Source organism: Atractosteus spatula, chromosome 1, assembly GCF_055471065.1.
Source record: "Atractosteus spatula isolate fAtrSpa1 chromosome 1, fAtrSpa1.hap1, whole genome shotgun sequence".
In the NCBI taxonomy this organism is placed as follows: domain Eukaryota; kingdom Metazoa; phylum Chordata; class Actinopteri; order Semionotiformes; family Lepisosteidae; genus Atractosteus; species Atractosteus spatula.
In genome coordinates, this window is record NC_142706.1 from 5,292,509 (window position 1) to 5,436,687 (window position 144,179).

Sequence of the window (144,179 nt, forward strand, 5' to 3'; positions counted from 1 at the left end):
TCGTTGGAAGGTTGATACAATACAAAACGCTACCTAGAAACTGTTTTGGTTTTGCAGTGAATTGATATATGTTTTAATTAACATGAAAAAGAATGATGCGTTATCACAGGCCTTTAAATGTACTGACTTCTTTTGTTGGTTGCATCCTACAACTTTAAGAATTACTGTACATTTTGGTGAAATATTGCATAAATATTTGTTATAAAACAGAGATGCAATATTTACTCTATTTTGTTTTTGTTTTTTTAATAAGCTTGGCATGTGGGATGGAATTAATAATGCATGATGCCCTTAAATCAGCCAAGTTCCATCTTCAGTTTCTTAAAATGGGGGAAGTGGTTTTCAAGATGGCCGACCTGATGAGAAACAGAGAGTGGCTTTCAATGAAGAAAACAATAGAAAATCCTCATTCGGTGAACAAAGGAAATATACAGTAACTTGCACTCATCTTTACCTTTCAGCATGGATTGAACCATTACCTGTCCTTTTGCAGCCTACGTGTGCTGACGCAGCTACTATGCAAACGTCTTTCAATCAATATCTTCTGCGACCTATGCCTCACACTAAATCTTCTTCTAGATCCCTTCTTCTCCTCCCTGGGCTCCGTGCCTTCTTCTCTCACTAAACCAGCATTCTGTGTCTTCACATCTTCTCCAAGGCAAGACTTTCTAACCACCTCCTACTCCTCTACAGATGTCCTCATACAGTACTATTAACTGGTAAGGCCAGGCTTCAGACTTGCCCTTTGGAACATCTGCAGGTCCTTCTTTTCTCCACACATTAATCTTTTATCACTTTAGTTCACCTTGGTCTCATCTGTCCATAAAACATTCTTCCAGTACTCTTCCGAACAAATGCTGAAGCTTGGTGGAAGTAACGCAATAGCCTGGGCATGCATGGCCACCTGTGGAACCGGCTCATTCCTCTTTACTGATTATGTAACTATTTACGGCAGCAGCAGAATGAGCTCTGAATATTACTCATTACTCTGAATATATTATATTACTCTGAAGAGTTTGTCAAGAGTAAAAGGAGTATTTGTTAGACTAGTCAAGTCAGTTTCTTTACTTAAATTCAACTGAGGATGCGTTTTACATGCTGAATTAAATCTGAAGACAGAAAACCCCACGAATAGGCAAGAATTCAAAGTTGCTGCAGTAAAGCATCTTAAATGATACAAAGAATTTGGTGAGCTCAATGGATCACAGGCCCTTATGCAGCTATGGCCTCAAAGGGATGTGCAACAAGATACTGAATTTTAAACAATGACATTTAAGGTAAACATGTCCCAGTACTTACGATCACTGGAAATCAGTGAATCAAACACAAAGCATTCAATCAAATGTACTGTATGCATATAATTATCCACAAATAAAATATATGTTACATTTGACTTATTATTCATACTAATCTAAAGAAATTACTTGGCTATGGAGTAAAACTAACAGTTTTGACATTACTGTCCCAGTAAAGTCTTGGAATTGTATTTTTGTATTTCCAGGTCACTTGGTCACTTGGTTATAACAATTTTTTTCTCTCAAGTGACTACTAACAGAGAATGTGAACTGGGTTTAGAATGTCATGAGACAGGGTTAGTTTTACCGTACTGGTGATACTGTTGTAGCCGCAGTAACCCTGCTCATTACAAGAAGGATTTGGTTATGATCTTGATCCAATGGTGTGAAGCAGCCCTGGAATCTGGTTCTGGTATCTGTTTTTCTGTTTTTATCATCATTATGCACAATGCTCAGTCAAATTTAAAACAGTTTGGTTATTTAATTATTGTTCTGTTTTAAATTCTGTCTTCTGTATAAAGTTAAAATGAAAAAAAGTATTATTTTAACCTCAAAGAAATTTTATGCTTTATTGATACCACTCTACAATGTTTCTTTTAGCAGAAGTTATTAAAAGTCAAAAATGACATCCAAAAGTGCAGTATGCTAATATTAGGACTACTGTAATCATAAAAAACAAAGAATATTACTGTGGACCTGAAAATTAAATTTGAGTACAGAAAAACAAAGTATGTGCAGTGTACATGAAATAAAAGTAGATGTAAAATGTGTTACTAAAATGACATATTTTTCAAAGGTATGCAGGGTATCTTATACAATAAAACTGATATTCTTTAAAACTGAGATTTACATTTTAGAGTTTTAAAATCCAATCTGAACAGCCGGCTCTTTGTAGTTCCGCATTATTATAATTATAATGTAATCAAAAAATTTTAAGGTGAACCCAAAAGCCTTCTCTAGCCAGACAGAATTATGCCCTTTGGTACAAAAGCTATAGGAATGAAAATAAACAGACCAACCATACCTCCCTTTTCCATGGTATATTTTACAGAGCATGAACCGAAAGGCTGCATATTGTTTAAACGTAACAATGAGAGTGCCTACCTTAACATCAGCATCGTTTTTTGTAAACCATTTGAGAATTTCCATTTCCATGTTATTGTCTTTGAGGTTTCTGTAAGTCAATAACAGCAGTCTTCTGCAGAAACGTATTTTAATTTCTACCCCTTGAACATGAACAATGAACAGGCAGACCTACAGTAGTCTGTTCATTGACTGATACAGGCTTACTGTATGATACAAGCAGAAGGCAAGTGCACCAGAGCAACTTAGACAGTAGCCTGGCAACTGCAGGTCCCTTTATAAAAATGATCCCCTTTATTCTTGCCTTGATACAGTAACTCCTTAAAGGTGTTTTTGTTCCTTTTCCCCTCTTTCTGTCTCAGTTAATAATATATTCTGCATCAGAACAGGACTAGTCTCCCTCTCTGCTTAAGAGGGTCATGTGACTGCAGCTGCAGCTTCCTGTGCCCATAGATAGAACACCAGGAGCTAAATGATAGTAATAACAGTCATAATGTAATACCGGTAAACACACTTATCGTCTACGAGCTCTTATTATAAGATTGCTGACTACTACTAAAAGAACACGCTGCATTATAATTTCCAGATGGACATGTTTTGATCAGGTTAAAGAAAACACGACAAAGGCAAAAGGCAAAGGCAAAAATAACATGACATGTTATTAGACAAATAGCGCTAGATTTGTGTCACTAATGTCAATAAAGCATTAGGATCTACTTTTAGAAACCTACAGTGGATGGTAGGAGCAGATGCAGTATCCTGTGATATGATGGTACTGTTAATTGGGTGACTATATGAGGTACTGTACATCACTTCAACCTTGTAGTGGAAATGCCTCCCTGTGCTGAAAATTAACAATGCAGGAAAGGCCTCTCACTGCACTGTTTCCTAGGCAATGAAGACTGTATACCGTGATGTATAAGTGCCAGATAAACGCGAGGGTCACTGGCTCAGTCAGAAACATTCTTTGAAAGCGTGTGCAGAGTGCAATATCAGATCAAAGCAAATGTCCTTTCATTCAATATCGTACAAAACAAAAACACAGTAACAACAGATTTTGAAAAGAAAGATGTACTGTATTTCACTCTGATGTTTTCTTACAATGTTTTTGATGTTTTGATTTGAGAAATCTCATGTATACTTGCATTTGTTAAAAAAATATATCATTCCCCAAGATTCTGCAAGATGATTACACATAAGTATTATGCACATTGAACAGCACAAGTGTGATCTCCGTGCAGACCTAAGCAGATTCAAGGCTAAGTCATATAATATAATTAACCAACCGTTTCTCCAAGTAGCATCATAGTAGCATTGCAGTGATGTCATTGAGAGAGGCAATGCTCTCCCAGTTGGTGTTGACTCTCCTGTAGGGCATTGTGGAACTGTAGGGCATTGTAGGGCACAGTGTCTAAAAAGATGTATGTCTCTAATACAGTAGGTGGATATTTGAAAAGAGTGTAGATCCTCATTTATCTTATGCATACCAGGAGTTGTAGCTTCAAAGATTCTTAAATACCTGCCTAGAACCCCTTGGTCTTGGCTAGGTGTGTACTGTTTTTGGAATTAATTAAATTTTGAATAGAATTCTTGTAAAATGACATTAGCCACCTCAGGGTTAATACTACCTCAATATTGCCCTTTATTGCCTCAGCAAAAGGTAAATACTCATTTTGTTTTGGTCTTAGTGCTACTGTAGTAACAAATTAAGCAGTTCAGCATGTTAAAAAGAAGAGGCTGTTAAATTCACTTTTAAATTCAAACCAGAGTGTCCAGATCTTACTTACTCTCCTGGAAGTTACAATTCTATTACAATTCCATCCCAGTAATGTGTGTGGTTTCTAACTGAAAAATAGCATTGCCTTTTACAGTATATTCAGATTTAAAGAAAAAGCTGTACAGCACCCTCTAATAAAACATAGTATATAATGTTTTAAACATGTTTTAACATAGTATAAATATAGTTAATATGATAGTATATTTTATGTTTACAGAACTGTTACTTGTCGACTGTCAAGCATTATATGTATTTAGACGTTGTAGAAATGTTTTTGGAGTATTTTGAGGCAGAGGGTGAAGATATTTATAGAGCTAGGATTCCATACTCCAGACATTCTAAGGGTCTATGGCACCAACATACTGTAAATTATGATCAATTCAGTTTAGTTAACCAAAGACAATGTTTGAATCACAGTTTAATTTCAACATAAACATTTCATAATGGATTAAAGTATTATAGATAATTTAATTATCTTTAATGGGGAGAATTCTAATTTCAAATCAGGAAGTTGCTCAAATTAATTCACAGCATTTTAAAAATATGAATTTTAAACGTTTAAGAGAATCTAATTTAATCTTTTAACATTCATTTTACACTTCACAGCTCAGATGCTTTTTTTTACTGCAATTACATAAAGTTAACAAATCAAATAATACTCAAGAGAAAATCTGCATCCTCTAAGGAGTTTTCAACTGGATTGTCAAAAAATCTCCAGATTCAGACTGTATAAAAAAGATGTTATATAATTTTTAAAAAATCTTTTAACTTCTAACTATCCATCCAACACTTCGTACGAGTAGACTGTTATCAAAGACAACTTAACACTGTTAACCATTACAATAATCTGACAAAAACAACTTTCAATATAATTGAAAAAAAATTATAGTTAATATGTGTTGTATATTATTGCATACAGTATAATAATAAATATATTAATAATTATCTTCCCTTTGTTTTATTCAGTGCTCAAGAACGAGCAACAACCGTATACTGTTTCTTTTGATTTCTGAGAAAATTAGATTTACAGTACTTTAGATATGTTTCCTGAAGGAAAGCAATTTGAATGTTATTCTTATGTTTAAAATATCTGAGCATCTTCATTTTTCATAGATAAATTCAAATATGCATGTTTGGGGATTTAACATTGCAAGACATCATGAAAAAACACACCAACAACAGTCTGATCCCTGGGAGACTGCCATGTATTAACACAAATCATATCAGTAATAAGCAGGAGAAAAAGAAGCAGACATACAGTATATATTTTTTTCTTTTTAAATATAAAGACAGTGCATCTCTTGATGATCATTATCTTGGTCAGGTAAAAAGGAAACTCCATACTAAAAGGTGGTGGAAGGAGTTTGGGGTAGAACACATTCATACTGTACAGTATGTTGTACAGTAGGAATGAATAATCTGTGAAATACAGCAGTGAAGCTTTCGTCATGTTGAGGTGGTTGTTTTCTGGCCACATGAAGGATGAGCTGATGGTCAGAGAACAAGTTTAAAGAGGAAGGTATGGGGCCTGTCCCTCTATGCCATGTAGGCATCAGAAATCTTATATACTATTATAAATTCAATGAACCAGGTGAGGGCCAGCACAGGTTTTGGATCTATTCTGTTCTATAACCATAGAACCACCTCCCTTGACACCTTCAGGCAGAACGAGAATGCAAAAAAATTAGACTGGACTCTTCAAGATTGTTTCAGCTGTACTCTTTCTTGGCCTGGGGAATATCCATCCAATCACTTTCCTTGGAGAAAGTTAGGGTAGGAGAGCAGAGGATATACTTAACTTCAACAGCTTAAGGTTTTTATTTTTAAGGTTTTCAAGGTTTTTGTTTGTCTGCAAAGGGAGCTATGCCTCAATACGCTGAGGCAGTTTCCTACAGGTAGTTCGTCTCCAGAGAAAAGAGTGGGGTCTGCAGTTGTAGCCCTCGGAATAAGAAGCTTTTTTTTTTTGCTTTCTTGTCTTTGGCATTGTGGGAAAGAGTGCTGGGCTTCATTGCTGATCCCCCACGTTTCTTGGGGGCTGTACGACTTGATTTAACTGTGAAAACCATCCTATCCTGCATTTTAAACAGGTTTTAGAGAATGTGAAAGCATACTAATTATTACTAAATAACCAGTCAGTTTTTATTTGCTTTATCCATTCACAAAGCAAAAAATTCCTTTCCAAATATATTCAGTAAAATACTTTCTCATTGTTTCTTACCGGACACTGGAGATCAGCCCTAATAAAGGATTATGGTACCTCTCCTACTGAAGAGTAATTGCTTGAACTACAAAATTAGCATGTCACAGTGTTAAAAAAGAAATCTATCAAACATCTCTGATATACAGTATGTGAGCAAAGCAAATGCATTTCCCTGGAAATAAGTAACATGGACTTTAATTGTTGTCAAACAAAATTCACATAGGGGTGTGCTGTTGTTGGGGAGAACTGTCATGGGGAATGAGCTGTTTTCAGGGATGAACTGTCCTAGGGATGAACTGCTGCCAGGGAGAAATGCCACTGGGATGACTGGGAGAACTGTCATGTCAAGGCATTGTTGTCAAGGAGAACTGTCATAGGAAATAAACTATCATCAGGGAGAATTGTTCTGGGGATGGGCTTTAAGCCAAGAGAATTGCCATGCACCCTTCAGCTGACTTGGTAAAAAAAATATAGGGCTCCCACATGGCTTAATCATCAAGGGTGCTTGATGGTATCTCAGTTTAGGCTTGTAAGAGGCAGTACAGTAGGTTCAGACCTGGGGTGGACAAGTAGCTTTCTTCCCACATAACAGAGCCTTATGGAAACTGATGGGCACATACTGTATGCCCTTGCAATGATGACAGTGACATATGTCCCTCCACTAATTCTGTAAAACCAGATTTATGTTAAAAATAGGTGGGAGTGTGGTGCATGTAGTATGTCTTATTATCTTCATGCAGTAGAGTGGCACTAGTGGTAAGCAGTTCTAAACTGGGTGGGTATGGGTCAGGAAAAATCTGTGCATTTGTCATAAAATTGAAAACACAATAAAATCTTTAAATATGACCCAAGTAAAACATTTGTCTGAGACTGGACATTACTACAAAAGCAAAGGAAAAGGGTGACAAACTGTATAAATGTTGCTTGACATATTGCCAGCACTCCTGACTTCCAGGACCAAGATTGGACATTCCTACTGTAACTCACTAGGTTATAGCAAGTGTCATGCTATACAGTATGTACCATAAGCTCAATGACCAATGTGTCTCAAATACCTACATTAAGGCCCACATGAAACCAAACCTGACTGATCTGCCATTTGCCAATTTTACACCCAACATAATTGCAGTTTTCTTGTTCTACCCAGTCTGAAGCCACCACTGACCTGGAATTTGAATTGCAGAATTGATCAATTAAAAAAAAAAGATTTAGTTTAGTATTAACAGGAGTTCCTTACTCATTTTGGCAATTAAAATACAATTAATTGTCACAATTATTACTGAGATACACTTATGTTTATTGTTTATTCTTTTATGTAATATTAAGGAAAATAGAAACATTACAATTTGAGCATACAATCGAAGGAGGGAGTTTTTGAAACAGCAAAGGACACTCTTCACATCACGAGAAAAGATGTGAAACCATCAATGGATTTTTATTTTTATTTTTCCAATAATATCTTGTAATATTCATCTATCCTTCTGTCTCTGAGCACCCCTCAGATAATCTCAAATATCCCTCCTATGAAAGCCACCATTAATTCCAACAAAATGGGTAGCTTTTAATTACCGTTTCACAGGCTCCAAAATGCAGTACTTATTACCCTTTGGTAACCTAATGTAAAACCGTGTTTACAGAAGAAAAAATACTAGAGAGCGTGCTTCAAGGGAGTGAACCTTGAGACTGGTATTTTAATTGGGCCTGGAAAGGATGAGCTGTTGCACACACAGTATAAAGTCTGCTGCAGACTTTTCACTTATACCCAGAGGAAAAATGTTTCTGTCCTTCATAACAGCAAATACTTGGATATAACCATAATTATTACCTGAATGGGGGCCTAATACCCCTTTCAAAGAAAAATAAGAGTACTGTAGATAGTGTTTTCCACCACACAAAGGACATGTACAAAGCCATTTTCAATGCAGGCTGTAACCACATTTGAAGACAAGAACATTAAGTGCTCGGTGCTGTCTTTAAAAAATGAAAATGTTTTTAGTTATTATTTATTATTAGTTATTATTATTTGAATGATACAGACTTTTGCAATTGTTCTGGGTATACTATATGAGAAAAATAAAGCCATTATAAGGTAAATTGAGCTTTATTGCATGAACTTTTTAAATCCAAATTGTGTGGAAGACAACACTGAAAACCAGAAACAATTTATACATATATATCTTTTAAATCAACATCATTTACAATTAAGTCATTTTTAATTAATTGTTCAGAATTTTAATTAATATAACAGTATCTGCTTGCACCGTAAAAGAACTAAAGAAATCCATGGAAAGAGGCTACTGATGGCACATGACTAACTAATAATTTATGGCTTGTGAAAAGATGATTTAATTTACATTAAATGCTATATGTTCTTCAAAATGATATTCAAAATTAATTAAAATATAAATTATATCCTCTGCTAGCTGTTTCAAAGCAGTATGAAAGCTAAAAAATGAAAAAAATTTGCAGTATATATGATTACTGAGATGGTTTACTCAAAGTCTAACACTTTCAAATACAGTACGGAACAGTATACAATGAAAGGTATCCAATGACTGCTAATTTGGTGAACACCTAACAACGGTGATTATATACAGGTACTCCCTTTAAAAAACACACTAGAGTTTTTTTTTAAGAATTGTACCCTTTCAAATATTTAGTTTTCCTTTTAAATATAATGCAGTCAGAAAATGTGAATATTTATTGTTATATGAACAATTAATCAGAACAGAAGCTGAGCGTGTGACAGGAAAAAAATAGTATTAATTTAACAAATTTAATTTTTGATATGATACAACATTTCTGATACTAGAAATCCCAGAGCATGACAAGATATTACTAAGCTGATTGACACATACATTTATGCACACTAGTGAAGCAAAATTAATTTGAGAAAACACAATCTTCATCCCTTACCTACTGTGTGTCTTCTTTCAACCCCAGGATTAATAGATGTGTTGTTTAATTTCTGGGGGACATGAATCACTATATCACCAAACAGCTGAAAAGAATACATACAGGACACAGAACCTTAGTGTAATAGTATTCCCTACTAGCCTACGTGCCGGCGTGCACAAAGAGGATAATCGCGACTGAAAGTGAAAGAGACCCACAGAGGATTTTGTCTGTCTCAATTCTCATTGGACAGATCAGGTTCTCAGTACACGCAGTAGGGTCCTTTGTCTATCTAAAGCTTGATCATCTGAATCTGTTTTCAAGAACAGTACCCAATTATCCTAGCACGACTTGTACATAAGAAAACAATATTCTAATAGTATACTTCTACTATTGCTTTGTCTACAACTACTGTAATTACTACTAGGGGCAGTAGAAGTAATTATGGGAGTATTAGTACCATTGGTTGATACAAGTACAACAAAGGCAATAGTTATCAGTGTATACCCTTGGTGAATTGAAGATGCTTATCCTTCAGTAAAAATATTGTCTTATTTCCCTCTCGTTTCTGAAGCATATACAGTATACAAGTATGCACTCTTGCTATATGCATTCTTACTGAACTATATCATGTTTTACAATACAATGGAGAATTACTTTTCTCTCTTTCGCAGGTCATCATAAGAAAGAAAGAAAGTTTAACATAATAGGCCTAAGGCTTCAATTCTTTAAAGACAGGAATACGATTTTCACATACAGTTACAAGTGCATTGTAACTTTAAAACAAAAATTCAACAAACGAATCTTACTGTAGCTCAGATGAAAGTGGGAATTTGTGTATACAATATGTGGGTTGTGTGTACAGTATGTGTTTAGAAGTGTAAATAATAAAGTTAATAGTATTACATACAGTAAGATAATGAGACCATTTAAATATTTTTAACTTAATATAACAGTTTTTTTTAATAATGAGCCCCACACCTTTTCCATTAATTTTGACTTTTTTACATTCAAACTTTTCTGAATAATGCATCTTGCATTACAATTAATTACCTGAGGGCTTTTCTTTTGCATGGGCATTTAAAATCCCATGGCCTTTTTTATGTGTGCTAGGAAATCATTATCAGGAACAATAGCAGGTTGTAAAATCTATCTTGTCAAAAATCCCTCCATTTTAACTGGGATTAAAGTTTTATTTTGGTGTACTGATTGTGATGTATGGTGTGGTTAAAAGCTGCTGTAGTCCAACTATTGTTAAACATACAGTACCTATGGTCTTCCGGTATTTATGTAAGTCTAGAATTGTGGTAAAGATTACATGATTATCTCAAGTTAATTCATGGATTATTAAAAAAACGTGCTGAATTTTCTCTGATGAGTGCCAGTTGATGCAATAATTTGTTTTGCTGTAAATTAATTGTGGTTCCGCTACAAACTAAATATGATGTTTTAACAAATATAAACCACAGTGACTTTTCCACAAATTTAATAGTGATTATAAAATGTAAAGACATAAATTAAATTATGAATTAACTGAACAACTTGTTAGAACAGTACAGATTTGAATACAGTATATCTGAATACATGCAGGTTCATTTTCACCTTCTTATTGATGTAAAAAAGTAACAATATACAATATACAAACTGAAAACTCACACTGTACAAATGCTACAATACAAAATTATTTTACTTTAGTAAAATTATGGTTTGACCACTTTTATTGTCTTTAAAGTCAAGGTACTAAATAATCTAACATTGTTTTAAATTCATAATTCCATAAAAGTATAACAATCATAGGAAAAACCTATGCAGTGTCCTTACAATGTAACAAACATTTTTTGTTAAATAACTTTTGTGGGGTCTTGTGTTAACTTGTTATTATACTGCACAAGTACAGGTGCATAAAATTGATGGTAATATACACTTTCACTGCCCCCCTGTGGTAAATTCATGTTACTGTGATTTATTCATATCTCAATGAATACTGCACATGACTAATTCATTCCTACTGAAACAGGAGTAAAGAACAGTATGTAACATAATGAGTTACAGCATATTAACAAACTGAAGCCTCCTGGTACACATTGACTTTGATCACTGAAACAAGGATCTTGTATCATGTATCTTACAAGTAATACCTTTCAGGGTTATTCTGTATTTCTTAAGAGCAATTCGTAATTAGAATTTCAATTAGCTCTGACTCTTTTACAATGTCACAACATAGAATTATTTAAGCAGCTTTTGAATTCCACTTTGTCAAACCTAAATAACAGCAACTACTCTGCTGAAGTGTAGTACGGTGGCGCTGCTACAGGTATTACTTAATCCCGTGTACTCTTTCAGTGGATACTGAGGAAGCTTTTGAGTCTTGGTATTTGTTGTCCATGCTAGATTATATTGGTTTGGTACCAGGTTTGATTAAAATGATTAAAATTGTATACTCGAATTCCTCAGTAATGGTGTTAACAAACAGAAAGTCTTTCTTTTTTTTAATTAACAAGGTGAAGAATGTCTGATCCCAGTTCAGACACTCTAGCTAAGATGTCCATCAATCTCTACACCTATTCCTTATAACTGTACTTAGTACTGTATAGGCCTATACAGTATCTCTTTACTTTGATGACATTCAACCTCTATAGACAATAGGACATTAATAAAATGTTGTGTTCCTTTTCTTCTCTTTTCAACATGGAATAAACTTTTACTTGTTCCTCTGTAGACAATTTTTACCACTGCCTACTGCATTCCCTTAATAATTTTAAGTATTTCAGTATTATCAGGTACAGTATACAGTATGATCAATTGGCCCAAATCAATATTAAAACTTTTACATTTTACAATAGCAAAAGCCAGCCTGTCATTTATAACATTGTGACACTGGTCATACACCTTACTTGAGATTTACTTGCCTAACTGTGCTATGTGAATAAATAATTTTAATAACATTCTTAAACAGGCAGACATGGATCTGAACAGATGGACACACTTTGCTCAATTCCCTTCCAGATCATGTTTCCATATTAAAAATGAATGCGCTTTCTTGCTTGAATTTTTTTTTAGGATGTGGGGACAGATTGTGTTCCCATATCTTGGAAAGAAAAGCGGCTGTTTATTAAATTCTCCATTCTGCAGTATGAAAATCTGCAGGGACCTTAGATCCGCCAAATTTGAATTATATGTTTACTACTTTGTTTTATGATTATTACCTGTTGGGCTTAATTCTGACATTCTTGTATCTTGGCGTCCAGTTGAAAGTCTGGTCTCTCCAGAAGGACTTCAAAATTTAATTTATAGTAGTGTTCCCCTTAGATACTGTGGATTGCATTTTGGTCCAATTACTATGTACTTAATTGCAGCATGGCATTTAGTATAACAATTCACAAATTCTCAGATGGTTTAGCATTCATATGCATATTATTATTACTTCTGTCAATATGTCACGACAATAGTCATATTTAATTGGCTCGCATGAAGATATAGCTCTTATAATGGGGTACACAGTACATCCCCCCTCAGCCAAAATGTTGCAGGAAGCATTTAAAACTGTGAGACTTGCAGACTGAGTAATCAAATTCTGGCTTTCATGAAGGTGTTATGGTTTTAGAGAAAATCTTGAAAAGTTATACTTGTGCAGAAGAACGCAGTCAACCGTTACAAGTGGAGCTCTTTAGCTACCAAATGTTGTTTTTCCCCAAACCATCACACTTGGACCTCCACATCAACTGGCCTGTTGTTAACAACAGTTACTAATGTGGTTCACAAAATCTGTGCCCCATTTTGTGACATCCCTACTTAAATCCTTGATCCACTGCTGAAGGGAATTAAATTCCATTGCTGTATGTTCAGCTAAGGTTCTCAATCAACATTAACTAATTAGGTGACACTGTATATTTAACAGAGAATTTAATTCAAGAGTGTCATGGTCTGTGATGAATAATCATTAAATCAAAATGACTACTTACTTTACTTTGGGGATTTTTTTTATTTTTAAGAACATCTATGAATAGAGTAAAAGATTAGCTCAATACAGTATGTTTTGTATCATACAATCAATCCATCACCATCTTTTCCATCTAGGGTAGCATTCTAATGTACTCAACACTATCTCATCTTCTATCTCATTTTTGATAGATCAGAGGACCTTCACATATTTTTCTAATGTGAAGTTATTCTAACGCAGTTTGCAAAAGCTAGATTTTTGTACAAATATTAAGGTGATTAAACACAAGCATTAAATTTTAATGTCACCCTTAATGATCTTGTTTTTGTATAGCCTAATTTGTTAAGTTGGGTGTGTAGTGATTTTATTGTATTAACCTATAGAATGTCCTTGGAAGATAAGTAGTAAATTATCACTTTTATAATCCATCTATCACCATCACATCATTTCATATTTGGTTCAATTAATTCACTCTCAGATGATTTAATCAATTTTACAGTATGTGCAAGCATATAATTTAATCACTTTGTTTCCCTTGCAAACCAATTGAATTCTATAAACAGCGGACTGGATTGTATTGAGTTCTTGAATCTCTCAGTTAATGCCTTTCAAAATTTTAATTAATGCATTTGGGACCTGTAAGAAATGTATCCCTGAGTTGTTAAAGAATCAGGAAAAAATAAATAAGAAGGACTCAAGTTTGTAAAGGGGAACAAAAAACAGACTTTAGACTCAGAATTGTAAAGTTCAAAGTTTTCACAGAAGGTAGTGTTTTGCAGATTTGCTATTATTTCTTACATTTTTAAATACCATACAGTATGTGGATCTGTGTATATCAGGTGTCTAGTTACGGTAGATTAAGGTAGATTATAAAATTCTAGTTTGTGTATGTTCTGACACGCTTTACAAACATATTTGTAAAGTATAATTTGGTTGTGGTTGGCACTGGTGTATGCAACACAAACAATCCCACAGGTGCTCTTTTGGGATAAGGGGTTTAAATGCAGTGATCTACTGCAAGATCTTGATTCCTGATTGAAGCACAAAGTCTTGATCTATCCTTTTATACGAGCAGCTGAGTATTAGCTTTGCTTAAACAGTAATTCATGTCGATGTCAGTCTTGATGTACAGTAATAGACAAGTCTCTGTCGACACTTGTGAGCATAATGCTGTGCAGTGATATCTGTATTAAAGTTAAGTAGAAGCTGGCTGCTCAACTTGACATCAAGACCATCATGCCATCACCATGGAAATTGTTCCCTTGCAAAAATGTTTGCATCTTTTTGATTTTTTTTTCTGCACGCAAGTTATACCACATTAGACACAGAACTAGTTACTGTTAGGAAGAAAAACAATTGTCAGTGTCCAGCAATGTGGTTTTATGTTTATACAGGATGACTGTAATTGGTCTTGTATTAATGGATATAATTATTCCTGACTGGAAGAGATCCCTCATGTGACTCCTCTGTTTCTGAAAGACCCGTTGCTTGATAGTTACTGTATATGACATTGTGTGGGTCTCAGACAACTTCAGGTGCGTCATGTCAATTGGTAGCATTTATTAGGGAGTGGATTGGTCCTGATGCTCTCAGGGTTATGTTACAATGTTGCAACATTGCAATAGCTTGCAGTCTGATAAAGAACTGCAGCTCTACATTAATGTTTCTGTTGAATGATGTACTGTACATCATCATTCCTAACGAAATTGTCACATTAATCCTCAGCAGGTCACAAGGTCTGCAAAGGAACATTTACTGTATGCCCTAATATTCTCTAAAGGTACATAAGTACAGAGGCTACATACTGTATACTGTAGAGCAATGTATTTATTTTTTTCAGTCTGTTTGGGGTCTACATTGCAAATTCTCTTTGTATGGCTATGACAAAAGCCATATGTTACAATCTGAAACCAGCATGTGACAAACCCCACCCTTAAAGAAGGGGCTCCAATGATCTGATCACACACAAAATCCATGATGGTTATACAATTTCATAGTTAATTTCACAGTGCTTCTCATGTTTCACAATATACAGTATATAGTATTTCCATTGCTAAATTGGAAATTGAGTAACTGCCTAATAATAGCAATTTGTGAATAATAATACTTACAGTAAGTTAATAAGTTACTTTAGCATAATTATTAAATACAGTACAGTATGTTTGTCAACAAACTTTACGTTTTTTAAGTGTTTCATTATATGGGCATGCACAGAAAGTACTGGAAGTACTGGAGCAGTAGATAAAACAAGAAAATATAACTGTGTAGTTAATGGGATTGAGGAGACCTTTTGGCATTGGCGACTGCAATGAGTTGTAGACCTATCTATGTTATTGGTGGCATGAACCAGGCCATGGCCAGAACTTCTATATCGCAGCACCATGGTCTTGGGTTGAATACCAGCTTAGGGCATCTGTCTGTTGGGGCGGGTTGAATGTTTTTCCCAGGTGTTCTTGTTTCTTCCCACTTTTCAAAGACATTCTGGGATTGATTGTCTCCTTTATAGTTCAATTCAATTGATTGATTGATTGATTGATTAAGGAAATTGATTAATTAAGAGCATATGATTTCAAACAAGAAGAGGCCATTTGGCCCATTTAGAAACTAACTTCCACATGGTCCAATTGATCTAACGATCTCATCCAGTCGTTTCCTATAAGATGCTAGGGTATTGCCTTCAACAACATGGCTTAGTAGCTTGTTCCATACTCCCGAAAACATCTGTGTGAACAAGTGTCTAGTATTCTTGATATTAAATGTACTTCAACATACTGTATCTTCTTAACAGATGCCTCATTATGACACACTTATGGATATAATTGTCTGTCAACTATGTGACTAGTGATCTCTTAGCTAGTGGCTTTTAGACTGGGGTTCTAGTTTATGCTACCCATGCATTTCACTGCCCACCCTTCACAATTCATCATTATGTATGTCTTATTCTCGTGGTTGTAGGTATGCCCCATAGTCTTCTTGTTCTGTTCCCTGAAGCAGAATTCAGGAACTGTAATCCTCTGTAAATCTCTGTAATCTCATAGACAGTCTTACACGTAATGATCAAATCAATTTTCACATTGAAACACAATGATTGTTGAAATATACATTTAATAGGACCTCTCCGTAACATATTAAATAGAATCCTGTGCTGCTGGAGAAATGCTTGCCTCAGACTGTTTTCAATATAGTGTAAACTGTTTGTACTTTGGTGAAATTGTATAGCAGGATTGTACTGTAGATACTATAGACTATTATATACTGTACATACAGTACATGCCAGAAACCAGTGAGATCACTGTGAGCACACTCAACGAAGTTTAAAGGTTTAAATTATGTTTAAATCTAGTTGTTGGTCATAAAGTATACTAAGAAACCTTTTGGCATCAAACCTTTAATGGAGATACAGTAGGTTAATACTTGAAGATATGTTTTGATATACATTTTAGCATAAAGAAAATTTTTGAAATCCTTTTCGTGTGCTCCCATGCTCGCTAGCTACAGTGTAAGCACCGGGGGAGATTGATTGTTTATATTTACTCTTCGAGAAACGTAAATCAATTTTGTTTCAATGACATTTTCATCTATACTTTTTTCGTACTTTCGCTTACAATATGTTAACACCTCTATTTAATCTTCTCCATGTTTTCTGTACATGCTGTATAGTGGTTTGCATTTCCTGAAGCATAGTTTCAACAGCTACAGTAAGCTTAATACGAAACCACAGTAAGACAGGAGGCATTTATCAAAATGAAACAGAAGCTAAAAATGTTTCAATTCAAACTGAAAGAACACCCATCTTAAACATCTAAAATCTTGATAAAGAAGTTAATTCCTTCAGTACACTTACCTAAAACCGAATCTCTTACAGTGGACAGCGATGTGGTGCTGAAATTTGGTGTACTGCAAATCGCAGGCTCTCTCGACAGCTAATACCTGTTCGGTATCTCACCTCTGATTGGAGATTTTCAGAGCTCATCGGCCGCACGGTGCTCAAGAGAGAATTGTAATTGGTCACGTTTTAAGTCAATCAAGCCGAACAGGTCGTTTGGTTGTATCTGCTAACCCTTGACCCGATGGAAGTGACAGGACGCCATGGAAACGCGAAAATCTTGTAATGACCATTGCCGATTGTTTGGCGCGAAGATAATAAAGTATTTGTTAAAGCACTGCACTTAAATAGCAGTATTTGTTCATTAATGATTTCCTGCGTTTTCCGTGTGTGACATTAGTGAATGAACAACGTGTTTTTCTTTTACTATCACTATTATAATGTGTAAAGAGAAAAGTAAAAAAAAAAACTACACCTCTATACAATGTTAGTTCAGAGAAGTTGTAAACAGCTGATATGCCTACTCACACAACAGAGCTGTGACAAACAATACAATGCCGGAGACCCGGAAAAAATGCAACTATTGTATTAGTTATTTTGTGGCAAGTCCTTGCATCAACTCACATCCTCATCGCAGGGGAGAGATAAGTTTGCCATTTCTGCAATATACTGTATCTAGCCATGTCCCTATCAATGAAGTAGTAACCTCTGTATTTTGCATAGCGGCAGCCTGTACAATTAATAGAGATATGTAAACTTTAAAAAATAACATATACTGTACAGTATATAAGTCGAATAAGTAAGATCTTGAAGGGAAACAATATGTTCGTTTGCTGGAAAATTAATGTTGATGAAAAACAGTGAGGTCAAAATACAATATTAAAATAAAATATTCAACTAATATATATTTTATTAATACTGGTTGGGGCTGGTAAGATGTAAATGCACGTACGGTACTAAGATGAAAACAATTCTCGAGCCTGCAACAATAATGACGATGACAATTATGGCGATGATGATGATGATGATGATGATAATAATAATAATAATAGTTACATATTAACCTAATTTGTTTTTACATTCTGCTGATCCTGTGATCTAAAGTATAGTACTGAGAAATCTACACACCTTCTACCAATCAAATACTTCCAATCCTTCACACTGATTAGGACTAGAGACAATAATGGTTATACTTCTATCATTTGTCTCTATAAATCGTGACTGGCAAAACAAACAAATTCTGTTATATCTCCATGACTGTTTGTATGGCAAAGTAATTACTGGATTCAGTTTTTAACTGCAGTATGCAGAGGAAATACACATTTTGCATGTATTGGCTGTGATGTAACAGATGTCATAAATACAAACAGGGATTACTGAAATCTTAAAGGGTTTAACCAACACAGACATCTCCCACGTACTTGTAGGAGAGCTGCTCAATGGAGCTGCAAAGCCTGCAACAACTGAAGATGATCTGAGGTTGACGATGTAGCTCTCTAGGCTGAAGAGCCATCTACTGTATATCCACTAGTTTGCTTTAACAGTGGGAGGAGAACTGGCTACAAGGTGTTGTCCACGTCACACTGGCCAGTGACTGGCAGTAGACATTCATTTAATCCACACTGTCACTCATATCCCATTAGCTTGTTTGATAACATACTGTACAGTAGTGCACAGATGCACTTTGACATTGTTATACACTGTCAATCATTAGAAAACTCAGATTAGAGTAAATGCTGATTTATCAGATTAAATGACATCCTTCCATTTTCCTGACTATAATTACAAAATACTGACATTATTATTAGCTTTTGGCCATCATAGCACCTCATATCTTAATATGACAAAAATCTTTAGACTGTTCTGTCACTAACTGGCTTGGTCATTCAGTTGCAAAGAAAGAGAAGCACTATCACTAGCATTACGAGCCAACCTGACCTGGTCCAGTAGATGAGAAATGGTAGCTAGATGCACATTAAGACAATGTGTCATGAACTGCTATGACAATCTAGCATTCACAATGCCAAATGCCTGGTCAACATCTGCAATCATCACCCTTTCCATCTTATAACGAAATTCAGCAGACATGTATTGAATTTATAGGGCTGGGGGCTACATAGTACACATGCATTACAACATCTTCGCACAAATGACAGTTCTAGACATGTGTTTTGTTTGCTGAACACCTATCATTTATTCAGAAACAGCATTGAGATACACCAAACATTTTTTTCAAATGCCTAAACATTTCCTATCCTTTTTTATTGAAAATGGTTTAAAATGTGACTGGAAGATGTATTGAATAATTTCCCTTAAAACTATATTCCTGCATTTTATTGCCTTTCAATATATTAGTAAAATTGTTTTCTATAGTTTAGCTCTCCTATCCTGTTCTACACTTTCCCCACAGGTTTCTCTAAACATACAGTTATTCTTGTAATAGGTTTCTAATTAAAATGTTGTCTGATATTAAAAATACTTAGAGTGCATCTGTAGTAGAAAATGTACTGTATGTTATGTTATAATAATTAATATCTTGATTATCCTGAAATGAGCCAGTTTGATATGTGGTCATTGAGAAAACAGGTACACTTACAGTATAGTCACCTACAGTAGACATGTGCTGATTATAAACCTCTTTACAAACTACATTTATTGTAAATGCCTTAGACTCATAAGTGTATTGTTTCTGATACCATTAAGAACCATTCTTTAAACATTTTTTTGTTTTAATGCAGAGCATCAGTCTTCCTCAGTCTCCTAACAACCAAATTCAACACTAGATTTATCTCAAGATTTACATGAATACTTCCCCTTAATAAAAATTAGATTGAAAAAAGATTTTTTTTTACTTCATCATTCACAGTATAAACTAAACTACTCCTTTTGAACAGATACTATGAACTATGAGAATGTCTAAATTAATTAGCTCTTATGTATTTTACAACACTATCTAGAAAAACCATCTAAACAAACGTCTAGTTCTGTATTTCCATATACAGTATGATATAAAAATATTTATTTATGATCATTATTTTCCCATTATATTTAAAAATCAAAAGTTACAAAAATAGGATTTCACAATGCACTATTTTTTAAAAAAGTTTTTCTCAAATGAAATATAATGGCAATTAACTGAAATTACAACGGAACAAAAACAACACAACACAAACAACAGAAACCAACCAAAACCGTGGTGTGTAAAAGATAACAAAACGAAAACGTCTAAATCACAAACAGAAAGAAATTGAAACGATAGAAAATGGATCGTTTAAAATGATTAAACATATTTTTTCTGCACTTTTCGCAGCAAAAGTCCTTCAGTCGTTTAGAAAGGCATGCAACACTTACAGTACAGTACACACTACACCCACAAACCTACAGTAGATAACCAGTACTTGAACCCCACGAAATGATTTGGTCCTCGAAGTACAGTACGTCACAGGCTATTCATGCCAATGGATGTTTTGCCAATAGATGGCGGTCGTGCACATGTTGCGATTTCTTTTTCCACTTGTGAGCCTGGGAGACATGATAAAGGGTGTGTTCCACAGAGATAAAAGTACCCCCTTGGCAAACATAATACGTTCTAAAGATAAGGAATTTCGGACAATACACGTAAGGTCAACCCAAGCAAGCCTATTTTATAGTTTCTCACATAAAAAACCCTGAAATCCGTCAACTGAAACAATCGCTTTTCAGTAAACCTTGTGAAATGGAGAATCAAATTGCAATACCTGCAGTCCTACCAAAAACCTCATCAAATCCTTCCAAGAGTATCCAGGTTTTTTAGATTTCTAATATTGTTGTCATCTGCTTCTCTGCAGGGTAAGAATGCTTGTATCAGTAATTCAATTGTTTATTTCAACCTATTTAGCATATAATAATAATAACAATAATTATTATTATTATTTATTTAACTATTATTGTTATTCAATAACATTTTCATTTAAGTAACATCATTAACATTTTAAAAATAGGTTGTATGCACATACAATACATATACGATTATTATTATTATTATTTTATCTCACTGATAGCTGTCACTTTGTCTCTCTTAATGGGTATAGGTCTGAAACTGGTCTTGTTAAGTCTGGTGTTCCTCAGAGCTCAATACTGGGCTCCTTGCTTTTCAGCATTTACATGTTTCCACTTGGTCAACTTTTAAGATCATATGGCCTCAGCTATCATTTCTTTGCTGATGATACTCAAATATACATCCATATCAAACCTGACACTGATGTGGCTGTCTCTATTCTATCTATTTGCATCTCTGACATAAAAACTTGGATGACTCAAAATTTTCTTCATTTTTATTGTGACAAGATTGAAGTCATGCTTATTGGCACCCCCATCAACTTTGTAAAGCCAATTCTGTAACCCTATCTGTAGATGGTTCTGTTCTTGAGCCTCAGTCTAAATTGAAAAACCTTGGGGTGATATTCGATTGTCAAAACATATTTTTTTCACCTCAGAAACATTGCTAGACTATGCCATATGTTATCACTAACTGTGGCTGAAAAGCTGATCAACAAAATTGTGTTTTCCCGAATTGACTACTGTAAACTCTACTCGCTGCTGTACCTAAATCTACATTGAACAAACTACAGTACAGGTATGTCCAAAATTCGGCAGCCAGAATCCTGACCAGGTCTGGTGCAAGTGATCACGTTACTCCTATCCTGGAGTCCTTGCACTGGCTTCCTGTCAAATTCCGTGTAGACTTTAAAATCCTCATGCTCACCTATAAGGCTCTGCACGGCTTGGCACCTCAGTACCTCTGAACTATTATCACCCTACAGTACTCCCCATCTCACAACCTTCGCTCTTCTAATTCTGGTCTCCTAACTGTTCCCCAAGCCCATCTACATTTGATGGGTGACGGGGCCTTCTCCTGTTATGCACCCAAGCTCTGGAACTCTCTCCCCAAGAAGTCACCTTCTCTAAACTCCTTCAAATCCAGACTCAAAACCTTCTTCTTAAGAACAGCCTTTACTTAACTGGTTCCATTCTTTACCCCTCTGCTCCTACTATACTTAGTACCACCATCCACGGTCTCCTCTGTGTATTGTAATTGTGTTTTATCTTGTGTATTCTTTTTATTTATTTTTGTTGTCATTCTGTATAGGGCTTTGAAAAGCCACCTTTAAAGGCGCTATATAAAATAAAGTTTATTATAATTTAAGACTATACAGTATATACAGTATAAGCTATGTTCTTCACAAAATGTACTGTAAGGGTTCATTATATAGATTTACTACTCTATATAAGAGTAGTAAATCTACTCTATTCTGTTCCCTACACTCAACTATATAGTATACAGTAGTTCTTTTTTATGTATTTGTATACAAGTACTGGAGGTTGTAAAAAATAATTTCCGGCAGAATATTATAGATACACAAACTCTCAGATCATTATTGTTTAGAATGTGAAAACCCATTACATAATTGTGGAATATAATAGCCTTGAATGCATGAAAGCCCGAAGTTATTAGCTTTCATGATCACTAGGGCTTTGCACCATCGATGTTTTATTATTTTGCTTCCAATACTTTCAAAATGACAAAAATGAAAATGAAAAGCAATTTGCTATTATCTTCAAAATTACTTCCTCAAAAAAAAATTTAACTTGACATTAAGGTTATTTTCAGCATATACTGTAATTGAAAAGTCTTACTAGCATTAAGTGCAGTTTTTCATTTATAATAACATTTCAATTTTATTTGTCATGTGTGCATCTGTGATCTTCACATTTGGAGAGCTACTGCCTTGGTACAGGAAACATGAAATCCTAAATGTCCAAAATCTTTCTGCTAGTTCCTTAACAACAAAGAAAATACTTGGAATTAAGGTCAATTAAGTTCACAATTTAATTAAGTAATTAAGACCTCTGGCTGAATGGAAGCCAAAAATCCTAGTTGATTGCAGAAGCTGTAATGAAGTTCACTGATCTAGAATATATATTTCCATTATACACCTTTAACCATTTACCTTCCAGTTTCCATAATAGTCTGGGAATGTTGCACATCCAATTTAATTTATTTCAAGGCAGTGGAAAGGCCACAAAGCAGCTCAGGTGACCTCACAAAACTAGATGAACGTCTTGGCCACCAACCTTGTTAATCATACAGCTAAAGTTAAACGGATATACAAGAGCCACTAGATTTACATAACTTTAAGAGTTGCCAGTTTCAGTATGATTGGAAGGATGGTGCACCAGATATTTGTTTTAATACCTACTGTACTGTATACGTCTGCTATTTTTAAAGAAAAGTGTTAAACGTAAGCATTAAAAACATAGTAAGTAATGCACTCTTCATGTTGTCATGGCTCAATCAATTTTAACAAAATACCTGAATGGCAGGATTATGATATACTGCATACAGTACACGACTCAAAATCCTATGCATAAATCTGGAATCAACGTTACAGAAAGGTCCACTGTATCAACAGACACATACGGTACATTGAGATCAACCACCATTATAAAGCAATAATTTTCTGGTACTGTAGCTGCTTTACAACAGAGAACAATCGCTGTGGTGTGTTGTGTGCTGAGTGTGACTTCTTAATAACAATCTACACTCTGCCATTTTGCAACATGTTTTTCCATCTAATAGTACATGTAGGTGCATCTGGTTTTGATCATTTAAGTTGGTTTCCTGATTTGAACGGACATGCTGTATATTGTACCGAATGGCCTTCCACCATTCCTGTTTTCAAATTACAGGTATGTAGTTCTAGTTATGTGAATAACTTGCAGAAAGACATCTAATGTAAGGATGTAACACATTCAGAAACCCCACTGCTTTTTACCTGTGTCATTTTAGGAGATAGAACTGCTGGAGAACCAGAATAAATGCAGCTACAGTATATTCTATAATACTGTTTATCTTGAATCTGTGTTTCAGTGAATAATGACACTAGTTTTTACTTTTCATGTGGGTAGATTGTCAATAAACGAGTCAGGCAAATTATCAGACACGATATCTAGAGCCCTGTAAGGGCACACAGTACACAGCACGTCTGCTATACAGCATATACAGTACAGCAGGTGGGGAGACTGACTGCTGCTTGGGATGGTTAATAATCAGATCAGATCTTAACTGAATGCCCTGGAGAACTGATTCCCAGGCCTGGAGTACCCCTGTGTCTTGTGGTTTCATTTAAACTGAGCTCTTAATTAATTACATTTATTGAACCTTTAATTGAACTGAATGACTATTTTGAAAGGGGTTTGTTTGCACCCAGGGTGTAGTTTCACAAATAACCTTTTTTGTATGTAATTTTGTGTATGTAATTTTCAAAAAATATGAATGATCAGAACTCAGAATGATCAGGTGATTCTGTGCAGACACAGGTGAGACCCGTGTCCCACCTTCCAGCACAAGTTTCATGGTCATTTCGATCCACTGGAGAAAACTCAGTTTGGGATTTCAGTGAGTCAGGCTAACAAAAATGAAACCAGAAAACCTGTATGAGGCTCCTCCAGAACCAGGATTATGCAACAGAGACTAGAGGACTTTAGTGTGTTTTTTTAATAGCTCTCTTAAAATCTGCTGTAAAACAGACTCAACATGCTAAATGCCATCAACATTTCCCGTATGTGGTAAAAGAACACTTCAAGCACACAAATAAATTAATCAACAACATATTATGAGCTGCTACTGGTTCAAAATATCAGGAATAACAAGAAGAATCAGCAATCAATCTGAATTCTTGAGCTGGCTTGATTACAAAATAAACTGACTCCTGTTCAAAACAAGGGAAGAGGGAACTGCACCTTAAAACATTAACATGTGGATACGACAAATGTACAGTACAGGGAATTGTGTATACAGTACCTGATGCGATGTTCTGTATGGTTTACCATGGTAAGAGCACAGTAAAGTGTAGTAAAACATAATGAATAATGGTCAAATACGGGGACAGATCCCTTCAACTGAGGAAGACCGTTGCAGCGTAAAGGCACAGAATGTGTAAGGGAAACCTTCCAAACCATACAATCTGTTAAACTTTCAAAAAGTAGTTTGTGAAATCATACTGTAGGTCTTCCTCTTGATATTCTGCTGACTTTTGAATACTTATAAGTGGTATTTGCTGAATGTGACTGCTCGCGCTGTTGTTTTATTAAATGTTGTTGCGGATTGTCCGTGTTTTGATAGATAACACTTGGCGAAACATCGCCGGTGAATGATCTACTTGAAGCTATTTCTCATAATATTAGCATGTTCTTATTTCTAACTACACGTCTGTATCCTCTTTAGAATCTTTATTACTAAAATATACATAACAAATACTGCATTAAAAATAATACTTACTGTATGATGTTAATGACACAAAAAGCAACAGTTTAGCTACAGAATGACCACTGAGGCTTCAAGGCATCGTTAGCCTAAACCCCGACGAGTTCTCATACTGTTGTTGCCAACATTTGCAAAAATGGTGAACAGTTTTTTTTTTGGTGTTCATCAGTCTTTCATTGACACAAAAACGCAATTATTTGAGCGCCGGTTCCTTGCGGCGCTGGACTCCGCCCGCTTCTTGTCTGTGTGACGTCCCGTGTTCCCACAGTGAGCGTTAGAGACCCATTTGAAGCCGCTAACAAATAAGTTAGGATTCTACAATAAAGCAAAACTGTAACAAAAAAGGCAGGAAAAAAAAGTTTCGGGGAAGAAGAAGTTGCTGTTAAGATGGGTGAGTAGTGTTCTTAGTTATGTTGCGTTACTTAATGAGATAGTATTTGTGACATCTTATGGGCTGGATTCCAACTTCTCTTTACCAGAGGACGCATTATGTAAAGCTTTGTAGCCTCAGACTTCTTGACTTCGAAGTTTAATCAGTAATCCAAGCAGATGATCAAACGGAATAAAATGTGGGTAAACTTGATTTAAACTACCTTGGGTTACTCTGCTAATGGTAAAATTGAGTATTATTCAGTTTTTTTTTAATCAAGTTGCAGTGTCTCATGGGAGCCGTTGTAGTTAATTATGTTTGCTTGGCTAAATTGATTATTAATTGTCCTGTTGGGAGAGACTAAGAAGGCCTGTATCTGAAAGTATACACCAAATAAATGCAGATTGTATTAAAACAAACTGTGCTGGCAAAAACCGTCCTCACACCGAGCAGTCCATGTGAATAGGTACTGTAAAACTAACATCATACTAAGTGGAATTAAGGACACATCTTCATGGAAGTCTGGTTTAATGACGTACTGATTCTATTGCGTTTCTTCGTGGTATAATATAGCAATAAGTTAAAAATATATTCGAGATTACTTTTTAAGATTATAAAAAGCGTAATTAATCTTTTGGGGACACGTGACCCCGGACATTATTTTAATTAATAAGCTTGTGTTGGTTTTTGAGATTTTATTGCGCTGTCCAGTATTAGTGGTTAACTTTAAGCTGCTAAAAGCAGATAATCAGATTATCATTGGTTGTCTCTTAGATCGTGCGTGGTTGTGACTGTGGATTCAGTTCGTGCATTTCCCGTTTTGTTGAAGAACATTCCTTGATATAGGACTTGCACATAAAATAACGTAATTTACTGTAGATGACAACAGAAGTGTCATTATTAATGCAGAAAACTGTAGAAAGCTAAAGAACGAGATGGTGAAACGCGGTGGAGTATCTCAATGAAAAAAACGTAAAAAGGAAGTACAGTAATTGGTGTGCCATTCTTATTCTTATGCCTTTCTGAAGAGCTTTCTAAAGTAGCCAGTAAAGTAATAAATGGGCAAATGACGCACAACCAAACACAAAACTGAAAAACGGCATTTTTGTGTAAGACAGCCAGTGAATAGGCAGATATCCGCCGTTGGAGACCGACATTGATTTAAACAGTTAACTTCAGTAGCAGGGTTATTCCTTTTCAGGCTTTCAAAGTGCTGCATTCTTACATAAAGTTTTAAAAATGTTGTGTTTGGGAAGGAAAAGGGCTGGTCTAAAAAGTAAGTTCGCTTCCGTTATGTTTATTCTTACATAAGCAGACGAGAGGCTGTCCCTGTCAGTTTTACCTTGAGTGCAATTGTGTAGACCAGCTTACAGCATGTAGGGAAGTTACAGTAACCTTAGATTTCCTGATTCATTGCTTGTTTTGCAGTTGCCATCCTGCAGGCCGCCTAATGAACAAGCTAGTACAAAAGATCACTGGGGAATCTTTAGAAAGAGTTTGGGTCACAAAGCAGATCAGTGAATTGTATACATTGTGTTGATATAAATGTATTTATTCTTTAATACTGTATATGTACTGGCTTTCAGAACTTGTAAAAGTAAGAAATGTTTCTCCTTTCCTTTTGAGCATCATTACGCTGGTGCTACTATTGGTAATGATGATGATCCATTCATTCAGTATCAGAAATCTGGTTATTCCGGGTAAGAGTGGCAGTAGAATAAGGCACAAGGCAAGACTCCAGTCCATTGCACCATTGCAGGGATCACACACACAGGAACAATGTAAAAACACTTATCGAGGCAGCACAGGGGTTTGGGAGGTCGAAGGACACAAGAGCACCTGGATCAATCCTGTTCTAATATGGTAATAGCATGTAAAACTTCCACAGTCCGGAACTGTACCCACAATTTAGGAGCTGTGAGGTACAGTAGCAGTGCTAACGGTCGTCTTGCCATGCTGCCCAAGGACACTGATACTGTATATATTAGTAAATGCCAGCAGCCATATCACCCTGCAACTCACAACTGGCAGCCCACTGAAGCTAAGCAGGTGTGAGCCTGGTCAGTACCTGGATGGGAGACCTCCTGGGAAAAACTAAGGTTGCTGCTGGAAGAGATGTTAGTGGGGCCAGCAGGGGGTGCTCACCCTGTGGTCCTAATGCCCCAGTATAGTGACGGGGACACTATACTGTAAACAGGCGCTGTCCTTCAGATGAGATGTAAAACCGAGGTCCTGACTCTCTGTGGTCATTAAAAATCCCAGGGCGTTTCTCAAAAAGAGTAGGGGTGTAACCCCAGTGTCCTGGCCAAATTTCCCATTGGCCCTTACCAATCATGGCCTCCTAATAATCCCCATCTATGAATTGGCTTCATTACTCTTAGGGTTAGGGTTAGAGTAGGGGTGTAACCCCAGTGTCCTGGCCAAATTTCCCATTGGCCCTTACCAATCATGGCCTCCTAATAATCCCCATCTATGAATTGGCTTCATTACTCTGCTCTCCTCCCCACTGATAGCTGATGTGTGGTGAGCGTTCTGGTGCACTATGGCTGCTGTCGCATCATCCAGGTGGATGCTGCACATTGGTGGTGGAGGGGAGTCCCCATTACCTGTAAAGCGCTTTGAGTGGAGTGCCCAGAAAAGTGCTATATAAGTGTAAGCAATTATTATTATTATTAAATGAATTGGCTTTTATAGAGCAGTCACAGTCAGATAATACATTGTAATAATAATTGTTTTATCACCCTTTACAATGTTTTGATGTTAACAGGGTGTTAACAGGATGTTAAAAAGTTGCCACATTTGTTTTCATCCTGGGTATCAAAACCAAGTCTTAATGGAGGTGTTCATCCTTTCAGACTTTTTTTGGGGATTCAGACTAAGAACAACAACAAGAAAAAAAGAGCTGAAAAGTCTACAAGCTGCCAGGAGAACTCTCCCTAACAGCAGAAAATGTTTTATGTCCAGGGCTATTGAGCTATGGCTTATCAAAATAAGTCAGTGAAGATACTGTAAATCCTGGTCAAGGGAATCATAAAGTACCACAATATGAAAACATGAGTAAAGTACATTGTAACTGTAATATTGATAATGCTGGGAAAAGACCTGTACTGTATATCTGTCTGCTTTGTTCATTTAAATGTTTTTAATCTATTTTTTTACCATATGGAATGTAGATAGAGCAACTCATGAATAAGGTATCAGTGTCACAATGTTCATCGTTTCTCACTTTGGCTTGGATATTATTTGACGGCTTAAAATGAAAACCACTTTTGATTTTTACAGTATATAAGGTTTAAGCTGCTACTGTATATTTACCTAAATATTACTGTTATGTATGATATATTTAGAACTTGAAACTTTCTTAGGAATAACAGAAAAACAACTTTTTAAGCTGCTACTTAAAAACATCAGTGGATCATCTTTCATTGTAATTAAAATGTATCGTCTTGGACATATAAGATACAGTTTTGTTTCCGTGTGCTTAGTTATTCCCAGATTTTCAATATGCTTCATATTTTATGCTGAAAGTCACATGAGAGGTAAAAGGCTACATTATGCATATGTGCCCCCTCCTATTCTCTGTGTTGTGTAGAGTCTTTGAGATTTTCAACAAGTATTGCACTGTTTATGTAAGAATTCTTTCACACTAAAGGCTGGGATTCTGTTAATGTGCATAACTTAATTTCAGTCACAGGACAGCTTTGGCTGACTTTAAAAGAGAAAATATAAACTGTAGTCCTATTCTCTGTCTCTTTTACATGGTGGTGGTAGTAGTGCCATAATTGATACTGTGAAGCCTAGATGTCTGGCACTGAGCCTTAAAAATGTGCCTTGCTATTGTAACATCTTCTAGCCCTGCTGATGTTTTGCCCAGCACAGTGGTTGTGTACGGAAGACATGGTTCTCATGGTCGTGATATTGCTTTTTTTTTCTTTTGTTATTTTCTTCTTCCAATAAGTGTACAAATATTCAGTTTCAACAACAGGAAATGTAAAGCAGGAATGCCAAACTTTAAAAAGCCTTTTGGCAGCATGGTTATTTTTTCTCATGTTAGGTTTGCTTAATACTCTCCAAGTGTCAGATTTTCTGAGCAATAATTTCTTCTGGAAAAATGTACTCCGCAATTGACTCGTTAGAGCTAACGTATTTTTCTTTTAAAATATTTTATGGAGTATTTCACCAGGAATACACGTTTATCATCTGTGCTTCGTAGCAGTTGGTGTGTTTTGGATTTGTCCCATTAAAAATGTTTTTTTTGTGAATAAATGTGAATACATACTTTTTGTTACTGCAGAGGTCTTGTGAGTGGGTTATAATCATGGAAATTTCAGATGGGTCTGTAGAATCTAAATAGATACTTGTGACAGTCCTTTTGCGGTCATTCCTTAATTAATCAGCATGTTAACAAGTATTGAAGGCTGTGTATAATAGCCCAATTCTATAAAGCACATTTTGGAAGACTGTATTCTTCTTTCAGATGGTTCCTGACACTTGATAATATTCTTACAACAAAAATATTAGCCACATGTCAGTCAAAATGCTTTGCTTTGGTAACATCAAAATCCTGCACTCTGATTTTTCCTCATGTAACATTAACTGTATGCACTTTAAGATGTGGCACTTAAACAGTACAGTGTTTTTGACTGTATCACAGGGCCACTACAACTCCTGTACCACAGGGGAAAAATGAGAACCTGCTTGTGTAGACTTCCAATATACTGTGCCTTCCAGTTAGGCATTCATCTGATAAACTGCTGAGAGCCCCAAGGTGGATTTCAATTCTCTGTGAATTGCAATACTGAGATGAGACGATAAATTAACACAGAGACAGTCAGATTTTCATGTTTCTCTTAATAGTACAAAGACATATTGTACTGTAGATCTTTTTAAAACTGTGTCCTTATAGAATCTATAATATAACAAATCAATTTGAAATCTGTTTTGTCAGATTTGTTGGTTTTATTCATTTTTTGTGTCCAGAATTTTATTATTAATTATTTTTAAAAAACATGTGCACAAAAAAATTGAAATAAATCTAATTATATTTGCTGGATTAACATGTGCATGTTAATCTGTCCTGTTGTGCATGGTTTATTGGCAGCTGTGCTTTCACCTGTGTCAGTTTCAATGTATGTTATTTTGAGTTCATATAGTCCTGTTTCTGTGAGGTTATGTATTTGTTCCTGACTGTGTCTTTAAATATTACATGAGGCCAATTAAGCTTTTGGACAAGAACTCAAAGTACTTCAGTTTATGTGTGTAGTTTAAACCTAAGATGGAAAAGCCCCATGAGAGAAAAGTTCTGCAGCCCCAGAATAATTGAATTTTCAGAGTGTTAATTTTCAGCTGCTGCATTTCTGGCAAATATGCACAAATCCCTTCTGGATAGAAGGATTAATGAAAAATGTTTAATGAAGAAAACACCTTGAGTTCTTTTTGAAGAATGAAACACGTATGTATACATGTCCACCAAAAAGTTTAAGATCTGAGTCTTATGGCTACAAAGCCATAGTTAAGGTGCCTCCTTTGCATTCTTGAAATGAATAAGTATCATCTAAATTAACCCAGATATGTATGAATCACTACTTCATAAGAAATGCACCTTAAAATAAAGTAAGAAGTTACAGTAATTAAACTATAGTATTTGAAAATTGTGAGATGTTTAAATGGGAATTGATAAGGTGGTCTATGTTTCTTGTTTTCTTTTTCACAAAGCACGTCTCCAGAGATGGTTCCCATGGTTACGTTCTAATGCTGAACCAAGAGCCAGTAATAAGCTTTCTTTGAGCTAATTCTTTAACTCCCTCATTTCAAGATGATGTACTGGCATTTTCAGAAATGAAACATTTTAATGCAGTGCAAACAGAAAGAGATTGAATAGCAGCCAGGCTGTATAGCTTTCCTTTTCCTTTAGCATGTAAGATAGGATTGTGTAGATCAAATTTTAATATAAAAGACATTGTTACAGCTGGTGGAAGAATATCAGATTATGAAAAATACAACCATTATGTTTTAGTAGAGCTGCTTTAAATGCAAGAAATGTGAAAGCTCACGTTTTAAACTTTAATCCATTAATCGTTTTCAAAACAGAAAAGTAACAAAAAACATTGAGCATAAAATTGGTAACTGGAAATCTATTCTTTAACTGAGCTTAATGTGTATATGTTCATGTAGGTTTTAAACAGGCAGAAGCAGGATTCAGGAAGATGCAAAGTGTAAAAGATGGTTTAGAATAACACCTTGAATAACGACTAGAATAACTACTGTTGAAGGGTCGGTAGCTTTTTGATATAAAAATGGAATTTTCAGTCTTCGAAGAAAACAGAACAACCAAAATAATAAAAAAAAACATCAAGAGAATTGTCTGGTCTTAGACTTCACTGAGATTATGGTCTGCCTGGTTGTAGACCTTGTATTCTTGGTAGAATCCAAGCATGAAATGCGCTGTGGTTTTATATGGAGCCATAGGTGACCAGCTGAGTGACTGACTATGCCTTGAGAAGATACAGTAGCATAAAAACCACGGTCATGCATGTCTGCCTGGCATTTGAAGAAGGTATTATTTCTGTAAATATGCCACAGTTGTGTGTCCATATCAGCCTCTCTTTTTATACTGTAGCCTGGTATGAATTAGGGGTTATTTCTGCCTGTTCTCTGTTTTGTAACCGTTCCCTTACATCACAGTACACATTATTGTTTGTTTTCCGTGTTTTTCCTGTGTAGTGTTTCCCAGTCCTGGTCCCAGAGTACCACTCTGGTTTTCATTCCATTTGAACTTTATTAGTTTGGCTCGTTAAATGGCTCTTGCATTGAACTATTTGCTTGTAGTTTTAAAACTGCTTCTTTTCTTTAACAGTCGAACAAAGTTAGAAATCAGGATTAAGACGAGTCTCCTCCAGGTTCATGGAAGGCAGTTGTTCTGGACTGTGAAGGACAACCAATGTACTGTAGTATAATGACATGACTTCAGTTGTTTTTCTCTTTGAGAGTTTGATTAAAACTAAAGGTGATGATATTCACAGAGCTGTGCCAGTTGTGCCAGGGTAACTGATTTATTGTACCTACTGTAAAGAGGGAAGAAGTAAGGCATTAAAAATAAAATAGCACAGTGCTTTGGATAGGCTTCGACATAAAGTTTAATCTGACCTTAAAGGCAAACTATTTCTGTAGTCCCAACAGCAAGTCACTCAAATGACTCACATTGCCCTTTGTTCACTATCTGTGGAAAGTGCTTGACATGTAGTCAGTTCAGATGAGTGAAATGGCGATTGCTTTCTTAAGGCTTCAAAGTAGTTAAACGTCATTCATGAAAAGGGAAGGGGGGTGGGGGGGATGACTTTTCACTTCTTCAAAAGGAAACTAAATAACGATAATGAAAACTGAGTAATGCTTTAATCTTTTTGAGAAGCACTACTTGAGAGAACTAAACATCTGTTGGGATAAACTGTGTTTATGTTGATGCCTTATTCTCTGTTGATCCAGATGGAAGAAAATGATTAATATTCTCAGAAACTGAGCTATAAATAAAAACACATATCATCGTCTGTTATTATATTATCATACCTCTGAGATTTGCTTATATAGTGGGCACTGTGTGATTTAATGCTGGGTGTATCATTATAGTACTTTGAGATTTAATTAAAACCGTAACAAAACTAACCACCAAAAAGAGGGAGAAATATACTATAGTCCATAAAAGCACTATGATTCTGTTTGTATAATTGTGAAAGGAGGCACCAACAAAAATACAAAGAATTTGATTTTGGGTGTATTTATTGCTAAGAGCTAGGTGCTATAGATTTGGCTTTGATGTTACAGCAACCATTATTGTATGTCATGTTGTTGTATGAAATATAACATAATAATAACATCACTTTATTAACCCTTTACAATTTCTTGCATTAGGCTTGCAAATATGCTAGGCAGTGCAAAAGAGACACTGAAAGAGTGCTTCTATTAACTGGGAAAACTAGTCACAAGACAAGTAATTTAGCAGATAGATGGAAAAATCTTTGGATTACATGCAATGTGACACTAACTGCAGTGAACTGTATAGGATAATCTCAAATACTTTATAATCTAAAAAGGTTATCTGATAGTCATGGGTACTGTATATTGTCAACCATTCTAATTAAACGCACACATGATCTTTAAAGGCTGTCTCATTGCACAGATACAATTGAACAAATCTGACAGTCTTTTCATTCTCTGTACAGGAAGCATCAGAAATTAGTATTCTTGTCTTTCATGCACGCTAAGCACCCACACTGGTAGACGGCATCTGAAAAGGCAGTGTGTTTTCAGGAAATGGAAATTATTTTAGTTTCCATTCCTAGCCATTCTGTGCAGGCAACTTGTAAACCAGGTTGTTTCTAGAACCATATTTTTTTCGGTCATTAAATTGCACCATTAACCATAATACTGTATGTGGTTGAAAGACTAGCTTTTATTTTAATTTGATTCATTTTCTGGTCATTTTCTTAACTAATGAAGTATCATTTCTCCAAAGCTCATAATCACTTAACTTTAGATGAAAGAACAGGACATGGAGACTCCTTAATGTTACAATGTATTGTAAATAAAGGTACAGAGTTTGTTGGTGTATATTGTTGTGTCAATTGCTAAAGGTCAATCCTTTCCCACTGTTCAACACTTTGATAGGGTTGACATGAGCTGCTAGTAAGAAGTTATCAGTAAAAATTCCCGTGGTAAGGGCATTTTCTGCAGTTTAATTCTACTGTATTTTATCAGGATGAGAACAGCAAAGCATTACATAACAGCTCCTTGGGCCTTGTGTGTGTATCACAGCATGATACCATTTTCTGATAACACTGATAACTCAAGCAACTGTATGAATTAAAGACCAATAAACAATAGAGCAATAAAATAATCTAATCTAATCTAAATATATCAATGGTATATTCTGTACCTTTTGAATGGAATTCTTGTTTATACTGTACCTGTTGGATTACCTTTGCCTCAGAATTATAACATGTAAATTAAAGGCTTATACTGTATTGTTAATTGACAGAGTTTTTATGAGTTATTTATTCATATTTATTATTTTGTAAAGATTTTTTATTGAAGCCTTCTTTTTATCTAGTTTAATTTTCATGCATCGCTATGCACTACACATACAGTATACAATGAAAATGTTCATTTTCTTACTGGAAGATAAAACATGCAACACATGCAGTGTACAAATGGCCAAATTACTAATGTGTTTGCCTTATAAAATGCTCCTAATTTTAGCTGTTTCATTTTTTAAACTGTGCTTCTTTACAGTTACAATAGCTGCTGTTCACTCGTTGCTTAGTAACCTTAAATGTCTCATGACACGCTTGATGTTAAACAACATAATCTTAAAATTAAAGCTTCAGGGCTTTGCTGCCAACATAGGCCTTCCAAAGAAATACTATATTTGGAGCAAATGTTGCCATTGTCTATTATGATGGTGAAAAAAGTCAGTTACAACCAGCGTTGCCATTTCAAAATATGAGAATATATCAAACCCTCATCCCAGAATGCACACAGCACAAACAGTAGCTGAATTTAAAGCACATTGTGGGACATAAAAAAAATAATAACAGGGTTTATGCTCATCTCTTTTTCATAGAAAGAAGAATAAACATCCATTTAAATTTGTCAGTTAATGAAAACATGTCCGATTTGTTTTGCATCGGATTATTTTGGAGTTGACACGTTTTGATGAAAATGTAATTGTGCCTATGGAAATCCTCTAATCTCATTCCTTTGCTGTCTTGATGAATGGAAGGGCAGTGAGTAATTCGAGTATTGAGTCTTGACATAAGTTGGTGTGTTCTGTTCTGTCAGGGTGAGATGGATCCTGACTGATGGATGAACTGCTTATGTAATTGAAGCATGTGATGAGATTGTTGTCAGGAATGGTCCTATTCAGTGCTTTTTTTTTAGGTTGGCTTTGATATAGAGTAGTTGTATCTTTCTTCAGCATTGGTTAGTTTGGAATTTCGCCTAAGTTACCACTTTGGCTTGTATTCGGGGAAAATCATAATTGTAATATCAGAAAATAGTGACCAGCACCTTTTTCGGCTGCTAGCTTATTTTATAATTTTTCAGAATCTTGTAATCTTGTAACAGTTCCCGTGTTTCTGAAATAAACTGTGAATTGGAAACATCATAATTAGAAATGTAATGAAGACATACTGTAAATTAAAGCCTGGTTAATGTTCTTCAAAACCGCACTGTTTATTGTAGCTAAACAACATAAAAGACTGCAACACATTTGCAAAGGTATTAGGAAATGTTGATCTTTTTGGTAGCATGTGTACTGATATTGAACAGATGTACAGTAGGTAAAATCATTATGGTGATTAACATTTGTCCTCAATGGGAGGTCTACTGTGAAACTGACAGGATAATAGCATGTGTGGCTACTGTTGGAAGCATTACAAACTGTACATCTGTGACACTTGGTTTGCACCAGGTTGTAGACGCCATCTTGTGGGATTCTGTCCCATGCCCCACAGGGAGCCTACACAAGTACTGTATAGTGCCTCACAGGAATATTAAGACCTTTCTTATGGTGTCCACTTTTGGGATGCATACACATTTTTGTAACTTAATATTTTAGTCAAAACATTAACAATTCTTGTGGTAAAAGTAGTAAGTATACTTAAGTATTGCTTAAGTATTTAGACCCATGAATTCACTATTTGGTAGAAGCAACTTTAGATGCAAATATGCCTTTTTGGTTAAATCTCTACCACTTTGCATACCAGCAAAAAAAAAAAAAAGCTCATTATTCCTGGCAGATATGCTCAAGATTACACGTTGCTTGAGGATTCTCCCAGGAGGATTCTGAAGTCTGTAGTTCGTCATTGAAGCCATTGGTGGCCTCACGATGACCTCACCAGTTTCTCCTTGCCTGGCTGTTGCGTTTGTTTGGACAGCCTGGTCTAGGCAGTGTCTGGGTGGTGTGATGCACCTTCCATTCCATGATGATAGATTAGATTGTCCAAACAGGGATAATAAGAGACTTGTTTTACCTTTTTCCTGATCTGTTCATTTCAATAACTTAGATGCGTTCAAAGCAGGACAGGATAGTCTTCGTGTTTGAATCTTTGTTTGAAATACACTACTGGACCACGGAACCTCACACAGACAGGTTTTTTGTTCTGAAATCATGAAAAACCCTATTATTGCACACAGACAGAGGCCAATCAACTAACCTAAGTTAATTTTGGTATGCCACAGCAAAGGATTGGACTCAGCAAAGGATCACAGCTTTTCTGTTTTTTCTTTCATGTCAAATACCATATGTACTGTATTTACTCCTTTGTTTTTTTTTGCTTTGAATGAATAGAATATGTTGTGCTTAAAACAGATGTTAATTCCTACTTCAAAGTGTCACGACTGCAAGCTTTAAAGCCAGAAAAGGCATGGCTTTGAGTACTTTTGTAAAGGACCGCATGCCCCTGCTCACACTTCATCTGGCAAAGAAAGCTGCTGTTACAACCAGCAGGAAGATGTCTGCCGTGGCATCAGGATAAGGCCCTAGGATTATTATTAAGTCACAAGTGAGGTCCCAGACCTTGATAAATGTAGCTCAGTACAGTCAGGTTGCCATTCATCACTAAAAGTAAAGCTCTGTTGTGGCTAGGCATTCCTGATCTGGCCATCTCACATGGACCTCTCAGTCTGCAGGTGCCTGGCAAGTCACGTCAGAGAGCAATTGCCAAAAATCCCAGTTAACCCCAGGAGTCCTGATTGCAGTCATTTAATGACCAGGTTCGAATTAACAAACCCCATGGTGCTCAGACTGTGCCCTGAGCAAGAACCTTGACTGGTCTAATCGCTCTTTTTTTTTTAACTGATGAATTGAAAGGGACCCAATGCTTTTTACCACCTCAACAAACCTCCAGATGAGTAGTGACAGACTGTGTGTAAAATAATTGATTCTGGGGCCCTTTAATCAGATATTTAATTTATTTACAATTTGCAAAAATAATTCATTAGCAAAGCATAGTATAAAGTCCTAAACCAATAAGGGCCTAGAAACCACTCAGAATGTAAGGCTAAGAGATAGCTTCCTGTTCAAGTCGTTCAGGTGTCAAGTTCAATGCAATCTGAATACAGTAGCTCGTCCTGGTGTTGGTCTGGGCATACCTTTTCATCTTTCTAGCACATGCTTACAGCACGCAATTAAGTGCACATGTTTTAATGGATATTGGTTTTCCACGCCTGTTTCATACAGTATGTAACGTTTCATACGTTTGCTTTGCTACATAAATCAGTTTTCAATAAAATTTGTATCTACGCTTTTAATAGCAGAACCTACTGTACACAGCTGGAGAACACAGAAATGATGCCTGAGGGAGGTGTTTCTATTCATGGCCTGGGATTAGAATGGAATATTGTTCCCTGTTTCTAGTAAGTGGAAATATGTATTCATAATTAATGGATTTTATCTGTCTTTTCAATCTATTAATTTGTATCATACTGTTCTGCAGACACGCACATACTGAAATATTTATTAATGGTTAATCCAAGAAGGGTTGGTGTAGATTCAATTTTATATTGACAAGTTTTTACAAGAAGTAAAAGAAGGTTGTTATCTAACAAACTGTATAATTAAAAAATCATTACAGTACCTGTAAACACTAACAATGGCTACTGCAGAGTCATTGTCAGTATATCAATATTGAATATTTTAAAGTTATGCCAGGATGTGTTTCAATGGTAAATAAGTAAAATACATTCAGTAAAATACGTTTGCTCGTCTGTGAACTACAGTATCAAAGATTCTGTGGTAAACTCATATCCTCAGATAATGTTTTTAACATTTGACAGGGCTTGCTAGTCTTTCACAGAATGGAGAATGAAATATATAGATGTTTTAATTATGTCCTTCCACTAAATGCCTAGTCATAATGTATTGTGCAATTACTGGACTAAAATGCCTAAAAGGTACTGTACATTGGTGTACACCAGACTGTGATGTTTATATGAAAGTCCAGTCAGTGGGTGCCAATATACAGCAGTCTGGTTTAGTCCCAACATTATTTGATAATGAATCAAATCAGTATATAGAGCATTTAGATTTCAAGAGCCAGGTCCCTGCAGATCTTCCATATTGCAAAATGGAGAATTTAATGCGTGGTTGCTTCTTCTCCATATGAATTTTAAATATTTTCCAGTTCCTTGAAGGGGCTAAAAGAGGCCTCATAGAACTAAAATGAATAACTATTCATTTTATCAAGGGGATGGAGATATTATGGAGATCGTTTTATTATGGCAATATCTGTGGCTGCATGCATGATGTAGGGGGAAGGGCAACATCGTATGCAGTGCCATAACAAAGGCATGAATGCTGCACAGACCTTCAGTTTCCCTGAAAAAAAAAAAGGTGTTCTGAATATTCCATCAGATCTGAAAAAGTGAATCCTTCAAATATAATGGGTTCCTCAGCTTTCTGCTCCAAACGAACCAGACACTGTCCAGCACCCCAACTTGAGCCATGTGAGGTACACACGGAAAGGTGGATCAGCTTTGCTCAGTGATTTCCTCACTCCTGCAAAGGCACGTTTGTACTGCACATGTGCTATTTTATAAACTGTGCAAAATGCAAACTGAGCCTGGATGGCCTGTTTTCTTTCCAAAGCAATTATCTATGAGCATGTCAGGGAGGTTTTTAAAACAAGCCCTTCATAAGAATAATCTGCATGTACTGTATTTGCCATGCCCTTATCATCTGCAGAGCAGGCACCATCCCTCTGTGCCAAAAAAAGTTTGGAAACTACAAAGGGATTGTGATTTTTAGGGACCTGCGCAGATTGTTGTGTTGCATGAATGGTGCTTCAGTGTTCCTTCAGCTCAGTAACCTTCCATTCCAAACAACATTGCTGCGTGAGTTTTAAGTACCTTTTTTGTATTCCCTTTCTTCACCTGATGCAAGTCCAGCATTAAGATCACTTGCTGAATACAACATTCATTGACATCTTTGGCATTGTGCTGTTCATTGAGATTGCTATGCATTGACATCTCAGTATTTATTTCTGCACCGATTAGAGCAAATGCCTCTGTCTCAGTGTTTGTCAATTGTGCCCTCTGCTCCAGCTGAATACTCCTTTTGGTGAGATCAGGAGAAACCAATTCCCTCAGCTTCTTCTTCTTTGAGAACGATTCATACTAAGATGCTGACTTCGATCTTGATGTGTCAGACAAGACAAAAATAAAACAGCAAGCAAAAAGTGGGAGTAGAAAAACGGCCTCTAGATAGGCTTGTGGTCATCTTACTGGACATACAGTATGATCCGATTTTAAACAATTCCCAATAGGTGCTATATCAAATGCTATTGAAACACTCCTAAGCTCACTGGCAACATGTAGGAGTACCACAGTAGTGCTGTGCATAACTGAGAGTTCTGGGTCTCATATCAAATCCTGCTCTTTCTCCTTTCAAAAATCTCCCCTTCCCTTCCTCCCCATTGAAAGTAAAATGGGCTCTTGAACAATGTCTCTGTGGAGCGACTGTACGTCATTAAATACACTTTCATATTCCAAGGGTACAAAGAACAGACTCTTATACTAGAGTAGTCCCCCTCTGCGAACCCTGCCAGTACTATTCCAAGTCTGCACGGTGGGGTACACCTGGGTGGCGTGATCAGAAGCACCCTTTGTGCTGTTCCATAGGACTGGGGTCTGTGTAGAAGTTTGGATTTGACTGCAGTTACAGTAAATGTTTCACCTGGTTCTAAAGTTAATACGTTTCTGTAGTTAATTTAGTCTCCATCAGCTGGAGAAAATGTATGTGAAATAGTTTACTGGCAAATAAAGTACTGGTACAAAGGTACTGATGACACTAACCTTTTAAGCAGTTTTAGCAGTTATAAAGCTATACAGTAAATGTGTTTTTATATCTTAAATATTTTTTAATTACAATAAATTTTATTATTCAAAATATGAATAAATTTTTTGTAATTGTTGTGTTTTAAATATTCAAACAAACATGTTCATATTAGCTTTCACTGTTTATTTCAGTATGAGTTATTTTGTTTATTCTGCTTTACTTTGATAAGTGGAGATGTGAAGTACAGTAGGTACACTATGCAAGGTATTTTTAATTTCTGTTGCAAGCAAACTAAAAATGAAAGCGATGTAAAGTAAGACTGCAGTTAAGGAGTCTGAGCACTTTCTTCTCACTGATGGATATCATTAATAATATATATTATAATGTAAAGTCGTCATCTTTGTGATTATAAAATAAGCAATCCTTTTATTACCAATGGAAAAATCACTAATAATAACAGTGGATAGCAATGCAGCTGGGACCAGATATGCTGTGTGAAGGTATGATTTTGCAGTTTTGAGAAAATTAATTTGTAAGATTTCACTTCATGTAATGCGTGCATTCAGTATTTATCGTAAAATGTCATATTATTTTATGTTAAGAACCAGAGGTTGGCAAAAGCTGTCAATATTTCTTACACTGGAGCTGTCTGATTTATTATGTGCAGGATCTATTCTGGCACTTCAGAGTTACCTTATTCCCAGTTATAGGGGTTTGGTGTCTACTAAATTCAAGGCAGGGGAGCCTGTAGGATGTTTTTTGCTGAACCAGCCATTGTTAAGGTAGCTAATGATTTGCTGATGGCTTCTGACTCTTAGCCACATAAAATTCCCCTCTCAATTCTCCTGTGGCCTACAAAATATTTATCTTGGGATAATGTATACTTCCTTTTATTGGTCTGGCTCCCGTTTAACTAACAGCCCAGTTCCTAAATATTGTGGTGTTTAATCTGCTGATGTTCCACAGGTTCTTTGCTGGGACCATTATGAATTGATTTACATGTTGCCACTTGGTCAGATTATTCACCGTGATAGATACTGTAGGACTGCTATGATGATGATTTTCAGTTTTACTTGCAGACCAAATCAGATACTACTGTTTGCGGTTTCTGTACTTCACAGTTGTCTGTCAGATTTTAATATGCAACAAACCTTAAACAAGACCAGTAGACCTTCAACACCAGTGGTGGTGAGTATTTTTTGGCAGTACTGAAATCAAACCTTGACAGCAGTTCTAAACCTTGTTGTTACTTTTAAGCCTGTATATCACCAGCAACCATATCACTCTGCAGCTCACAGCTAGCAACCCACTGAAGCTAAGCAGGTATGAGCCTGGTCAGTACCTGGATGGGAGACTTCCTGGGAAAAACTAAGGTTGCTGCTGGAAGAGGTGTTAGTGAGGCCAGCAGGGGGCGCTTACCCTGCAGTCCATGTGGGTCCTAATTCCCCAGTATAGTGACGGACACTACTGTAAAAAGATGCTGTCCTTCGGATAAGACCTAAACCCGAGGTCCTGACTCTCTGTGGTTGTTAAAAATCCCAGGGCGTTTCTCAAAATGAGTAAGGGTGTAACCCTGGTATCCCGACCAAATTTCCCATTGACCGTTATCAATCATGGCCTCCTAATAATTCCCATCTATGAATTAGTTTAATTACTAGTCATTGAACAAATAATAATAATAAATTGCAACTACTGTATATCTCTGGGATATTGTTTAGTTTTCACTAAAAAAAGGTAAAGGGACTGGAAAATAAATAATGAGTCTGAGAGATGATAGACCTCATCAGAGACTTTACGACAAGAGTGTGTGAAAGGTCTTCATCACAGTTATCCTTCAAAGTATGTTACGAACATCACTAGCGTTAGGGAACCTTCCTTCCACATGCGTAACATTGCTTGGTTACAGTAGGTCTCTTTCCATACCTTTGATGCTGAAAAGCATGTCTTTATTGAATTAACATTAGACTAACACACAATACCGTTTTTGCTCAGGTATCTCCTAAGGTCCTGAATAGGCAGTACAGTATGTCCAGATTTGTGCACATTGTGTGATAACTAGAAGCGACAGCTTCCTGATTTTTAAACGGAGCTTTAAAAAGTTAGACCATTAGACCAACTACTGACATTTAGAAAACCATTCTTTTCGCTGAAGCTTTTTTAATGTATAATTTAGTACTACTTTTGGTTTTACCAAGTCAATTTGCTGTGTATAATATTGCTCCTTTACTTCTGTTATGTATTGCATGTGTTATTTTCTAGTGCTTTATGTATCTTGAAATGTTCTCATAAATTGAAGTCACCATATTGTTACCATATTAGACGAGTTTTTTAGTAAGAGCTGGTCTGAATTCAGGTAACGTACAGTTGCATCTTTATGTTAAGACCACTTGTTAATAAAACTCAACATAATGCCAATTCTGAGACTTTTAGCTTGTAATTTGCTTTGTGTCTAGCCAAAATAAAAAATGGAGAGGCTGTTTAGTCTCTAATACTCACAGTGCAGTATTCTGTCACTAAATACCATGCCACTCTAGTCTTCGTGCTGATGCACTCGAAATGCATCAGCCTTCCTCAAGATGTGAAAGGCAATATACTGTAACATGTCCTCATCTCTTGTGCATCGTTCTTAATAAATGTTTCAGGTTTTCCTTGCTTTAGAATAACCATTCATCTAGGATGGAAATAAAATGACAGTAACTGATATACCGTAGCTATAGCAAATAATATTTGGTATGGTATACCAAGTAAAAATAACACATTCAATTCCCTTAGCTAATTTCTGTAATACATAATGAATGTGAATTGAGAGTGATGACTGTGAGCTCTCCAATATCAAAAGGCCCTTTGGGCACTCTGCAGTGAAGCCAATGTGTGTGTTGTATTAAAGAGTTTTGTGAGCAGATCACTGGAGAGTTGGTACAGTAGGTGCTTGTCAGCTATCAACAAGATTGTATAGGTTACTTCACATTCAGAGGAAAAGACCTACAGTATGGGGTTTGCTATAGCCTGTTGACCTTAGTTTTAGCCTGCTGCAAAAGCATGTGGAATAGAAGTGAACTCCTAATCCTGTGCCTATACAGTATACTATAGAGATACAGCTATACTGGTGTTAGATCTATGCATGTTGTGGGGAGATGGTGGTGATATAAAACAGAAGATGTTTTTTTCAAAGCTATTTTAGTTGTTAAGATATAAGGACAAATAAATGTATATTTTCTCCCGATGCCATCCATTTTCAATTGAAAGATAACTGTTCTCTGTTAAAATAGAAGTGCCACATTGTTAACTAATGTGCGTCTAGAAGACCAGTTTAGTTTCTCCAGAACAATATCAGAACAAAAGAGAGTCGCATAAACATCTCAAACCTGTATAAAAACTAGAATATATTTAGTTGTATTTAAGTTGGGTTTTGCATATACTGTACTGTATTGCACATAATAACTAATTTGTATTATAAATGCTACATTTATTAAGTAGGTATCTGAATCCTCAGTAATTCACAAAAACAAGGTCACATCACATATTTTGTTAACATTGATAATAAAGTCTAGATTTAATTGACTCATTGTTGTATTAAACCAAACCATTCTATGCTTCATGCAGTTTTTTATTGTATTGAGTTCACTGGCTTAGTCTTTTTACAAAAAAATTCATACACCTGACATACAATTTACATTTTATTATATTTACAATGAAAAAGAAAAATATTGAAGATCCTATTAAATCAGAGGTTTGGGTATTTGTAATTCATTTTAGACTGGAATTGGAATTTTGGAGTGATAGGCCCAAAATAATCACCCAAGATACATCGGCAGAAATCCATGCGTATAGATATACAGCACAGTTGTATAGATAGATCAATTAGGAAGTAATAATTCTGCAAAGGTGGTGTCTTTTTAGACTGAATAGTTTGGAAAAGCAATTATCAGATTGCATTTACAGTCAGTTCAGTTATCTGAAATTGAAACTGAATTTAAATCTTAAAATTACTTGGGGAAATGTGTATTTTCAGATGTGTTGAAGTCTAGTTAAACTTACAACGCATGAAACAGCTACAGTACTTAAAATGCAGAAGATAATAAATAATTTTAACAGGTGCCTGACCCTTATTAACCTGAGAACCAGGATGATACCAGTGTTGACTGTTGACCATCACAGTGATACTGTTTGATATTGTGGCCAGCCTGAAAAATAACACAAAAGTGAATGAATACAGTCCTGCTACAGTACATAGCAACAGTAAATACAGTAGTTCTTTAAGTCACAGGTGCACATATTCATTTGATCTGATGCAATTTAATTGTTTGGATTACTGTTCCTGGGAAAGGAGGATATAGCACATGTCATGGCAAGTATCCTGTTATTAGAGTTTGAACAGAAGTTACTCTTGCAATGTGGGAGAGATGAGGCCATCATTCTCTTCACATGCTTGACAGACAAAAGCGCTACTGAGCATTTGTTTTGTGATGGGGGTGGGGTTATACTGTATCTAAGTCAGGTATATTTGGATGGAGTAAGTGAAGGAAAAGGGTGAGATCGGTTTAGCATTGAGACCAGCCTCTCCAGTTGCAGAGACAGCACAGCACATCTTCTGCATGTGCAGAAGACGTCTACATTGTAAAGACTCACATAGTTATTTATTTGAAGACAGTTAAGCGGGACTTTAGTTAGTTAGTTTTACACGGCGACACAAGCAGATGTAAAATGAAAGAGGGTACGGAGTATTCACACAAGCCTCAGTCTCATATAATTTTGGGTAAAGTGCATTCAGTGAGAGCTCAGGAGAGGACTTCATGAAAACTAGAGTGTTCCTGGTTCAACACAGGCATAGGGGTTCAGGGACCTGCTGTAATTCGGATTAGTTTACAAACCATCAAAGCAGGTTCAGTGCACGGGTATTTTCAACACAGAGAATTTAATAGGAAGCAAATGAAACAATAACATAAAACATTACATTATCGAGTAACAGTATGTTCATATATACTCCATATATCGGTATGGGTGCAGACAAGTATAGTTCAAATAACCACACCTTCCCAAAGCAGAGTGTGACAGGAATCGTCTATTGTGGTGCTGCTACTGTTTTAATTAAACATTAGGGACCTGATTTACTAAATGGTGGTACTTGGCTCAGGTAAGTAGCATCAATTATACTGTACAATCCCATTTACTATTTAATCCTTTATGTAACTAGATGAGTCAATTGAGAACAAAAGCTCATTTACAATGACAACCTGGAGAGTACCCATTTATACATCTATACCACAGGGCAATTTGAGTGAAGTACCTATCTCAATGGCACAGCAGTGGTGTCCCATCCAGAATTTGAACCCATGAACTTACACTTTGCTGTCCAGAGCCCTAAACTCTATTGGGAAATTGGTAGAAGGGTATGCTGATTTCTGTGTTTAGAGAAAAAAAATATCCACATCACGTACATTGCTCCTGTATGTCTGCCTGACTTCATACTGTCTTGAATTATGTGTAATGACTGACTGCAGCACTTCAAACAGCACAGTGAGACTGCTGTCTGATTTGCTACATCTCTTTCTTTCTCTCTTTATAATCCATATCCAAACTAACGCCACCTGCTTTTCCCATTCATCTACTGTGAATCAACATCAGCTGTATTACCCTGCAGCATTTGCATGCTAATTCTGATTTCCACATTGAACAGTTTTGCATGCAATTAGCTCACCAAGTAGGGCGTTTGAGTATGGCTACAACCACATGGAGTTATCACCACTTACCAGACACTAATATTATGTCCAAATTATTAGTATTAAGTAAGTCAGGCCCTTGAAACAGAGGAAAGAAAGGAATAAAAAAAGTGTAGAAAAAGCAAACCATCTATGTTTTCATAGCCGATAAACCTGGCTTCTTTTAAGAAACAGCTATATGAGACCTTTGGAAGTATTACAGTAACTGCTAACTATCACACAGTATACAGTACATGGGCTGAATTATTTCCTCTCGTTTGTAACCTTTCTTATATCCCTAAGGAAAGTACAGGGGTCAATGTTGTGTACCCTGCCTAACTCCTGGGTAGCACTTAGCCAGTTGTGTTCTGGGGCTTGGAGATTCCCAGACATATCTGACCAATGACATAATGTAGCTCAGATATGAACACTTTATGTTGTCTGTAATGGTAATGATAGCACAGATGAGCTGTATGCTGCTTTCTGATTCATTTCCCCTCAGAGGTTTTCAGTGGAGTGAGTGTGGTTTCAAGTTACATGAAATAAAATGTGGGGTATCTTTATCATTTGTAATGAAATTGACACCACTGAAACCTGTTTGTGGTTTTGGAAAGAAAAACAGTATTTTTCAAATCAGGCTACAGGAGATTTGGGGAAAAATATTATTTCATAAATGTCTTGAATAATCAATAAACCACAAAGATTCTCCAAAAGAGCTTGTAGTGAGCACTTGATGTTTGATTTTTTTCAGCTCCAGCATTAACTATATTTAACCTTTTAGTACTCCCTTGTGTCATACTGTAGATTTCCAGAAGCATTTTTTTGCACCTGGACTAATGTCCCCTTAAACATTTTGAAATAACTTTGTAAGTATAGACAGTAGACACCTGGTTAAATTGAAGCTAAAGAGAGGGTTGGTACACAGCAAAAAATATAGTTGGTTAAGAGAATGCTAGGTTTTGTTTCCCAGTTGCGGACATAGGAAATATACATTGGACACCATCGTTCTATTTTCAGCCATTTTGCATTCTTTTTGGCCCTGAATCTATGCTAACAGATAAAATGTGTGATAGTCTGGGAAGGCGATGAGCAAAGTTTCCAATGAAAATTTAAATTCTTCAGCAGCTGTATTTTTCACAACAGATTTAATCTGAGATCATACTACAACAGTCAAAGAGTGAACCTTTGAAGAATGCTCTGTGTATAAATTGCTGTATAAGGACATGAAATCTAACAATAATAAAAGAACATAAATCCTTCTGGATTGAAAGTAATGTCAGTATTGTATCAAGTGCCTTGCCAGTGGAAAATGCATGTGCTGATGGTGTCAAAAAAGATCTTGGATTGTAATCCTATCTGCTAAGTGCATGCACTATGTAAATACATGACTTTTTTGCGGTAGAAATATTCAGTAAATGCTGTCAGTTAGACAAATCCTCTTCATTCTAACACAGACTGACTACATTGATATCACTCTAATGTTCAAGTTCAGAAGCTAATAATTATACAGTTTGTAAAATTAAAATTATGCTCTGCAGTTTTACAAAGTGGTTCAGCATGGTGATGTGGCAGTAAGCACTGCTGCTTCTCAGCTCTTGTGTCCTGGGTTTCAGTTTGGCCACTAAATTACAGTTTAAAATACAGTATAGATTTTTTCATGTTGATGGCATTTTCTCTCCTCACTGCTGTGTTTTTTGCCCATTGTTTCTGTGGTTTTTACTCAACCCCTCTTCGGTATGTTTGACTGCGTGACTCTTTTATGGTGCCTGATAGCAGCACACTGCCTAGGGTAAACCTGTTCAATAATAATGCCTCTTGTGCAATGCAATATTAATGATATGCACTGTGTAATGTGGTGTGTAACCAATCATTTTAATGTATTCATATAAGCTAGCTCATACATCTTCCGCTTATCTTGTTGCTAGGCTGTACAGACACTGGTGCTTGCATTTTTGACTACACTATCATAATTAATGGTCCTTCTTTCATTAATAAATAATTGTGTTAATTTAAAGGACTCTGGTCGTTGCTCAGCGAGCCTGTGATATTATAAGCGCACTCAGTGTTTGAAATTTGCATCCTACCAATATATTTCAGTGGTGTAAGAAGGTGATCTCCTGTCCTCAGACATGACACATGGCAGAGTGGTGTTGATAGCCCAAGATTAGGGAAGCAATATGGCATCACCGAATTATTATTCCAGGGTTCACAGACCCGATCTCCTAAGGGTATTTAGCAACCCTGATTAGTGTGTATTTGTCACAGGATAACAATGGGCAAATTTAGGAATGATCAGGGGTTTTGTGACAGAATGTCATTTCTCATTCTTCTGCCTTTGCATCTCTTTAGTTAGGAAATTTAGAAATAGCCATCCAGAGAAAATGCGCTTTTATTTCTTTACAGCAATGTGTTCATTTGGTGAGAGTCGGTTAATGCAGCATGAAAAAAAACCCCACAGCATGTTGGGATTTTCCATTCTAAGCAATAGGGGGAATATGGGTTGGTGGTCTGCTTCTCATTCAGATACACCCCTCCATCTGTTCCCTGTGCAGAGGGCTGTTTTTAATGCAAAGCGTCTATTTCAACACAAGCCCCTATATCTTTTTTAAACACCTTCTCTGTTCAGCGTGGATGGGAGCACCCTGCCTTTTTCCCTTACAGACAGCTTGATTTTACCTCCAAATTCCAAGGGATAGTCGCTTAAATACCTGTGTACAGTGGCTTACAATGGACAGCGTTGAGAGGAAACATTGATAATCTTCACGGAAGAGTAATTTGAATGAAATTACAGTTGACAAGCAATCTCCTAGCAAAGTAGGGAGTGTGAGAGTCTCTGAGCTAAGCTCTGAGGAGTTTACTGAGCCACTGCTGTGGAAGCTTTCAGGGGAAAAAATAACAGGGTCTAAAATACCATACTGTGGGCTTTATTGAATTTTGTGTAGCAGCTTCACCTCAAGGTAAAAAGAAACACAATGGAAGAAAATATGGAAGAAGGGCAGACACAAAAAGGTATTGTAAATAAAATAGCTGTTTTCTCTTTTGATATGCAGAATGAGTGCTAATCTTGTTTCTGTTCTTGCCTAGGAATGCATGTGTGTGTTCTGCATTTAGCAAACTGAGTAGAATGGGAGACATTGGACTGTATATACAGTACATGGTATCTATCGAGGAAATATTGGGAAAAATTGTGGAATCTGTTTGGTGCGGTATTGCTAATTAAGCACAGTAGTATGTGCAGGACAACCAGCTCTTCGCTTGCATCCTGTGTATGGATGGTCCATGAGAACTGCCTTTGTTAGCCTTCATTTGTTTCATGTTTTCACGCTTGTCTAGACGGGTCAAAGGAGTCTGAAGGAAAGTGAACTAGAGAGTACTCCTCTAAGGATATTGTAACAATATAGCAATTATTCAGAACCCAGCCTTGACTCTTTCAGTTTAACTCTTGGCGACCCTCGTATTTCTTTTTTAAATTTCAAACGCTCGTTACAGAAAAGTGCTTTATGTGGTGCTGGAATACGATTTGTGGTTTCATGTTTGTGCCTAAAAAGATAAGGTTTTCTAAGGAATATGTCTGTTGGATTTGCACGTTTGCATACAGTATGGATATGTTGGTGCTGTAAATATAAAATTTGTAACATATACCAAAACAATATGGATTCCTTTGCTTATGTAATATACAATATACATAAATAACGTGTGCATGTGTATTCCAGATCTTCCCAGCATTTCAAGCAGATCTAAATGCATTTCTCAGGAATAATGTTTTATGATGAACACATTATTCACAACATAACACATTGCTTTGAGCCCTGTAGCTTGTAATGCTTAGGGTCAGGGATTGTGTTAACTTTTCCTTTCACTTCTCTACCCATGAACTATATTTTTATTTTTAGACATTTCATTTATCTTATTGTTCCCTGGAGGCTTTCAAATGCTTTTTACAAAAGAGAAACCAACTAAGCCCAAATAATTAAAAAAAAACCAATACAGCATTTTCTGGTGGAAAGACTGAGACCACAGTTCCAGGTTTAGCTACTGTGTGATTATCAGATCCTACCCACGCCTCCTCCCCCACACCAGTGTTACTGTACTTCTAGAATTTTCATTATTTCATGTCTTTAATTTCCTAACAAAAATGTCTGCATGTGGAAAGAAATGAGAAATCAAGAATATTCACTATTAGAGATCTGCAATTACTGTATCCTGTGTACACTGTACCATTCTTTAAGTAACTGCTATGCTTGCTCATTAAAACTGACCCACTTATGAAAAATAGGGTAGCTTTAAGCATTCAGATTTTTTTTTATCCTGATCTCTGCTTCTGTCTGGGAGGATGGTAAATTAAGAACACAGCTGTCTGTTTGCCATATGCGAGTCTATAAAGGAAAACAAATTGCACTGAAACACTCGTCTGTAAAATATGCATCTTCAGTACAATGCATTTGTTTGTTTTTATGGTCTATTGCCCAAGACATTGGCTTTTGAAGAAGGCATTGCTGATGGATTTATATTGCAGCTCTTACACCTGTTAGTCCTGAAAAGATGCTCATCATCTTAAGTGTGTGTTAAGATGGAGTCGCTTAATGACAAACCTCAGTACCACCTGTACCAATTACCAATCTAATTAAATCATAATGCAGTTTTAAGGACGTCCAGTAATTATCGTGCTTATTGTGAAATAATGAAAGCCTTCGCTTCAACGCAACCCAAAACAATGGCATTTTCATTTCACCGTCATTTCTTATCTGCTCGTCATGGTGACTTCCTCAATGGACCAAGAACCGAGAGAAATCGAACGATGCCTGCTTGATCACAATGAGATTACAGTATGATGTTCTGCGAATCAAGTGAGCAAGCAATGCAGGTATTTTCAGAGAAATGTGTAATGAAAATACAAGAGGGCAAAAAGCAATGAATAGGTCAAGCACTCTCTGTTTTTTCCATCGATGACGTTGTTTTCAAGAAGGGAAGAAAAAAAAAAGTGAGACCGACTGTAATGGCGATGAGCACTAAAAAAGAATAACACTAAACCAGTGCCTGCTAGGTTTTCCCCCTGGGCAAAAATGTGGTCCTCTGTCACATTGCTTGTCCATCAAATCTTAATAAAATATAAATAAAACATTAATCTTTAGCAGATGGCGGAGTGCTCTAGATTAATTTTCGTCTTTAGTGGTCTTAAGTGGATCAACAGACAGATGAGCCATTGTCGTAAGCATTCCGGGACTCTTATGCATAGACAGGATGGAAGACAGATAACATTTGACATGCAGATCACTACTATAACACAAAAATGACATTAGCTGTAGATGTGTAAATAGAGAAATGGCAATATCAGAAATTGTGGTTCTCACACTTTAAGTCATGATCTAGCATATTGAGTATTCTGTTACTGCTGAAGAAAATAATTGAACCTTTCAGATAAGAAAATGAACAGTATATTTATTGGTTTGTACTACTCCTTGCAGCTCTTATTTAATGTTTTTACAACATCTGTAAAATAGATTCTAGCTTTGCTTCTGTTTATGGTAAGAGATGACCAGCATTCGATTGTGGAGACCTAATAAGCATTTGATGTTATTTTCCTCTGTATTGCATAGTGAAACAGAAGTGCCTTTTTGCATCATTTTTCATTTCTGTTGATTTGAGACTAATTTAGTCTGCTACCATGGACTGTAAATCTTCAAAACTCACATCTGTATTTTGAGTGTAACTTAGAATCGAAAGGAAGAGAAACTGAAACTACACTGGCTTAGTGGCTTTTGAGGAAAAATGCATTAATCAATCACCTCACAAAACTGATGTGATCTTATTGATCTGGCATTGATATTTGTTGATCAACAGATCTCAACAAATCTGTTGAGGGCTTGTATTAAAATTGCAGGCAGAAGTTTAGTCTTTTAAGTGAAACTTGTTTAGAAGATGTGAATAGTACTACGGGGTATTGTGCGTTTTATAGGTTAAAACACACCACTTGACAGCACTTAATGTACAGTAATTGTATTATGAGATAATGTGTAACTGATTTAAGATCATTGGAAATATTGGAAAGTATTTCTTGCAGTAAAGATAGGCATTAGTACAAACTTTTTACCCCGAGAAGAAAAGTGAAAAGCTCATTTGTAAACCTGAAATGCACTGTGTTCAGTCATGTCCTAACCTAATTGTGAGCTACATTTATAGCTTATATTGTAGATAGATACTGCTGGCCTGTTCAAGTGAGGGATGCTTCCATGATAAAATATCTCATTGTTGAATGGATAATCAGATTATGTGTACTACATACAGCACAGTACAGTACCTTGAATTTGTTTTTATGGTTTGCAAGTATTGCCACCTGAAAAATCATAGTTACCCTAGTAACTCCAAGTAATATTGTAATTTTTGTTTCCCATTGCATATCTTTACGGTGATTCAGCAATGGCTTTTGGCACATTAGAAAAAAAGATATTGAGTACGCTCATCTGTCTGTTCATAGAATTGGGTAGACTTCTATCAATTAAGGAGCTTTCCTATTTTGTGTAAATGCCTTTAAAACTCAGTCCAGTATTCCAACCTCCTGTCCACGCTTTCTGACACAGTGCTGTCTGTTAACAGTGAAAGGAGCTACAGTAAACCACGCTTAGGCTGTATCTTAAACAAGATCTGATTTGGCCTTTGTCATGTTCTAAAAGGACCCACTGAGCTTACTGTAGAGCTTGCCTGTGGTTAGTAACCTTGTTGCATTTAAAATATGAAAGCTCATTAGCTCAAACTCCACTGAAATATTGGTATAGAAGAAAATAAAGAATTGCACTATGAAAAATAATACCAAGAATTCCAAACAATGTATTTACTCTACAACATTTTAAATCAGTGGGTACTCATTGTGTGCAATTTACATGAATAAATCCAACATGTCCAAAGTCAGCTATAAGGGATAGTCATTTCTATAGGTCACTCTGATTTTGTGTTTTGTACTAGAAAGTAAAATTCTACAGTATCAGAAAAGATTTTGCTGAATCAATTTAAGTGCAGATGTGCAACTGAGAAAAAAAATGTGCCGAGATTGGTGATGTCGGAGGAGGGTTTTCGGTTACTTGTTAGTTTTACTGTTATCCTTTTCTCCACATCACCGGTCAAGAGGAACGTTTTGGTATAATATTGAATTGTGATTGTGCTAGTGTTAGCCCTTGTCATTTTAGGTTCATACGTTTTATATCGTTGGTTATTGGGGTTATGTATGACAAAGGGCAAGTGTTGGGAGTTGTCCTGTACCTTCGTTTCTCATGTGCCTGCATGAAGCAGCAGTTTATTTAATACATGGTGGAGCTACAGTGTACCATCCAAGGAGTGAATGAGGTGCTAGAATGCAGAAAAAGGTTATTAAAAGCCCTGCAGTTTGCATGGCTGTTAACAGAACTCTTCTGGTAGGCATTCATATAGAATGCAAGACACCTGACCATGCTGCCTAAAAAGCTAATAAAAGGCCTAAATATCCATCCGGTTTGTCATTTTAAAGCCAACGCATCCCGGATTAATCATCCTGCCTTCTTATAATGGTGATCAGTGTCCTGCCTTTGGATCTCATGTATGTATTTAGTTTTCCCTTCCACATTTCAGAAATGAGAATGAACCTGTTGAAAAAAGAGTTAAAAACCCACTTGCTTTCAATATATGTCAGTAAACGTCTGAGCGTTGTCCGGGAGCAGGGACATGTGACGTGCTTGTGTGTGATTTCCTTCAGGACATGTACTGTACAGTACCTCAAGGTGGCTGTGCAAGAGGACTCAACAGGTCACGAAAGGGAGCCCTGTGATATGCAAACAGTGTTTTCAGGCCTTCCTTCTGTCTAGGCATGGTAAAAAATATTTAAGAACAACAAGGTTATTAGCAAAGTGAGTTTCTTTTTTATTGCTATGGAAAAAGTAAACGCAAGGACCAGGTAAACAATGAGTACTCTGGACTACTTGGGCTCGAATTCATTGTGATACTGTACATTGCAAAGTGCAGTTTTACAAGTCACTGTTACAAGATTATACTAATGAAATACTAGCAGCATTAACAGATTGAACACTACATACTGTAGCTTAAAACACCATTCCCACATTTATGGAACCCAGTTTCAATTACCAGTTACTGCACAACCTAATGTAGTGCTGCCCTGTACTGACCTTAGAATACCAAAGTTGCCCTTGTGAGTCTTCCAAGTTTACATTTTTTCTGATCAGCTTTGAGATGATTTACTCTTTGTGTTGCACTTTGACTCCTAAGGTAGACAGACGGGTTTACTGGTTAATGTGTGGAGGAGTCCTTCAGGCACTGGTGGGAATAGTAGGAACAAATGAATGCAGCAGAGTGTAATGTTGTTAGTCTGGCAGCACTCTGGAAGGGTCAGCTCTTTCCTCCATGTGCTGGGAGATGTCACCTCAATGTGATGGTTGCTTCTTCCTCCTCAGACTGACACATATGGTGAGACTGGAATAGTAAATGCAGATCTTAAGTGCTGACTAGAGGATTCTTCTCAGTTCTGTAGACACCAACCTTATGACAGTGGTCATGGTTATGGAATATGTGGATGGTCCTTAGATGGTTTTGTCTCAAACAATTAAAACTGAATTCTGCCTTTATTTTATAAATTTTGGTCAGCAGCGTATGGCATAGGCTCTTCCTAGACTTGTCTTTCCTGTAAGTATGTACATTTTCCCCTCCAGTATACAGTAGTTGGCAGTGCTGGCTAATTACTTCCTCACTCCTCCACTGTACAGTATGTATCGTATAGCAGACTGCTGATACAAAATGGACACCACACAGCATCCCAGAGGTGCTTCACTGCAGTGGTCAAAAAGGCAATTCCACTAATACCTGCAAAGGACTAAAGCGTTCTGGGAATTCTTCAGGAATAAAAACTGCAAAGAGAAAAGGCAAACCTCAACACTTCAATATATATTACTGTCTGTAGTAATAAGGGTATTGGTTAGCATGGCATTTGTGAAGTGATATATCACTCCTGGTGTCACAAGTACTTTGTCCTTGCTATTTTTGTTAGATTCTTAGGATTTTTCTTTGCTCTTGAAATGTTTTTGCATCTACAGTACAACATTTTGCATGACATGACAAATGATGCATCTTTCATTTGTAAGAAAATCCTTGATTAAATCCTTTGTAAACTATCCTTGATTTTTCTCTGATTGGTGCTTACGAACTAAAGCACATATTTAAGAAACAATTTTCTGTATACTGTGTCCATCTTGTGTGTGACACTGTTTCTGAGTGAGTGGATAAATATAGCAGATATTGGCAGTTGGAAACAAAAGGTCAGAGACAAATGCTGTCCCACTCTTATATGCTTTTACTTTTTTAATACCGCACCCAACACAAAATTTTACTTTGCAAAACATCCTCTATGGTAACTTCAAAAGTTTTGATTTTCTCATTTTTAATAATTATTGGACTCGTTATGAGTTATGATGCATTTTCAGGGAATTGAATTTGATTAAGGATTTAAATAATTAACTGTTTATATGTTAAAAGCAAAATTAACAGTACCATTATGATATTCTTCTAATATTAAAATGTAGAAGGATGCATCCACAGTTAAATTGAAATACAGTACTTTAAGATTTACATGTACAGCAATGTTGCACAGCCAAACTCAAGTCAGTGAGTAAAAATAATAATAAAGTAAAAAAGTGTTTCCCTTTATCAAGCAAGGGCTTCATGTTATTTTCCATTAGCACCACATTTTCTGTGTGTTGGTGAAAAAATTCAAGAAAACTACCATGTCAAAAAGGCTTTGGAAAAAAGTGCTTAAAGGATTTGTTTTACATGACTTTGCTGATCCTTCACATCTGGAGTAGTATGTGTTTTTAGGTTTGCTCAATAAACAGTGGGTGTTATCATTTGTCAGGTTTAAACATTTTTAGAGAGATTTAAAAATATTATGAGTTGTAGCATTTGCTTTCATGTATGGTATTGCATGGTATGCATGCCTCAAAGAATATCTTCTAAATTCTTACATAAACCTTTCAAAAGAAAGATATCAAGGTAATGATTTACTGTGATTATTAGATACATCTATTGCTCCCCAGTGTATTTTTATCTGGACTGTGTTATGAAGCAATCGATTGGATGTTGTCTTTGGCTGCAGCCCACAATAACACAGCTTAATGAGAAGATTGGAATTTTAGTGTTCATTTCTAACAAATTTAATTACATTTGCATTATGAGAAACATGATATCCACTGTTAAACGTTGCTGTATTTGGAAAACATCTAATTGATCTAAAAGCTTGATACATTAGCTACCTGATGTACATAACCTACCCTAAATTTATATACATTTGTTTTTTTAAATGAAAATGATGTATATGAATTAGGATTCTGATACCGTATGCAGTCAAATGTTGTTGCAATGAGGTAGATTGCATTCAGTGTTGTAGGGATTTAAAAAATATTAGCTTCAGGCCTTCTTGCTCATAATCCCGTCTGTCTATGTACTGTACTGTATGTACTATGCATGTTATTTATCTGTTTAATTTTTCTTCATCAACAAGTCTAGTCAGCTTTATAAACAATGTAAGAGAGTCATTCCACAATTCTAGTGTGACATCCATAATACGTCAGGGTGAAGCTCCATTCAAAACAGAAATAGGAAATAAATAGTAGGAAATACGTCTGGTTTTGCTTTTTCAATATATTTCCTATTTTAAGGTAGTAAAAAGCTTGCTGGTTATTTCCGGTTATAGAGTAGAAGTTATTTGCAGTCTTATATAAGAAAGGTTCAAATGAGTGGAGGAAAATCAGCCCATCAAGGTCATTTGATTCATAGTAGTTTATTGATCCAAATATCTCATCCAGCAGTTTCTTAAAATCATTTTCAACAGCATGACTGTGTAGCTTGTTTCAGACTCCCGCAGCTCTTTGTGTAAAAAGCTGTCTACTGTTCTTGGTTTTTAATGCACTTCCTCGTAATTTCCACCTGTGTCCTCTGACTTGCATTTTACATGTTGTTCTGAAAAATCCATTGGGTTGACATTGTTAGTGGCTTTGAGGATTTTTAATACCTGATTCAGGTCCCCTCCTAGTCAAAGTTAAAAGGTTATGCAAAAGAATAACTGCTCGCCAGGAATCTTAGGTGAGCAAGGTCGAGGTATGAAGTGGAATAATGAGCAAGACTTTAAAAATAATTTGCTCAGTGATCCCGAGTAGTTCAGCCTGTGAAGTTGAAAGCCGAGATGCTCACTGTTGCTTGTTAGAGTCCAGGTCATGCTTGCTGCTAGTGTCTGGGACTGTGCAATGGCAGGGTTCAGATGTGTTTGTCGCAGCTCTCCTGGCTTCCCAGCAAAAAGCGACTCTTGCTGGCCTGGGGTGACATCACTGAGAGGTGGGTGATTGATCCTCTAATTGTCTCCCCTCGAGGGCCGCAAAATGAGCAACATGTCAAATGATGAATAGCTTTACAGGTGGGCATGTTGGAGATGCATGCTCATGCAGAAATAATTGGTAATACTTGCTCAACACGTAGTCAGCACACCAAGCAGTGGGGCAGTGCCTCTGGATTTTTGTCATGATGTTTTCATGATGTTTACGCACGTCATAAAAGAGGATATAAGAAGGTATTTTGTGCTAAGACTTTTATTACATTCTGCACAACTGATGTAATATTCTACAGTACCAACCAGTGGAATGTTTATGCTGTACCTGTGTGGAGAAAATGAAATCTCACCCATCTGACGTCTCGGCAGTCCTCTGCACACAGTGCGTCATTTTCTTTTTGTCAGCCTGGTTCAGAAACAGACCTTTTATCTAGCTGTGATTGACATGCTATGATTACTCTTTGAAACCTTCAAAAGAGGTGCAAGAGACAGAGGCAGCTGTAATCCAGGCTCTCACACCAGCACAAGCCCAATTAAAAGCAAAGCTGCGGGAATTCGTTAAGACTTCTTCACACAGGACGATGTCTGTCAGCACCACCTTCGATAAGATTGTGTGAGCAGGGGCTTCTTGTTCTTTCAATCACAACACAGTGGTTTACAAAAGATATTATGAAATTCAAACACTTTAGACAAATGTACATAGACAGCATATTTTTATAATACTGTATGTGTACATCTAGCCTGTAAAGGGACACAGATCAGTACCTTTTCATGCTGCAGTTAAATTACTGTTCAGGGTGCTAGAATTTTCAGCAGACATACTTCACACTTGAAAATTTTTTCTTCATCTCCGACCAGCAGAAAGCTATTGCGGTGCATCCTATTGAATGAACAAAGCTTTCAGCATCTTATGGGAAATCAGTTTCTAGAATCCTCTATAAAAGGCTAAATGCACAAAACATTGTATTATGTTTAAGCCACTTATTTCCTAAACGTGCAACCTCTGAAACTATTTTTGGACACTTCAATGAGAATAAGAAAACATTTAAAAAAAACTCCCAGTGAATTACTGCTGATCTTTAAAAATTTAAAAATGAGGTGAACAATAAAACAGTACAAGATTTCTGGTAGTGCCATTTCCCATTTTTCTTAGATGAGAAAAATTGATCGAACACTATGAATACTACAAGTGTTTTTTCAAATATTTAAACATCATCAGTTAAGATAAGATCTCTTTATTGGCCATTTGTCTTTTCTCAGACCCCAGCTTGCTCTCCATGAGACACACAGGCAGGGAGAGAAGCTTGGGGTCAGAGCGCAGGGTCAGCTATTGTACAGCGCCCCTGGAGCAGTTGAGGTTAAGTGCCTTGCTCAGGGGCCCAACAGAGCAGGATTCCTCTGCCGGCTGCGGGATACCGCACCGACAACCTTCCAGCCACAGGCGCAGATCTTTAGCCGCAGATCCACCACACCGCCCTGTGAGTTTTGCCTTGTACACTGAATTGGCAGATAAAAGAAACCACAAAAGTTCTACTTGTTGAGATTGCTTGTGTAATATTGTGTCTGTTCTATGCACTGTTTTACTTTTTCACACAAAAGCATTTATCTCATTCTCATTGCTAACATCCTGCTGGTGGTCCCTGGGTATTCACTGTGTTTGGGAAGGTGTGAGGGAGCTGTGATTTAAATGTCATTCACAAGTGCAGGTTTTGACTGACAAGTCTTCAAATTGATTTATAGGATGTGTGATCCCTGGCTGCAAACAGCCAGTGTCTGTCAGTCACAAGGTCTAACAAAGACCATAGGTGGTAGCAGGCAGCGTACCACTAAGGCTCCAGCTAAGAATAAAAGATAGAAATATTGTTAGGTTTGAATGGAGCAGCATTTCCAGGTGAAATGTGTCTGTTTTTTTATATCTGGGATGGTATTGTGACTTAAATGAGAGGATCTTATTTTTGATACATGTACACTCTGTGCATTATCAGTTTCAAATAAATACGCATTCACATTAGTCACATATACAGTACATCATGTGGCTGTAGCAGTTTCAGTCTGGGAATGTTTTAATTTAAGAGGACCATTTAGGTCAGCTGTGCTTTTGTTATTGGGTCAGATAGATTTTTCCATCTGGCACAGTCATTAAACATTGAAAAAGCAGGAGACAGTGGTGGAAGCATTAAGAATGATTTCAACTTGAACCGCTGTGCACAGTATCTGTGCCATCTGTGTGCTTTCTGCTCCCAGTGCATCTCCTACTGTCACTACCATCCTTCTTCTCTGCAAGAGAGAGGCAGGTTCACACCTGATTATCTCTCGACTGCCTCTCTCATCTTTAGCATTCCATGCGTTTATTAATGAATAGTGGATCTTTTACATGAAAGGCTAAAAATAAAAAAAACGACATTAATATTTTATATCTGAACAGAGAAGGATTTGGAAAAGGATCTGTAGTCATTTCATGTTTTTAGCCAGCACTGACAAATCATGTGCATCATCAGATCTTAGGTGTTCACATGCCCACTAGTTGTGCATTTGATCATACAGTATATACAGTATACTGTATATATTTTTCAAGTACAGTAAAATTGTAATTGTACAATTTTAGTGAGTTTGTCTTGTCTTTAGGGTTCATTGTTCTTTATTTATACTGGCAACATCTGCAGTAGATTTACAGATTTACAGTATTAGCAGCAGTCAGTTTTTTTGTTTTTTGCTATAGCTTGATTACTATATTATGATTAATATTGCTTTTATTTATTACTATTAACGTGAATGTCTATTACTTTGTATGTATACAGTATATGTGTGTAAAAATGAATTTCCTTTTTAATGGAGAAAAGAATGGATTTCTTCCCACTGAAACTAAACAGTAACAGTCAAAAAGTGTTGGTGCTCCTTAAAAATAATTCCACATTTGATGTGAAAAACACATTCAGCTCTGCGTATTTAATGCATTTTTAAAATTTGCATTTTAATTTAGAGAGGCAATTTGGGCATTTTAAATTCGTTCATGATTCAACCAAATAAAACAAGTGAAAAAGATGTTTTCATCATGATTGCTTGCATGGGCATCCATTTTATACGTTATCTGTCACTGCTTCATCTAAGAGAGGGGTTAAGCAAGTTGGAGCCTAGCACTACAGACGCAAAGGAACAAAGTGAGAAGAGACTGTGCCCTGGATGTAACATTAGTCCATTAAAGGGCCCACACAACCATTGGCATATTTAAGAATACTGTATAGCTAAATATGTTATTGTGTGCAACATTAAAACTTCCTTTTCTTCTTCATGTATTCATACCTCCTGTAGATACTGTATATTCTACTAGATATTGTTCCACAGTAGCATTTGACCTTCTGCTCTCTAATTGTTTTCTGTATTCGCCACTGCTAAAGCCTTTTGTATGTTAATAGGACTGATGAATTTTAATATGATTCTTTCTCCCTGCTGTTGGCCCATCCCCCCACTATCTCGCCTGTCTCCCCAAGATGAAAAACAGCCAATAATTCCTGGCCCGGTTATCCTAACAATTGTTTTTTTTCAGAGGATTTATCTCGCTGCTTTGTTTTGTTAAGCTTAGAGGACATACTGCTTTTATCCTAATTTACTTACATTTAAGATTTTAAGATTGACTTGCAATATCAAAACTGCATGAACCAGACTTCAAGTTCAAGACTGCTTTAACAACCATTATAACACTGACTTTTTCTGTATACAACCTCATTTCTTTATGTGGCATGAGTCATTCAGAAATTCTTTACTTTCGCTTTGAGAGCAAAGGAGACAGACTTTATATAGTTCAGTTATGAAGTAAATTGGCATCTGACCATTAAAAATATATGAAAATTATTATTATGGCCTAATTTCTAGCAGTCATATGAATGTTCTCACAGTACATAATATTTCATTTTACTGTGGACTTGCCTTTCAAGAACTTGCATTACTGCGAATGTTGTTTCCTGGAGCTCTAGTTCAGGAGAAGACAGTTAACTGTTAACAGCAGAACTGCAAAAAGCTCTTTTTCACATTTTAGAAAAGCTGTCCATAGCTCTATACTCTCACTTTTTAAGTCCTAATAATAACTGCCTCGTCTTGTCAGGTTTGAAAGATGCACCTGTTTTTACAGATTACCCGTTGTAGTTTGTGCAGTGACTGATGAGGAAATAAGATCTAGAAAACTATTAATTTGTGTTAAGAAAGATTGGTATAATTTGCATTCCAGTGGAGGTCACTGAATTACTAAGGTTTTGTTGTGCAGTAGTTATGAAGTAGCTTTTCTGTACATCTGCAGTGTGGTTATGTCAGGGATTTGCAAGTGGAAGAGTCTGCGTGCTGATTTATCTTAACACTGTAATGAGTATATGAATTTAAAAGAAGAACAAAAATAATAGATAGAAGAATAGATTTAACAGCAGAAGAAACTACAGTACGTAAATGAGACCGTAACGTTTTTAATTTACGCGTATGTTGATATTTCAGTCTGCAGATGATCATTTTATAACACTTCATACATGACAGAGAGAAAGCACTTTATCTTCCAATAAAGTGACTTGTAAAGTCTGAGACGTTTTTCATCATGAAATGCAAATTACCAATGATTTGTTTGCAGTAGAAAATCGAAAAATAAATAACTGTAAAAATACAATAATCAATACAGCAAAATCTTGATTTCATGGACCTGCAACCAAAGCACTTTGGAAACAACGGATAAAATCTGTGGATGCTGACAGTCCAGAGGGGGGGTCTACATCACCCATTAACAACAGACTCACGTTGGTCCACATGTCGTCTACAGCAGATACTTCTAGATGTGTTGTTTGTATTTGATTATTTTTCTGGACAGTGGGTGGTGAGGAAAGAAAGAGTGTTCTTTTGATGTAGCTCAGAAACTCCAATGTATAAAGAAGCGAGGTGATTTTTACTGCTGGGGATGCCATAGAGTGATTAAAAAGGGAATCTGTGCCAGATCGGTGAGTGCACCAATGGAAAATTGTGGAGCCATTTAGAAAACACCTTAAAAACCACGTGAAAAACAAGGATTTGTGTTCAGCTCCAGTTCATAATTGTGCCCAACCTGAAACTCCTGAAGTGAAGAATGCATACAGTATAAGCATTGATTTGTTCTACAGTTTAATATTTTTATATAATATTTTTTTTCCATTCATTATTGATTTATTTATTATTGTATGGCTTTTCATTGGTACTTCATGTTTCTGTGCTCAATGTTGGTTACATACTGTATGTATGTATATTTGTGTCAACTCTATTTGTTTTAAAGGACTCCTGCCACTAACAGGCTGTACTTCTACCCTATTATTCCATTAAATTGACGTGTTCCCATATAATCAATTTGAAAGTATGCAATTTAAACCTCACTGTATCCCAAAACAAACCCCCTAACATTCAGTGGATACAGCTAAATATGTGTACAGCTTTGCAACAAACAGCACAGTAAACGATTCATGGCTTAGCTTTCTGAAGAGGTTCTGAGTCAGGCACAGTCTCAATCAAGTCGCTTTTACATTGCAGCATCGAGCACCACAGTTCACCAAGAAGTGTGATGCTGCTATGCTGATCATAATAGCTTATTGAGGGCGGTGTGGAAGCTCTTTGGTGCAAATGCAATGCAGTGTTTCGTAGAAGGTTTTAAAAATGCTAGTCAGTTTTCGAGTATGCTTGGTGATTACAATAACAATTTCAGCTGGTAAGATTGATTTTTTTAACCCTTGGTAAAATCAGTGTCTGAGCTTGGATGCCCCGGCTGCTCTTCGGTCCCCCTAAAGCTTAATCTCTGTAATGTGTCTGATTCACTATTGTCCCAGTGAATTTGTTGACATACAGTAATTGGGTCACTGCACTAAAGTACCCAGTCTATTCTCAGAATTTGCAGCTCTCGTTGGCATGGCGACTGCATTGGTCGATTAACCATGCGCAGAGCCGTCAGAAGCCTGTGGAGTTCAAAACCCGCTGGCTTGTGGGGGTAGGAACCAAGTTAGTGAATGAGCAGCATGCAGAGCAAATTCTCGGTCCTTATTGCTTCTCGAATACCTGTTATCAGGTACTGAACCTTGCCGATTTCTCAGCTGTTTATTATTCAGTTTGTATTCAAGACATTCCTTGTTGCCGTGTTTTGAATAAAGCCAATACCAATACAGTATGCAGTACGGTGTGTCCCGAACACCACAAGTTAAAATTTGTTTTATATAGCATCTTTCATCATACAGACATGCAAGGCATGAGACAATAAATCAAAGCAATGGCCACAACATTAGAAACACTTCGATACGCCAAATGTAATATGGTCATTTAAACAGTATTAAAAGCTAGCACACAAAAATGAATTTTAAGTCCCGACTGAAATGTGCTGACTTGCTTTCAAGATGTAATAGTGGGTGGGAGATCACACCACAGCCTTGCAGCAACACAGCACAAAGCACTGTCTGCTGGGATTCAGAGCATAGTTCAGGGAGCTGGAAGTGGACTGAAGAGTCCAAAAATGACAAACAACTTGTATTGTAGGCTTACAGGGAATTAACACTTCGGTGATGTTTTCAGGAGCCAAACCTCTAAAGATCGTTAAGGGGAAGCTGCAGTATTTTCAATTTTATAATTAGATGCACAATGGATAGACAAAAATAAAACAGAATTGGCATACTCATCCATTTTAGTTTTCATTGAGCAGATGAGTTTGCAGCGTGCTCAGAACTTGTCCAAACAGCTCTTAATGCATTTACAATACAGTAACACATGACTTGCAGGTTCTGTATGAGATTGAGAGAACTGAATTGATGTGAGAAATGTTAAAAGAGATGAAAACGCTGCCTGAACAACAGTGTGGATATGAGCTAGAAATGCAAGACTCAGGCCAAGCATTTGAGTAATTGGAGTGATTCCAGCACCATCAAAGGTCCTACTCAGCTTGACATGATTGTTGAATTAATAAGGAAAGCCAGTCAGCATCCAATTTGTGCTCGATGTAAAAGATTTGGTTGCATCTATCCATGCATGAGCTTGAAGCTAATAATGGATATTTTTTGAACTAAGAAAAATGGATCGGATTGCTCTATAGTATCCTTCCAAACGGGTGGTATAAAATACTGTCTTCAACTCACAGCCTCTTTTCTTTCCCCAAGAACTATCCATTAGATAATTACAACCTCTGACCCTAAATGGATTAATGGAAAGACTAATCCCGATGTTGCCTGTTCGACATTGCACTGACAGATGGGAAAGGGATGGGGGGGGGGGGGCGATAAGGGAGGGGGCTGGTATTCCTTTGTCTTGGGGAAGGACTCTTTCCACTTTTTATATCACAAGGAGCGGCTAGGGCCATTTTAAAATGATCACTTATATTTGAATCAGTTCAAATATGTAATCGAGTTCTGATTTTGCTTAATTACAGCATCGCATGAAAAAAGTCATCTCTGACTCTGACCGTTATTAATTGCAGTTTCATACATAAAGTCATTTCTGATTTAATGTAATATTTCTGACTGCCATGCGGAACTGTTTTTAATTGTAATTCATTTTCTTGTGTAGACGTTTAAGGCCACTGTAATGCATCATAACAGTTCCACTCTGTTCAAGTTTCAGTTAGAGTTGTTATGATTAATAAAGTATACTGGATGTTCTGCTTGATTGATGCATAGTTTTCTTCTGTGCCAAGGAGCAAATTATGTGCCTGAAGTACATTTAATCTTTTAACACGTTGGGGCTAATTTTAAGTGGTCATTGGCTTATTTAGATCATGTGATTATGGTACAAATTGATATTTTTTTATAGTTTAAGCTTATTATTCTGATGCAGTATTTTTCTATTTTTTTCATTGAGCAGTTTGACTCAGTATTGCACAGAGACTAATAGATCTCTTCATTTTGAATGAAAATACAAATCTTTTAATCCTGTCCACGTATACTAAAGTTTGCTTAAACACATTCCTTAGGATTTGTCTACTAAAGAAAACACCACACATTGACAGTTTTTTAATTAAAGTTTTTTCCCTCTGGCACCTTGTAAACCTTTCTGGCACTCAAAGGTACCCTAAAGCTTGTGCCATTGTTAAGTTTAGATAAGAAAACATGTATGAAATTATGCAGATGAGCACTGTGAAAAGTCAGCATTAAAGTATATGTACTGTACATGTACATTCACATTAGTAGCTCATGACATTAACCATCATAAATATTTGTCTTCTCTGTGTTATGTAATCTTGTGTGTGTGCCGTTGCCAATTCAACACTGATATACTGCAGAATATATGTTTATTATGTGCTGTGAATCTAAGCTTTAACATAGTTAAATTTGGCTGGGTGACTTTTTTTAGTATAAGTGTAATTAGTGTGTATTAGGTGCCAACTCGGTATAAAATCAAATTCAGATACTGTATCTATAAAAAGGGTGTTTAAGTGATTTTGAGTTATTTTTGGGGAACCCACATGTGGGAATCACAAAGTGAGATTTTAATTCTTTAAGGAATCTTGGGCTGGCATACAGTACCTGAGTTCAGGGGTCAAGCCACTGCTTAATTATGTTTGAATTATTTTGTTCAGATCATCATTTGTTATAACACATGGCAAGCTAAGTGGGGAGATCGCCTCCCCACTTAGAAACGTTAAATGCATCCAAAAATAATGACAAGGAAAAAAAGTGTTAGAACTACAAATGTGGTTGTTTTGCAGTGGTTTCTGAGCATTCAGCAAATGTGCCTTTAGCAAGAGAAGACATCAGATTTGTATGACAATTAATAAGGGTATGAAAAATGATGTGGTTAGATTTGTTAAGCAGTACTTTTTAAAGGTGTTGGAATATTGAGACAGGTCTTAGTATTTCTTTTTTATAGAATCTAATGTAATGACACACAATATACGCAGACATTTAAAATACACCTTATGTTAAGTGGGTGCTTTGAGACTTTAATAACAATTTTGAAATTTCATTACACTTATATCTTCTGTCTATAATGAGTGTAAAACTGTTCAAAACATTTTTAGAGAGATTTGTTTCCAAAAGCTGTTTTCATTTTCTGTAAATGAAAATTCAAGGAAAATCAAGACTGTCGTCGATTGTCTTCATGTGAGGTCGAAACTAGACATGGATGTCTCGTACAAATGAACAATTTACTGTAACATCTGAAATAGATTAATAAAAAAAACAGGAAAAAGTGCTAAACTAATTAATCATTTTCTTATTCTTATTCATTTTTATTGTATTCTATATATTTATGAAAACGTCTCATGAAAGCATGGCTTTAATTGCCATTTTAAATGTTATAAATATTCTCTAAGTCTTTAAGATGCTCTCAGTTCACATCCTATAGAACTGATAAATAGTTAATTAGCTATCTGTACATGTTCAGTGAGATAGGATATGCTGTAAGGATAGGATACTGTAAGTTTTAGGGCAGGGGCAGAGCAACTTGAACATTAAACTATTTAAACTTATTCATTAAACTTTGGATTTTATTATCTGAGGATCAGACACATGACAATGTAACAGAATTGTAACACAGCTTAGTTAAACCGGGTGTTTTTTTTTCAGGTTCCCTGTTGGAACACAGGTTAGCATTGCTGCCTCATGACTCGAGTCCGGGTTCGATTCTGGACTGGGGTGCCTTCAGTGTGGAGTTTATCAACCTCTGCTTGGGTTTTCTCTGGGTCCTTCAGTCTCCTGAAATTGTCCGAGTGTGGTTGCACACCCTGGGATGGACTGGCATCCCATGCAGGATGTGGCTTAGCATCCTGTGTTTTTGTGATGGGCTCTGGGCTTGCTGTTACACTTAACAGGAGCTACAGTAAGCAGCTTTGTGATGATGGGTGGATCTCAATGATTGGATGTACAAGTTTGCCTGAAAGGGGTACAGTACCAAGTCAGGTTGCTGTCTTTTGCATGAAGTTGACGTTGAGATGTATATAACTTACTGAAAGTCCTATACCAGAGCTAATACTGTATCTAAAGAACCAAATAGCAATCCCTAATTGATTTCAGGGCTGGTGAATCTACAGTACATCCCTTAATATAGGAACATAAAAAGTAAGATTCTGTATCCCCTTGAGAGGCTAGGATGGTTGGGAATCACTTTGCTTTAAGATGTTTCTGTGATTAAACCTTTTACAGCCGAACTGAAAGCTGACATCTGCCAAAGTTACTGTCTGCCTATAGGGAATTCTGGCAGAACTGTGGACTAGAAAGAGATTTTGCAACAAAATGTAGCTTAGGGGCACCCATGAGAAATCACTGAGTAACTCCCTTACTTGTTGGACTCTTCCTAGATTATTTTTTGAATTGTGCTCCTCTGTATATACATGCTTTAAATACTGTATGTGCATACTGTACTTGTAATGTGACATTTAAAAACGATTTTTAATCCTGTACATGCTCACGCAGTTTTTACTGTTTCACCTCTGTCCCTTCTGGAATTGCTATTGATTTGTAGCTAAGAAGGCAGGCGGGAGAGTTGGTGGAAGATTGGGGGGTACTATGATGTGGGAACTGCATGCTTCGTACTGTACTTTTTGGTGTATTCTTCAGTGTGCTTGATGTTTGTTTTTCCTCTGGAAATACCAATGCTGAATAAACCAGAACAGAACTTCTATTTTAATTTTACCAACTGCTTCAGTGAAAATGTGAAGAACAGTTTTCAGTGAAAACTGGTACAGTATACTAGTCTTTTCTTGCATGTCATAATGGGTCAGCATGCCAGTCTACAGTATTAAGCAAAACAAATAAAGAGGATTTTCTTCAGATCTGTGGACATACTTAGCTCAGTTTGTAGTAACTAAGGTGTTATGTAAAGGGATTCCCATGGCTGTTACAGTAGTATGTAAACCCACTCAAAAAAATAGAGAAATTTGTACATTTTGGATATCACAATATTCCAGAGGGAAAGTTATCTACTGTATAGCAGGTGAAGGAAAACTCTGCTATCATAAATGCACATCTTGGTTGTGTTTTCTTTGCATCTCTGCATCTCAAGCCCTCTTCCTTCTTGTGTGTGATGCATGCAGCTCTCCTCTGCCCCCGCCAGGATGCATTCCCAGGAGCCCGAGGGCTCAAAGCGTCACAGAGCCACTCCTTGGCAATGAACTCCGCTGTACCAAAAGCCTGGGTCCTCTGCCCAGAATCTTACACTGTGTAGATTTCTGAGAGGGGTGGCATCACTTCTGTAGCCTGCTCACTGCACAGGGACCTGTTGCAGGTGCCTGCATACTAGTTGTATGTACTACAGTAGTTGCGTACTCCTAATGCGACTCAAGACCTCAGATCAATTGAGAACTTAGCCCGCTTAACATTTTAAAATGCAGTAAGACGAGCACTGTCACTCTAGAAACATATTTTCTTGCTAATGGTAGTGTTCTTTGTGCACTGAGCAGGTTACCGTTACATACAGTAACTGTCATATGCTTCTCTACTGCATGTGCTCATGACAGACGCATTAGATCACCATTTCCTACTTTCCAGTGCACTAGAAATCATTGAGGAATTAGGCTGAATTGTCAGTAAAATTTGATGAAGAACAATGAAGAAAATAAATAACAAATGCAATGGAATAAATACACAAAATGTCTTTATAACATTGATTTGCTCATTTTACATTTTTCTGTTCTTTAGGTTTTCTTTACCCTTGCTTTTCTAAAGGGGACCCTGCTTTTCATAAGCCAATCACAGAGGTTCGATATACTATAAATGAATATAATTATTTGAGTGGAAACCTTTAGATTTATCCACCTCTACCAGTGGTATTGGGTTGGTTACAGTATAAGGCTTCTATGAAAGTGCTAAGAAATCAGAAACAACCTCATACTGGATCTCTCTTCACTTCTGGATATCTGACTGAACACTGTGAACACATTATTTGACAAAAAAAACTCACTTTTCAGAAGTAATAAATTTATATTCATGAATTTCCTATCTTGCTAAATAAAATCTTAAAATGAGCCATGTCTTTATGTGTTGTCAGCTGGATATAAAGCTACAGCACATATGATTCCCCATATGTGCAGTAACTTCATGAATAATTATAGTTTAAAATATGCCTCCAAGCATCTTAGCTTATCATATCACTGTGAATAGTCTGCTCTTCCATGGATAATATTTCCTCAAACAGTTTTATGACAGTATAACCCAAAAACCTTACATTAAAAAATTAATCCGTTTTGCATGTTTCATAAAATACACAGCCTTCTAAAAACTTAGTACACATAGGATTTATTAAAACAAGTTAAAATTGTCTACTTCATGTTTTTAATGTCCTGTTGAACTGCTTACATTCGGATTAAGCTGTGCTGTTTTTACAAAACAATCCTTTGTCTAAGCGAACAATTGATAAATGTGTCATTTTGAGAAGCTTTCTTTAAAGTCTTTGTTGGTTCAGCTATGTTTTTCTAACCCATTTTGACAACCTCATCTACAGTAATGGTTACCAAGGTAACTTGAGTCACATTGCTTTGCATCTCCAGTCAGGTTTTAGGGATATTACATCACTCTTCAACTCTGTTATCTTCCATCTTTTACACTCAGATGATCACAGTGTCTATTTTTATATGACTTTTAAAAGCTCTAGGTATGAAAGAAAGACTTATGTGAGACGAGTGTAAAAACATAGAAGTGCATCAAAGGTGTAAAAAACCTGCATATATTATATTTTCCAAATATGCAGATAAATAAAGCAAAAACCATAGAACCACTTTTTATAAAGATTCCCTTTTTTTTCTGTTCCCATGCATTTTCCGTTGCTATCTGGCAGCGTACTGTAGTAATTTAGAATGGGCTGCTGTACAGTAAAGTAAGAGTTTTGGAATTGATCTGGAGGAACACACTCCACACTGCACAGATTAAGAAATACAGATATCTTGATAAAATCTGCATTAAAGTACAAAACGCTACCAGTAGGTTTATAATGAAAGCAGAAATCACAGGCATATTTGTTCTAGCAATCCAGGAGTACATACAGTATACACATGTACAGTAATGCTAATCTTGATACTTACCCCTTGAGTCTGCCAAAAATTTTAGACAGTAGTGTATTATTTGCCTCTTCCTAAGGGATTGGATACATATTCAATAATAATTATTCCTTACCTAATGAAAAATTGTTTAAAAACAGAAATTAGTGTCTGAAACTCCTTCAAGTAAAAATAAAACATTGTACAGTATCTTGCTATAAATCATATTTTCCTATAGAGATTTTTATAAGATTGGCTATTGAGGATTAACTCAATTGCCAAGGAATTCAATGGTAGAGATTAACATCATATTGACTTGTAATAACTAACCATAATAATTTAATATTGCTGTAATAATACAATAATATGTCACAAGGGTGAGATTAAACAACTGTTCTCCAGTTCTGATGGAGTCCTAATTGATGCCTTTTATGGTTTCTTATTTCAATTGACTGAAATGTGCATGAAAATACAGCTCATAGGGGAGACACTTGAACTGTGGGTAGGAAGCCGTTTAACACAAGAGGATTCAGATTATGGGAGAGTTTGTCACCATTGGAGTCTATAAATATATGTGTGAGGGGGCTCTGCCCCAAGCAATTAATGAATGTGACATACAGTAAAACATACTGAAAAGCAGATCTAAATCAAAAGACATAACAGTAAATCTACAAAATATTAACTCTTATTTCATTTTGTCAGAGTGTCGATCACTTGTAATATAGAAAAAGGATACTGTATGTTGTGTTTTTGTCATTCCTCCTTAGAAAACAAAAGAAGTGATATTATGTCTGTTTTAAAGTGCAAAACATTTGAGGTGAAAGATTGCGCGGATGTGTACAAGCATGTGTGCTTATTGGCCTATTACTGGATCAAGAAATTTTATACCACATCAAGGACAAAAGTGTTTGCCTTGCATTACACACTGTTCAAAGTAAGGAATGATCTGAATGATCTGTAGGAATGTAACTGAATTGAAAATTCATAATAGTTAAAAGTCTGTCTCTCATATTTCACTTTAGGTAGCCATTAAGGTTAATAAAACCTACAGTATGCAGAAAAATTCAAGTGGAAGAAACAGGGGCATTTCAGCATAAAATTGTTCAGAAAGAAAACCTGCAAATGTGCAACCACAGACATACCTTTATGCATGCAAAAGGTTTGGGGTTTCTGTTTTAAAATAGTCTGACACTGTCACTAGATCGGAGCTGTGTTTATCTGGATATACTGTGCATGGCTGTCAGAGCTGGTTCTAAAGGCTGGAAGAGGCAGAGGTACTTGTTATTCTCATCATGCTCCTGTTTGAAGCAGGAATGGAGCTCATCAGGTTATTTCAGCATTGCAGCTCTGAGGGGCACCAAGACCTGTTCTCATTGTATTTAATGGTTTTCAAAAAACGTAAGAAGGGAGAACATTTTCCAGATATTTTTCTATCAACGCATGCCATCGGCGCATTTAAAATGTGATTACATTTTTAATGAACAGAATATTACAAAAAATGTCTGGTTGGCAGAGCTACTTAAAACTGGGTTGATCGTTTCCTCTGCTGACCCTTTCTCTTTCTACATTGGCTACAAATGGCTACCCTTCTGCACTGCATTCACCTGTCTGTTGAAATTGTACGTTTCTTCTAAAGGGAGTTCAAGTTAGTGTAGTATAATAGAGTAATAATAGGGAAGCAGTACACAGTTTTCTTGGCATTATTATGATTAATTATGTTTATGTTATGTGATTCACTAAAGTGCATAAAAGTTTATATACAGTAGGAGCAATAGGACAATCAGGTGTTTTGTCAAATGCCGTCCACCTCTGTATAGCTTGCCCTAGAGCTTGGCTCACCATCAACGCTTAGAGATGCTGTCTTACTTACACAGATCCTCTCATGGGTATTCTGATTATTTGATGATTGTATTTATGTGGTTTCTTTGATAATTGACTCGGTCCATTTTAGATCTTACCAGTCCTGGTGTATGATAGAAACGGAATGAAATGTCTTATAGGGGTCTCATGTCCTTTAATGTTGAACAACATTTATAATTTATGAACATGGCAATATTTACCTATGAAGTTCTGTAGTGGAAAATTAGAAAGCTTGTTATTTGTTGAACTACTTGTCAGTGATTCTTAGTTAAAGGGATATATATATACTATTTTTTTTTCTTGAATAACAACCCATGGGTGTTCCAGGACTTGCTGTCTCATTATGAACTACCTGGATCTTCTTTCATTTTTTACTTACGTGTCCCATTCTGCAGTTCATGCCTATGGTGTCCCGAAGGGGGATGCAGAACTTTAAAGGCAATAGAAGGGATTGGCTTCCTGTATATGTTTTTATAAGCTTCATAAAAACATCTTTAGTAGCTGTTACAATTTGGAACAAGGATCTGATAGGTGATGTCATTTTCTGGTACATTATTTGTGACAATAGAATTTGCCTTCCAAAAATATATTTAGAATAATAATAAAAAAACTTTAATTTAGAATTGAATTTATTACACTGTACATCTAACTTTAGTGTAATTTATATTCTGTAGTCTATGGGGAAGAAAGCTTTCAAGGGTACCGCTGATGGAGGAGAGGTTTGATTTTGTTCTGTATTGGGTTTATAGTCAAATTAATTAACCAAATGTGTTGATGGGGAAAAAAGAAAACGACTGTAATGTAAATGGAAGAATGGCTTTGCTGCAGAAGAAGGGAGGGAAATCCATGTACCACAGCGTTTACTTAGAGTATGCGTGTCTCTTTAGTTAGGGTTTTTATCACTGTACAATATGGTCTTAAAGTGAAAGCACTGTATGTATTTAAAATTAAATGGCGCAGCCAATTATTTGTAGCTGTAGCCTGTTTAACAACATCTCATGATAAAAATGTTGTGGTGAACCCTCATAGTCATTGGGGGTAATTTCAGTTATGAATTGAAGACACAAATCTTGTAATCAATTCTAACAGTTTATTATGTGAATTTATTAAGTCAGTTAATTGCCAAGTAAAAATATTGCACATCTATTCATGGTTTATGAAATGCTCAGTCTATAGTTCCTATCCCTCTTAGTCTATGAATCTGGTTTGTATTATATTCCCTCGCGTACAGTATATCATAAAATTAATATATTACATTCAACTCAAAAATTGTCCAAAAACCTATAGAGAAATCAAGGTACACTGTAGCTGTAGATTTAAAAAAGACTTTAAAGATACAGACTTCAAACAATAGCTCAGACAATTGTCGAAATTTAAAAATGTCCAGTCAAATTTCAAGTGCTTTCTTGCCTGAATACAAATGTGAACTCTTAGATAATCATGTCAGATATTCAACACGTTAGCTAACTGTGGTGCAGACATAGTAGAAAATCACATAGTAGACTTTAGTAGACTGTTATTTTTAACAAAATGAGCAATTTCACACTTTGCTTTATTGCATGAAATATTGTATCTATTGAATTACATGCATCATATGCTTTACATTACTCTGGAGTACAATATTATTTTAAGATCAACCCATTAAGTCTCTGACTAAATAAACTATTTTTATAGTCTGATGAGTTGAAAAACTTTATTAGACAGAACTTGGCTTCATCATTTCATTTATCCTCATTTTCACTATCATTTGGGGGGGGATGGTTCTTAAGATACTGAATTGTTTAAAAAAATATGAATTAATTTTAAATAGAAAATGTTTGTCAAAAATAGGGCTGGGCGATATGGCCAAAAACATTATCACGATAAAAAATTTCATATCAGTCGATATCGATAATTATCACGATAAATGTCAAATCATTATTTCTTTCAAGTTTAAAGGCAGATTTTTTCTCCTGAGTGAAAGTTGAAGAAACCAGACAGTTAATTGGTAAATTAAACAACTCTTTATTTTAAGAACACAACACACACTTGCCAAACAGCAGAAACATTAAACAAATCTGAGGTAGAGAGTATTGAAGTCTTTTTTATGTCAAAATATGCATGAGTAAAATTTACAAAATAAATATCTTAATAGAAAAATTAAATACTGCAGTGTGATAAAACACACATAGAAGATGGCTAAGACAGACTGCAATGTTTAAAGTGCTCTGTTTTATGTCTGATCGTAAAAAGCCAAAATATCTCCAAATTACCGAAGTTGAATGACCTTTTCTGTTGACGATGTCATCGTCCTTCGAGCTGGTCGTTGGCAGCACTACATTTGCTTCAGTGTCGCTCATTTCTCCACTCTAACTACAATCCTGTCAGCCACCACCGTGTGGGTAAACAACACCGCGTTAGCTGCCCGGTCTGCAACACGCACGTGCGAATGCGTACTCGCGAATTATTTTGCGCAAAGCATAAACATATATATCGAATATTTATCGAACTTTTGTTAAAAATATATCGCGGAAAATTATATCGCGATAATTATCGCTATCGAGTTATCGCCCAGCACTAGTCAAAAATAGTATTTTCTTTAACATGGGTAAAGCAAAACAGCAGGACAGAGCATGAAAGAAATAGTAAAAAAAAGTACTGTCTCTGGTTTGCTTCAGTTTGTACAGAACAGAGATGTAACTGAAACACTAACAGAAGATCTATCCAAGACACAGGGTCTCATTATCTTTGTATTTTTCAATCCACTTCTGGATGAAGGCCCAGAATTCTTCCAGGAACTTCTGTAGCTTTTGGCTATCATTATCCAACTTGATCCTATACACCTACTGATGTCATCTTGCAGCCGATTTTCTTCTTGGTTGTTTTTGGTCTCTTGGGATCAATTTCTTTGGCCCATGAATGACCTTTTCTTCTTGTTTAGTGCCTGACCTACAGCCATTTTAGTCTCCTTATTCTAAAGTACTATACTCTGCAGTCTCATACTTGTGTTGTAATAAATTTGATACAACCAGGTGGCCACCCCACAGGGAACAGGGATGGATATAGTGTTATGGACCAAGAATTAGGGTGTCACAGTCCAGGGGGATTGATCAGCTCCCTGCATCTCAGTCACTAGACCGGCTAGCACCAAGCCCTGAGGCAACAGTGTTTGGAGAATTTGTGGCCAGGCACAAGGAGCTAAGGCCAAAAGGGATGTCAGACTCCACAGTTTCAGACCAGATACCTAACGGCCAAGCTCCCCAAGAAAGGGCTGCAGGGGTTAGCGGTCAGTCCTCCATGATTGCCTGGGATGCATGCAGGCGGACTGGGACTGCACCTGGAGCGCTGGGAAGGAGTGCAATGGAAAAAGGTGTAGGAAGAGTAGAGCCATCGGGGTTCGGTGCTGTGCTTTGTTCCAGGGCACAGTGCAGCACTGTTGCCAGGCAGGATACTCCCAGCTGTGGCGGTCTTCCTCAAGGCAGGTCTGTTGTCGGGATGAAAACAGGATGAATGTGGTATTATCGTAGATGAGGTCATAGATGGTTTCCTCAGAAAGTCTAAAAAACAAAACAAAAATGTCAGATATAGGGACCAAAGGATGACAGTCTTCATTGTTCTTGGCAGTTAAGTCAGAGGAAATCTAAAACGAGGATGGAATAACCTTCTATGCTGCTGGAAAAACTTATGAATACCAAGGAATTAATGCAGTTGCATGATGGATTGATCTATCTAGGATGGATTTCAAAACAGTCTAATACAGTGAATACTGGGCCCTGATACAGCTACCTAAGACAGAAAGCCAAGTTTGCTTCAGTTGATGCAACATCCAACTATGAGTAAATTAACATTGATGAAGTTTTCATACACATTTTTAATTTATGTTTTACCTAGAGCACAGCACAGACTGTTGGAAACGTAAGGTTATTTAGCTAAGGATTGGTTTGCTGTGGACTATGTGTTACTTTTGGTGTGTTTTGGGTGTTTGTGGGTGAGTGCCTGGACTAACGTCAGACTTAGTCACACTTTAAAAAGTGTATAGTGAAAGATGATAGATCTATCTTCAGCAGATATTTTGTTGTTTCAACACAGTGTAGGAATAGATAAAAAAATATGTATACTGTATGTTAATTAAAGCATTATTTTTTACTTGAATCTACAGATTAAGTACAGTTATATATTTACTAATATGATCAATTTTATGGTATGTACATAATTTTCTGGTTATCCTTTCAGAAGTGTTATGAAGAAAAATGTTGCTGATAAAGAACTATTGAACACAAAGTGCAATCAATCTTTGGAAACAAACTGTTTATTAAGTTGAGAGGATTTTTTAACCCGAGTCAATTCCATTAAAGGGAACACTACTGCTTGTAGTATTAATCAGATTGCAATTACTGTAATGCAATTTTGTTTTTGTAATTGACTTAACAAAAATAATGTTACTTACAATTAGTAATTACTGTAGACATCACATGGCAACTGTGTTATCTAAAGAACATGAAATGATTATTTAGATAATTCTTTTATTAAGTGTTAGCAAATAATTACAGTATGCTGCTCTTCTGGTACTTTCAAAATACAGTAAAAAAATCCCAATTTTAATGAGTGAGAAAATCATGCTTTTCGTTAATGACTTCAGGAAATTTTGTTATTATACAGTAAACTGTTTCTGACAATACTTTGTTTTGTTTTTTTTATTTCAAAATAAAAGGTAATGTTCTTATTTATGGCAGCCAAATGTTCATTATAACTGATAAGTTTTTAATTATTTCTATGATCAATTACACCAATATGTAAAATACAGTACATACGATCTTTATCCTCAATAAAGATAAGAACGTTCCCTTCCTGTGGCCTGATGGGCATTAATTATGTCCTTGTTATAGTCTCTCATATTATTAATGCTCTGTTACCTAGTTCAGTGCCTGTAACCAACTAGGCAGTTACTTTAAATCACATGGTACACTTTGTGTAAGGATTTTACCTTTTAATTAAAAGTAAAGGGACTGTACACTAACACAATGGTGTTCTAGGGGGTTTAACACTGAACTTGTAATTAACAGTCGTAAATGATAGAAAACTTAAAAAGGTACACTTAATCTAAAAGAGAAATAGATGTTGAAGATCAGATTTAAAAGTAGCTGATTATTTTGCTACTGTACCTTTGCCATTAGGAAACAATCATTGCAGAATGCTGAGTATTAATTAAGTACAATCCATGATGCCAAAGTCGTAATTTATACAACAGACAGTTTTATATGCACGTATTAAAGACCATTTAAAACCATTCCTTACAAATATAGTTAGACACCAAGTACAGTATATACTAAAAAAGTGAACTAATGTGTTTACAATTTTTGAAATATAACTATGTTCACTCGTATTGTGCAATTTGTTTACATATCTAGGGGACAATGCGGTTTCAATTCCTCTTATGTAGTTTTTTTTATGTGGGATTTCCTGAAAACATTATTTACGAAAGTCTGGAATTGTACAGTAACTCTTTGATTATATTTACATCACAGTCTCCTTTGTGATTATTATTGTATATTTATTGTGTTAGATAAATTTGTCCTTTCAGAATTTAGAATTATTTTACTGCTCCTTTCTATATTTAAACAATGTATTACAATAATTTAATGTCTTCAGCAGTCCTGTGAATCAGTTGATAAAATACTGTATATGTATGTTCACAACCTTTGCTTCACCTCTAGTAAAGGATGATACATCTGGACATCTAGTTTAGAGCCACAGAGTTATTACAGTGATTTTTTAGGAAGTCTCCAAAGACTTTTTGTTGCTACTTTAAATCACCGTACACTGTCAACTTCCATGAGTGCAAACATTATACCTTTTAATAAATCTTTTAAATTAGCTACTGAACAATGGGAAATTACCAACAATGGAAGGAAGCAAGAATTGCCAAGAGATTAAAGGGCTGGGGCATATGTGTAGAAGTACAGTACATAGACACTCTTAGTGATACATTATTTAGGAACAGTTCATCATTTCTCCCTATTGTTGTCTTAAAGTGTTCTTGTATTCTTTAGCATCTTCAGATCCTAGATTTGAACCTGTCAGCCCAGGCAAACCTCAGCCTCATATCCCAGAGAATCTCATTCAAACTGTTGTGTCAGAAGCCTCAGGACATTTGGACAATCTTAACAGCCCAGAGCAGTAGTAGAGAAGATACACCCAATGGCCCCGATTTTCCCAAGTTGTTAAAAGGTTTACTAATGAGTCATTTTTGAGTAACAGTTTTTGTTGCTTTACCAAGATAATCTGTACTTGCGTATGCCTTTATGATAAAACAATGTGGAAGTTTTGTTTTGAAAACCATCTGTAGACCCCAGCTTTCCATAAATTGTGGCTTTAATCTTTACTTTGGTTTCTGTGATCATAAGGGAGCCCCTTTCCACCTTAGGTCGTGCATGCCATCTTGGTTAAAATGGACCCATGGACCCACGTTTCTGACACAAATTTTAAGGCAAGTCTGTCACAGCTTGTGTTGCCATTCTGTCCAGGGTGTATCACACCTTGTGTCCATTATTTGTGGGGATAGGCTCTGGCTCCCCTGTGACCCTGAATTGGATGAAGCAGTTAGAAAATGGTTGGATGGTGTTGTCGTTGTACACCTGTACAGAAAGAAGCCAATCTCCGAACACCACCAGTTTCACAGGTAGGAAGAAAACAAAAATCCCAAGGATTTCAAGGATGCTTCCAGTCAGTTCTTTCCAGGCTGTTTATCTCACATACTGTATATGTCACATTATTTATTCACCATTTTTACTGAATCTGCGGTATGATCTCATTATGCTTCTGTTGTGATCCCAAAAGCAAAAAGCCTTAAGGAACAGCTGACATTGCAAAACAACAGATCAGAAGGGCTTGTTAAGTTCCTTTTTACAGTGGCATTATTTTTAGGTCCAGCAGACAACCCAGGAATCTACTGTATACTAGCACAGACATCTGCGGAGGCTAGGGAAAAGAATATATCGCCATATGATGTTCATACTGTACCTTGTAATGCTGTTTGCACATGGGTTCTGGTATTGTAACTGTAATGTATTTGAGGCATACAGTTTGGCTGAAATCTTACCTTCCAGAACATCACTATAGTTTTATTTCTTGTGCCCTTCCTTCAGTTTCAAAACTGTTCTTTTGTGAAAGCCTGTGGATTAGGACTTATTACCTGTTGTGTGGCCTAAAGATTTGCTCAGCCTTATGCTTTTGAGAAATGTTATATATGTAATATATAATATATATATAATATAATATAATATTTATATATATAAATATTCAATACTAAGCGGATTAAAATGTGCACAGTAAAGAGATTAAATGATTATATCTTTTCACTACCAACCAATGCACCACGAGTGCGCCTGTTGGTCATTTTGGCCAGCCAATCACTTACCGCGGTGGCTTGTGGGTAGTTTACCGTACCGTGGGTTTGTACCGTGCATTTTGAATGGCTGCATCTGTATTACATTTCTGTAATTTAGCAATAATCATAAAACTATATACCTGTACATGTTGTTTGGTGTTGTTGATTCTTAAAGTCAAAGGAGACATTCAGCAGTCCCGTATTTGTCGTATTATAGTGCCTATCATGTTTTTTTTTAAATGTTTATACCAAATTTGAGCTCCATGGTGATGAGAAATAAAAATAATTCATATTTGCGAACCAGGGCTGGGTGCATTCCCAAGCACATTGAAGTGAAAATGAATGTTATTTGTGCAAATGTCTTACGCTTCAGAATTAATGTATCAGAATGAAAAGTACCAATATGCACAATATGTGTTCATTTAATAGTTGCTGTTATTCTATATGAAAGTCAATAATGACTCATTAAGGGTGTCTTTGACAGCAGCTTTAACACCAAACCAAAGACAATATACAGGAAAATGCTAATTGTGCAATTAAGCTACTGTACCTACCGTTTAGCAATATGTTATGAGTATAGAATAGGCAAATTATTAAAAAGACAATGCTTTGGATTAGAACAAATGTTTAATTTGGTATCTATTACACTTTTTTAGCTATAAGAAAGATAACGTTTAATCCCCAAATCAAATCAAAAAAATGTTTTTGGCAGTATTACATACAGTATATACTGTACATATTCAAGTTGATAGTGTGTTAATCTACACAGTATGCACTGTACACATTGTCTCTTTGCACTATTCCTGTAATTCTACATAGCCACACTACAAGGTAAATTGTTTCTCTTTAGGATGCTTTTCATATTTCATAACACAGCTTGTTGAAGGATGAGTTGAGAGTCAGCAGAACCTTTATTCTGTTCGACCAATTATATTTTTATGAAAGATCCATCCATTCTTACAGATATATATACCTGCAGTGTTGTAGTACATGAATTTATAAGAAATATAACCTCTAACCTTCTCACTGATTACAAAAAAGTTATTTTTCTCCACACGTATGCAAAATGTAAACTACAAAAGATAGTATTATACCATATGCTACAAACAATGCAGCTGGTCGGTATAAGTTTAAATACATTACAAAATTAATTTTATGGTACAGGAATGCCAGTATGATCCTAATATAATAATATCACTGTATATTGTATTATTATTGTGCAGCTAATAATATTGGACCTACAATGCTAGAATTTGGGTTTGATTCTCTCATTTAGTCTTTACAATGGGAAATATCAAAGATTAGTTTCCTAATTTTACTGATTTTTCCCCTTTCTTAACTTGAGTACTCACAACAGATATCTGCCAAACCGTCTTAGAAAAATGTAGAAACAATCACTAGGGAAGGTGTCTTTTGTGGGAAATACGCAAAAAAAAACTCATTTCAGGTATCAGAGTTCTACTCTCAAATTGCATCTCTTCGTGGTTTTTTGTGCCTTGCAGTTTTAATGGCTTGTCTAGGAAACTGATTGTATTGCTTGTTAGAGAGTAGGGGGTTTAGATCTCCAAGTGTGCAGTGGCACTGTCTCAAGTGTTTTAGATGAAGTGGGCACACAATAATTCCAGACGATGCAGAAACCAGATTCAGTCTTCAATCTTCATTTTTGAGTTGAATGGATTGGATGGGAAATCTAGTCACTTTCTTAAGATTCTGAGCACCAGAGTTGCCCATATCTGGTATGGACCATAGAAAAATAAGGTTTCTTTGAAAAAAAACTTTCATAGCTAAAACAGACTGCAACTTAATGTAATCTAACACTGTGTCTTTTTCTCAATTTTCTGTTGTTTTATTGCTTTGTGCTAAAAAATCAGTGCAAATGCATGACAGACAACTGTTACAATAAAATGGCACATTCTGCGGCATGTACTGTAAGGATGAGGATATGGTTGTTCATAGGTCTGTAGGTGAACAATGGAAATTAAAGACTTACATGTTTTCAGCATTGTTAAAATGAGGAGAGCTAAAAAGGAGATGTAAACCCAGTCAGTCTGTTTTCTTAAAACTGTCAAACAGTACAGACTGCTGTAGGAGTTTTGAATGGTTGAAAGATCCTGGGTAGTTAGTATGCAACTAAGTGACCAGATTCTTGGCATTAGACACAATCCACGGATTAAAAGAATAGAGGCTTTTTCATTTTTATACAAAAGGATTGGTGTCACAAGCAGACTCACAAAGAGGTGATTTCTTCATCTGGCAACTGCACAAAAGAGAAATTGGGAATGAGAGGCACTGCTGGTTGGATTGTGAGGCTTGTTGTCTGTGATTATTCCAGGTGACAAGTGGTTCCGGCATTTGCTGTGTACTGCTGCAAAGAGTGCCCTGACTTGCTTCATGATAAGACAGAACACTCCTATATCACGATCCAATGGCAGGAGTATCGGATAGGTAATGCAGTTTTAAATTGACCATATCTGCCAAAAAATCCTCATGTAGAACTGCAGAGTGGAAAGCATAACCAGAAATGGATGGTAGCAGTTTACAGCTGGGAGATCAGTGGCCCCTTGGGGATGAATAAATCAAGTACCCAGAGAATGAAAACACTATTTAAAATCATTTTAAAAAAGAACATAATTCAGTTACAGAAAATAAACTGCAGGCAGATGTTTACAGTTAAAGGAATGTTATGGGATATTCATATGAAAATGAGAAATGCTTAGATGATAAAAGGGAAATAACTGATGTATTAAATGAATATTTCACTCTGCTTAGGACCAAGGAGGAAACAGCAATATGCCTCAGGCTGAGAAAAGACAAAGTTAAATAATATGGGGAGAAGCAATAAAAAATGCAAAATGTATGTTTCATATAGTTAAAAATTCAGAATTTTGGAATAGAAATGTGAAGCTGTGTTACATTTCAATTGTAGAAAACACTAGTAGGACCCCATTTAAAATATTGTGTACAGTTTTGGTTTCTATCATATGCCTCAGATATTGTTGCTCGGGACTTATCTTTTGGTTCAGAGGAGCGCATCCAGATACAGTACATTGCTGAGTTAAAAGGAATGCTCCACACTGACAGGCTGAAAGGTCTTTTTAAGGAGACTATAAGGAGACGTGATGCACGTATTCAAAACCCTCAGTGGCTTTGACAAAGCCAGTACACAGTACTTCCTCAGAATCAAGTGAAACACAAATCAGAGAGAATGCACAGAAACTAAGGGAAAGTGGGTTTAAAATGCAGAACAGGAGACCCTTCTTCACCCAAAAGGTTGTGGGAGTATTCGACAAGTTGCCCTGCCATGTCATGGATGCCCATACCCTGACATCTTTCAAGAAACAGCTATAGTAGATGACATCCTTGGATCAGTTAGCTACAGTATAATCTCCTGAATGATCTGCATGGGCCCAAACAGCCTCCACATGTGTGCAAACCTCTTGTGTTCTTAAGGTCTGGCAATGCAAGTGTTAAAAATAATTAATACTGTAGGGTCCTCCATCACAAACAAATTACTGACACAATAACTCATCTTTTATTTATAAATGTAAAGAGTGCTTATTTGTAAATAAACCCCTCAGGATGCAGAATATGAATGCTTCTTGAAAATATTATATTTATAAATATTATATAAAGTTTTTTTTTAGACTTTAAGGGCAACATCTTGTGATGGGATAATGCTTTATGAATAGTTGCAGTGTTCACATTGATTTTTAACCACATTACACTGAAGATCAATAGTGCTGTTCTTGAATTTCGTTCTTTTGCTAGAGCATCATATCCATTCATGTTATTTTATGTGTAAAAAATGGATCAGTGTTTTGTGTTCTAGTGTACTGTATGTTCTGGGCAATAGCACTTCAGTTTACCATATCATTTTCATAAAGTTGTGTATTCAAATAATTATATTTGTAGCTTTATTTAAAAGAAAGTAACTATAGTTCTTATACTACAGGAACAGGAATATGAAGTGGTTCTGAATGCGCTAGATTTCTGTCTTGTTTTCAGGGTGTTTTCTGTTGGTTTCTTCTCCCACTTGAACACTATGGGAGCAGATGTTGAAATCAAATGTATACACTCGAAACAAGCCTTCAAGTGTTTACAGATATTTCTGTGCTGCATCATCATTTCTGCTGCCACCAGATGAGCCCAGTCTGATGTTGGCCTGTTTGGTCAACATAGTGGAGAAAATGTATAATAGAATAAAATAATTAGTATATAGTTAATATGTATGATAAACCGAACTACTGTACAAACAAAACAAATATAAACAGTATGAAAATGTTCAGCAGGTATTAAAAATTTAATGACACAGTCAGTAGATCAACATGCTTTCATGAGCATTTTGTGATACAAGATAAACTTGTGCAAGAATGTTACTACCGAAATAAATCTGTTGTTGCCACGTAGCAAAAGCTGGAGACTGCTTTCTTTGTTGGCGTTTTTAGGGCTGTGGTAAGCAGTAGGAAATAAGAGAGCTGCAGGACCCTGGCTCTGGTGTGAAAGTGAAATTAACATACTGACTTTCAACCAGCGGTGCCTCCTGTTTCCAAGGAACATTGCCATGTGATACACTACTGTATAATAAATAGTGCTGTTGTTCAAAGTGAATTTAAAAACCAGCTGAATACAACAAAATGGACAACAAAATGTGCTGTAACACCATTACATTTCTTAGTACTAATGTGAGACAATGTATTATTCTTTTAATTTTAATACAGATGCATACTGAAAGTGTGTTGCAGTAAATGAACATGTTTGTTGTTATTTATTAATATAATTGTTTATATTATTGGGTTTAATATAAACAATTTGTATAAATCTGTTATCTTAGCAATATGTTATTATTCATGAGGTTCCTGTGTTGTCATGGGTTTTTTTGTTTGCTTTGTGGTATTTTGTGTATTTGTATTTTGTTTGGTTTGTGGTCTGTGTACTCTTCATTACAGACCAGAAACCCCTGCCTGCCCTTAACAATCAGTCTTGCTCACTGATGCATATTGTTCTCTTCACAGCTGGCTTTTCAAGCACAAGCTTGGTTATATTAAAACAATAAATCCGCCAGCATACATTAACATTTGGCAGTTCTGCACCTTCTGCTGAACCGATAAATGTAGCGTTTATGTGCATCCGTTATGAAGTGGCTCCGAGTACAATGGATTTCTCTTTTCTTTTCAGGGTGTTTTGAATGCTGCATTAAATGCTTGGGTGGCATTCCATATGCATCTCTGATTGCCACTATTCTGCTTTACGCTGGAGTGGCTCTGTTCTGTGGCTGTGGGCATGAAGCCCTCTCAGGAACAGTCACCATACTGCAGAACTACTTTGAGGTGGTAAGATCTCCTGTGGACACCTTAGATGTCTTCACTATGTAAGTATTTGTTTGTTAAAAAGCATACAGGACGTGGTGTCCTCGAATTCCCAGGACAAGCCTCCTCTTTCCCCATCTCAGCAGTCACCAGTTTCATGTGTAGGGCCAGATACCCATGTGAGGTGATGTTTCCTTATAGTGTCAAGACCTATCACAGGGAGAGACAGAAACTGTCACCAAAGAAAAGTCAAAGGAAATAAAAACAGGACATTTTCCCTCCCTGCTTTGATGTTTTCTTGCCTCTGGGTAGAAAGAAAGAGAAAACAATAAGGTGAAAAAATGAACTAGCAGAAAAGCTTTTGATTGAGGGAAAAATCTGTATTAGTTCAGTACTTTTATTTCATTTCAGTCACATCTGCTGTCATCCTGTCAATCATGAAGCTGTTTTCCGCAGTTCTCCAGTTTTCTCTCTCTCTCCCAACCACGTGCTGACAGAAAAGCACCAGACTTTGCAGTTCATCAGATTGAATTAGCCTGAAATAGCCATTGGTGTGGGTTCTTTACGAGCGTGGCCTGTGCTTTTAACAGTGGCTAGGTGGATTATGTTGATAATTTGGTCAGTCACAGAAGTGTCATTTGTAGTTTAACATACTGTACTGCACTTTAAAAAAAACAAATGGTCAACACAATACACGTTTCTACAACAAATGACTGAACTGGACAAAGCGGTTCAGCCACTGTCCTGCCTCTTTCTCAATAAATCATTAAATTTGAAAATTGCAGCACCCAGTGCAGAAGCACAGCAAGCAACACAGCAAATGTTAATACACAATTAACCAAGCTTTGACATTAGCAATAACAATCAAGGCGAATATGGCAAGTTGAAAATATGAACTCATCTCAGTAATTTAATTCACCAGCTGTCATCTTGAGATGATCTTTTTTGGTTGTGATGGGATGCTACACCCCAGGTATGTCTATGATGTTTTCAATCACACTGGACAGGACTGTACCTTCTGCTTCTTAAGAGCTGCACCCACAAGTTCCTTTTGAAATTCCCATTCATGATTTATTTTTGCAAATATTAAATGAGCTGACCTCATGGTTAGGGCTGATAGTCAATCCCAGATCTTAATGCAGTACTGTACCACAGTACTGGGAACTGAACCCTGTAAGAAGCAGTTTAAAGTAGCCAATCAAGTACTCCCAGCATGTCTTTAGAACCTGGAAAATAAATGCTGGTTATAGATGATTGACTAATGCCAATCTAAATAACTGCTATTGATTTGGGAATATTTTGTCAATGCTTTTAGCAAAATCCTCTTGACTAATTTATTTAAAAAGTGCCACCCTTATTTAATGTGTGAACACAAATCAGCACATTGTACAATTGTTCTATCAAATACAGTAGCAATACAGTATCTGTTCAGTACCTGTTATTTGAAGCACATGTTACGTCATTCCATCAGGCTTGTGTATTTCACTGCAGCAGCTGGGCTTCAGCACGTGAGAAAGGAAGTCCCAAATGCAATTAGAGTATCGATTAAACCAACGTACAGATCTTTATTTGAGTTAATCCATTTTGAACTCTAGAATTACCCAATAAGGTATTGACAGGATCCAGAGAGAATTCTTTTTATATAAATGAGTTGAGCTGTGAAAAATGCTTTCATATATTGATAACAATATGCCTCTAGTGCTTCTTTGTTTACAAAGATATATTTCCTATATCTTGTCATTTCTTGTACTTAAAACACTAGTGGGTGATTATTTCTGTCTTTGAAAATCACATTGGCCACAGTGCTATCCTGAAAACTATTCACTTGTAATTCCCTGTGGTGACCTGCTCTTTAATGAACTGCCAGCTGAGGTAAACAGTGTGGAGAAAATCAAACCACTTGACCTCTCTCGTGTACATATTTCTAATTAAAAAGAGCTTTATATGTAATACAGTATGCATCTAGAAGGTACCAAATACACAAATATGCAATCAGTTATTTAGTGCTTAGTACAGTGAGGTGGTGATCAACACATGACACACATATTATTATTATTAACCTGAGAAACTAAGCCATACCCTCACTCTTGTTTCTGGTGTGCTATGCATGGGACTGCAGACAAACCTTGCACATCCTGTACAGTACACAAAATGTGCCCTTAATTTCACGCACAGTAATGATGAGTACCCGCAATGGTACAGTGGGGCTTTTCAGTAGTGTGGTGTGGGGCAGTGTGGTGGCTCTGTGGCTAAGGATCTGCACCTGTGGCTATAAGGTTGCCGTATCCCACGGCCAGCTGTTGGCCCCAGAGCAAGGCCCTTAACCCCAACTGCTCCAGGGGTGCTGTATAAATGGCTGACCCTGCTCTCTGACCCCAAGCTTCTCTCCCTGTCTGTGTGTCTCATGGAGAGCAAGCTGGGGTCTGTGAAAAGACAAATTCCTAATACAAGAAATTGTACAGTATATGGCCAATAAAGTGATCTTATCTTTTGCAAGATAATGTCAAAAATACCTCATACATATACAGACCAACACACCCCTTCCTAGCCTTACACTAGCCCTTCCAAACTGAGCACTCATACAAAGGTGTGAGTAATCTCACCTGAAATACAGATATACTGTAATTATGATCTGCGAGCATAAGGATGTAGGGATTTCATAAGAAGTCATACTGTGAGTTGAGGGCACTAGTTCTGCAGGTTTTGCATGAACGTTTCTTTTAGCCTCTCATTTAGCACTGAATAGAACAGGTGATCTGACCTCCCATGCAAATAATTAGTTTAATTAAAAATGACAATGAAAGCACTCTTCATTCTCCAAGGACTTTAATTCTTTGTTTATAGCATATACACTAGCACAGTCAATGAAAATCAAAGTGAATTTTTGAAAGTCTTTAGATTATCCTTTAAATAGCGATAACATACAGTATAGTGATACCTACTGTACAGTCTTTTTTTCTCTCTTTTGTATTAAAATAATGTTCCATGACTTTGACTTTTCTCATTTTGGTGCTCATTATCAAAACTTCATAATCTCTTGATCTTGAATATTTTTTTTCTACAAACATTTACACCAAGGCACTGACAGTCCACTTTGTTCGACCAGGAAATCGGTTGAAGTCGACGTTGGTTAAAATTTATATCGATATATTTTGTTGGATGTTATGTATAATAATATAAATGTCATCATTTTTCTACAGGATTGATATCTTCAAGTATGTCATCTATGGTGTTGCGGCAGCTTTCTTTGTTTATGGGATTCTGCTGATGGTGGAGGGTTTCTTCACAACAGGTGCCATTAAAGATCTCTATGGAGACTTCAAAATCACCACATGTGGCAGATGTGTTAGTGCCTGGGTAAGGCTGCAATCTCACAGAGAAAATGTGATAATAAATACTGTCTTCTGTGCCCAAAATAATTTCCTTATGTATGAATAATTTAATTTAATATTAAAAAGGAAAAGTTGTCCCCCCTCTAGTTTTCTCACTTTTGTTTTTGTTTTAAAATCATCCTGTCAGTTCTAAAAAGTCAACAGTGTATGGGTTTAGTTAGGTTTAATGTTTAAACGTTACATTTGGAGAGGTGGAGGGCAGAGCGGTGGCTCTGTGGCTCAGGATCTGCGCCTGTGACTGGAAGGTTGCCGGTTCAAATCCCACGGCTGGCAGAGGAATCCTACTCCGTTGGGCCCCTGAGCAAGGCCCTTAACCCCAGCTGCTCCAGGGGCTCCGTACAATGGCTGACCCTGCGCTCTGACCCCAAGCTTCTCTCCCTGTCTGTGTGTCTGTGTCTCATGGAGAAAAACTGGGGTATGCGAAAAGACGAATTCCTAATGCAAGAAATTGTATAGGGCTAATAAAGAAACATTATCACATTATATTATTATTACATTATCATTAATCTATTTTTGAAAAGCCACTGGAAAGTTTACGTGTATGGCAATAATTAGGTTCTGCGCTAATTACAAACACCAGTGGTTGCACAGGACCTCTTTACTGACTCTCCTGATATATGGATTTACAGATATGGCAGCTTTTTTCAGAATTGTACCAACCCTGGAAGCAATTGTGCTATATCGTATTTCGTTTTATTGTAAACAGGACTGTTGCCATTTTTTATATTGAAATATCACGTCACTGGTTTTATTTTTATCTTCATCTAAGCTTCTTTATTACTATATTGTGTAATATGTGAAACAGGCCTTTTGTATTTTAGTTCACAGCATTTGGTGTTATTAGCATTGTTATAGAAAGCTGCAGCTTAATTTAGCATCAGATTACCCATTTAGCAGACGCAGAGACACTGGTGCCATTACTTATTCTCTAATGCTTTAAGACAGAATTATGGTAACTTGAGAAGGAGGGGGGTAGAAAGAAGACTAAAGTCTTCCATGACCATGTATAAATGTGGGGGAAAAGCAGCCATTTCCATCTGTTTGACAATGTTTTGTCATATCTGTCCATTCTGGGAGAAGGGATGCAGATCTTGACCAAGTAAATACCAGGAGTCAACAAAGAACTGTACAATAGGTGGAATATTTTACTGGCATTTGACATCCTAATTGGGTTCAAAAAGGTATAGCACTGCTCCATGCAATGCCAATACAATTCTTTTTTAAAAACTCTGATTAAAAACACAGTACATCCATCTGGCAGATACCTCACACTGCATTACTTACTACCCAAAGCTTCCTGCTTTTAAATGTACAGTATTCAGTGTCATATAACGGATTGGTGTGTGGGACAAAGTTTAAATTTCATGAGAGCTTTGATATCATTTCTGTCAAAGAAAGAACCATAATAATGTTATTGCTAAGTTCTGATTAAATTAATTACCTGCAGTGCTTTCTGACTGACATAATTGTTTAAAGAAGTTTATTTTGATCAAGGCTTAATTGAGTGTCATGCAATGTATCCATTTAGCACTACGTGTACTAAATGGATACAACAACCTCATTAGATGCCATAAAATGTCTTTTGCTTGTCCACATGAGAAGAACTATGCTTTATTTTCTGTCAGTATACTGTATATACTGTACAAGCATATACTGTACAGTATGAAATAGATTTCTGCTCTCTGAACAGTGGCAAAAATTGAAAAGTGATGCTACAGATCGTAGCTTGAAGGTGAGATTTGCACCTTTAAAATTGCTCGAATTATGCTAGTAAAACAATCTGTTTAGTGTATAATTAGAAATCACTGCTTCTCTGTTGTGCTGGGAATTCTGACAAAAATCTAAAAATCTAATTGCTGAATGACTGAGCCAAATCTGTACATTATTCTTGTTAAAAGTGTAACCAAATATGTATTATAATTTAATATGTACTTGAAACTCTAGTATATGGAGAAAGTTTGTTTTTTATTTAGGAACAAAAAAAAACCCAAAAAGTATACAGCTGCTGTTTGATGAGAAGGCATGGATTTTCCATGTGGTGTGTGATCGTTTAAAATGCCTGCATTTTATTATTGTTATTTACATCCTGTTCAGTTTGTACAATTCATGTTTATAATGTAATTTTAATTATTATTTGCAGTTCATCATGCTGACATACATCTTCATGCTAGCCTGGCTTGGAGTCACTGCTTTCACATCACTGCCAGTCTTTATGTATTTCAACATCTGGACAATCTGCCAGAATACTACGATTGCTGAAGGCGCCAACCTGTGTCTGGATCTCCGTCAGTTTGGTATGTATTAATGTTGCTTCAACTTTCACAGATGCCTCCATCTCTTTAAACTCCAGTATTTGGTTTGTTAAGTGTCAATGTGTTGACTGATACACACTGACATACAGTACCTTAGCAAATGATCATTGCACTGTATGTACAGTAAGTACAGTATGGAGTTCTGAAAATCAAAGAGAGGCCAAATTATCGTGCTTACAATGACCTTTTCATTTCAGGAATTGTGACTATAGGAGAGGAGAAGAAGGTTTGCACAGGATCTGAAAATTTCTATAAGATGTGTGAATCAAATGAGGTAAGTTCTGAAAAACATAAAGCAAGATTATTCTGCATTCACACTGCTAAAAAATGCACTTTTCATGACTTTTTTTATTTTTAACCCGGCTTTCACATCCCAGGAATCGAAGCAAAGTCAGTCTGAAAATCAAATTCCCCAAATCCATGGCTGCTGCATGTGCTGAATTGATAACACAACTTCTACAGCCGCCATTCATTTGCTTTTGTATGTTCATGAAGAATTCAACTTTATACTGTAGTTTTTAAAAATGACACTTCTGATTCATCAGTACACCATTTCAAGTCAGGTATGAAGTAGAATTGTGCTCTGTTAACAGTTATAGAGCTAGAAATGGGGAGCTACAGATCACAGCATGAAGGTGGGATTTTAACCATACGCACAGATTATTCTAGCCACAAAATCTATTTAGAATATAACTCAAATTCACTGCTGCTCTGTGGTGCTGGGAATTTTGACAGAAATCCAAAAATCTAATTATCATTATCTATATTTAATATCGAACCTTATTTATATTAAAAATAGAACAAAACAAGAAAGAATATACTTAATGTGTCTATGTATCCTGCAAGTCTGAAAAACATGCTATGAATAAAAAATAAAAGGAAAAGGTTTAATCACGACATAAAAACAAACATCACTACAGTATGTCATTATCATTGTCCTGAAATCCCAGATTATTGTCCTAAACTGTAAAATAACATATAGTTGTAATTTCCACCAATTTGTATGATCATCTTTGCAGTTTTCCTTTTCTGAGTTCTTTGTGTTGACACCTCACTCACTTTTTATCATAGGGTTAAAATCTGCCAGGTGTGAAAAGACCCTTGATATACAGAAAACGGCTCAGAAACACACTCTAAAACCTTGATAAATATTAAAAGGGTTGAAACGAGGCTTAATCTTTATATTTTGGCCATGGCACCTTCCAATTTTTTATCACACTGCTGACAACAATGTTCAGAAGTCTGCAGTGCAGTCTGTGTCACATGTTGTGTTTAAATACTATGCTCCTACTTATCAGATTAGTATAAGCGATCCCCCTGAGTCATTAATCTTAGTTGACCAGGTACAAGTCATTTGTGAGTGCTTGCTAACAGTAGCACAACCACAAACAAGTGATTGTGGAAGGGTGAAACCTTTGGCCCTGCTAGCACACATTTCAAACAGCATACATGTGTTATCATACTGTATCTTTTGTCATTTCATGCATAATGAGTGTAATAAAGATAACCTGTATTACAACCTCTCGTTATGTAATACTTAAACAGGCAAATTGGTTTGTGTTGTTTTATAATTGAGTTGATTATAATTGTGTTGAGTTTATAATTAAAGATAGAACAGTTTTTTGTAGAGTGTCTTTCATTACCTGTCAATAGAAAAGGTTTTTCATTAAACAGAGCATATATCATGAGCTTCAAGGACTTCTTCTATCTTTGAATATATGAATCTCAAATATATTAAAAACGCATTTTCATGTAAAATACAAACATGAGAAGTTTTAATTAATTTAAATGTGTACAGATTAGATTTCTTTTTAAAAAGTCATGTTAATATATTAAGAAATATGGCTTTAAAGCCAATTACAGTACTTTGCCATGAATTTGCCATTGTCAAGATTTTAAAATGTTTTTGGTGATGGCAAAATGAAAGCTGATGGAAGCTGTTTCTGAAAAATGGCAAATTTACACCAAAAAAACTCACGAAATCGATAGTGTAGAGAGCCTAATGTCTGGACAGACTAGCGAGCCACCTCGTATTAAAATAAAGTATAATATAAAAATTATGTGTCTCTCACACTGTGTCCTTAACCATTCAGTCTGACTTTCTGTGGAGTGCATTATGCCCTTAGTCCTCGCTCAAATGCCGTTATTAAAGATTCCTTTTGTTTCTCCCTCTCACAGCTGGACCTGACATTCCACTTGTTTATTGTAGCTCTGGCGGGTGCTGGAGCAGCAGTCATCGCTATGGTGAGCACAGAAACTCTATTACCCTTTTCATCTCAGGGCTTGAGCTCGGTCTTAGCTACGGTCGTGACACACGCTGATGAAACGAGCCGCGCCACGGATACTTCACTTTGCTCTGAAATCATAAAGGCGCAATAAAAATCAGTTACCGGGAGCAATTAAGATGACATATTAATTATCCCTGTCGCAATAACAGTAAATCGTACCTTTAGTGGTTGCGATTGCATGTATGTTTTACAGAGATAGATTAAAATGCTGTATCAATAATTAGTCCAACATAAAGTGCAATTCATTGGAAGAATTATAATCCAGTTGATTGTGAAATGCTGTAATCTTTGGCACAGGTGCAAACTGTGTTATCTACATTTCCTCCCTTGTTTAATAGTGGATTTATTTTTTTTCAGTTTTTGTACTTAGGTTTAATTTAATTTCTCACCAGGGGATATTTTAAAAAAATATTCATAATTAAAAAGATATATTCCTAATCAAATAGATTGTTAGCATCAAAATAAAAAATAGGGATATTTATCAGACACATGTACAGATAAGGTAAGATTTTTTCCAGATTTTATTTAGTAAAAATCATGTCGGTTTAGATAAAGGTTAACCCTGACACTGTATCATTACCATGATCCAAAATATTTGGAGAGTATATGCATTGTTACTAATACAGAAAAGATTCTGTATATGTTCATGTTTTTTTTTAAAGAATGTTTTTTCTGGAAATACTCTGGTGCAGCAGAAAAATACTCTGTAGATTTATTTTTACTCCTGAGAAACGCTTAGCATTGGAAACGCACCGCACACGGTTGCCATAGAAACTGCATGAAGAAAGGGCTGAGGCTTGTTGAAAACAACACTTAGTAATCGCGAGGAGCCATGTTCCAAGAGGGAAAGAAAATGTTGCTGGTATTTAAGTGTGATTTAAAAAAAATATATATTCACATAATCTGCACAACAAAATCGATTAACACTTTTTAAAGAAAAACAATGGGTTTGGTGTGTGTGTAAAAGATTTAATTAATGGAATACGATGAAAATATGCTAAATAGGAACAGGATGAGGCCATCAGCCCATCTAGATCGTTTAGTTACTAGTAGCTTTCAGTGCGCCACCGAATTCCAAATTGACTATAAAACAAGAAGAGTCTAGGCACAGGTTTAATTATGTGATGTGTAAATATCAGATATTTATGAGGTGCCATTTAAGCCATTATTCAAACTTTACCTCTTATACACACACAAATTGCTCTCACATACTGTACATACAAAAAGCTCTCATATTCACTAGTTTTACCACTTACATACACATAAAACACTCTCACATTCACTAGTTTTACCTCTCACATACACATAAAAAAGCTCTCACATTCACTAGTTTTACCTCTCACATACACATAAAACGCTCACATTCACTAGTTTCACCTCTTACACATAAAACACTCTCACATCCACTAGTTTTACCTCGCACATACACACAATGTGATTGGCGGAGAACATTTATCAATTTATCCAAGTTGGAGGTCGATTTCTTTCCTCCAACTTGGAGCACAGCAGAAAATGAAAGCTTGTTGATAAATTTTCTCAGCCAACCACATTGTGCCATTTAGACAGACCGCCTACATTGGGCCATAATTCACCTCTTACATAAACATAAAAGGCTCTCACACTCTCCATTTTTCCTCACATGCACACACAAAACTCTCTCACATTCATTAGTTTACCTCTCACATACACACAAAAATAACTCACATTCACTAGTTTTGTCTCTGACGTTCACATTGTGTTTTATGTGTATGTGAGAGGTAAAATGGAGAGGGTGAGAGCAATTTGTGCGTGCATTAGAGGTAAAGTTTGAATAATGGCCTAAACGGCACCTCATAAATATTTGTAGATAGTACAGTATCATGAAAAGGAACAATAATTCTTCCTGTCCAAAAAAGCTCACATGAACTCAAAGTGTTGAAAAATAAAACAGCATGCATGTCGGTGTGGTATATTTTGATATGTCATTATATTAATATTTATTATTTCTAAGAAATAAACAAATTTGTTGGCCTTTGTTTAGCTCAAGCAGAAAATAAAGAGTTTGTTTACAGTGATAAACTAATATTAAACAGATATTAATCTAATTATAGGGGAAGTTCCTGCTGGCAGGGCACAAAAGTTAAACAAGCAGTAAAACAAAAGAAGTACCGATCTAATACATTTAAACATTTGTACAGATAAAAGATATACAGTACAAGACAACCCGATTGTTTTCTGTCCTTGAGTATTAAAACATATTCAATGACTGTATTGTGTAAAATGTCTGGTTTGCATTATCCAAGTAAACAACATTCTGTAGTGGACTAATTTTGAGTTTTAAACATTACAATGTGACTCATTTTAAGCATTTAAACAAGGTTCCCTGTGCTTTTTCTGAAATTTTTGTGAAAGTCACATTGGTGCAGATAGTATTGAAATGTGTTTCTGTTCATCTGATTAATCATCATAGACCGAATTAAACCGGATTAGTTTTAAGTACATTTTTAGTCCTAGGTCTGATACTATATACTGTATAGTGGAAAAACTGACTAGCTCCAAACATCACATTATATAATGCTAGGTTTATTATTCTGGTTTCGTCTTTGAGATAGTTTCATCAAAGTTCAGACCTCATGCTGGATTAAGCGGCACCTGCAAATCAGGTTCTTCAATGCCTGTCATGAATAGCATCCAAGCACATGATAAATCCTGGCCACAAGGAGATTACTTCATTCAGTCTGTCAACAGCAATTGGCTGGCAGTGGGCTTTGACATCCAGTATCCCACCAGAGCTCAATTGGTTTACATGCTTTGAAGCAGTATCCAGGCATGGCATTATCCCCAGGCTAAGGTAAAAAATTCCTTTCAGTGTTGGGATAAACATTACTGATGAACATATTTGATTATATCAGCTTTTCTATAACCAGGTCATATACTATATATAATGGGCTAGAGGTTCAGCAAAGGTCTCAAAATGTCAGCTTTAACATTGTGCAGTTAGGTAACCATGGATAACAGTGAGGTAGATTCACTAAAGTTGATTTTAGTGGTTCCCACAAGTTTTCTGCTGCACTCAAACACTCCTGAGAAAGAATTTCCTTTCTTCTGAATTTATATCTTCCATCACAGGGAGCAAGATCTGTAATTCTGCAGAAAACACAATGCAAATGTGTACATTGCAGTTATACAGGATGGTGGCACTAAGTCATCTTGCCATTGTACAGACTTCATTGGATGTGAGCAGATATAAGTCATTTTGGTTAATGTAAATTAATTACATTAAACATTAATTAAATGTATATTTTGCCTTTTGACACACATTTGTTTTAGATTTCTGTGTCTATAAGTGATCCCTCAGGTAGTCTCTTCTGTGGATTACCAGTGATGATGTCAGTTGTTAGTGCTTCAAAGAATGGTTCCTAGATGCTATAGCATATTCGTATTCAAAATCACATATTTCTTATATGTTATCACACTCAGTATTGTTACATACTCAGCAGGCGATTAGGAATACACAGGGAATTTGTGCTGGGACATTTTCTACTTAAAACTCTTAGTCATTTATTGTAGCACAGCATTAGTTCTTAGGTCTGAATATATTGTTTAATTTCTAAAGTCTTCTGATATACATGGTAAAATTCCTCAATACATACAGTATAATGTACAATACATGTAAATAAGTACATATAATAGATGTAAATAAATGTATCAATTAATGATTAGGTAATGATTTACCTAAAACATGATTGAAGTATTTAATTTAATTGAGAGACATTATTATTGTTGTTATTTAAAATGAATAAATAATGGGAGAAAAGGTTGTTTTTATTTGGTATTAACACTAATATCATAAACTCAAAAGGTAGAATATTAAAATACTGAATTGATTACTTATAAAAACTTCACTTTCTTTCAATTATCCCAGCCATGGCTGGTCAGAAGCACAGGGGAAAGAGATCTACACAGGGGCAGCAGTGTGAAACAGTGCTTAAGTGTCTAAGATGCTACCCAGCTGTATAAATACTGTAGGTACTGTATATTTAAATTAATCTGGATAAAAGCAATAGCTAAATAAATGTGTTAGATGCTGGGCCTTAGTAACCTCAAGACCCCAGTCTGTAACTGTAGTGAAAGATTATCAAGGACAAGAAATACAGCCACAGTGGATTTTATGAAAGCCCCTGGTGAGAAGTGTTGACACCTAAGCAGAAGGCATGAGTAGTGAGTGTACAGTATGCAGTGGCAATCGGTTCGGCGAGCTGTCTTGGGATATCAAACCCTAGTGTTGTACCGCGCGCAATACTGACCCCTGGTGTTTGTTCTGTGAAACACAGTTGCTTTCCGAAAGATCTTTTTTTTAAATCATGTCTAGCAGTCTCGGATGTCAGTTCCAATTTTTGGTGTTGGAAAATGTCCCTCTGAGCCCTTATCAGCCGTAATAGATTTTCCATTTTTTAAAGCACCTGTGGACAATTCACTTAGCAGGGAAAAATATGATTATTATTCAGTGAGGGGCTATAAAATAATCTTCCTTTAAACTTCAGATCATACCAGATAGAGTGTACTGTATATCTCATATTTGTTTCATAAACAAATCTAATTTAATCGTACATGTAGTGTAGGATTTGATTAGTTGTGAAATGGCTATATTCCACTTCTTAAAACTCCCCCTAGTGGCCAAAAATACACAACAGGTTGTGTAATACACTACCATTCATTCAAATTGCATTCAAAGCAATTCTTATTTTTCCTACAAAGACAAGCAAATCTCAAGCAAATCTCATCAAGCATTTTTCATTTCAATTACAGGATTTTCACATGCTTGTTAAAAATAAGGAACACTCAATGCATTAACCTTATTGCAATCCCTTGTTACTGAAAAAGAAGGGTTTGTGTCGATTGTATTTTCCCTCAAGGAATCCTGAGTAATTAATTTTATTTTATAACAAAGTGCAGGGGAAAACATGACTGTAGGAGAAATGCAATCAGTGAGTTGCAACATACTGCAGCTAGCATGCTGGACTTTGCAAACACCAGTTACAGTACTACTGTAAGTTACAGTCCTGTTAGTTACAGTAGCAGTTCATAAAAGCAGAATCCAGAAGGGGGATAAAGGTGCTCCAGGTTGTGCTGTATAGTTTAGGGGGGAGGGATGTTTAGGACAGTTCCAGTGAGGGTGAGATTCCTGCAGCAATAATAACAGCTGATCTCTCAAAATGGGTGATTTGACTTCAAAACCAAATATTTGTTTTAACCAAGTAATTAAGATCAGAGCTGGGGTGTATACCAGAAGACCATGTGTCCCTCAAAGGACTGGAGTTAGGTATTTTTACAGTGATTGCCTACAATAATAATTGTTTATTATACTGAGAGTTAGTTTTAAAGTTTGGCCATTAATAAGGGACATACATAAGAATATGAAAAAGTCTACAAACAAAAGGAGGCTGTTTGGCCCATTCAGCTTGTTTGGTAGCTAGTGTCTACTCGATCCAAGGATCTCATTGAGCCCTTTCTTCAAGAGAGCTAGTGTATCAGCTCCAACAACATGGCTCGGCACCTTTTCCATACTTCAGCTACATTAAAATTACTATATTTTAAATTTACTGTACTGTCAACCATCATTACCTCGAGTTGTTGAATTACCCATTTAAATGGGCTGCAAGATGTTGATCTTTTTAAAAATATATTAGAGCAAGACATGTGAAGGTATCTAAATTCCATATATTAATCATTGTCTTCTCTTCTATCATTATCTCTCACTGTTGAAACAGGTCATGAGTGTTTCACTTCTGATCCGTAACTTTGTAACAGTGAAGTTTCACAGTCTTGGAAAATACTGCACAAAGTTCTAATGGAAACGTCACCATTTGAACGTCAAGAGCTGCCAAGAAGATTTGCCCAGGCTTTCACAATGTCCCCTTAAGGAATATGGGAATAGTATAGAGTTTTGAATATTATCAAAGTGACATGATTCTATTAACTATGAAGCTTCCTTTGCTACTGTGCGACTTACTACAAAGTTGTTCTAGTTTCTGTCGTATTACGAAACTGACCTCTATGCTGATACCCTGACAGTTAATGTACTAAACTGTGTAATGTAATAACAAATTGCTTTTCTTTTTTTTAATTTTACAGCAACAGATACATAACCTGCTTTGCCCCCCGTGTTAACCTACAGTTTTGTATTTTATTTAAAGCTCCTAATTAATATTACAAGATATTTTTTAGTGTATTTAATGCAATAAAGTGTGCTTCTATGTTGGCGCTCTACTAATTCTCCTTAATACTTGTCTCTTGCAGGTGCATTACCTAATGGTTCTGTCTGCCAATTGGGCATATGTGAAAGATGCATGCAGAATGCAAAAATATGAGGATATCAAATCCAAGGAGGAGCAGGAGCTTCATGACATCCACTCGACCCGCTCGAAAGAGCGACTCAATGCATACACATAAAACACACACTGGCTCCTAACTTTCTGCTTTGTTTCGTTCAGGGGTTGGGCTCGGTTACCTTTCCTAAGCTTACGGGTTTGTCACTTGAAGGTAGTCAGGGATCACACACTTCGCCCTAACTGCGTTTTCTGCTGACATTCCTTTACCTCTTTCTGGGACTGATTTTCTTTTCATTTTTATTATTTTTTCAGATCCAGTTCACCTTAGTCTTTAATTCAGTGACTTGCTATCCTGATTGCTTTGATTTGCTTTGCCATTTAACCCTTAATGTCATTTAGTATTCCTGCCAGTATTTATTTATGTCCATTTTGGAGTGGGAGGGTAGGGCGGAAGGGTTTCTATTATGTTTTTGTTTTTCACCTTCTACAAATTTGTAAGTTTTTAACGATACTCATTTTACAGGGCTCTGGTCACAAATGGGTTGTCACTTTTTTAACGACTGAACCAAACTTTTACCAGGTTTTGTATAATTTGCAGTTGAATTACATAAGCTTCCAAGTGTTTAATACCAACAGTATAAAGACTATGTACAGATTCTTTTCCAGTAAATTCTGTATTGGTTGGGAGTGTTAGTGATAAAAAAGTGTATCTTAATTTAACAGTATGTCATACTGTAGGTTGGTTGAATTGTAAGAAATACTGGCTATTCATTTATTAGCTTTGCCAAGCCCTTTTGAAAACATAACATCAATGTCAAATTAAATATTTCTGTAATTTTAAAGGGACTGGTCATCTAAGTGAAAATTTGTCACAAAGATGATACTGATTAAGTACTACGTTAATAGTGAGAACAGCAGAAGTTTGGATCATTTTTGATTGATCAACCTTTTTAGGAATTGCCTTGGGCAGACTCTGTACATTCTTGCATCTTTGTTCATTGCAAGCCATATTTTCACATGCAAATAACCTTTTTATGATCTTTTTTGTTTTAAGCAAGTGTTTTTAAATGCAGTTAGCCAGATAAAGCAGTTCATATTATTTTTTTTTTCTTTCTTCAGTATTCTGCACTGTATATATAAATGTATAGGTTAAACACTTCCATTTCAGGTCGTTCAAATAGGAGTTTAAGAAAACACATCTCAGTGGTTTTAGGTTTGGGTGATATTTCTAAGAAAGCCATTGCTAGTTAAAATGTATCAGTTTTGAAGTTTGACTATATCCAAGTGAGAAACAGGTGAATTACATAGTAACACCTGTGGTGTTGGAACTACAGAGTGAAAAAGTGAATATCACATTTTGCAAGGTATTGACAGCTATCTGTTAAACAATTTACTAGAAGACATTAAATGTCACTAATAAAATGTAATCCTTAACTATGGACCAAACTTGATGTTTTGGATCTGTCTTGCCTACATATACTGCTATAGGTTTGCAGTACAGTGTTTCATAATTTTGTAGCCTGACAATACTTGTTTTGTCAGTGTTTCAAAAGCTAGTTTTGTGCACTTATTGAACCATTGTGAGCTCTTTCTTGGTGTAAGTGCATTTCTATTAAAACCAGAGTTAAACCTCTGTACTGTTACTAGTCATGCGACATTGGTTTCTAACAAATATTGTATTAGGTAAAGACCGTGAATATAGTTGTTATTTGTGGCATGGTTATGCATTAAATGGTAATAGTTTTACTAATTCAAAAGTATATTTCTTTTTTTACACTTAGACTGTCTTGCTGGGTCAACTGTTTTATGATATGTGCAGTATTACAGTTCCTACGCTAACAGCATTATGCTAAATCTCTTTCTGATATTAGGTTGTAGTGTTTGATTTGTGTCTTTATATAGTTTGTGATGATTTCTGAACCATGTCTTAAATTGATACTTGTAATGATGTTATGTATTCCGTATTAACCTGATGATGCTTTGGGCTTTCTCCTTGTATTAGTCTTTTGTACTTTCACAAAGAATGCTTTGTAGCAGGCTGTAAAATTAATCTGTTTTGTACATAAATGTGCCAACAGCTTGACGGTGGCTTTTTTGAATTGTAGGAACAAATTGCTTGCATAAATAAAATGCACTTGTGTACTTGTTATTAATTGATATGACTTCTGTCCTTCTTTGTTCATGCCATCTATGAAAGTATTATGAATGTCAGTTCATTTTATTATTTTATTTTGGTGAAATAGTGAAAAAGATTAATAAGGTTAGATAAATTAAGTGTAAAGGAAGCCTTACGTATTGTGGAGGCTGAAAAAAACATTTTTTTGAGAAAATATAGGAAGAAGTATGAAGATCCGTATGCCAATTCCACATGGGAAAAATCCCCTCACTACCAATACTGAAACACAGCCTTGTTATTATTCATTACTCTGCTATATTGAATGGTTATTTAGTGGTTATAATAATGATGGTTCTGAAAAGCAAACATTTAATAAAAATTAATCTGTTAATATATTCCTACTGCATATGGTTGCATTTACCCATTTATACACCATCTCCAGATGTGAGTTAACCACACTTTTACTGGTGGCTGACAACATTTACCTTTTCAGTTGCCAACATTGATGTATTCTGGAGACAGCTGACTATTGCAGTACCTTAAACTCAAAGATGAATGATTTAGCAATTCCTGTCTAAGTGGAAAGGACCCCTCATTCTGCCATGGTCTGAAGTCTATAACTCTATAACTGCATAGTTCAAATGGTCTCGTTCACTTTTTTTCATGTTAATTGAAATGCTTAAAGAATGTTTCACAATTGCACTTCAAATGCTAAGCATACAGTACTAACTATACTACATGTATATTTCAGTTTTAGCCTATGAATACTTGCACACCTTGCTTTTTACAGTATTTTATTTTACATTAGCTCCTTATATACAGAATAATACTGAACAAGTTTTAAAGTTTTGAACTGGACTGAAAAGAAGCAAGAAACAAGATGCTCTTTTCAGCTCAAAGAAACAATCCTGTCTGAACAGCTGAAGAACAAAATGTTTTAGGCAAGCCAAGACCATCAAATCAAATTTGCTATTACTATATATATTTAAATGGTCTTCTCATTTAAATAACAGATTAAGATTAAAAGGTTATCCAAATAAAGACAGGCCAGAAGGCTACTATAAACTACGTCATCTGTGTCGACCTTCACGGACTGATGCATTCCAAGTTATATATTATACAGTATATCTATCCAAGGAGGAACATATATTTCTCCTGAGCTTAAGGTCATGACCACTGAACATACAGTAGATAAATCAGATAAGAAGACAATATGAGACAGACCCTCCTGTGTTGACTTAAACTGGAGTAGTCGGCTTTATCATTATAATAATATGAAAACTTAATTTCATATTAAAGATTATAGGAGAAGAGCTCCTTGCATTCAAAAGTCACAGGAGTGGGGTTCACTTCCTAAGTGAAAATTGTATATTTGAAGTGGTTCACCTTTGAAGAAAAATATTTTTCACATTCAGACCTGTTTTCCAGAAGGGAGGTGCTCTCTTGCACAGACTTTGCCAGTTCACCGTTAGCAATGATTTTTAAGTCACAGTGTTATTCCCTCACGTTCATCCTTAAAATGTGTATTTTTCCATAAAAACATGTAACAGTCACTGAAATTCACTTAATAATGCTAGTATTTACCACAAGAGAATTCATGATCTAAAAATTAGGAAGAAGCCTGATGATACAAAACTGCTGTAATAACAAGCTGCTCTTTAACATGTGGTAGAGAAGGAAAAAATAACTTGCTCTGATATTGTGGGGTTTATGCCAAAGATCCTACAATGCTTCTCAAGAAAATATCAGGTCAATGAACAATCCTACATTGTAAGTACAGGGTGTGGGGCAGGAAACTTTAATACAGAGGAATTAAGAAACGGTCAGATTTTCTATCCTGTTACGGATCTGGCCATGTCTTAAATGTCACACATTCAGAACCCGTGTGAGGTCCATTATGGGGATCTTAGTTTAAAGGCTCCTGTGAGAGAGAGTTACCTGTTACCTTACTGGTGTTGGTGTACTGGTTTGGAATTTCCGATGCAGAGGTAAAAGTGACTCCTTCCACTCCATGAATATGGTTTGATGAGCTTGACGGGAATAATGCAAAAAACAATTGCCTTTCCCATCATCTTCAGCGTCTTTAAGTTTTCTCCGGGAGATCTTTTGATCAAAATGTGTCTTGTGTTGTTGTTTTTTCGAATACATTGTTTTCTCACATCAATAGTTTATATTTAAAAGTGATCGGTATTGTTTATGTTATGCAATGAGTTGGCATAAGACGATTAACTAGAACCAGTTTTTACCCACCAGTTTGCTTTGTTTGTAATGAAATGTACATACCTGTTCAGTACAGGCAACGCTGAATATCGTTACTGGCCAAAAATATCTGAATTGTACAGCAGTACTGAAATACTCTTTAGATATCTTCTTAAGTTAATTCCCCAGAAGAATGAATAAATAAAGTATGTACATCTTTATAGCTATACTGTACATACTGTATAATACAAAAAATGAACACATGATGGCACTGTAATGCTATCCACACAGTTCGTACAGTATTTCACGAGCCAGCTATAGAAATGTCTGCAGAGTACAGCTAACATTAAACTTACAACCTTGTGACTTTGGAAGTTGACTTTACTTTATTATGCTCCTATCTCAAATATCAGGCAGAATAAATCTCAAAAAATGAAGTCTGATATTAAATAAATAATCTTAAATGTCAAGATTGTCTGCCGAGTATCATAGCCCACAGTACAGAAATGTCAAATGTAATGGATCTTTTAGAACTGCAGTAGGTTTACAAGAGGCACTGTTCACAAAATGAAAAGACCTTGACATCTGTTTGCAGTAGACGTCTTGGGTTATTTCTAACATTTTGGTGTGTAACTTTACAATATACTGTACAGTACAAGGTGTTTCCCAGTGCCACACTGTCTGTCAGTATTTGCTTAAAATCTGACAAAACAAGATTACTGCAAAATTTTCATTTCCACACAGAATTTCATATGCTCCTCATTGAAATCATTCAGCCAACCAATTAGGTAAAGTATTGTATGCAGAATAATTACAGTTAAACTGTCATTAAAAATAGACTTCAAATCAGCAATTCTCTGTATATAGAAAGCAAAAAGTATCATCTACATCATTATCAATATTTGTAATAATATAAGAATCCAAAAATTAAAAATGTTATATTATATTAATACTATAACTTTTCCATCTTTCGGATGAGACAAAAACTGTGTAATTGTTCAGTTTTGGGTACTCTGCTGAATGTATTTTTAAATGAAACAATTAAATAATCATTTCCAAAAATGAAAACAAATTAAAATGACACCATTTTACTGTTAGTAATGCTCTTCGTCTTTCTCCCCATTTGGCTTCACTGTTCCCTCTCTGTCTCTCGCATCTATCAAACACTGAACCTCAAAAAACGTACCTTTAAATATTAATGTTAAATTTTCCTCAAATGAATGACAATTAGTTCAAAATGGACCTATAGATGTGGATACAGGTAAGAGCAAATACCATAAAATTACAATAAAAGTACAATGGAACCATTAGAATTAAAATATAGGAAATTGCAATGCATGTACTGTACACTACTGTATGTGCATGTGAAGAACACACAAAAAAAAACAATCAATCCATGAATGAAGTAGTATGCACCATAACAATTACAAGTATAAACAAGCAATGTATGTAAGTTAGTAATGGCAACACTCTGTCAAAATGTGTTCCATGTTGCCAGATAAAAAGGACTACAGTACATCTAAATGACTAAATTCATCATTAAATCTATGCAGTGACAATAGAATTACCACCTTCTAGTCTGATCCTGTCAGTTCTTAGAAGCTACGGAGGACTGGGCCTGGACAGTACTGGGATTGGAGATATCTGGAAATCCAGGTGGCTGCTGTCAGTGGTGTTAACCACTAGGAGGGACTCCTGACTCTGGACTAGAAATTCAAACCTTGTGAACTTTTATAGTGACCGGCGTTATTTTGGGGGATGAGATGTTAAGTTGATGCCAATGGTAATGGATTGTTAAAGATCCCATGACACTATTCAAAAGAGTATGGGTGTTACACAAAGTGTCCTGGCTAAACATCACTCTGGGCTTGTACAATCTGGCCTACCTAAATTATTCCCTTAGTTCAACTGGTGAGACAACTTCTCACTTCTCTACCCAATGTGTTGTGTAGTGATATGCTGGTGCATACTACAGTAGCTGCTACGCATTACCCAGGTGGGCGCTGCACTTCAGTGGTGGATGAAGTAGATCTCCTCAAACAAATAAAACAGCATTGAAATCTTTTGGTATGAAGACCACTATACAGTACAGATGCAAGGAGTTGTTTTTGATGTTGTTGGCGGTATTGATGTTAGTATACAGTAATACAACATACTGTAGCAGTTACTGATCGTAACAGTTACTCCAGGATATACAGTAGTTGAGCAGTGAGAGGCTACAGGCTTTAGCTGAACAGATATGTGTTGCAGAGGTACAAGATGTTAGTCAGAAACTGATTAGGTGTGATTTCGGTGGGTAGCTTATTCCATCACTAAGTAGTGAGAATTACTAAGCTCTGGAAGTAGAAGTACAATGATTGGCAAAGAGGAGAGGGCTACAGGGGATATACTGTAGTATGAGTGACTGAAACAGAATATTGCAGGACAGTTTTTAAGAAACAGGTGAATTATGTTAATTTCAAGAAACTACAAGAGTATGCCATAGAGGAAATGTGCTATAGACGAGAGGGGTACAGTAACACATGATAATTACTGATGTTAATTAAGGTTTATCTCAGTTATCCCTACAGTACTTTAACATCAACAACAGAAATGAAATCATATGGGTAATTTCTATTTTAATATTATAGTGGATATTTCTCTGTAATTTTGCTTACTTGCTCATTGATAACTGATTGAGACACATTTGAGTGACACTGACTGACTAAATCTCTAATTTAGTAGGAGCTGATTGGGTGGAGATAATTAGGTGGTTTGACCTTTTTGAAAGTCAAGCCTGGTGAAAACCAAAAAAAGAAACAGATAAAAATGCAATATGACATACTTCGCAGGAGAACACATTTATGCCATTGGTATGTTGGAGGTATGTCTGCGTAGGTGGACTCACCAGCAGTGCCGCCGGGTTCTCTTAAGCAGTGAATCAAGATTTTCTGTAGACCACCCTGCATGCAGAATGACATGGTAATTGTTGTGTAAAACATCCCAATGAATGGGGAGGCCAACTGTGATTTTCCTGGGAGGAGTGTCTAGACGCTACAGCAACCTGACTGCATGCTGCTACAATGATCAAGTCCTGGGATTGGACTTGCTGCCCTTCCTGTGACCTCTTCCTTACAGGACAAAGTTCCAGCAGTACAATTCACCATCCTCGTGCTACTCATGGAACAGAACTATTCTTCAGAGATGGGAATGTGAAAGATATGACGTGGATGCACTCCACACTACATTTGAAATCCACTGAACATTGATGGGATGAGCTACAATGTGTTTTTTTCTAGGCTAGCGTGAGTCATAGATGTACTCCTTGACTTGCTTTTAGTGGTGCCCACACACGCTGCTAGTCCGGAACTTTCACAGTTCAGCCTCTGTTAATCAACCCTCTTGCTAACAAATGTTAGTCAACAGAATTAATTTACTTCATGTTCATCATCTATTCAATAAAATGTCGGTGCGCCTCCTACAAAAAGGTTTTGCCATTTTCCTGACAAAAACCTTGTGAATTTGCTGCTGACAAGTTTCTTTTGATGCTCAGTATGTACAATACGTATTGGTGTCTTTCCCGTACAGTAGTTTCATATTTGCTTCTGTTAGTAGAAACCTTTTGACAGTGTTTGAATACAAAATCACACAATAAATGTGACAGGATGACATTTATTTATTCTTATGTTGCCTTTTTTACTCAAAAAAACATTTGAACAAAAAATGTGTTCTATTGAAATGAAATGATGATGATTCTAGTTAATAGATGCATTATTTCCTTTTCCACGGTTTTGACATAGTGTGATTAAGAGATAAAAAAAACTGTCATCGCAGTTAAACCATCCGGCAAGACAGCTTTACATCTAAACTTTAGTCCACAAAGCAAACAACAGCCCCATTAAAACATGTCCTTCATATCTATCAGCTAGTCTCAGAGATTGTTCAGGAATAAAAGGGGTTTACTATACAGTAAGACCAGTAACATACAAACTATATGGCTGCATGGAATGCAATATTCTTGTATCTATATTTTCTTTTCTTAATAAACCACAATCTGTTCATTAGGAAACTACACAAAATGCAATCCACTCATGTATAATTTGTGGATCAACTAATTAGATAAACTTACATGACTGAGCAAACATGATTGCACGCAAATATGAGCACGTCTAACAGTTGCTTAACTGCAGTACTGTATAGAAGCAGAACGGACTAATACAGTACATTAAACATGTCTCATTTAATGTGTTTTTGGTCTTACTGCTCCATCGTGCACCTCATATTATTTTATACAAACTGAAAAAAGGGCACGGTCCTCTGACACCCCACGGCATTTCTTTCTAACAGCAGGACATACAGTACTGTATACAGCGACCGGGTACTGCCCTTTGCGGTGCCACTCTCCCTCTGGGTTACACAGATGGGCCCTTTAGTTCTTGAACTGTTGTAGCTTCCAGCTTAGACTCTGTTCAAGTAGTGGGAATGCTTTGATTTGTTTTTCCTTTTACCTACAGTATGAGGTCATTGTTGCAAGCTATTCTCATGCAAGCTGTCAAACCACAGATGGAAAAAAATACCCCTGCTCTTATCCGCTTTCTGTGGATCCTCTGGGTATCGTTTATCTGTGGTCATGTCAGATGTCCATGTCTATAATTTGGGCACGGTTGAGGATTTTTACTTTAATTCGGAGTTATACACTGTAAAAGCATTTACCTTAATACAACAATTACTTTGGTTATACAGTATAACACAGTATAGGTAAATCATAAAACGTAATGGAATTTGTATTAATTCTAACGTGGTGGAGGGGTGAAATGAAGATTTTGTGGTCATATGGTATTATTTATTTGTGAGACAGTCTACATAAAGTATTTTGTCTCCAGTATGAGCTTTAAACGAACGAAATTTTGTATTTTTTATTATTGTTCAAGGCGTCTACTCACCTATGAGGGAACAAGTAATAGGTTTATTCCATGCTGAAAAAAAGAAGAAAGAGAACACAACGTTTCGGCCGTGGAGCCTTCTTCAGGTGTGAGCACTACTACTCACCTATGAGCTTGACCACTAGAGGGGGATAGTGGGCAAGTTTTAGACGGAGCTCAAAAACGTGCAAGAGAAACGCCTCAATAAAAAGTGCAGAAAAAGGGTGAAAATCACAAACAGGAAATCGAGCAGGTCAAAGATAATTTTAAGCCATCATACTGAAGTGCGGCTTTTCACGCACTTTCAGAATTCTACAGGTGTGGTTAAATTTAAAAAGGACGTTAATAAAGGAATTAGGATGACCTTTTTCCAAGCCTCCTGTTATTTCCTCTGGTGATGAAAACACGAAAACAACCCTGCTATGTGAGTTATCGACAGCAAGGACGAGCAGCGCCTGAATTCTGCTTATTTTTACTTACAGTACAGACAAAACTTTTTTTGCAAACTATCAGCATTTTAAAATGAAAGACAACGCAATGGTTTTTCTGTAACAGTTTTCTCAAATGTGTGGCGTGACTGATTTAAATTGTGTCAGACAGCTCTTGGAATTTGATTCATAGCTTTGATGGACGTATTTAATACTTTGCTAGAAGGTATTTCCTAACACTATTTCCTGATAATTTTTGTTTGTTTTTACATATTTCAGCTACCGTGTGTGTCCTTAGTGACGTTGTACGATTATTTTCTACGCTGAGGGTCTAACGATCCAGCTGTACAAGGGAGCTGGTACTGTGACTGGGCGCTGCGTTTGGGCATGTCAACCTAAGATCAGTTTTGCACTGACGCATTGTGTATCATGCAATTTAGGGCCATACAGTACTGTATGTGTACAGTAGGGAAACAAGTGCTAGATAATGGCTGTCACACATAACCTAGGTGGGTGCAACACTTCAGTTGTGGATAATGTGGCTGCCTCCTACACATAAAGTACAGTAGCTCCAGATTGTTTGGGATGAAAAAGCACTATACGGTATAAAGCCAGCAGCCATATCAACATGCAACTCACAACTGGCAACTCACTGAAGCTAAGCAGGTGTGAGCCTGGTCAGTGCCTGGATGGGAGACCTCCTGGGGAAAAACTAAGGTTGCTGCTGGAAGAGGTGTTAGTGCGGCCAGCAGGGGGTGTTCACCATACGGTCCACGTGAGTCCTAATGCCCCAGTATAGTGATGAGAACACTATACTGTAAACAGGCGCTGTCCTTCAGATGAGACATAAAACCGAGGTCCTGACTGTGGTCATTAAAAATCCCATTAAAAATCATTAAAAATCCCAGGGCGTTTTTCGATGTTACCCTGGAGTCCTGGCCAAATTTCCCATTGGCCATTACCAATCATGGCCTCCTAATAATCCCCATCTATGAATTGGCTACATTACTCTGCTCTCCTCCCCACTGATAGCTGATGTGTGGTGAGCGTTCTGGTGCACTATGGCTGCCGTTGCATCATCCAGGTGGGGCTGCACATTGGTGGTGGTGGTTTACCCCATTACCTGTAAAGCGCATTGAGTGGAGTGTCAAAGTGTAAGCAATTATTATTATTATAAAGGCAAGAAATTGTCATCATTATTATTGTGAAGTTCTTGCAAGCTCAGTAGTGCTTTGCTGTTTAGGATTAATAAATAAGGGACATTTTCCACGTTTATCTGCGATCAAGCCCTGTTATCACAAGAAACACTTCAAGAAACACTTTGTATAGCCAGAACTCCACAACACAGTTTTCAAGTTTTAGAAGGTTTGTTTTTTTGAAGAGACAGTGGCCTATCTCCATAAAAATACTTCTACGCAATGAGAAGTAAAAGAAGGAAAAAAAACAACTCTCTAAGCTAACAGAAAAAAAAAGTGAGTGGTACAGTAGGTGCCAGTGCGGGTGGGAGATTATGCAAAAACATGGAGAAAAAAGTCAAAATGATTTTTGTCCTCAAGAACTATGGCAACCCCCAATGCAAACAGGGAAAAATTACTCATTAACGTAATCCCCTTGAAAAATGTACAGAATACTTTAGTGCCCTCACCAGACGGTGATGGGACACTGAGTGGACAAGCAATGGGGCTGGTGACGTCAGCTTCAGGAGATAGATGGGAACCTGTTTGGGATAGTGGGGAGATATCAGGGACATTAACTCCTGGGACTTGGGGGGAGGACATGTTTATGTACATGTTGTGCAGGTGTGACTGTTCGATGTTTCCCCATCCTAATTTGTGATCTCAGACTCCACTTAGAAGAGCTTTGATCAATGGTCTTGATTGTTTCCCACTCATCCTTGTTGGTTTGGGGAACACTTCAAATTCCGATGCCCAGAGAGGTTCAGATATAGATTGCGGAAATGCTCAGTTGACACCCCAGGTAGGGTTAGGGATAGCATTCACACATTACTTAGACAGTTTTTAACCTCAGAGCTGGATATTGCGGCTCAAGTCATGTTTAGGAAATAAAGTTGCATTCTCTTGCAGTAAATGCCCCGCCATCTACATTGGAGAAACAGGAAGGAGACTCGGAGACCGCTTCAGAGAAACACGTCAGGGCTGTGAAGATTAAAGATCTCTCCAAGCCCATTGTTTCTCATTTAACCTCTGACAGCCACGACCACTCTAATCTCTCCGTCTGTGTTCTCAAAGACGGTTTTCCGAACTCATACAGTACATCAGAAAGACCACCGAAACCAAAATTATTCTGCAGCTAGGATCACACATTCTCCCTTCTCTTAACAACAGACTACTGTTCTTTTAAATTCTCTTCATTCATTGGAAGTTTCATTTCACACCTCTCTGCACCCATTCTGACTTCACACCTCTTGATTGGCCTCTCTTTCTGTCCCCTGCTCCCGCCTCTCACTCCTCCTCCCTCCCAACCTTTGTTCTCCCGCTTACCTTTGCCTACTGCCCTGTCTCTCTCACACCTGAAGAAGGCTCCACGGCCGAAACGTTGTGTTCTCTTTCTTCTTTTTTTCAGCATGGAATAAACCTATTACTTGTTCCTTTAGGAAATAAAGGCCCAGCTTCAACTTCCACTACTACTCTACTTCCTTGCTCTTTGACACTGGAGTGTCTTGTAGTCTACAACTGCCTTTTCAGTTTGTGATAATTGCATTTTGTGAAGTGTTAATTGATAACACATCTTTGCCTTCACCCAAGAAGTCAGCCTTTTACAGGCTTACAGTATATGTAGCTAACTGATGCCATGGAAAATTACACCATCAATTTACAGTGTCGAAACCCAAGTGCAAGACATCTACTGAAACCACTTCCCCTCTGTTTCTGTTGTCTTTCATTAATCATGATCTCCAATTCAAACCTCTGTGAATTGTCAAACCTTTCTAATCTTGTCTTTGCCTCTATTGCAAGTCACATATTTTCCACCCACAAAATACATATACAAGTAAATGTGGCCTCATACTTTTATTGAACTTTTGCACACAGAGCTTGTAAACACATTTCTCTATTGTAGAAGCTGCAGCCACGCTGCTCGGTATTTGATGTTAGACAAGGCTCAGGCCTGGACACCTTATCCCACATCGTAAATATTTTTTTATACAGTATACAATATATAGTTATTTTTATCTATTGTTCAATTATTTGTATTATTTGAAATAAAATGCAAACTTGAGTCCTTTCAGAACACACAACATAGCTTGCAAGTACTATAGTATGACAGACTCTAGTCTCTAGAGCCTGTCATCAGTGACCAAATGGATACACAACATGACAACAAGTGTTTGGCAATTAACACAAGTGCCGAATGGATGGTATTTAACAGGATGCCAAAAAACAAGACAATAACAATCCCAAGGACAATTAACTTTACAAGCCTGAAAGGCATAAAAGACATAATAATATCCTACAACCCAGATAAGGGCTAACAACTCTCTTTCTCCACACGTTCAAGAGTCAAAAACTATTCATAATAACAATAATTAAACATTTTCTAAATTAAAATTTAAAAAAATATACAGTTTACCATGGCCCTATGGCTTTAGATATGCAAATACTAAAATGCAATGAAGCAAATAAATCGCATAATCAATGAGTCATTTCATTTCTGTTCATATTTAAAAAACATACTTGGTCTAATAAATATATTACAAACAAGAAGGAGGCCCTTAGAATTAATCCATTTATGTCTTGAAGAAATCTAGAGTATGAACTTTGACATTATGGGTTGTCAAGGTCTCCTGATTCCAGACTCTAACAACCCTTTGGTGAACTAGGTTACTCCTGGTCCGAGTTGTACTGTAAAAGGACTTTCCCATAGTTTCTATTTGCACCCACTGGTTCACTGCTGGTTCTGAAGAAGTGCAATGATTTTGTCAGTGCCATTAAGGAATTTGAAACCTTGAAGGCTTTATAATATGGTGCTCAGTAGACCTTACAAACTTCCATTAGCACATCTTATGACTAAAAAGGTTAGTTTAATGACATGTTTAATAGTATTTATTTTGATTCTTCCCTGTTTATGCACTTATAAATGTGTATCTATGCTAATCAATTGTGCTGTTAGGCTTTCTATGTGAATTCTTACAGAGAATAATGAATTTCTGCTCCAAATGCCTTAAGTCCATCATGCATAAATATGGCAGTTGAAATATGAATATAACCTTTTCATTTTATGAAATGTCTTTGCAGTTGAAACATACAGTACCAATGCTACAGACAAAGAGGATATTTTTTAATACAGTAACAAAACATGAAACAATACTCGTAAGAAGGTGAAATACATATTTCAACAAGTATCACTTGCAAATAATCTTTTTCTGCTGCTACTGTTTCAAATAATGGCACAGTTCTCATGTTGTAACTCACAAGTTATTACACTATATGTCATCAATAAAAATATTTAAATTTGCTTTTTTCTCCCTCTTATGAAGAGTGCTTAAAATCCTGCAAACAGTAAATGTATTTGGAGCATGATATAACTTTCTTTATCTAGTTTAAACATAATTGTTTGATTGTATTTTCCATATTATTATATTCTACTGAAGGTGTAAACTGCCTCATATGAGCCACCATGAAATGTGTTCTAGAAATCGCACTAATTACAGTTTTTTACAAAAACATTATCGTAAGCCACTACTGTAGATTTATTCCCTTCGGACTTCAGTTTTAATGTTTACATGAATTTACACATTTTCAGTTGTCTAAAAGACCTCTCTAATCTTTAATAAAGAATATCCACATTCAATTTATGTTCTTTACTGTGATGTCAGAATACACGTGGAAGATACTGGTACCACAGTATAGAGTAGTTTTTCCAGACTACCCATTTACAGGATGTGTTAAAATGTGTTTAAATAATGTTCATCATTTAACAACACACCCGTTGTGCAAGATGTAAAACAGACAGGTTCTGCGATTGTTGTTTGTTTCCAACACTCTAAGTATCTTGTTAGAGTATTACTAAAAAGACAGCCTTATTTTATTTGTCCTTGCATGATAAAAATCCTATAATTAAGCAGTCCGAGCACATAACCATTTACAGTACAAATGCAATACATATTCATTTGTATTTATTGTATTTATTGCTTTAAATAGCACACAAGGAAATGAGAGACCGAAGGGGCCTTGGTAGTTTATATGCTAGTGTTGCCGTCAGACGAATGTTAAAGGATGACAAGGAATACTTAGAGTATTGACTTTATTTAGCTTTTTCTGTTCATTAATTTTCAAACCTGAGGTTCTGGCTGGAGAGCCATTGCAGTTATTTATTACATGTGACAGGAGTGATATGCATTCTGGGTAGAGATATTGCATGCCGGTGAAGTGAAATTAAGAAGAATTGACTGTCCAATGCAGCTCCATTATGAAGATTTACAGCTTTCTACAAGGTACCAATGTGCAGAGGCAAAATCACACAGCATGTGCCTTACCAGTGGTGAAAAGCTAAAAGAGCCGTTAAATCAATCATCCTCTTCCTCTGGTAATCTAGTGTATCGAGGATATTCTTGTGGGGCTGACCAAGCAGTATATTTTGAATCAGAAATGAAAGAGACACTGAGACAGAAATAAACAACTGTGCAGAACATGGTAATCTATAACCACAGTGTTTCTAAATAAACAGTGAATGTGTAGGGAATAAAGTATAGAGTTATTCTGTCTTTCTGGATTCTCTAAACAGCTGACATTGGTGATTTGATCACCAATCAAAATTATTATAAAAATATCCTAATGAGTGATGAATGTTCTTTTTTTTTAAACGGTTTGAATTATTTTTCAATTTTCAACCCTATTTTACTATTTTTAAAAAATGGTTGGAAAGGTTGGAACCCTATTTTTGGTATTATCTTTAATAAAGAAACGCCTCAAAATATGATATTCAATTTTGAAGAACAGTTATTTACAGATGACAACACGCAAAGGAACATAGTCACCTGAATTGCAGTATACAATTGCGTTTGAGAACATTCCGTTTCAGTTCAAATTAAATAAAAAATTTCACAATGCTTTCTTGATCCCATCAGACTCAAAATTTGTTTGGGCCCAGTTTTGATACATAGCAAATAATAAAGCAAGAGCAGCAGAAAGTCAAAATTGAAGAAAGAGACATTTAAAAAAGAATGATTTGGCACAAAATAAAGCTTTGGGCATTTGCAGAGCGGCAGAAAGAACAAAAGGCTAAACGCTGTCAATCTCTGTCACTTTCAAATATGCAGTGGCAAACTAATACAAATTTTCAGGTCAACATGACTGAGAACGGAATCGGATGCATTCAAATGACATTTAGCTGCCAAGGGAGGGTGAAGCATAATAGAGCAATGATGACACAATTCACATACCTTAATTATAGTCATTACAGGAAACAATTTGAAACACAATGTGCAGAGTAAAAACAAGAATTCTAAAATAGTTTTACATTTTTTAAAATAATTAAATAGTTTTATTTTTTTTCAAAAATGAATACTGTAGATACATATTATTACTAGCATAAATTGAAACTTTCTGATGTATATAAATTACTGTACACTGTATATACATTATATAAATACAATATATACATTTTATATAGATATTTAATTTATAAATCTAAATTAAGGGGCAATAATTATTACCATTCTTGAATGAATAGCTGCATTGTCATTTATCAATAATGACATACTGTACAGGCTGGATCAGTTAGAAGACGAAAGGCAACAGAGTTTCATCTAAAACATCCTGTAACCATTACTTGAATACTGTACATCATAATCAGAAGTGAGGGTTTCTTACAGGAAAGGAAAAACTTCATAGACTTTTACAGTCTAGTTGCATTTCTATTGTGTGCACTCCAGATGTACCTGTTCCGGTTGTCATCCCTCCTCTAGAGGGCGCTCCAACCTTTAATTATTAGTTTCATTATTACGTGGGCCTGTCTCCTGTTTAACCCGTCACTACTGTATATACTGTACATTATGTGCCTCCTAAGCTCTGGGCTCAGCCTTGGACGATGGACGCCCAGAAGCCCTACCAGCGGGTCCAGGAGAGACCTGACGGCATGGGCTTCATCACAGCATGCTGACCATCTGGGTGCTCGGAGCGCCTGGCCTCGTCATTGTGTTTTTAACTTCACTGTTCCCGTTCCTGTTCCAGTTCCGACCCCGGTTCCTGTCTTTAGCTGTTTGTCTTGGATCGATCTCCAGGCTACCTGGACTTTGGACTGCGCCCTTTTTTTCCCCTTTTGGACTCCCACTGGACTTGTTCGCCTGCGCTCCCCCTTGCACCCGGATCACCATCGGCACCGCCCCCTGTCTGTCCTCCCATCCATTCCCCTCCGTGTTTTCCCCGTAGCCCTTCTCCAGTCTCTTCCGGATTAAACCGTCTGCATAGGGTCCTAAATACGCACTACACAGGAGTCAGGACCGGCTCCCATAACAGTACCAAAACTGAACAAGGTATTAAAAACACTATCTGCAGTAAATGTGTTCAGGAGTACAGTTTGAGCACTAGGGCCAGAGCTTTCCGAGCTGGAGCCTGGGCCCTGTCTACGCTCGACCCTGAATGGGACCTACCAAAGGATAACGCAATGCCAAAGACTGGCATGCTTTAATGGGCTGCATTTCTCCAGGATTGAGCACAAGAAAGAGGACCTGGTGGTGATATTGTTTCATGATTCTCAGAGAGTGATGTACCGATTCTTTAGTCAGCACCTAACTCTCCTACATGGCAGTGCAGAGCTCGTTGATTTTTAACCAATGGAGGATCAGGCATGAACTGGTAGCATGGTACGTTCAAAGCGAATATCACAAATGACTAAACATGTTCTTATTACACAATCTGGATTCTTAACTCCCATTTTAAAACCACCTTTTTGGGCAAAAGCAAGTATTTTTGGAATTTTCTGCTCTGAATGTTTCCAAAAATGAGATTTGCAACCCACATAAGAATGCACGGCACAGCTGAGGATGAGAATTGTGGCATATTTCATTTCCTTTTTATCCACAAAATACAGTGAAAACTTTTTAATGCATGGTAGTGTTCAGAAGTGGTGTCAATATCCCTTGTACTTGTGTACATTGCTCAATACACCCTAATCTACAAGGGGGGGGGGGGGGTTCTACGCCACTCCCCTTGAAACCTAAGGGATGCAATCATTTTATTTTAATTTGTTTCAAACGTGAATACAATTTAAAATGAGTCTTATAGACCTCTACACTTAGCTTGTACCACAACATCACAGTACAAGACAAGTTAAATAAAAATACTACAGATATTTTTGAGAGCAACCAGCAATTCCTTGTTAATGTTCCATGAAGGAATTTCTTATTTAGCTTTATTGACACAAAGCCTTACCTGTGCTGACTGTCTTACTGTAATGTTACAAAAAATACTTGTTCCTACTTTGGCATACCTCAGTCCCAAATTTTAAATATTTTGTCCAAAATTATTTTTTTAAGTTACTCCAGTGAAATAAATACATAAAAAAACAATATACAGTACATCACTCATCGCTGTTCAAAGAGCGTGGGTTACAAAACATTCCTCTCTTTGAGAATGAGGGTTAAGGGTAATACATAAAATTAGCAATGTACAGTAACTGTAATATTAAATATCGAATACTTAAACGTTTCCCCAAATGTTTTGTTGTTTTCAAAATATTTACATAGGGATGTAAAATAATTTGTACATTTAAATATTCAGTTTTTTGAGACACCATTAGAGAAAGCAAAAAAAAACTTCATTCCATCTAGTTACAGTATGTACATGTGTTCTGGTTTTATAATTAAATTGGTTGAATATTCTGGTCTCGCCCTATGATGACACATTTATACTGTAAGTTAGATGAATCTGTGTCAATTGCTTCAAAATGTTACTATGTATACTTGTTTATCAAGCTGTCTATTAAAACTTTGTAATGTATATTACTGAATACAGCTTAGTAAGGGAGTATACCTGCAGATCATGACAAGAACTGAAAACTACACATCTGCTTTCTGTGGTGAGGAAAAAGTGTAAGAAAACTGTTCTTGTTTGTTTAAATGGGAGACAATCTCATTATGTTCTGGCCTGGGCATTTCAATTCGTGGTGATGGAAGGAAATGGGCACTGCATAGAAAGTGGAGAACAAGACTTTATTTTGATTATTTTCTTTTTATCTCTGAAACTGCCTGTGTATTGCAATCGGTTAAGTCGTAATAAATACTGATGTCAATGTGTGGTGTCTCCGAGCCTGGACTTTTTAACCTGACAGGCTCCCTGATCCTAGATGTGTGAATTGATTTATCTGGCGAGGAAGTAGTCACGACCAGAAACCTTAACCACTTCAATCACAGCTGTCATGTTGAAAACGTTGTTTTTGGGTCAACTTACAGTATGTGGAGTGTCCCACTTTAGAAAAAAAAGCCTATAAATCTTGGAAGTCTGCAAATAACAAACACATTGGTTAAAAGGCAGCAGGCCACCACCGAACTGTTAAAAATCTCCTCCGCATGCCGTGCCTCGACCAAGATCTAATGAGCTGCAGCCAGGAACACTTTGTTAGTCACCCAGGAAGGGAAATGCCGCCAAGGGACTGGGGAAACAAAGGCTTCTAATCCCAGACAACAGTACCAGAATCATCGCTGCAGAGAGGTTGGCCCCACCTCTCTGAACAGCATGGTATACAAACATATTACTTTCTAAATCATGAAGGGACCTCATCCTCAGCTGAGTCATGACAATTCATCAGAATTTAATTTCGGCTTCGCCAGACTCAAGCTGCCTGTCATTTGTCCCTCAGAAGCTGATGCACTCTCATATTTTAACCCCGACAACATTTTTCACACATCTTGGATATTGTAGACTGAGACTGCAAAAGGACCCCTGAGGATGGTAACGGGTTCTGCAGATCATCTGCACCAACCAGTTCAACCTTCTGAATCAGGACTATCACCACTTGCAGTTCCTCTGGGACTCCAACCCAGGTGTCATGATCGCTAACCCCTCCTCTTAGGTGCTCCAGCCCTTCCTTGTTTTCTCCCATTGTCTGCTACCTGTTCCCTATTCCCGCTCCCCCTTAAAAGCCAGACGCGGACTTCACTCCTGGTTCCTCATTGAATCACGTTTCATGAGAGCCCAGGGTCCTGCTGCATCTGGCTCCGTTATGGTTTAACCTTCTGTTCCTGATTCCCTGCCCCGCCAGTCCCGACCCGGCTCATGCTTTTAACCCTTGGATGGATCTACTGGCCTTGGACTCTACTCTTCCGTTTGGATTCCCCGTTTGGACTTTGGCTTTGTTTGTTCGCCCGGACTCACTTCCCCAGGACACCTGCTCACCTCGGACACGCCCCCCTGTATCCAGACCCATTCCTGCATGACTTTCTCCCTAGTGTATCTTCACAATTCCGGATCGCGTCATCTGCATAGGGCCCGGAAAGAACTGTTCGTGACACCAGGTCCCCGTCAGATGAGAAAACACCCAAACACCCAGGACCCAGTAACTCTCGAACTGGTTCTTCCCACAAAAAGGGTGGAATCTCATCTCTGAATCTGACCCTGGTATTCAATTCAATATTTTATCACCATGTCAACAAATCTGTTTGGAATTTAGCCCAATGCCTCCCAGATAAAAACAAAAAAACACTTATTACACAAACAATGTACATATTATTCAATCAGTCATACCCTAATGAGATCCTAACTGTGCACATAAGAGGGATGAAAACTATAATCCTGACCATTTTACCCATCATATAGACAAAGATGAGAGATAATCAGCCACCCCATTCAAAGAGAAGCATGCATTCATTACTCCAGCAGGTGTGCTCCAGTATACTGTGCATTGCAATGTGATTGCATTTTTAGCCACTTGGATGATTATTTGTAGCCTCAAATTGGGCAGACACCATAAGCACTGTCAGGGAAATGTCATCGAAGGTCATTATATTCTTGTCCATTTGCAGTAATCAGGAGAAAACATGGCTACCCTGGAGAAAACTACAAATACCATGACTCCTTTCCCTGACAGTCAGCAGACTCAGCCCTGTGTCATATGATTTTTCCAGACAGTACAGAAACAGAACCTCCTTAAGGGCCAACCATGCAACCCATTTAGCAAAAATACCCCCCTGGCCATGAGAAATCATATTATATCTGCCAAAAACACTACTTACAGTCTCACTTGCTATTATTTTACGATTACTTTACCTTTACCTTGATGTGAACTAATTTACTTACTGGGCACATTGAGATCACCTTTCAAGGGTTAAATTGTTCCTTGATTTTATTTAACACTATTGTGTTTTTTTCCCTTATGATTTTTGTCTTTTTACTGTAGAGGTGCTCTTATCACCTCTTTTAGAAGCTTTAAGAACATTGTTACTCTTGCTTCAGTAATTACAGTTATTTTCAACCTATCTAAAATAATTTAGATATCATTCCTTTTTTTAACAGAATAGACCTAATCACAATTGTACAAGAAGGCTGGGTGGAAAATCATGTATCCTTATAATGCCTGTAACTCTTACCTAAATTCACTTTTCTTAGTTTTTCATGAGTAATTGATAAAATTACATAACAAGTAACAGTGAATTAAACAATGGAGTTCACTGACAAGCACCCTTTACTTCACTGTGTAATGTAGCTTGGCTGGGGTTTCCAAATTTCCCAGGGGCTCATGCCAGCTCAAATAATATGAATCTGAGGTTTGCTGTACTTTACATATCAGCAGAAAGGACACAAATACTGGCAAAGGAAAATCTTTTTTGACAGGAAACTCTGTCCCCAGTTTTGCTTTTAATGAATGAAACATAAAAAGGATGTGTAGCATTATTATCTTTCAGAGCAGGGACAGGCAAGGCAGCTCCGGTCCCTGGAGGGTTGCAGGGTCCTTTGAATTTCAGTCAGGAGAATGTTAGAAAGGTTACAAACCACTTTAGCCATCTAGAGCCAACCCTCTTGGTAGTTAGTAGTTAATTGAGCCAAAGACCTCATACAACCATTTCCTGAAAGAAAGCAGGGTATGGCTTCAACAACATGGCCGGGCAGCTTGTTCCACATTTCCACAACTCTCTGGATAAAGACAATCCAAAGATTTACTCAGTTTATGTATTATATCAGTTTTACATACACCCCTATGTAGTTTCCACTATTCTAGAGATTTTTGTAGAGACTGTTAAATTAATTTTAGAATTTACAATAGGACAATTTGACACGTATGTTATTAAAAAAACATTATTTATATTGTCTTTTCCACGGAATTAATATCAGGTTCACAGTATTATGATTTATTTTATTTATATACAGTATACCTGTACATCTTACTGTCACGACTGTAGTCCCTCCCCCCTTAAGGGTGCTCCGGCCCTTTCACTTCGGATTTGATTTTGTGCACCTGTCTCCTGTTCCCAGGGCACCTTAAAAGCCAGGCGCTGACATTAATCCAGGCTCTGCATCTGATCTCAGTATCGTGCGAGTCCGGGACCTGGAAGCGCCTGGTCCCGTTAAGGTTTTAATCTCTGTTCCCGTTCCCATTCCGCCGGTTCCGACCCGGTTCTTGTTTTTATCTAGTCTGTTTTTGGATTGACCTCCCGGTTTTGGACTTTGCTTTTGTTTTGGATTCTGCATTTGGATTTCTACAGGATTGTTTATATCTGGACTCACCCCCCTGAACACCAGCGCACCAAGGACACGCCCCCCTGTTTTGATCCCCTGTTTCCTACATGGCTTTCCCCCCAGTGTTTCTTCACCATTCCGAATTGTGTCGTCCGCATAGGGTCCGGAAAGAACCGTTCGTTACACTTACAAGCTCTGTCTAAACAATGTTTCTTTTTTTAAACATCTAAGGGCAAAGGGTTTAAAAGATTTAGCTGAGTAAAAAAAATAATTTTGAGAAGATGAAACAACATGCTGAATTTTGAATTCTCATTAGTTATGAGTCTACTTCATGATAAATATTGCAATTGCCAAGTCTGCATACAAAAATACAGAACAAAACAGCTTTGGACAGAATTATGCAGCATATTACAACAATTCATATTGTTAAGTGACAGATTGGCTGCTGTTACTAATAGTTTTCATCACAAATTTTCTTTGAATTCAGTAGTGAAGGCCATTACAGTTGGCAGTATGAGCATGTTTGCTTGTAACATTTGCTGTGTTCAAACAAATGTACCTTTTCACAACAATGTATCAGAAACCTATGCATGTGTGTTTTTTAAAAAATAAAGAATATTGATTATGAATACATGGTAAATGCATTGGTATCTTTTTAATTGAGTGATGTTTCATGACTGACACACTGGAGTGACTGAATGTTGCATCAGCACTAAATTACCTCATCGGTGAGATTTTATTGGGTACATGTGATGTGATGATCTAACCTGTTGAATGTCAAGCCAGGTAACAATCAAGAGAGAAAATGTAGTAATTTCCAATCTGGCAAGACATTACAGCCAAGCACAGGCTGTCAGTGATAGGCCATGATCTGGGAGACCACGAGTCATGACACTTCACCAGGATCGGTGAGGTCAAAATGTGATGTTCCCTGTGGGAGTTTTTAGTCCCTGCAGAACTCCACTTGTCATTATTGATGTAATCCCCTCTGCACAGTGCTTCACTGATCAAGTCCTGGACTTGCCCGTCCTGACGTCTTAGCCACATTCTCCTGCTGCTGGCATGGCCACACCTTTCTTACGAAATCAGAATGTGATAGTAATAGGATGCCCGTGGAAGCCCTGATTTCCAGACCGGGGTCTCATTAAGCATTGATGGGTGACATGTGGCATCTAGGATCATTGAATAGACACATGCCTATCTAGGCTCTACAAGAGGAGTAGGACAGAATCCCTGAGGGAGAGCATCTACAATCTGTTGCAAAGCATGCACTGCAGATGTACAGCTACCATGGATTCCAGCAGTGGCCACACACCCTACAGGCCTGTAATTTTCGAAGTGCACTCCAAGTGGATGAGAAATGTTTATCAGCACAGCTACTCATATCTCTTAAAACGAGTGCACCTGCTAAAGAAAAGATTGTCATTTTCCTGTTCATAACTTGTAAATAATACTTTTTCTACAATAAGTGGTTTCTTTTAATACTCAGTGTACAGTATGAGGTGATTATGTGTTGAATTTCTGCAAGCTGTTATTCTTTTTTAATGCCAGTGGAAATCAGGGGTTCATGTGACATACTAAAGAGTGATAATGCAATTCTGATGAAAGCAGGAAAAATTACTGCAATATAACTATTAATCATTCATGGATGAGATTAGGATTGTGGAAGGTGTGACATTTAGAAAGGGCGCAGTTACAAATAATCTTGTAATACCTTTATCATGCAGTGTTGTGTGACTCCTGGCTTGAAAACTATCAGGGTTTAGGCCAATTGTAGTATTATCAAGCCCCTTCACCTTGCTAATATGCACAAACTAGTGATATCACAATATTTCACAATAACTCAGAGCCAGTCCCATAAAGGGTGCAAAAACATGGGCTGAGGCTATTTTTAAAGTGAGGTTTTAATGAGTTATTCTACCAAATGTAATACCATTATGAACCTAGCCCATAATTTAAAAGTGGACATTTGCAATCTTATGCATGCAGTTAAAAACCCAAAACAAATTATTTATTTTACTCACTGTGAAAATGTGTTTAACTTTGCTATTTTTTTATGTTTCAATTTAAAATGTGCAGTATCAGTGGAACAGCAAATAGTTTTTTTGTTGTAAGCCCAGCCATTGACATGCATTTTAAAAATATGTGTACCAGTATATACACATTGAAATAAATATATAAATATAAGTCTGCTTCGAATATATATAATCTGAAAAATGATTTTAAACCAACAAAATCTGTCTTAAGTATTTTTCTTATATTTTCTTACTATATTCTTTAAAAATACATTTATAGTTAATCCATACTAAACATTGCCAATCCATTTTTGAAAGTACAACGGAATTACATTTTTGTACAGTACATCTCCAGAAATGGTTCTATGTTGTGTTTAAAATGTTTTTAATTATGTTTGTTGTTTTTAAGAAAATAGACTCTGACTTAAATAATACATTCTTTGTAGACAAGATAACAGCAGAATAATGTAAGAAAATAATGCAGCAATATCAATTTGAGCATCCATTTGTCACATGTGGGCAGTGAAAAGGGGCAAGAATATGACATTTTATGTTAGACCCCGAGGCAATGTGGTGACTCAGAACAAATAGATGCACTGGGTTTTGTTTCACTGCTTCCAAGAGTCATTCAAGCATAAGGATGATGTAACTTCATCATAGCCGGATGAAAGCTGTGTGTTTATAAAAATATATATATAGGCATTGTACCCAGTTTTAGGGTCATTGACTATGTCGAACCATATAAATCATGAACACTACAGAACAAAAGACCATCTGTTTAAAACCATTTCCTAAGAGATTTTAAATATCACCATTAATTTTGAATAATAAATGAATTATTGCATTTACTGTATATAGCACGTTTCATTCCAAATGATCCCAAAGCACTTTAAGTGTAAGAGAGGACCCACATCATCCTTCACTGAATTGAGTGATACTGTAAATAACAGCCCCTACTGCTATGCCTCATCAAATACAGTTGCAGATTCTGCAAGTTCACCAGTTAAATTAAGGAGGAAATGAAGGTTGGTCAGGCATAGAGAGAAATTAAGCCAGGACAACAGAGTTAAAACCTCTGCTCCTGCATAGTGCGATGGCATCTTTAATGACCAGTTAATCAGGACTTTGATTTATGGCCTCACTCAAAGTACACCCTCCTAGAGCACAGTGCCCTTGGACAATATGGAAGAGCTTCACCTACTGTTCTCCCATGTCCACTTTAAAGCAGGGATGTTCTCTCCTGGTCCTGGTGTGTCTGCAGGTTTTTAAGGTCTTGTTAAAAGTCTGAATGTTACAGTACCAGCATCCCGCCACCAGAAGGCTCCCAAACAAATAGTGCATACCTCATCCACTCTGGGGAGACATACAGTACGTTAATCAGACCTCGTTAACTCATCACCACACCTCCCCTTCAGCCTACTTAAACCCTGCTCCCTGTTTCAACCTCACTCAGTATTAGGTCTACACCTTCACAACCACACATCCTGGTTTCCTTAAGATATTCTTTGCTTCCCCTTTTGGCCCTTGGACTTTTTGTCTTGCCTTTTGACCCCGAATTCTGGATTCTCCTTTGGATAATTGTTGCTTCAAGATCTTTTGGCTTTTTGACTTACTGTTTGTTTGGGCTTCGGCCTTGGATTTCCCTGTATCCACATAGGCTTCATCCCTTACCACCAGCTACTTTTAATGTAACACTGAAGAGCTTGGAGAAACTGTTCCATTGGTGCAATTCAGCTATTAACTGGATGGTTAAGTGCACTAAGAGGTGTGTTGGAATGAAAACCAGCAGACCCCTGCTTTGGGATTAGAAATGAACACCCCTGTGTTAGAATAATATTAATCAGGTATTTATCTCACTTCTGCAAAGCACAAAGCTAAACAAATGATGAATACATGATCTCTGATGACATACATTAATCTTGATCCAGCTTGACCCCAGAAAGATTCTGTCTCAGCATGTCCTACAAAAATTATTTAGATATGACAGAAATTTAGTTAATTAGTTTATACCTCATTGCTCAATAAAAATATAAGCAGATACACATGTGTTTCTCAAACAACAGTACACTGTGAAGTTGAGGTTTTACCAAGCTGAGCCACCAGGGATGGTTAGACTCAGATTTGACATACTGTACTGTACCTGTGTTAGAAGGGTCTTCATGAACTTACTTTTAAAACCTTATTGTCTTCAGTTTAATTCTTTTAAAGCATTGTGGTAATTGTAGCACAGTTTTAACTCAAGTAGGACTTTTTTATGATTTGCTGTGAAGGTTATTTTGACAACATTATATACAATGTTGTATAGATGCTTGTTTTTTGGCAGCATGTATAAATAAAAAAAAACAGCTGAATTATTCCCAGTAAGTGCAATGTCTGTTTACCTTTTTGACGAAACATTAATGCAAATCCAAAACAAGACGTATCTATGGAAAGGAAGGAAGTGGTTATAAAAGGGATAACATCTCACAGAATAATAAAGTGGGCTGTAAAAATCACATTAAGGACACAAATAATTGAACATTAAGTGTAAATGTTATGCTGATTCTGCTGGTGCTAAAATTCAGAGGCTGGGATGACAGCATGCTTCACATCATCAAGTCATCTTACTTGAAAATGGCTCAAAGACTAATTTCCAAGAGTCATTAATCCGGCTAGTGTCATTACTTGTGAATTTACAGTAAACCACTTTACTTTTATATTCCACAATATAACCATAATATAAAAGGGATGGACGTGTTCTTCTTTAATATATTTTTAATATTTTTTCCCTCCCCATGTTTGGAATTCAAGGTGTTTCACCAGTATATTACTTGAAAATGAACACCGAATAGTTTGCAATGAAATTGCCCATAAATAAACCATGCATTTTGGAAATTCCATGTCAGCTAGCTGTCTGTGGACAGAATCCGTCTTCAGTAACCTAGGCAAACAAATTTAAAAAAGAAAAAGTATTTTACAGTATTATCTTTATCAACACTTTTATAAGTTAGATCTAACCAAGACAAGATCACACATATTGTAATACTTGGACAAGGTAAGTACAGTAAATGGTGTTTGCAATAAAAATAAAGTATATTTGATAAGTAGACATTTGGAGTAGTGATTTGGGCTCGCGCTCCTGATGGGGGCGGGGAGGTGGGTAGAATTTTCCTCAATATTCTGAAATTTAATTTGTTGGTTAAATGTAATCTTACTGGTAAATTTTTTGGCTGTTATCTTATTTATTATCAAATGAATGAAAGGAAACCCAATTGGTCATGCATGTGTTTTTGCTGTATTCAGTCATTTTTAAGGCAAGTTTGTCAGTGCGTTTACACTCAGATCCTTTAGAGAGAGTCAGGATGCTTTAAAAGTGTTTGTGCTTGTGTTTGTGACTTGTCAGTTTTATGACTTCTTCTGTGTCTTGTACTGGAGTCTGAATAACGCTATGTTCTTATCTAGGGGTAGGGTACAAAGGTTTATCACATTTATGTGAGTAGTGGAACAATGAATAGCAAATTGGACTCTTTTGTTTCTGGAAAGTGCTATTTTTGCTTTCTGACTAGTGAAATTTTTCTGGCATAAGGTAATTGCATGTAATTATAGTTCATTAGTTGCTTTTATATAGCACTTTTCATGGCTGAAGTGCAGCCCCTACCTGGCACAGCATTCATTTTACACCACCAGCCTCTCCCCCCAGCAGCTCAGGTCAAGAATTTGACAGATCAAATTTATTTATAATCTCTTTTATCACAAACATTGTGCAACACATGCTTAATAAACATCTGCCCAGCCTGCATTGAAAGGAGCCTTGAAGAAAGAAGTTTGAAGCAATGACCTACTTTATACCTTAGTTAAAACAGATCGCCTAGTATGTCTTAATAGCATAATTATACTGCGAGCAATAACACCCCTTATAGGGTCTCTCTCTCCTTTTAGCTCCCTTTGTATTTAACGCCTCAGTAGCTAGGGGTCAGAGGCTTTACCCCTTGCCATTAAGCCAGTTTAATTATGAAATGCTCACTCCCAGAGAATGAACTGGGGTCAGCAGTGCAGACCTATATCAGGTGCAGATCCATAGAAGACAGCGGGTTACACAGTCTGCTGCAGGGTGCAACACATACAGTACATGCTACTGTATATGATAAGTACTCTTAATTGCTTTCTTGAACGGCTAATTGGCTCATTAGGCAAGATATCAAAAAGAAATGCTACTTTCTCTGTTGGAAGTGGTAGAGGCTGAATCCTTTGTGCTGCTATAGACAAGATTTTAAACATACTTTTATGATGTTCTGTATGTACAGTAGTAGAGGGATGAATTTATATAGTAAATGGTTAGAACATGGATGGATACTGTATGTAATAATAGATGTACAGTACAATAAATTTGAATAGGGAATGAACTGACAATAAGTACATAACAGTTTTTAGTAACAAAATATTTACTTTCACTGTAGATGTACTGTACGTTAATTAAGTAGTAAAAGATTGAATTTGCAGAATATGAACCAAGCCAGCACAAGTTAAACTACATTACAGATAAGAAGGATAAGAACTTTAAGAATTTAAAGTAATAATTAAATAAATATATGCCTATTATAACAAAAATTCAAAATGTAATGTATGACATTAATTAACACAGTAATGAACTTTTCATGACTTTGATACAGCTTGCTAACAGCATGCCACAAAACTAATTTTTATGTAGTTAATTATTAATAGATCACAAAATGAAATTATATTAATCTGCATCATTAAAAATGTATTGTATTAAAGTAGAAAATCTATATAGGATGCAATTTAACCTTTGAGAAGGGATTCTGACTAAGAGGTGTTCAGTCATAATCCCACAGCTGGTGGCTTGTTTGTTTTTTTTTGTCTTGTATATTTAGATGTACAGTACATTGAGATGTCTTGTGTTATCTAATTTGTATTGAAAAAATACTGTTTTCACTATACATGTGCATTTTTGTTTTCAAAATGGATGCTGTGTCTTATAAATCCTTACTATATATTTGTAGTACAAACATTTTGTAGTTGTAGTAATACTCTTTTAGTCACGAGAGCTGATTTAAAGAGCTGTTAGAGCACACACAAAGCAATATTAAGCCTTTATGTAACCCTAGTCAGACAAAACAAATTATTGATTATGACACTATGGTTTACCGTTTATACAGCAGGGTATTGCAGTAAAACAACCTAAAGGAAACAACATGTTTAAGGACACACCAGTAGTGCTTAATATGGGAATTGAACCTACAACCTTCCACTTAAGGGCCTAGAATCCTTGCTACCACTTCATGAATGTTGTGATAGTAGAGCTGTTTTGAATTGCATACACAGATGTACAGTAGATTGTTAGACCATTTTAATAAACCAGTGTAAGCATTGCACTGCAAGCTGGATTGGAAGTTTAAGATCTATGATTTTTATACAGAAGCTACAGGTAGACAAATGTGAAATGATTCAGTAACTTGCAGCATTGATTGACAGACACATACCTGGTTGTCCTGCGGCATCTTGTGGAATGGCTTGAGCTGAAGGCGTTGTTAATTCAGATACAGTACTGTCACTGGAGGGTGCTGTCATTACACATCCATGCAGATTAGTATCCAGAAAGCAATCCTAGATCTACAGGAACAAGTAATAGGTTTATTCCATGCTGAAAAGAGAAGAAAGAAAACACAACATTTCGGCCGTGGAGCCTTCTTCAGGTGTGGGAAGGCTCCACGGACGAAATGTTGTTTTCTTTCTTCTCTTTTCAGCATGGGATAAACCTATTACTTGTTCCTTTGCAGCCTACGCATGCTGACGCAGCTACCCACCTGAACCATATCTACAGTACCTTCTTCCTACATACAGTAACACTCCCGAAACATCTGAAGAGAACAGGATGTGTTTTGGCCTGCATTAAAATGAAAGTAGTCATCAGTGGGACCAGGAAATCACATTGCTTTTCAGAATGTGAACTCCATTCCTCTGTTCCATCAATGAAGGACAGAAGTGCTGTTTCTGAAGAGGGGTACTGTAGTTCATGCATGCAAGAATATTCTAGTCCTCCTAGTCTGCTAGTGTAATTTGCTGGTACCTTCTCTACAACTTCCTAACAGAGGAACATGATATCATCATCCTTTCAGCTTCCTCTCAATTCACAATTCTCCTGGCATCACAATTACCTTGACCATTTCTGGCTGATCCAGAGAGCAACCAGGTCAGTGTCACCAAAGAAGCCATGTGCCTGCTGGCTATGGTTCTAGGTCTAGATGATCAATGTAATTTCTTTAACCCAGACTAGAATCAAAACATAGTTAATTGTTATGACCATTTTTTTACAGCTCAGTGATTTCTACCCGTGTGAATAAATAAAACATTTTTATTTTTCACTATATAGTTCATTTTTCTTTGCTTGACAACCGAATGAAGTGCTTCTAAAAATAGGGGGGAAAATACGTTGATTTTGTCATAAAGGTCTGTATATTCTATGTATGCATTTATGCAGAAAAAGTAGTAGTCTGAACTAGTCTCATATTTTAATTAGCAGTCTTGACATTACTCCACTTTACAGAGTCAATATAAGTGTAGATCGAAGCAATAAATAATGAACCACAAGTTATTGTTCTCAGCGGAGAACTCCTCTGGTGCAAATTAAAGGAGAATATGTCATTCTGTGCTGAACGTGCTTGGGTGTTGGAAGGGCTGGAGAATACTAAGTAAGCTGAAGTTTCAATTTAACAGAAACCATTTAGTGAGGAAAGTGCTAGGTATAGAAATATTAACATTCAACAGGATAAACAGTAAAATATTTGAGCACTCAGTCAAATTGAAATTTCTTTGATTTTCTAAGACAAACTTATTTTTGATGTACAGTATTTGAAGATTAAGAAGAAAAAATACATTCCATAGCTAATGCATTTACACATTGCAGGGGGAAGAGCTGAGGCAAAAACAAAACATGAAATGGAAAACCCCAGCCTTCATATTGTAGGAAAAAAAATGATTTATTATTGTTTGGGCAGCGACAACATAGTGATTTACTGGCAAGTGTTTGGCACATCCTTTTATATCACAGTGAATCCTTGGTCTGCTGTTTATTGACTTGCAACAGGACTTCAAGCAGACATCTGAATTCTGTCATTTATCTTGCTGCTGATTAAAGTTCTGTCAATATCTTCTCCTTGCACTCAATGCTCTTGACTCCCACTTAACATTCACCATAGTTTTCAAATACCGCTCTTCCATTAAAGAACACACCTTTGTAACACACGTCATTTGAATCAAGAATCGTTACACTGCTTGTGCTCAGATTCAGTGTGGAACTGAAATGTCTTTTTTTTATTTTTAGCATGTGGATTTTTCAATATCTTTATTTTTAAAAGCTCATTTTTCCTATTTGCACATGCACTCTGTCTACATTAAATGTCATCTGCCCAATGTTTGTCCAGTCTTTATTTCAATCCTTTGGAATTTCCGTGGCTGGTTCCACAATGCTTGCCGATCTTCCTTTTTTGGGCACTATCTATGAACTTGACTGGTTCTAACTATATCCACACATATGCAAACCATTAAAACAAACACCAATACACAGGAAAAGCAGTGGTCCTCATACAGCCCCCTCTGGTGCTCCACTCAAACTCCAGTCAACCCTAAAAGACTGAAATACACAGTAAATACCATCAGGGTCTTGAAGTCTGGAGGAGTTTCTAATGAAGAAAGATGAAGGAGATGGGGCTCAGAGGACTGGGGATGTCAAAAAGTTGTCTGGGAAGTAGGGTATGTACTGTATAATGTTTGTGGTGGAACTAAAACTGAAATGATTTGGGGGTTTTTTAATGTGAATTGCAGGGCATTGATGTTATACCCTTGAGAAAGGTGCTGGACTTGAATTTATCCACAAAATACAGTGTTGTATAAGTATAATAGGTGCAATTGGAAGATGCTTTGCAAAAAGCATCAGCCAGATACTGTACCGTGGCTGTAATAATTTATAATAGTTTAGCCTTATGCAGTTCCTGTTTTTTTCACGTTTGTTGACAAAGAATAAACCAGGTTGAGCTGGTCTTCAGTGACCCCTGATCTTTACTACATTACATGTGATGGGAGTGTGTTCAGCTAAACTCCCACTGGCATTTAGTTTCAGATATACTGTTGTCTATACAATACAGTATGTCCGATTTTGTGGGGCTGTGTCCAGTTTGGGATAGTAAGTATTGGTGACTTATGACAGGCTATTAAACTTTTATTTATACTTCATTATTTTTATAAAGTTATTCTTTATATTTCAACTTTCCATGTTTGATACTGAAAATGTATTTCTGAAATATACCATTCCATCAAAAATGAACAAGAACAACAATTCTAAAAAATGAATTAGTTTCTACAGTATATATGTACTGTATATACAGTACTGTACAGGACAACAATTTGATACAGAAGTTGTAACTTGTGCCTTGTGCTGTGCTACAGGCTAGATTTCACTGATTTTATCTAAGGAAGCCTACTTGGGATTTCGTCTATAGGAACTACAGTGTATTTTGGATATTACCAATTTGAAAGTTTTTTTTTATTGGGGTAAAATCACACTGATATGATCTCTTCAGATATTTTGACATCTGAGGACATTAGAAGAATCCTGAGGTACTAAACATGTACAGTAGTTCCAGTATGTGATGCGATAAAACTGTATGTGCTGTGTGACACTCCTTCAACCTATGCACATGTTTTTTATACTCTTGACCTCAGCCTTCATTTGAAAAATGGGCAAAAGAAAACAGATGAATGTTCACAGGGAGAGATGGGAGATGTTCATTACATTTCACTAAGTCATGACTGGCGAGTGGAATTACAAGGAAAATCCCATGGGGATTGAAAAAATAATCAAATATTGATCTGAGTTAAGATGTACAGTATTAGAAGCAAGTACGCTATTGGTCAAATGTTTTATAGGAGTCACTGAAAGGAACATGAACATTTTTAAGTAATACCTTTTCTGGAAAGCTTTTTTTCCATTTTAAAACTTGTACTTTCAGTTAAGTGTAGTGTTTACACCTTTAATCGAACTTGTAACTGATAAGCAGAAAAGAAATGGAAAAATAAGAATTAATCTTACAGTATGTCAGTTTAAATGCAAAAATTAAAGTGAATTAGTATTTAGAATGGACAAACTGTGTGCTACTGTATGTCACTGCTTGTGTATAGGCAGCTTTACTGTATGTGCGTCATGTATACATTACATTTTGCATTAATGGGATAAGTGTAATAGTATGAGCATGCAAATGCACATACTGTACCTGTACAGAATTTTGAAATAGCCCTTCTCTAGTTTCATTATATATGTATTTTTGATAGATGGTTCAAAGAAAGTTTAGTGTAAAATAGTAAGCATTCATTGGCCATGATTACATTAAAATATTAGCTGAAAATGCATATTTTTCTCATGAATACTTCAAATAAGACAAATGTCTGCCCATCAAACCCAGAGACGTTTATAGGTCCTATTATTCGTGATGATGTCATTCATGAGACTGAATCTGCTTTCCGTGTTGACGTTATTCACTGCAAGAGAATCCACCACAGCGTTTCATTTGTTTCTGGAGTGTATCATTCTTCACTGGCTATTGGTTCTATGGAAACCTGTGCTGACTGATCTTCAGCAGATCAGCCAATGATCAGATTCCAGCTTCCCCAAGGCATGTTTTTAATCCTGTACCCATTTCTGGTGAGCTCAAAACAGAAAGATGTTCAATGAAGTTACTGAGTGTGACCTCTCCTTTTTTACAAATTGATTAGCTTTGTTTCTTGTTTGTTGTTATTAGGATTAGCGAAAATTCCTTTAATCGGGCCAGATTGCTTGTTTCTATGACTTTCAATATGATGTTTCATAGATGTTGAGTTTTTTTTTAGCTTACTTTACTTCCTCAGTGTAATCTTTGTATGAACATTTTAATTAATCCTTCCATTGGAAGAGCAGTATATATTTTACAGCAAATAAAGCAAAAACTTAACGTTTTTGTAAAACGCTGTGCTGCTCATTTCTATGTACACTCAGATTATGCAAGCTTTATAATAACTGACTTTAAATGAGAAGAAACTGTCAAAATATTTTAAAATCATGATTACTTGCAATACTGTACATTCTGTGTCCTCACTAACAGCAACTGGAAGCTTATGATTGAGTCACAAAAAATGAGAGAAAGAGAATCTTCCCGAAGCCGTTTGCAAATACAGACTTTGACTCATAGCCTCCTGTTACCACAATCACTGCAAAATCCAATAAATGCTAAACAACTGTCGCTCCCCGACATATTAAAGGCATTCTAAATTTTCTCTTTTAATGACTTCTGCAATTCCACATTGCAGCTCACCCATATCCAAAATAAGACAGTTTCAGAAACATCCTTGGAGTTAATTTTTAAGCAAAGATATTTGACTCATCTGCTAGAATAGTGATACAGTATGTTTGCTGAATAATTTTAAGAGCAATTTTCTTCTTCATTGCAGAAGAGGTACAGTATGCTCAATAACACTCCACTTTTCAAGTTATTGAATATTTCTTAAGGTGTGCAAAAATCACTTAGTAAGACAATGTATTGTCCTAAACAAAAGGCTGTGCAGAATACATTTACACAATTTGTAAATGCCTCTTGTTCAATCATACTATCGATACTGAGTAGTGTATCATTTGTAGTCTTACTTTTTTCAGCTCAAATGTGAAATCATCTTCCTGTGAATGTGAATGAGATGTAACATGAGGTGTAACTCCTTAGTTATTCTGTAAGAGGCCAATCATTTTTTTAATCAGAAAAATCATTTATTACCAATGATAAATTGATTAGACAGGTTTTCCCTCAAAGTAAATAGCTAATATGTTTTTTGTTTCAAGTGGTGTTTTTAAACATCAGACTGCTGTATTCTTAAAGAAAATGCCTTTTCTACTGGGACTGTTCGTGGTCTGAAGCACTTGTTCAGTAAAAGAAAATGGATTTTTTAATTTCATTGCTTTTTCAGTGACCTTCATCTATTCTAGTGCTTTTTAATTTAAGCCTGAGACTTTATTTAAGTGAAGTCTCTTGAATTTTCTGCTTGTTTGACAGCATTTTGTTGTAATGTTTCAATAAAATATATGATATATTAATGAATTAATAAATATGTTGTGCCAGATCTTTATAAAAATAAAACAACAGAATTCTTTTGATATCTGCACTGACTGAATTTCTGCACTATAGCCCTGAAATGAATTGAAAGGCACCATTCTATATTGAGGTGTTTCCATGGAAATCTTGGACTCTATAGCTCCCTACATCAATAGAAGCAACATCTGAATAGAAGACATTGTACTTAAATAGAAATTGCACTTCTATTTAAAAAGTACCCTCAAAAACAAGACTTAAGAAATACTTATTAAAACAAAAAAAAGACTTGTGAGTGGCCTTACCCTGTAAAAGCACTTGCTCTGAATACATATTGAGCTTTATAATCCAGACATTATGAGTTCAAAGTTAGGTCATGTCAACAGTTGAGTGTGAGTGAGATTCACTAAGTGTCAGCACACCCATCAAAACCGGGAGTCTGAGTACAGAATTCAAAGTGCTTGCCTTCTTCAAACTTCTGCTCTAATGCACCAGGACTGGCCAAAATATCTTTCAGTGCTTTCCAAACTGCAGTATATGAAGAACCAAGGTTTCATTTGGTGATTCATCATCAAATGGGAAAGAGCCATAATATGACACCGCCTCACTGAATTCAGCAGGCCTTTCAGGTTTGTGTGAATCCTAAAAGACAGACATCCCAATAAGAGTCTCAAAGATGTTATAGTTCTAAACACAACTCAGGCAGCACTGGCAACTGGCAAGGTTGTTTCCATAACCTAACATGTAATAGAATATATTCCTTTGTTATAACTTGATCCTGCTGGTTTTATAATTGGTTTCATAATGGACTATCTTTCCCCTTATTTTTCCTTATCAATTTAGTTGAACCATATGGAAAACTGTTTTTATTTAGCTTTTGATATACTCACTGTTTAAATTTTCAGCATCAATTTTCCGATGATCTCATATCTGTCCTATCTTATATTTTACTTTCCTAAACTGTCTCATTCCTTCAAAGTCTGCTTTCTGGAAATTATTAACTTTTGCTTTGGACAGCCTTGACAGTTTGTAGTAAATATACTTTCATGCATACCATATTATGTTCACAGTTTACAAATGGTTTTCTCACCACGGATTACTGTCTTGATAGATTGAAAAGACAAGATCTATGCATGCAATTTCTAATATTAGAGGAAATTTTTTAATTTTCCAAGAGGATGTTTGAAATGTCTCCATTGATTTAAACTAAGTGCTAAGCACAATCTGTAATAATAATAATAATAATAATAATAATAATAATAATAATAATAATTGCTTACACTTATATAGCGCTTTTCTGGACACTACACTCAAAGTGCATTACAGGTAATGGGGATCCCCTCCACCACCACCAATGTGCATCCCCACCTGGATGATGCGACGGCAGCCACAGTGCGCCAGAATGCTCACCTCACACCAGCTATCAGTGGGGAGGAGGACAGAGTGAAGAAGCCAGTTCAGAGATGGGGATTATTAGGAGGCCATGATTGGTAAGGGCCAATGGGAAATTTGGCCAGGACACCGGGGTTACACCCCTACTCTTTTCAAGAAGCTCCCTGGGATTTTTAATGACCACAGAGAGTAAGGACTTTGGTTTTATGTCTCATTCGAAGGACGGCGCTTGTTTACAGTATAGTGTCCCCGTCACTATACTGGGGCACTAGTAATGAAAAAAAAAATGTGGAGTAAGAGATGAGAGTAACTTTTGCCATAGTTCCCTTAGGAAAAACATACCTGTAGGAATGGGGTTATTTCCAACATTGCCTTTGAAAGGCATGTTGATTGTGACTGTGGAAGACATGCTTTCAAGATTTTTAATAAAAATAGATTTAAGTGTTGCAATTGCTACCATGCATCTTAATATTAATATTTGAATATTTAAACTTTACTTACAAAAGCTTACTGTTACAAGAATGCTCAGAATTAATTATTTATCAAGTGCTTTTCTACAAAGAGAAATTATTACCTGAAAACCTCACAAATACTTTATCATTGTATACTGTATGTTTAATATGTCTCCAGACAGTTAAAAATGGTTTATGACCAATTTTGCCACTTGTAAAACAAATGTAGTTCTTTAGAACATCTGGCTTTAAGTCCTTCAGTTTTGTTACTGTCTTTTTAAACATCAAACTGCATCTTATTAAGAATTCTCAGACATACAAGGACGATTTCATTTAAAAATCAGTATTTCATTACAATTGTCAAAAAAGCTAAGAAATACCTAATGCGTCCGTAGCATCCTACAGTAAAGTATGTAAGCAGGCATGTGTTTAAAGTTGTTTATGTTGTTCATATTATGGCTGGTGTAGCAGGATATAAATTAACTGAAGCCATGATCTGAATGACTGATTTAAAAGCTTCAGGGATTGTACATTGCTTCAGTGTGTCAAGGACATTTGAGGTTGTAAAGCCATTGGCATTCTTAAAATGATAGGTTCATGAAAATAAGCACAATAAAACATATGATATAGCATGTTCTTCAAATTAAATACATGATATACAGTATTAATTAAAGCACTTGTACATGTACAAAGGAAATTGCCAAAGCATAATTGCATTCCATGTTCTTAGCATTCCTACATACAGTAATGTATGTAAGCATTATACTGTATATAAATTTATATAAACCGCATATTGATCCGTGTTTATAATAGTATTTATTCATTATATGAATTCCATAAATCTGAAGAGCTTTGCACACAAAAAAGAATTCTGCTTTCATTTTTATAAGTTAATCTTACAACCAATTACAAACAAATAGCATCACGGTAGGCTCAATTACTGTGATTGTTTTGCCATTTAATGATTAAAAATGACCAGCACTATGTACTGTATGGGTATGTGTCCCTTCCTTTGACTATATGAAATTAATTGCTACAGTATATTAGCATGTTAAAGTCATTGTTGCAACTAGATAATCAGCAGTTTAGTTTCAGATACAAAGGAGCAAAAGAACACTGCGCAATGTACCATATTTACATACTAATGGTTCACATATAAAATTACTGTTGTCTTTAGGAATCTTGTGAAAATTGGGGAAAAAATTAAAATCAGATAAACATTGTTAAGAAATGTTAGTTTGAAAACTCTGTAGTCGGAATTCCTGCAATAGTGCAATAGCATGAGTGCTTTGAATGAAAGAATTTTTTCATTGTATTACATTGTTGCTTTGAGAATTGGTTAGTAAGATGTAGTTGGAATTGTTGGTATGTGGAAATAGACAGAGAAAGGATTAATTGTCTTATTTCATGAAGTAAGTGTTTAATGTATTTGTATTTGTAGTAAAATACCCCATTGCCATGCCATTACGGGCAGTTAATGGAAAAAGTCATATGTCATTTCATATCAAGTTAAACATCACTGAGTCAAATGGGAGGTCACCCTAGAAATATGATGCAAGAAATAGAAAGCTCAAATGTCAGGATGTATTTTGGTGAATGAGTTATTCGCTCCTTCCAACAGAACTAACAGCTACAAGGCACCCCTATCCAGATGACATGCAGTAATGGGTTGGATGCAGATGTTGACAGATTCCTAAAATGAAAACTTCAAGGTAAACAGTTAGCAGATGTCTATAATTAGAACGCTCTACATACTGTACTGTACATGATGAAAACAGTGAATTTCAGTTTAAAACTCTTAAATACTGCATTTGTTTCCTTTATTAGTCTGTTTGAATAATTCAAACTTTAAACTGACATTCTGGAAACTCATTTAAAAATTGATTAAAAGACTCTAACATTTTTTCCTTGGATTGTTTTTTTCACAATATACAATACAAAATGCTTTTGAAACACCCACCCAACAGCGGAATGGCCCCTAATTCCAGGGAAGAATCACTCTAGCCTGGAGACACATAATGGGGCACAAGCCCCACACAACCCCATTCAATTGGTGCTTCCCTACCAACCTAAAGTAACACCCTTTCTATCCACAGGACTATTAATGACAACTTCTCCATTTTACAGGATGATCCCTCCACTGGTAGCCTTTTTTCTGCCCACCCCATTATCTCATATTGCCGGCCACTTGATCTGCGTAACCTTGATCACGGCTCCCTTGACCTCCCTCAGCAAGCATCCACACCAGGCATTTCCCGTGCAACAGAACTCGCTGCATCACCTGTAAATATACAGTATATCCAATACTACACTCATTCAAGGCCCCTTCTGGACAATTCCAGATCACGCAGATGACATCTTGTATTTCCAGCAACCTTATTTACTGCATCTCTTTCAGAAAATGTCCAACTTATTACATTGGTGAGAAAGGAAGGAGACTGGGAGACTGTTTCAGGGAACATGTAAGGACTGTGAGGAGCAAAGATCTCTCCAAACCCATAGTTTACCATTTCACCTCTAACGACCATGATCATATTGATCTCTCTGTCTGCTTTCTTACAGAGGGGTTTCAGGACTCCTATTGCAGAAGGACACCCAAAACCAAAATTATCCTGAAACTAGGATCCCCCTTCACTCAATGACAGATTTGTTTCCTTCTAATCCTCTCTATTCATTTGAAGGGTCTGACAACACAATTCTCTTCACCTCTCTTGACTTCGTACCACTTGAGTGTGGACTCTGCTTCTCTCCTGCTCCTGCCTCCTCTCCACTCCCGGCTTTTGTTCTCCCTTGGTACTGTATATCCACTGCCAGTTTTCCTCTCTCCCCCACTCCAGAAGTAGGTTTCACAGCCAAAGCGTTGTGTTTCTTTTCTTTTCAGCGTGGAATCGACCTCTTCTTGTTCTTTAGATACAGTAGTATATCTTTAGTATAGCACCACAATCAAGATCATGTTTACCCTGATATTTAGCTCAAGGTGGAAAATTGTGGATGGATTTCCAAAGCTTTTAACTTGTGTTCCTGAATTTGACTTACACAATTCTGGTTGGTTTTGTTTGCTTACAGCATGTTGGTAGTACGCTCTACTTCTATGAAATGCGTAGAGAATACATTTTACTGAAAGAGTGCATATTTTGTAAATGATCAGGGCCTTTTTTTTCATTTCTTTTCCTGTCACAAAACGTCTGATAATGCTCAAATACTGTACTGTAAATATTATATGAATATGTGAGTACTGTATGAATTGTACTGCTTGTACTCTACAAAATCAGATTGAACATCCACTCCAATAAACTGGAACACATTTATCAAAAGAGAAACTGAAATTTACTCTTAGTGTCTTAGAACAGAAAAGGTTCGACATTTTTGTTTTCAGGTATTTCGTCAGGAAGAAACATTTAAGAAATATGTCTACAATAAATGTGTACTGCTGTCAGAGCCTCATTTATTTAAAAAGAGGTCCAGCAACTCTGTACTCCATATAGCCTGTAGTATTTCTGATTCATATCTTGTCATTTAGAATTAATGGCTTTATTTGTGACCTGCTCTGTAGCCTTGAAGTCTATGTCAGTAGTGAGCAGCGATACACATGTTTTTGAACCTTGAAGCCAAATTTAAGCTATTTTGTTCTGTTTGTTATTTCTCAGGGCATGCCACTTTCCTTCTTCTGCGGAGACCCTGATGTAGTTTTAGGCAATTCACCAGAAAATTCAAACTAAATCCTTCTTTTATTTTGAAAAACTGGTTGCAGGTTTTCAGCGATGCAGAGAGCTCATGTGTGTCTTCACATTTTCTCTAATTCATGAGTGCGTATATCCCTATGATGTAGCCTTTGAATGTAGGGCATGTTTTCTTGTGAATTTTGTTCTTCAGAAATTTCTATCAGTAATAAATATGTACTGTGTCTTTAAACTTCACTCAAAACCTAAACTTCTGTTAGGTCCTATGGAAACTAGTGAATTTACATCCTGAACTGCAGAGTTTAGACTGACAATAGGTTTCCCACTTCTAAAGGCTTTACTATAGTAAATATATATATTTACTAAATATACAGTATATACTGCATATATTTATTCACTTTCTACAAATACAATAGTAGAAGGACCATCAAACCATCAAAATTTCAGAACAAAATTTCAGATCCTGGATCTTTATTATTATTATTATTATTATCTGTTTACCTCTAAAGGTGTGGCTTGTGGTTTGTGGATTGTGGTTTATTCTGAATTGCATACATAAGAATTGTTAAAAATGTAGGTTATGCATACAATAGGCCCATATCCTTTATTTGAGTCACTTGAAATATCCTGGAAATACCTGCAAAAAGATATTCAGCTAATGAATGCAACAATCAAGTTGTAATTTCCTATACAGTAATAATTCTCATACTGTAATTTTGCATTTTAAATGGTGTTGGATATGATATTTTGTACAGTTACCTGCAGGAATTCCCACATTTAGGGAGTTGTAACTAAAAAATGTACTGCAGACAGAACTATAAAACACATCTTTAATCATAATGCTCTTTAGGGAATACTGAGTTTTTGTGTGCCATGTGATTCCATTCTGTGCCATTCTGGTTGCTCCCTTTTTATTTCCCTGATTTGTAATCCCTATATAGTGGATATACAGGTGTTCAACTGTAAGATTTAAGTACAGTAATTTAGGTTTCATGGGTGCAGTTTAATTCATTATTTTGTTCATACTAATTATTATTTTAAAAAGCAAACCCAAGATTTGCTTGTGGTATTGAAGGAGGTATTTTTCCTTCTCCTTACAATTTCCAGAGATCACCGATGCTGAAAACATTAATGAAATACATCTAGAGCAATAACTCACAATCCTGCTGTTCGGGCCATCTAAGGTCAGCTGGCCTTAAGAAAGAAGGGTTAAAAAAGTATAAAAACCATGACATAAAAATAGCTTTAGCACAATCATATTTTAGTTTGTTTTGAATAACATTATATTCTTCTTCCATGCCATGGGGCAACTACAGAGAGCAGTAATGAAGAATCTGAATAGCTAATGATCTCTAGTTCTTATTGCTGGTGCATATTTAGTGAAGCAGACAAGGGAAATGTTTGCTGCTCAGGGAAGCAAACAATATCAAAAGGACAGGAAATAACTTTCAGGATTTGTAATAAAAATTATGCAAAGCATATTTTTCAACATAAAAAATTTTCTTGAATTTAAATTTCATTAACTGGCTGACAGAATGTCTTAAATGTTGCAAGAAGTGAGGTAACAAGTACTGTATCTGATCAAAGTTGAGTGTTACAGTCTCGTCTGTAATGAAGTAATTTAAGTAATAGAACAGGATATACCGATGATTCCCATCCTTGGTCTTGAAAGAGCGCTGTCGGTTGGGTTTCATTCTAGTTGAGCTCTAAATCTTGTGCTAATTGATGACTTAATTGATTTGTTTGCACTCTTAGACTTTTATCTTACTTGTTGGCTACATGTAGATCATTCAGAAATGCCGTACTTTAAGGGTACAGTTTCCAACAATGTCAACATACAGAACTTTACACAGCCTGTCCACAAATAACTTTACATCATTTCTAACTAAACAGTTCTTACTAATTGATCATTTGATTTTAAAAAAAACTTATTTACCATCAAGCTCACTCAATAATAAAGAATGCCATAAGACTGAAACATGCCTGTGACTTTTTGTTATGCTAAAAAGTGTTTAAATGTGAAAGAAAATTAAGCTTGATATTTTGACCTTTTGGAAGGAAAACAGCTTTTGTAATGTCTTAATTTCAATGTAATATTAATTGTGTTTTATATTTATGGTATAAACTGAAAACATCATAATTTCTGAAAACTGCAGAGAACAGGAAAGCTTGATCAGTGTGACTGCTGGGATTGGATCACCATACAGGTATCTCCTAGCTCTGAGCCACTGGCAGGGAAACTTACAAAACCCAAAGACCTGCCACCAAGTGAAACATACAGTACATCTTTGTATGTTTGGAAAACCTTAGAGTGAGGCCCACAGATAACAGTCGTAATATATTTTTATGAAATAAGTAAAAATCCAAATAACATCAAATGGGCTTTTATTTGTCCTTACTGTAAACTTAAACTATCTTGATACTTGAGGTTTTCTATTATCATTAAGTCCTTTATAAGATCAAACCATAAATCAATAAGAATGAATGACTACTCTTTCTGGTGCTGTTTTGATGTTAATCTTCAATATTGCCACTGCAATGATTTAAACACAAAGACCCTGTGCCATTTAAGAATGAAAGTTAATTTCTACCTGTAAGAGTCAATACAGTTATACAGTCCTCCATTGAAATGTGTAACACATTGATCACTCAGAAAGGGTTTATTATCATGCCCAAAAAATCAGTCTTATCCAATCTGCTGCAAAGGACAAATATAATTTAATAAAACCAGCAGATAAATAAAGTCCTATTCCACTGAACAAACATAATTACAGGATTGAAGCTCTGTGACATACTAATGGATTTACTATAATCCTATATTGTGATATGATTGATCTTAAATTTTAAGTAAACATTTTAGAAAAACTGCAAGTTGATAAGCCTCTAAAAGGTAACAGTCATTTATATTGTTTCAGGATACTCTGTAATTTTAGGGATTAATGCTATTTTATGGATTTGTAGACAAAACAGAAAGATATTGTAAGAATGAAGTCTGACTGTTCTATTACATTAAAACAATACAATTAAGAAATGCATAATAAATAAGCAACTGTCCTCGGAACACATAGTACTAATCAACAAACTATAAGGTAAGCGTTCTTTCCGGACCCTATGCAGACGACACAGTCCGGGGATAAGTGAGGAGAACACGGGGAAAAAGGCATGCAGGAGTCAGGAACAGGGGGGCGTGTCCATGGTGCGCTGGTGTTCGGGGGGAGGTGTGGCCTAGGCAAACAGTCCTGAGCTGAGTCCAAAAGGGGAATCCAAAAACGGGGCAAAAGTCCAAAGCCAGGTGATCCATCCAAGACAGACAAGATAAAAACAAGAACACGAACAGGAACAGAAACTAAAACCCTTGACGGGGCCAGGCGCTTCCAGGTATGGGAACCAATGCAGAGACCGGAAGAGAGTAGGCGTCTAGCTTGTAAAGGGCCTGGAACAGGGAGCAGATGCGGGAGATGAGTGAAAAACAAGGAAGGGCTGGAGCGTCCTTAAGAGGAGGGGTTTACGATCGTGACACAAACGTTTTGTGATGATACCTTCATGTAATGTGCACTAACCAACATTAATGAAGCACAGAAACACGTTTTTAAGGATGTTAAAGCTGTAATCATTCTGTACATGATCGGACTGGTTTGTTTGGTCTTTGACCAAAGTCATTGTTCTGGACCAGAATTTTGAAGTGTTACTAATCATAATAATCTTGCACACTTTAATACAGTAGTAAATAAAAGGTTGCTCAGTTGATTGATGAATAAGTATGTATTCATAATTGGCACAGCATAGATTCTGAATAACTGTTTCTGAGGAATTTACATTCAGTAGTTTTACGTTATTTACAGTATAATTTTCAGTGAAAATTTAACAATCGTAACAATAAACATGTTTTTACTAGACATTGCTTATTGTTTTTC

The 144,179-nt window shown here is 36.3% G+C and overlaps 1 protein-coding gene across 4 annotated transcripts; it reads left to right on the forward strand.

The window, feature by feature from the left end:
• Positions 1 to 25,543: 25,543 nt before the first annotated feature.
• On the forward strand, positions 25,544 to 101,501 carry gpm6ab (glycoprotein M6Ab). 4 transcript variants are annotated; one of them, XM_088912374.1, is made up of 7 exons: positions 25,544 to 25,712; positions 84,915 to 85,107; positions 88,246 to 88,402; positions 90,578 to 90,731; positions 90,947 to 91,023; positions 92,928 to 92,993; positions 99,317 to 101,501. In XM_088912374.1, exons 1-7 carry the CDS (start codon positions 25,709 to 25,711, stop codon positions 99,467 to 99,469), a joined length of 804 nt encoding a protein of 267 aa, XP_088768500.1. In that variant the 5' UTR covers positions 25,544 to 25,708; the 3' UTR covers positions 99,470 to 101,501. The 4 variants fall into 4 exon arrangements, with proteins under 4 accessions (XP_088768500.1, XP_088768519.1, XP_088768492.1 ...); XM_088912393.1 differs by having other exon boundaries at positions 25,586 to 25,712; positions 98,788 to 101,501; XM_088912366.1 differs by lacking the exon at positions 25,544 to 25,712 and adding an exon at positions 48,340 to 49,229.
• The last annotated feature ends 42,678 nt before the right edge of the window (positions 101,502 to 144,179 follow it).

Coding starts and splice junctions, on each gene's coding strand:
- gpm6ab (XM_088912366.1), top strand. CDS start 49,193: ATGGAAGAAAATATGGAAGAAGGGCAGACACAAAAAG. Junction 49,230..84,914: donor AGAAGGGCAGACACAAAAAG/GTATTGTAAATA, acceptor TTTTCTTTTCAG/GGTGTTTTGAATGCTGCATT. Junction 92,994..99,316: donor GAGCAGCAGTCATCGCTATG/GTGAGCACAGAA, acceptor TGTCTCTTGCAG/GTGCATTACCTAATGGTTCT.